The sequence below is a fragment of the Sphaeramia orbicularis genome, chromosome 22, assembly GCF_902148855.1.
Source record: "Sphaeramia orbicularis chromosome 22, fSphaOr1.1, whole genome shotgun sequence".
NCBI lineage: Eukaryota > Metazoa > Chordata > Actinopteri > Kurtiformes > Apogonidae > Sphaeramia > Sphaeramia orbicularis.
Window position 1 is genome coordinate 21,624,370 of NC_043978.1, and position 102,531 is coordinate 21,726,900.

A 102,531-nucleotide genomic window follows, 5' to 3' on the forward strand; every position below is an offset into this window, starting at 1 on the left:
CGATTTCTGAACAGGCAAATCAGTAATAAAGAAACCAAATAAAATATCTTCAATTTTGAAGTTAAAAGAAATATCCAGCTTTCTATTAAAAAAAAAAAAGATATCACACCAAAAAGTTGAACAAAAGGCACATTCCCAAAACAAATGAGTTAATGTTTCATCTGAATTATGACAAAATGAGCAAAAGGGGTCGACACTGATCTTCTACTTAATCAGAGCTGAATTAGTTGGATAACACCCATGGAACACTTTTAAAGACACTTCTGTCACTTTATTGGAAATGAAACACTTCCTTGGTAATAACCATACCTTTTCCCATTCCACATCAGAATATAAATTACTCCAAAAAAAGATGGAAACTAGCTTACAAATTGTATCCCTTTGAATCACTTCTCTAATGCATTTATTATTAGTTTGGTTTTTTTTTTTTAACTCAAGAATGGATGTAAATTTCCTGTGTATAATTCTGATTGTGCAGTTTGAGGGCTAATGGTTGTTGAAGGACTAATAGTAGAAGATAGCAAAGGTTTTAAACCTGAAGGGATAGAATCAAACACAACTGCATATTCTGTAGGGAGTACCGGAGTTTTATATTCCAACCAAAATTCACTGTAAGTAAATAAGTGTTCCCTGTTAAACAACTGACAGACGAGCAGTGTTCAGTAATCAACCCAGTTCTTTAAAAATGACTTACATCTGAAACATATATTCCGGTTATTCCATATACAGGGTGTCCCTTAAGTCTCCATACATAGGAGACACAATCCATTCCATGGTTCTAACATGTATTTCTTTCTATTTCTTCTTTGTAGTTCTTCAGCAGTGGAGGACACGCATTGAAATGTGTTCCCGACAAAATGGCAGTCATATAGAGCATATTGTAGAAATCAAAATGGTTTATGTCAAGAAACGTTTATTTTTCCTATGTATGGAGACTAATGGGACACCCTGTATAAGATTTGTGAGGGGAAAAGTTATGGAGGACCAACATAATAGTAAGTGTTGATGAAAATGAGAAAGTTTCTTTGCTCTAAATCCGGTATTTCCTCCCGTTTGCAAAGACATGAATTTGCACGTACCCTTGCCTCTGATTGGCTAGAAAGGCTCTTCCGCGATTGGCTCTTTATTTATTTATTTTATTTATTTTATTATTTATTTATTTTTATTTATTATTATTTTTATTTGACTTGATTTGAGGCGTTTACTCATTTCCAAGGCAGGCTGTCAATAGTTTTTTGTTTTTTTTTTTTTTTTTTTTTAGAACGTTCTTTTAGAACACATTTTGGGGGTGGGAGGGGTGAGGCGTGACGTAATTTGTATAAGGGTTAAATACAGTGTCGAGCTTCCAATGGGTGGGGCAGCACGTTGGTTCAGTGGTCTAAGCGCATGTCTCGCGAAGTGAATGTTGTGAGTACGAGTCCGGGTGGGAACCCCTATGGTCAGATGTACTGGCAGAGCTGTGGAGTGGGCAGCGCTGGTCACCTGGTCGGCATGGTGCTCAGGGTGCGAGCGGAAGGGCGTGGGGCCAACGGACTTATCGAGGGGGCTGGTAGGGTGATAAGCTCCGCCCACGCCTGGAAGAACGTAATCATCCCTGGTCCAGTGCTGTGCGGGCCGGGCTGGCTGGCGCTGCTAGTGAGGCGGTGGCGGGTGCGTGCCAGTACGTCCCCAGGAGCATACGCCGAAGGGGGCGGGGCCAATGGGTTCTGTTGAGGCTTGGTTGGTAGGGAGACAGAACTCACTCTCCCCTGGAGGCGTGTCGACTCCAAGTAGGGGTTGTGCGTGCGTGCGTGAGTGGGTGAGCATGGGTGAGGGTCGCTGCGCTGGCGTGTTGCCCTTTTGGGTGTGGCTTGGCTGACGTCAAATATACGTCATCCACATTCTAGAATAGAAAGAGAGAATGCTTTTTTTTTTTATGCTGTACAGACGCCTTAATAGGGGTGAATGGATGAATGCATGTATTTTAAACCAAATAAATTATATTATACTAAATTTATAATTATATTAAATTTGTAATTATATTATATTAAATTTATAATTATATTAAATTTGTAATTATATTAAATTTATAATTATATTATATTTATAATTACATTATATTACATTTATAATTATATTATATTAAATTTATAATTATATTAAATAATTCTTTTCTATCTTTTTCCTTTTTTTTTTTAAATAGACATATAAAAATATCAGGACACATCTACAGCTTGGAGAACTTGACATTTTGTTATTTGACATATTGTGACTGATATAAATGCCAAGTTGTCAATAATTTTTAGGGTAAATATTAAAACTGTATTTCTTGTAAGTTTAAGTTTTGATTAATTGTGCAGCTCTAGTTTTAGCCTTCCTGGATGCACCGCCACAGGGATTCCCATATTCAGTCATTTGTACATGTTTTGTAGAGGGATCCTCTGTTTGTTTTCTTCCTGGAGCGGGCCCTGCTTATGTGACCGTCTGCACACACAGTCTGGGCAGGTGTCCGCACAGCTGCACTAGCGAACTGAGAAGAAACAGAAGAAGGGAGAAGAAGACCCCAGATGAGCCAGTGTGTGTGGAAGTAGGTCAACAACACAGATGTGCCTGACCACAGAGCATTTAATAAGAAAACAAGAGCTTCTGAAGGGGACAGAAATCAGTAGATAATTTCTGCCGGTGGAAAAACAGGCCGAACCTTCTAGAAGGACGGAAAAGGGTGTAGAAGCTTGTGGGCTCTTGTGGAGAACAGCCCGTGTGTTTACTGTGTGTACCCATGGAAAAGCTGCTGAAGACGGCCTGACCCAACTCTGCTGTTTTCACTCCAACTGTGAGTTTTTGAACTTCTGTTAGGAACAGGACTTAATATTCAGTTCCAGTGAATTAGTTTAAGAATAGAGTGGTTTGGTCTTCTGTTAACGGACGGGTTTTCCCGTCAGTTGAATCTCCAGAAGGAAGGAAACAGAAACAAATGGAAACACACTGAAAAAAGAGCAAAGGGAGGGTGCTTCACTTTTCAAATATGTACTTGGCATATACAGCACAGTTTAATTCATAACATATACAACAGTTTAATTGTTCTTCCTCCTAACATATGTCGGTCAGGTTGACTTCTGAAACACTCCTGCTTTAGGAGGAAAAGCTCAGCTGCACTCGGCCAGTTTTTCGCTGGGACTCAGAATAATGCTGCTTTGGACCACTCTGTACAAGGTAAGGATGAATTCAATTTTATACAACGTTATTCAGAATGACTTTATGCACAGAGCCAAGCTGTTCTATGCTATTAGCACCGAGCTACGTGAATCTGTCAGTGTCAATGCTAAGGTTAGGTTAAGCTACCACTTACGTTAGCTACACGACTGTTGGCGAGTAGTGTTTTATATGTGGTCATATTTATTGAAATGTACACACAGCGTATGTTTTGTGTCGACTTCAGCCTAAAGTGTGTGCTTTCAAGAGGGCTGTTGACAACTGAGCTTAGTTTAGTGGGGCAGAGGCAGTTGGAAGCGGTGCAGAGGAGAGCTAACATGATGGTTCTGGGTAAACATCCTTCTGTACATTTACATTACGGCTCAGATGGCCTTAGGGGGTCAAAGGAGAGGCCATTTTTGGACAGACAGCGAGTGCATATTGATGCACCGACACCACCGGTGGCTCACTTCCGTTACCACGGCTCGGTGCCAGGTGCCGTGGTACCGCGGTACCACCTCGGGGCCAACGCTAGGTGCCGTGGCACCGCGATACCAGGGCTCGGTGCCAAGTGCCATGGCGCCATGGGACCATGGCTCGGTACCACAGCTCAGCTCGGTACCAGGTGCCAGGGGTTCCTATCAGTTGTATTGGACTGTGAGCTAAGGAAGCACCTTGTTCGGAGCGGTGTTTTGAACCATGTCAGTGCTACATAGAGGAGTTCCAACTCACTACCAGCAGAAGGTGTACCTGCGCAAACAGATTCACAGATTGTAAACACTGACTTCGTTGTTGTGTTTGCACGGTAATTGTCATATTCTTCCCACTATTTTTTGGCAACCCTTTAACAAAAACGTGAATAATAAAACCTTTTGGGAAAACTGGGGCCTGTATAATTTTAATACAATCCAATGTCATAGATATGCAATGGAAAATGTTTGAGGGGGAAAAAGGAGCAGTTTGTCATAAAAAGAACAAGGTATGAGCAATGGCTGAGTGCATGACAGGAAGAAGAAGACAGAAGGAACACAATAAATTTGAAATAATTGATACTGGTCAAATCCAATCAAATTTTATTTATATAGCACCAAATCATAATAAAAGTTATCTCGTGACACTGTACAAATAGAGCCGGTCGATTGTTCAAAGCCCTGACTGTCGCAAAGAAAATAATCGTTCTCCACTGGAAAACCAGAAATCAGCTAAATATTCCACACTGGAAGAACCTGTTAAACACAACGGCATATTAGGGCTGTATAAGGAAATAAAAACACTTGTCACTACGAGAATAAAGTCGTAAAATATCAAGATGAAACCTGTATTTTCATGAGAATAAAGCCGAACACAAAAAGTCATAATTTTACGAGAATAAAGTGAAATATTGAGAATAAAAGTCATAATTTTGAGGGAATAAAGTCGTATCTTAAAAAAAAAAAAAAAAAAAAGTCTTAATTTAATGAAATTTCAGTTGAAAAAATGTCCGCGTCACTCAATCTCAGAAGTACTTGTTTCAACAAAATCTGGTCTATATTCACAAACAAACTTACGTCTGCATTATTAGCCTGACTCCCATTCCATAACCAACAAACAGATTTACTTCATGCCTGGCTTGAACGTCCGTATAGTCGTATGATGCGCCTGCCATTGTAAATTGTTCTTTACCAATAGAACAGTGGCAGCGGTACCACAGCCACTGGAAATAAACCACTGGCACCAGAAACAGTGAACCACAGGCACCGGCACCTCTGGCAGTGGTAGCACAGGCCACAGTGAGATCTCGTCCCTACTGCATTTTTGTCAAAAGAAAGTTGTAAGAAATGCATAGAACTGTGTTGAAATAATGTTAATCCATTTGTGCACAGACTACTGATATTCTTTGACAGTGCAACCTATATTTTCATAAATATTGGATTTTCATAGTAGGTGTATGTGAAAACTTTTGCTGGTGGACGGACGTGACATTACCCATGATGCTCTGGTCAGTACCAGTACTTTATTTGGAATAAACTTATAGACTTACTATTGCTAATTGTGCTCTTCTTCATAAATGTTAGTATTGTGGATCTAAAACAATCCCAGCTGACACAAAAACGCTAAATATGTCAGTGGACGGATGTGACATGGTTGTTGTGGATCCCATCATACTGATGCTCTGCAGCCATGTCACCGTATACATTAATGATCCCTGTGCAAAAACTAGGATCACAATTATTTATTGGATAGTTCATCATCAGACTAAAGAGGAAAGAACAATATAGAATTATTTCTTTACAAAAATTCTTATTATTAGTAAACTGTTGATTTAAAAAGTGACGTGTGACATTCTTCATGTATGCATTGGCATAACATAAGCAGGATGGATCAGCACCATACTCCATACTCTGGGGGGGGGGGGGTTCAGTCATAGTACTGGGTTGATCACATAAGCTGCTGCTGCTGTTCCTGGGCCGCCACCCCCTCTACTAGCAAACTGTTTTGTTTTTTTTTTTCTTCCTCTTTTTTGCAGACGTACTGTGACCTAGTGTAATCTGTCCTTGCATATGGTTAGTAGCTCTATACTGTAGCTGTGGAGCATATACCATCTGTGCTCTGTAGGCTGTGGATGGTCAGCTGTGTTTGCTGTTTGAAACATGGATAGTAGAAAGAACAAGGGTGGTGTGGAGAAGACAAGAATTAAAAAGAGGGAAGCTCTGGAAGCAAATGCAGCCAAATGTGACAAAATCGGCAACTTTTTCACAAAAGCGACCTCCCGGTTGGAAACAACTAATGAGGACGATGAATCGGGTAAACCACCTTTCAAGTTAGTTAATTATTGAGTCAGTGAATTGTGTGGCATTGTGGCGTGGAACATAACGTTATGCATTTTAAATAATAGTATGATACAACGCCACAGAACTGGGAAACTTTGTCTTGTAGCTCCTCAGAGTCAGAAAGCAGATCCAGCTGCAGACACCAGCCATGAGCCCACAAGTCCAGAGTGGGCAGGTAGGACTGCTCATAGAGGGAAGATTATTAGAATAAATAGGCTCCAATGAAGAGTATGGTGTAGGCCTGTTCAGTATGAAAGGTGCTCTGAGGTGCTCCAGGATTCAGCACTACATGAATGAAACTGACACCAAGGCTTTGCAAAATAGAAGATTTGTGCTGAGAATTCTGAGCATTTTTAAACTGTGCTTTAGTGTCAGAAGCAGAGCCAGGAGCCAGTAGTGATGAGGGGATTGTTCCTGTCAGGATGGAAGGAAAAGGTGAGCTGTTAGAATAGACTGTGTGAACAAGCATTAGTTCCAGTAAAACCACTTTCTATACCCAAACCATAGTCCTGACCGATTTTATTTTTTATCATTAAAAGTGAGACAGTAAATACACAAAGCCCACAACTGATAGGCAACAGCATAAAGAAATATTAAATAAGCCTGCATATTTTGCCAATGTAAATATCTGAATTGGTTAAGTAAGTCCAAATGTCTGTCTATATAATTTTTTATTGTGATACAGGTGCAGGAGAGTCGAGAGAAACTGGAGAAAGTGTGAAAGGGAGAGCAGAGTCTACTGATGACAGAGGAGCAGCTCAGCAGCACAACCCTGAACCACTAGGCACAAAGGAGACAGATGAAGATGAGTCTGTTGTTAGCTTTGATTACTTTGCTCACCCTCAGTCACAGGATACACATACATTTTTTTCGTATCATCCTCGTCAAACCCCTAATATCACTGTACCAAAAGTTTTTTAATAGCAAAGTTGGAACAAACAGCAAGTGGCTGACTTACTGTGTAAAAAATCAGTGTCTCTACTGCTCTGTTTGTCTCAGACTTTGCAAAACAGTGCGTAGACCCAACATGTAAGGTTAGAATGACATGATTTTAATAATAATTGGTCGTGATCTAAAGTGGGCCGGTCTGAGGTATGAAACTCCAGGGCTGAAAATGAGTCTCAGTCTGGCCCTGCCAGAAATAGTGAACCACAGCCACCGGAAGTAAGCCACAGGCCACTGTGAGGTCCCGTCCCTACTGTTGAGCTGGCGGGTCAATTCTCTGTTTTTCCGGAGGTTAGGTCGCTGTGCCGTGACGTAGACCAGGGGTCAGCAAACCTGGTCCAAGAGAGCCACTATCCTGCATGTTTTAGATGTGTCCCTCTTCCAACACAGCTGATTCAAATGATAAGCCTATCATCAAACTCTGCAGAAGGCTGATAATGACCGTCAGGTGTGCTGGAACAGGGAAACATCTAAAGCATGCAGGATAGTGGCTCTGTAGAACCAGGGTTGCTTGATGCTATCCCTTCAGGTTTAAAAACTTTGCTATCTTCTACTATTAGTCCTTCAACAACCATTAGCCCTCAAATTGCACAATCAGAATTATACACAGGAAATTTAGATCCATTCTTGAGTAAAAAAAAACTAATAATAAATGCATTAGAGAAGGGATTCAAAGGGATACAATTTGTAAGCCACCTTCCATCTTTTTTTGGAGTAATTCATGGGAAAAGGTATGGTTATTACCCAAGGACGTTTTTTATTTCCAATAAAGTGAGAGAGGTATCTTTAAAACTGTTCCATAGGTGTTATCCTACTAATTTAACTCTGATTAAGTATAAGATCAATGTCGTCAATTAAGGTATAATTTTACCCAAAAATACAGCATAAATGAATGTTAATTCAAAAAATGTTTGGGAAGGAATGCTTCTCGGACCAAAAAGAGTTTGTTTGAGGTGCTCTTTGGAAAAAGGGATTCAAAAAGTATTTATCACACTGGAAGAAGAATCCAAGGCACTCTCTTTCAACATTCAAATGCCTTTATTATCATGGCATGGTCATATCTAGACCTAAAAAACTTCAACGCATTTCAGCTTCAAGCCTTCATCAGGAAGTCAAACAGGAGCCTGAAAAAGTGTAGGTTCCTATATAGTAGGGTCTAACCAATAGGAACCTGCCAGCTGGACATGAAGGGAATGGCCTGCAGAGGGTGTCCACATGGAAAAGGCCAGCAGATGGTGTCGCTGCAGGTCAAATAGAAATATTTACAAGTATACATGAATAAAAAACAGTGCAAAATTTACATATTAAGATGAAACCAGTGTAAAGTCTTTAAAACAAGAAACAGATAATACATTATAAGAAAACAGAAAAGTCCAACTCTTCATTCAGTCCAGGGGGTACAGTGGCTTGGAGTTTAAAAATCCAGAAAGCTTCCCGTTGGTTTAATGTCTTTTGCCTGTCCCCCTTTCTTAAGGAGGATGGAATGTGGTCAATGCCAATAGCTTGTAGTGTAGATGGGTTGCTGTTGTGGAGTTCCAGGTAGTGTTTTGCCATCGGGTAGTTTGTGTTTCCAGTTCTTATTGCATATTTGTGTTCTGACAGTCTGTCCTGTAAACGTGTTTTTGTCCGGCCGATGTAGAACACTTTGCAGGTCGGACATTCCAGTCTGCAAATGATGAATGTTGTTTTACAGTTAATAAAATGATTGATTGTGTATTTTTTATGTGATGTAGAGTCCATGAAAGTTTTGGTCTGTATGACATTTGTACAGTGATTGCAGTGGCCGCATTTGTAGCTCCCTTTAGGTTTCTGACCCAGCCATGATGGAGTGCTAGGTTGGAGATGGCTGTGGACCAGTTTGTCCTGCAGTGTAGGACATCTCCTAAAGGTGATGAGTGGAGGCTGTGGAAAAATTTGTCTGAGTTGTTTGTCGCTCTGAATGATGTCCCAGTTTTTATTAATTATTCTTCTGACTTGGTCCACTTCTGTACTATACGTAGTGACAAATACTGTTCTGTTTTGTGTTTGTTTAGGGGGATTCCTTTCTAGTAAGGTGGGTCTGTCCAGATGTTTAGCTCTTGTGTAAGCTTCTTGTAATGTGGCATTCTTGTAGCCCCTTGCCTGAAACCGTGCAAACATCTCCCCTGATTTACTCACAAAATCTGCACCTTGGTCGCACCCTCTGAAACTGGCCATAAGGGATGTTTTCTTTAAGCCATTTGGGATGAAAGCTATTGGCATGTAGAACAGTGTTTCTGTCAGTGGGTTTTCTGAAAATGGATGTGTGTAACTTCACTAAATTGTCTTCATAAATAGTGAGGTCCAGAAAATGAATGCTATCTTTACTGTAGTCCAATGACAACTTAATGTTTGGGTTAATGTTATTAAGGAAGCCATGGAAAGCTTAAAGTTCTGACCCTGACCAAAACAAGCGTACATCATCAATGTAACATCCCCACCAGACAATGTGCTTTAAAAAGCTGTTCTTTTCCTGATTAAACACAAAATCTTCTTCCCATTTACCTAGGTAGAGTCCTGCATAAGATGGGGAATAGCAAGCACCCATTGCTCATCCTTTTGTCTGTCTGAAAACCTTATCCATAAAAATGAATATATTATTGTTCAAAGTCCATTCTGTAAGAGTTAAAAGAAAATCATTAGGTGGCATTTCAGACTCAGGATGGTTTTTCAACTAAACCTTTGTGACCGCCAATAAAAAACAAACAGATCTTGACAAGTGTAGTCTGATCTAGTTCAAAGGAGTGGCTTGAAGTTCTGTATATCAAGAAAAATAATTAGGGCTGAAAGGACTAACTGACAAATAACATAAAGAATCAAAATTAATATGTCTATCGACAGGTCTCTAGTGACGTTATACACTTTTGTATTAAGGAAAGTTATGTAACTCTTGAGTATTTAGTTGTGTGTTTAAACTTTGTCAGACTCTGTAATTGTTAATCACAAAATGCACTTTTGTTTAATCCATAAAGACCCAGTAGTATTATTGCCCAAGCTCCCAAATAAATGTTTCTCTCCATTTAACCTTCCTCAAGTGATGTAGCAGCTTTAACTGTCATATTATCCTCTATATTTTGCAGTTTCACCATAAATCATGTATTTTCCTATATTTAATTCCCTATTTTTAATATAAATCTTCATGAATATTCACAGTAGATTCAAAGGTTATTGTATCTAAACAGAAAACAGAAGAAAAAGATATAAATAACTGAACATAAACCCAGTGTTCCCATCTACTGTCATTGATCCAACTCAATGGGTTTTACTGGTAACTTAATGGTGTAGAAGATGAAAATGTTTCCACAGTGACTACAGAGTATCTGAACATCCACATATGGTCTGATATCTGATGACCATGTAAAGATGAAGAACTGTATTTTATTATTGATAGGATTAGTGGATCAGCAGGTGTTAAACAGGTTAGATCAGTAGATGGTTCTGGTCACTGGTTGTCTGGGGCTGTATGAGGAAAGGGGGAAAAAATGTCATTGCTGCTGCAATATGTTTTGAATTTTGAAAAATGTTCCTAAAGTTCCTAAATTGTTAAATAAAAAGTTTTTCACTCATTTTTTGCAGTAAGGTTTTCTTCTAGTTATTATTTTCACTTGCTTCAAGGGTTTTCATACCCTTTAAAATTAACCAGAGAGCACCAAAATTGACCTGAAGCTCTAAAAATTTTCTGGGGGAGGACCCCCAGACGCCCCACCAATACCACTCATGACATTTTTTCTATCCATGTTACTAATCTTCTACACTTGTACACTCTCCCATTCAGTGTGTTTTACAGTATTGCCAAATTTGACTATGTAAACTTGTACGCTATCGTAGTATTGTATTGCATCATTTTTAATAGTGGCCAATGATTTTGACCAGAAGAAAATTTTCAGTCAGATGAAAAATTTTTGCTTTAATCCCTGGTTTATATTGACAATGGTGTGTTAAGATATTCTCAAAATATGCTCTTCAAAGTGTACAGTGCGATACAGTAATCATTAAGCATGCATAAACACAGCATAATATTTTTAATGTCAGTTCTTGTTTTTCAGACTGCTGATTTGCCACTCAATTTTTGTTCTTTTTTCATGGTTTAAAATTTTGTAACAATACCAACTCATGCACAAAGAGCACCCATTTGCTCTCATTCTTTCTTTTTTTTCAGGCAGCCACTGATCACTACAATCAGCTCTCCTGTCCAGGTCAAATGGATCCAGCTGTCAGCACAAAGGTAAATTAAATGTCACATTTAACTTGAATTTTTTTTTCTTCACTGGTAGATATTAACTTGTAAATCTGTGGTACATGTAAGTGTTACATTCAAGGTTTTGCAATGTTTGTCGGGCAGTGTCAAAACTATCGCTTGGTATCTGCAACAGTATCCTCCGTGGACAAGTGTGTTGAGTGTCTGGGACTTATATCTTCCTACAAGTGGCTTGGCTATGTATGCAAAGGTGAGATATTTAGTGAATTCATACAGTGTGTAAAAGGACAGTAAGTGGATGTATAGCATGTGTTATGCTCTAATGATAAACAGTGTTGGGGTTAAAAAACAAACTTACAAAAGTAATCACATTACATTTGTCTGTAATGCTGTAGTGTAAGGCCTTAAGTGCTCTTAAATTCAATAATCACATTACAGTTAATCAAACACTTATCTCCAAATTATCTGCATGATTGAGTTAAAACAAAAAATCTTTAATCTATAGCTGTTTATGCATATTCCCACATCAACAGCCTGAGCTCTACAATAAAGACTATATACCCATGAAATTCAACACAATGGTGTCATGTTTTCACCCATAAAGAGGCTCTTAATCCCAGGCAGTCTTGTGCTAACTCAAAGGAGCAGGTGATTTGACTCCTCCCGATTACGTTTAGCCACTACTTCCATGATAAACATGTCAGATTAACTGCACAAGTCTACTGTAACGCAATGGTTTTGTCAGCAAGTTACAGAGGTAAATTTGTTGCTTTTGCGCTTTAGTGCATTTAGCCTATTACATGTGGTTAAGGCAATTTCAACGTTTCTGTCCTTTTGAAGTCTCTGTTATGAGTATTATTTTGAGGTGATTCATATTTGCACTGGGTGGTGAGAGAGAGAGAGCAACTGCTTTTATATTGTTTTATAAATTGATATTGTTTCATTTTTAGGGCAAAGTGATTGTGCTGCAGTATCAGTCCTACTCCACAAAGATCAAACCAGAGAGTGTAACATGTCTGTGAAGGATAGTGCCACAGAAATAAATCCTAAAACCAGGAAATTAGTTAGCATTTTTACACTTCAGTTTCCCTCATCTCAAAGTCGACAGGTCTTTGTGGCAGATACTTCAGGGCAAAAATAGGGCTGACAAGCCACTCCAGGACCCACAAAACTGAAGTCAAGGTCATCATTAAGACTGATGGATGAACAACAGTGTCTTTGTAGATCCGATCCACAATGCACATGTGTAAATGATAAGTTGAGTCAGAATATTGTTAAAATTGCACTTATTTTTCTCAAGAAATTTCAGTTTTTTCAGGTTCTTTACTTCTTTTTTGTTTGGATAGTTTATAAAAGTATTTTCACAATTGAATTGTTTTTTTTTTTGCACTAAAACAAAGACAAAAATTTTGAGGTGTCATTATTTATAAGTTATTATGCAGTTATTTTACTGGTCTGACCCACTTGAGATGAAATTGGGCTGAACGTGGCACCTGAAAGTAAATGAGTTTGAGAGCCCTGATCTAGGCTGTAACGGTACACACAGTTCACGGGCTGGTTCAGTATGATTCAGTGGTGTCACCGTTTGGTATGTTTTCGGTACAGCCAAACAGATATGTCCTTGACTTTATTATTTACATTATTTCCTTTTTTCTTTTTGTCGTTTCTATTGCCCACCGTGTGTCAGCAGTGAATTTGTCATGTCCCCTTAGCTCTCTGAGCTCTTTTAGTCTGATAAATACATGAATTAACATCTGTGTTTAATGCTACAATCATATAAACACAAGCTGAACAGCCATCACTAACGTACCTCTCTGTCGTTCTGTCCAAATTGGTGTGCTGGCATTTACTACACACTGCTGCTTTGGGATAATGTTCACTGCTGTCAGCTGCTGAACGAGAAGCTGTCACCCAAAGTGGGTTTCATTTCCTGGTTCAGGATGCGTGTGTGCTCTAGGTCCGACTCCTGACATGAGTCGTTCACCATGCAGCAGCTCATACTAGGTTAGCCACTAAGGAAAGTCTGTAGCCTTGCAGTGGTTCGTTCTTCAGTTCGGAATGTTTTTATCCACCACTCTCTCACCATCGGCCTCATAATTTACAACAAAACTGACACTGATGTGGCACCAAACACCAGATCTGTAGGTTATCAGAGGATCTTGTTCTGGCATGGTAATAGTGTTACTATCTTGCGGCTAGCTGGCAGTAGCTTAGCAAAGCTGCATCCCAGTGTGTCTTACTGGAGTAACATGGTATAGTGTTTTGGTTGTGGTTTGGCAGGTTGAGTGCAGTGAGAACTTCATTTTAAATACACTTTGAGCTATATATTTTGTTTTCCATATATTATAAGATTTGTTTAATGTAACATTTGGTTTGTAATGTGTACCAAACTGAAAGCTATTTACCAAACAGTTCAATACAAATACGTGTATCGTTACACCCCTGATATAAACATCACTGGTGCATCTCAGAGCAGGCTAGTTTAAAATTTTTACTTTACTGTGGCTGTGTTAATTCATTTATTTTGCACATTTTCAGTTGTTTTTATGTCCATCTATTCATATGAGTTTCATTTACGCCTCTTGCCAGATGAGATTGTGTTCAGTGACGCTGAAGCCAGTGCAAGCGAATCTGATGACTGCAGCACGGCAGTCACAGCAACAGAATGTGGAACTGTGGAGCCTATGGATACTGACGCTACAATCAAAGAGCAAGTTCATGACATGGAAGATTTTGGTAAGCTACCTCACGTTATATTTGTTTCTGTCAATAAAATTTGTTATTTTCCGTGCAAAAAAAATACTCTTGTCAAATTATCTGTTCAGCAGGGTCTGTATTGTCAGTGTCATCTACAGTAACTGAGACTGCTCCTCCCTCTGAAGGTAAGCCAAGTTGACTATAAAGCAAAAAGTGAATTGTGAAATTTTTTGTGAAAATTAAACGCCGTATCGTTGTCATGGGCAGGGAAATTAGCTATAGAGATCAAAACAAATTTTTTTTTCCAGGCTGTTAACATTTTTATTTCTGTTGTAAAGTGGGGCATTTTAGCATTGGCTATTATGGGGGTTTGTTCTCTTTTGGAGACAAGCTGAAGTGTCATTCAAGGAATTTCAGTTTTTGGTATTTGTGCGTTGTCTTCACTTTGCTTCAGTTTGGTTCACTACTACAGATAGATCACGACCACAGGTTTGACACACATCACTATACACTAACTTTTTTTCTTTTTATACGAATCAGGCATTCTGAGTTCATCTTGTTTATCTTGCTGGTGTTGTAACTTTCAAGCCTGGGTGTTGCAGTTACTTATCAGTGTCCCAGGTTCAGACCAGTGTTGGTGAACCCAGGACAGATAAGAGCAGTGATGCACAAAACTCTCAAGCTTAAATTTCCTTGTCTATGAATAAGCAATGATAATTAATGTGATGCATATCAGTAATTTAGCACTACTACTACTATGTTATTGGAGATTTTTGATGTAATGCAAAAAAAAAACAAAACAAAACTGTCTAGTTGTTGGAATCACATCAAGTGAGCAATCAGTTGGAAACCTTAACTGAATTATTGTTTCCTCAAGGAGACAATTTCTTGTCAGCCTTAGCAATAGTTTAACTTAACTTTATTGACTCAAACTACCTAACACAATTTTTTTTTGTTTGTGTGTTATTTATTTTTCTATTTTGCATATCTTCTAGGACAAGATGCTTGTGAAGACCAGCATAGAAGAGTGCCAAAGAAAGTGTGGTTGAAGGCTGAGGTTGCCGCAGTATTGCGACATTTCAGAGATCACATTCAAAAAGGAAAACTGGCCACCAAAAATGAATGTAGTCAATGCAAGCTGGTAGAAGGCCCTGTGCTAGCACAAAGAACAGTGCAAAATGTTAGGGTCTTTGTTAGAAACTGAGGAATAGCTGCAAAGAGGCAGTCAGAGAAAAAAAAGCTTTAAATTCACTGTCAGCCTTTTGTGTTATTCTTAACACTTGGAGATAGATTAGTCCAAACCAACTGTATGGAGCCATTTTAAGTTGTTATTTTGTTTTGTCATGTTACGAAGTCTTATGTTTGTATAGCAGAATGCTGCTCGGTTTTGCTGTGAAGCAGCAGAAATGTAAAGTCATCCTTAAATACTGGAGGTAATAAAATGTTTGAGTTAAAAGGAATTAAAAAGGCCCTTGTGTTTTTTTTGCTGTATTAGGCTGTTGGTCAGTGTCACCGCTGCATTTTACTGATGTTTTAGCTCTATATAGTACATAAATAAATATAAATGTCCTGTTCCTTTAATGCATGGTGCCGTCAGGTCAGTGTGTTTTTATATGTTAATAAAGGGTGATTTAAAAATGACATCATTGTCCCTTTAAAGTCCTGATAATGTTTGTCAGGTCATTGTGTGTTTATGTTAATGAGGGGTGATTGACAAGTGACATCATTGTCCCTTTAAAGTCCTGATAGGGTTTTTTTTAGTCCGTGTAAACCACATATTTGTCGAAAAGAGAAATGTCTGCCTAAACCACAATAAAGTTAGGGTGGTGTGTATCGAGTTCTGTAGGGTGTATCTGAAAGCTAAAGTGACCTAAATTTTTTTCAGAATTTTTAAAGTGTTTCAATGCAACTCCTATAGCTCCAGGACCCTGGGAAAGGGTAGTCCACCTAAACCACCACCGGGCCTGTTTGGAGAAATTGTCTGGCTAAACTACATAAACCCGTATGTGTGTGTGTGTTTGTATACCAATACATATTTCGTTAGCCTCATAGCATAAATGTCATATCTTGGGCCAAATTGTGATATTTGTGTAACTTTAGTCTCCTAACACTGCTGCTTTATTTTATGCAGATATCACAATTTAGCCAAAAATATTACTTTGTCAATTATATTATGAGGCTAACAATATTTTAAAAAAACTATTAAAACACAATTAGAACAGCAATTTATACAGTATGTACTAAACAATATATTATCAATGTGATAATTAAAGAAACATACATAAAAAAGTGTGGAAAAATGCTGTTGTGGTTATGTGGTTATAATGAGGAATTATACAGTCTGATGGGCACAGGCAGGAATGATTTCCTGTGTGGTTCAGTGGTGCATTTGGGTGGAATCAGCCTCTAACGGAACATAAGAGAGGACTATTTAGTACATATAGAATTTAGTAGCACATTAAAACCAATTTGTTGCCCTTTATTTGTTTAGGTACAATTTTTCCAGTGTGGTAATACTACTACTACTACTACTACTACTACTACTACTACTAATAATAATAATAATAATAATAATACATTTTATTTTATTAGCGCTTTTCATGGAACTCAAAGACACTTTACATGCAGCAGATAAAAACAGAAATCAAACACATTAAAAACAGCTAAAAAGCAGGTGCAAAAAGCAGGTATATGAATAGAAAACAATTAAACATTAAAATTAAACATTAAAAGCAATCTTAAATAAATGAGTTTTTAAAAGGGATTTAAAGGTGTTGAGGTCAGAGTAGTGTTGGATGGTAGGTGGGAGGTCATTCTCCAACATTTCCACAGGGATAGACTGTTTTCTGTACACAGTAGCACTTTAGAGGCGACCAGTTGACAGAACTGATAACACTGCTTGGGGAGACTGTCACCTTCTTTGGCTGATGAGAAAAAACAACCTCTGAGAGCTTCATCCAGACTCTTTTAACCATTTAACCAGAACTGAATAAGCAGCACTAACTCGGCAGCGTCACGCATCCCAATCAGGCTCATTGACAGTCCTGTGAACTCACCGAGTGACTTCTGTCACGCTGTAAATTCCCAGTGCTGTGCTGCATCTGTTCTGACACCACAACAGATGGATTGAAAAACCTCTCAAGTGTCTGAACTATAGCTGTATTACAGATCCAGAGTGATGGCTCATGGTGGGAGATATTAGGAGATGAAAGCGTACCTCAAGGGTGTTTGCATTCTGCTTTGTATCTTCACAATCTTGCATCCGGATTTTCACATAATTTACAGTTTGGAGAGTTCAAACAGAATGGATGCTGGTGATTTGGTGCACCATGGGAAAGAATAAAGTGGAGTGAGTGTTGCATGTGGAGTGAAGCTGTCAGTATCCTCTTGGGAATGCTAATGGACGGGCAGTGAGTTCAGTCCGTGTAACTCAATGATTGTGTCTGCTCCTCTCTGAGTGAACGGTTGAGCCTTCACATCCATCATCCATCCATGTTCCTGACTACACAGAGTTTCAGCAACATGGAGAAGACAATCATGGATAGTCTGTTTTGTCACAGGTGAGGATAAACAGTACTAAACTTGCGCATAAATATTTGGCAAATGGAAAAAAAAAGACAATTTTGCCCAAACACTTGTTTTTCGATTAAACGTTTTTGCACTGGCAAGAGGTGGTTTTTCGGATGTAGCTAAATTGGTTAATCGCGCAAACTGCAATGGACAGACATTTTTCTGCAACTAGAGTCACATGAATAAAAAAAAAAAAAAAGGAGGTTGATGGATGTTACAACAGCGAAGAAGAAGAGTTTTACAAGAAACATGGCACGGTATATGTAGACACACCAGGAAACCAAATGATTTTTTAATTTAGTACGAGACAGAGGGGTAATCTATAATCATAATGAATATATCTGTAAATCAACATGATATTTACATTCATCACCATGTTGATGGAATGACTTCTCATGTCATCTTGCGATAATAAATAAACAAATCATCGCATTTGTGAGCTAATGGAAAAACCAACATTACGCACTCCTTTTTTTTTTCCATTTAGTAAATATAGATAAAGTTTTGCACATATGTCCATCGGAAAAGTGGCTAACCATGGATAGTCTGTTTTGCCACAGGTGAGGATGAACAGTAGTCGCTTTTCTGTTGACCCTCAAATTGCATGAATACAGCTTGTGCATAAATATTTGCCTAATGGAAAAAACAACAATTTTGCCAAAATTCTCCTTTTTCAATACAGAGTTATGCACTGGCAAGAGGTGGTTTTTCGGGTGTAGCTAAATTGGTATATTGTGCAAAACTGCAATGGAAAGACCTTTTTCAGCAACTAGAGTCACATGAATTTAAAAAAAAAAAAGGAGGTTGACGGATGTTACAACAAGCGAGGAAGAAGAGTTTTAAAAGAAACATGGCGCAGTATGTGTGGACACACCAGGAAACCGAATCAGTTTTTAATTTAGTACGAGATAGAGGGGTAATATATAATAATAATGAATATATCTGTAAATCAACACGATATTTACATTTGTCGCCATGTTTATGGAATTACTTGTCATGTCATCTTGCGATAATAAATAAACAAATCATTGCATTTGTGAGTTAATGGAAAAAACAACATTACGTGCTACTGTTTTTTTCGACATTTACTAAATATAGATAAAGTTTTGCACATATGTCCAATGGAAAAGTGACTAACTGTGGATCGTCTGTTTTGCCTCAGATAAGGATAAACTGTAGTTGCTTTTCCACTGACCCTCAAATTGCGTGACTATAACTTGCGTATAAATGTTTGCCTAACTGAAAAAACAACAATTTCGCCAAAACTCTTGTTTTTCGATGATAAGTTTCTGTGCTGGCAAGAGGTGGGTTTTTGGGTGTAGCGAAATTAGTATTTCATGCAAAATTGTGATGGAAAGACCTCTTTCCACAGCTAGAGTCACATGGACTAAAAAAAAACAAACAAACAAAAAAAAAAAAACAGAGGTTGATGGATGTTATAACAAGCGAAGAAGAGTTTTAAAAGAAACATGGACATATGTGTGGACACACCAGGAAACCAAATAATTTTTTAATTTAGTACGGGATAGAGGGGTAATATATAATAATATGAACATATCTGTAAATCAATGTGATATTTATGTTAATCAACATGTTTATGGCATGACTTCTCGTCTCATCTCGCAATAATAAATAAACAAATCATCGCATTTGTGATTTAATGGAAAAACCGATATTACACACTTCTGTTTTTTTGACATTTAGTAAATATCAGTTAGGTTTTGCACAGATGTCCAATGGAAAAGCCACTAGTGAGAATATGGCATCAACATGAGGAATAAATGAAAGCTTTGTCAGATCGATGAAGACTCCAGTGGGGACATTTTAAACAAACCACAATTTGGTTATAAACATTCTCATGATGGATCGCTTCATTAGTTTCACCAGGTTATAAGAGACATAAATCTATGTGTTGGCTGAATCTGTAAATCACAGGCTTATTGGTGCATTGATTATATTGGAAAAAGTCACCTTGAAGAAAAACCAGCTACCATTAATCCTGCTCGGTTCATTTTAAAGGAATGAAGGGACACTAAAAGCGATGTTATTTGCTCCGTAAAACTTAACTTTAAAGAGGAAAACAAATCAAACCATCTTTGGAGGATTCCACAGGCTTGTAATTGTCTATAAAACTCGATTTTTACAAGCTGAAGGTATGAAAATTAGAAAATGAACAGACTTCCTTAAATTATGCTGCACTCCCTTCCATTTACGTTCCCATTCTGCCCCTCCCCTTCAGTCTCCTTATGGGTTCACTTTTGCATGCTGCATGGGTTTGGTCACTGCTATCTAACTTTGTATGGAGTGACTGTCATCCTAAATAAGGCCAAGAGCAAACAATAATCTGACTTTAAAAATATCACTGTCGTACATTATGTGTACAGGCAACAGAAATAAATACAAGGTAAGTATTTGACTGGTCTCTGGGATAACAGCTTTTTTTTTTTTCTCACAGTGAGTTGAAAATGGGTCGAAATATGTGTTTGTCTCCTTTAATTATGATACTGTGAACAGTGGTGACAAAAATAGCAGAAAAATGAAAGCGACAAATAGATCAGGACACCTAAGGTCAGACTGTGAGTGAGGGAAAATGAATGGCAGCTCCTCCCTTCAGCTGAGTGCGGGCGAAACGATGAACGAAACAATGAGCTAACGGAGCTCGTGTTTCTGCCCCTGAAATAGATGGTGGTTACAGATTTGACTGCACTTTCTGAAGATGATGTGGGATTAGGATGGAAGTGTTTCTCAGCAGTCTGTCTGGGTGGTCCTCTTCTCATTTCCCTGTTTTTTGGGAAATAAGCACAACATGCATAGCGGAATATATTTTCTCAATTTTTGAACAAATCATGACATAAAGTCCAGTGTGTGAGACTTTAGCAGGATCCAAAGGCAGAAATGGGATTTAATGTTATAATTATGTATCCGTTAATGTGGTGTTGTATATAAATAGAATGCCTTTGAATGTATGGTTTACAACAATAGAGTGAGAAGGTCACCTCCACAGAATGTGCTGCTGCACCAGGCACTGGACTGACTTCTTCTGTTTCTCCATTTTGTAGTAGTGTTAAGGCGCATTATCATCACCTTTTGTTTTACGAGTTTCATCCCATTAAAGCTGCAGTACTGAATAATTTTTAATGTCATTTGGCAAACATTCTACACACATTAAATCTAATGAGTAAGACTTTATGAGGATACCGATGCAGATATGGGATTTAATATTCATCATCAATGTATTAGTGTATAATTATGTGAAACAGTATGGTGGCCCTGAAGGGAAAACCACAACGACAAATGGCAAAGCATACAAGAAAAAACACACACACACACAAGAAAAAGAAAATCATGCAAACAAGGAAAAAAACACACACAAGAAAAAGAAAAATCATGCAAACAAGAAAAAGAAAAATCGCGCAAACAAGAAAAAAACACACACAAGAAAAAGAAAATCATGCAAACAAGAAAAAAACGCACACAAAAGAAAATCATGCAAACAAGTCCTCCTCGTGTGTCATTTCTGGTGTCTTTACTTCCTGTTCCTAATTTTCCCCACCTGTGTGATTACCTTTCCCCGCCCTGATTTGTTACACCTGTGTCTCGTTTTCTTCCCTCCCTCTTGTGTATTTAAGCCCTGTGTTTCCCTTTGTCCTGTGCCAGTTCCGTGTGATACTTACCAGCGTTTTTTGGATCCTGTTTGCCTGTTTTTGACCCAGATTGCCTTTTCTGACTCCTCCCTTTTGCCCGAGCCTTGTCTGTGCCTCTGCCTCCAACAATTCTACGTGTGTTCGACCTTTCGCCTGATTAACTGGTACGTGAGCCTGCCTGTTCCTTATGTCTTGTTGCCTTTCTGTTTGCCTCTCCGTGTATGACCTGGTTCGATTACTGACTGTCCTCTGCTTTCCCCTAGTCGGGTTACCGACACATGTTACCAGCCCGGGCTGTGAGGTGCAATCTCTGGTGCTGACTCCGGATCCTGTGAAGAATCCGGGACTCAGTGTCTTCAAGGATCTGCTTATTTATACTATCAGTGACTTGTCAGTTGATATTGTGTTTAATAAACACTGAACTTTTACGTCTGTCTCTGGGTCTTGCAATTGGGTTCAGTTTCCATACTCAGACCATTACACTTCCTGGTGCTTTTTAAGGCTAAAAACTCAAAAGACTGTTCTTGGTAACTTGCAAATGCCCATGTTCCTGTGACTTTAATAGAAGAAGCCTCAAATCATCGCAACTTTCACCGCAATTTTTTGGAAAAGCTGCAACAAAATCAGGCATTTTAAGCTGCAACAATTTATTAAAAAAAAAAAAAAATACCATGAAATCCTGGAGGGACTTTTTAATTCCAGGTTTCATTCAACACATGCCAGATGTTTCTAATGGTTTTTGCTGCTTCTTGTCATGGGGTCAGGAGTCACACTAACTACTGATTTCATCTTTTACAATACATTTAGTTCTGTTTTTGTGTTTAAGTCTTTGCACATATTTCCTTTTTTTTTTTTTTGCATCTGAAGAGACTGAGAAATAAATATGCATCTTCATTTCAACACCGCAAAAACAAATCTGAAGTCCACCTAAAACCTTTGCACAGTACTGTATGAAGTTCTTATGCAACATTATTATCTTTGCTAAGATGTTTGTTGATCCACGGTTCAGACTAAACTGTGACAACTCTGACCTTGTTTGGACGATTACAACAACTACACAAACCATACAGAAAATGAAGGTGATTTTTGGTTTTATTGTGTCTGTTTTCTGTCTAAAAACAGCTAAGCTAACAGAGCTATAATGTAAACTATCAGCTGATAACAGGATGTGGAGATTTTAAGTGTTATTTTGACTGACTGAGCTGTTGTTTGATAAAGAAAACTCGATACCATAATAGGTGTGTGCAAACAATGGGTTTTGTACTTTATTCAGTGAGTGATACAGTCTGTGGATACATAGCATTGATTTACTGTAGTAGTAGTAGAAGTGTAGTTGTAGTAGCGTGTTCTGGTACATGACTATGCATTGCTGTTGAACGTTTGGAACATCAATACTACATATAACCCCCTTGAAATAATAGTAAAGATAGTAATGTTTTTCCTCTTTCTTGTTTTTTTTTTTTTTTTTATATATATTAACCCTTTCATGCATGAATTATGAGAACCTTAATCAAGATTTTTTTTTTCCTGAGTGTTTTTATTCATTTTCAGGCTTGGAAAAAAAAACAATTTGATTGATTCTTTTCATGAACCTATTTTTCATGGAGTTACAAAAATGTCCACTTAGCTGGACACCATGCATTTATTTTAGAAGCAAAGAAACATGCATTTACTGCTATACAGCGGAAAAACTATAAAATAAAAAGACTTTTAATGCTGCTAAATCGGATGTTTTCTCACATTTTAACATACCTTGTAGAAGCCAATAATGTAATAACAACCGATAACATAATAACGGCCGATAACGTAATAAATTTACCATTTTTAAAATGGAATAGGCCAATAACATAATATCTGGCCAATAACGTAATGAAAGTCCTGAGCCGATAGCATAATAGCTTTTGGCCAATAACTTTATAACTTATTATGTTATTGGCTCAGTTATGACATTTGCAAAGAATTTTTTTTTTTACCAGGCCAATAACGTAACAACTAGTCAGTAAGTGAAAATGTTATTGGCCAAAAGTTATTACGTTATCGGTTCAGGACTTTTATCACGTTGTTGGCCAGATATTACATTATTGGCTTATTACATTTTAAAATTGGCAAATTTATTACGTTATCGGCCATTACTACGTTATCAGCTGTTATTACATTATTGACTTCTACATACCTGCAAGGAGATAATATGCAAAAAAAACTTTTTGTTTAAAAAAAAAAAAAAAAAAAAAAAAAAAAACAGAAAACAAAACTGTTAATTACAGTCTATTAACAATTGCCAATTTTTTTACACTCAAAAATGTTACTGCAGATCAGGTTTATCTAGAACAGCAAAGTTACAGTAATGGTATAAATTTCAGTGTATATGATGATGCATAAGCGTCCACTGTGTTGGCTGATATGGAATTAAAACAACAAAACCCATGAATATACAAGAGAACATGAACAGCTGTCCACTGTAGTGACCACTATGCATGAAAGGGTTAAATTACAGTCGTTCACATTATATTTATTATTAACAGTTACATCCAGGATGTTTCCACATTGATAGCCTCAGTCTCCAATAACAGGCATTTATTACCCTGAGGAGCTCATTGACTGAGTAACATTGATTATTGATTGGAAAAATAGGGCTTCTCTCTTTGACAGCCTCTCTGTACTTCCCAGGTTGCACTACTGGAGTGCTCTGAGCAATAGTAATAAGAAATCCCAGTGGGATCATGAAAGCAGTAAAAGAGCCAACACTCTGTTTTGTATTAGGTTTTCTGTCTGCAGGCATTGGATAAAGGAAGATGTATGTCTGAAATTCAGAAAATAAATTTAGAGGAGCTTGTGTTTACGCTGGTAAATAAATAGAGCGTGTTAATCTCTGAGGACTTGCTCTATTTCAAGAACCCTCGTCCAGTGGGATACTCTGCTCTGACCCCTACAACACAAAGACACTTCCTGCCTGATCCGCAAAACGAAAAGCTGCAAGTTCCCAGGAGACGGCGAAACATGAACTATTGACTATATAAGGAGCTTATGGACTTTGTCAGCACAATACAGATGTTAAATATCTTAGCTTGTAAACAAAAGGCAGATGCACAGCTATGGGAGGATTGATGGCCCTGAAAGAAACCAAAGAAAAGCCTGTAAAGATGATCACATGTGAACACTTGCTCTTTAAACATGACTCCAGATCCACTTTAAATGTAGAGAGGCTCAGGGGACATTTGTGTCTGGGAATGCAACAGAATTTAATGATTTTGGAAAGAGGTAGCCAACAACACTAAGGCAGTTTTATCTTTGAACATACTGTTTGACGCCAAGCTAATCCTACTTCACCTGTCTCCAAAGAACTTTAACCCATAAAGACCCAAACAGCTACTGGCGACCAAAAGCATCTCCTGATCTAAAATGTTGAATAACTTCTGAACCACTAAACCTATCAACATGTTGAAATAATTGGTGTAAAATGCAGTTTGTCATCTTTTCATGGTCATCATATATGACGATTTTGGATGTTCAGAGGCTCCATAGTGAACGTGGAAACACCGTCATCTTCTACAGCATTGATTCACTAATAAAACCCATGGAGTTTGATAAAGGACAGTGGATGGAGACACTTGTTTTATGTTCAGTTATTGATATCTTTGCTGAAAAAATCACTTTTTTTTCAGTTTTCTCTGTTTCTGATATAATAATCCTCAACTATAATCTGAGCTTTTATGAACATCTACATGATCAGTAAATTAAATATAGGAATATACCTGCTTTTCACTGAAAAAAACCCACATAACACAGAGGACAATATTATAATAAATGGTGATAAATCACTTAAGAAAAGTTAAATATAGAGAATTTTTTTTTTTGGAACTGCCACAAAAGTAGCAATGGGTCTTTATGGGTTACATTTAAACTCCACCAACGCAAATTCACACACTTTGCAATATTACAGGCCAAAAGGATGATACCTCTGGAAAAAGCCCCATCCACCTACAATAGGCACTTGTTTTAACGCTACGGCACAAAGTATGGCTCTGAAGAAAATAACATATATTCTCAAAAATAAAGTAGAAGTATATGAAGGTATCCGGAAACCCTATGTACAATGTATTAATTATTCTCCTGCATTGTATAATAAAATATAAAAATAAAGGTACCATGGATGTTTATATTTGAATATCTGTAATATTTTTTATTTATCCCGTGTAACATTTATTTGTACATTTATTTCCTTTTACACTGAGAGTAAGAGCAATGTGATATTAAGAACTGTGTAAATATACGTGCCACTTTTAATTGGTGTGTTATCTGTATGCATTATAAGCTTTCCGCATGTATGTTCACACTGTGTTAAATACCACGCAATTAGCGGTTAGGGTTAGGGTTAAGGTTAGGGTTAGGTTTAAGGTTAGGGTTAGGTTTAGAGTTAAGTTTAGGGTTAGGTTTAGGGTTAGGGTTAGGTTTAAGGTTAGGGTTAGGGTTAGGGTTAGGTTCAGGGTTAGGGTTAGGGTTAGGTTTAAGTTTCAGGTTTAGTTTTAGGTTTAAGGTTAGGATTAGGGTTAGCTTTAGGGTTAGAGTTAGGGTTAGGTTTAAGTTTTACGTTTAGGTTTAAGGTTAGGGTTAGGGTTAGGGTTAGGTTTAAGTTTTAGGTTTAGTTTTAGGTTTAAGGTTAGGGTTAGGTTTAGGGTTAGGTTTAAATTTTAGGTTTAGCTTTAGGTTTAAGGTTAGGATTAGGGTTAGCTTTAGGGTTAGGTTTAGGGTTAGGTTTAAGTTTTAGGTTTAGTTTTAGGTTTAAGGTTAGAGTTAGGGTTAGGGTTAGGGTTAGGTTTAAGTTTTACATTTAGGTTTAGTTTTAGGTTTAGGTTTAAGGTTAGGGTTAGGGTTAGGTTTAAGTTTTAGGTTTAGTTTTAGGTTTAAGGTTAGGATTAGGGTTAGCTTTAGGGTTAGGTTTAGGGTTAGAGTTAGGGTTAGGGTTAGGTTTATGTTTATGTTTATGTTTATGTTTATGTTTATGTTTATGTTTATGTTTAGGTTTAGGTTTAGGTTTAAGGTTAGGGTTAGGGTTAGCTGTTACGGATATGTAAACCGGAGACCTTGGCGTAAACTGACATGTGATCAAATGGCATTGAATAACATGCAAATGGATAAAATGTGTATGAATAGCACACAAATGCTGTAAGACCTGGTGTGACATACAATGCAATTTCATGAGCTCAGTCTGGTAAGAGAGTGAAGGGATGTTCTGTTCATGTGAAGGGGTGGGTTGGGTTTGGGGTACAGACTATGTATTTTACTTCAAAACAATACTGTTCAAATGAATGCTGAATGTTTAATATGTATACGAAAGCTCAATAAAGATATTGTTAAAAAAAAAACAAAAAAACTCCAGATTCACTTTCATGTTACCACAGAATTTTAATGGCCGTCTTTGTCTGCTCTGGACTCTTCTCCCTCTCTTTAAAGCTGTTCTCTTTAGGTGGAAATATCAGTCTTTGAGAAGAAGTGCTGAGGAAGTGGATGGGGTTGCCATGACGATGAAAACTTAATGAACTGTGTCTCCCTTCATGATTGTGGGATTAATTGGGGAAGAACAAAAAAAAATGCTGTTGAGAGGAGGCACGGGAACGCAACGAATCTGTGAATGTCTGCGTGTCTTTATGTCGTATACGCCGTCTCTCTTTGTGTAGTTATGAATGATTAATGGTGATTACATAAGATCTGCTGAGCATGACGTGAGTACTGAATGTTTCAGGGGAGTGTGTAGTGTTGTGGTCCATTCAAAAAAGCCACAAACTGCCTATGTATACACAACATAAATAACAGTATCCTTCGCTCATCTATTATCATGTGAATTATCATTTTCTGTGTCGACTAACTGCACAAGCTTCTTCTTATCTCAAGTATCTGGGAAAATTTGCCAGGATTTCTTTCAGATTCATCGACTCTTTGCATTCAGTATGCTTTTCAATTTCACAAATCCCCGTGATGCAACAGTAAATAATTCAATATGCACATCCTTCTGCACACTTTCCTCGCCAACACAAACACATAAACCTACCGCGCTGAATCAGTCTTCGAAATCTGGCTCGGAAAATTGTTTTGTTATGCAAAATAAGTGCATGTTTTTGATATCACTTCTTTAACAAATCAGTTGGGATTATAAAATTACAACATGCATTGCCAGTAGGTCTGAAATCTTAATAGAATATGCAGTTTTAAGAAACAAATACATAGTAAATAAAGTGTGCCAGTGTTATTAAAGTGATATAGTCAGAAAATCACTAAAAAAATATGAGGTGAAAATCTGTTGCTTCTCAGTTTGGATCGCAGACGTGACACCAGAACACCATCAGTAATGATTATTATTGTAATATTATTTATCACATTCACATTATTTATTGTTTTTAATTTCAGCTTTAATGGTTTTATCATGTTTTTATGTTTTATCCGTGCAATAATGTTGCTGTAACCTGTGCAATATTTGTTTTACACTTGTTCTCAGTGTATGAGGCACTGTTTATGTTCTGTATGTGTTATACTATGTTTTTATTTGTGTACTATGGGTTGCAGCATACACTATGCACAAGCAAAATATCCCCCAAAAATAAAGTGTCTTCTGTAATTTTATCTTCTTACATCTTTTACATTGTTTCTATCTTATGCCATTTATGTAATACTTGTCTTTCTTCTTAATTTTCATCAAATAATGTCTTTTAGATCATTTTTGTCTTGTGTCATGTACCTTGTTTTATGTCATTTATTTCTTTTACATAGTTTTCTAAGGGGATAGTAAAGTGTATGGTGTGGTGTGGTGTGGTGTGGTATGGTATGGTACAGAATGGCATGGTATAGTATTGCATCATACGGTATGGTACGGTATGGCACAGCATGGTATTAGCAGTGTATGGTATCGTGTTGCATCATACAGTGCGGTACAGTTCAGTACGTTACGTTACGGTGCAGTATAGTATGGTACGGTATGGCACGGTACGGTATGGTCTAGTATTGTATCCTGGTTCCCTACTCAATCTCTGTGTTTTTTCACTGTGGCCCTTGTGCATCCTCAGATCCTACATTAAATCCTTCATTAAGTACAGCAGGATGCATGTTGTACACATGCTGAAATACCTTAGAGGCTTACTTTATGTTAGACAAACTCCAAGGGCTCTAAAGAATTGCATTTCTGGACATAAAACTGCAATACCTACCAAAAACATGGACAACGCTTTGACCTGGCCCAATGTATACTATGTATACACTTTACATAAATGACAGACTGAATTTGTAATGTTTCCTTTAACTCGTCAGATGTAAAGACAAATTCCCTCCGAGAGAGTCAAGTTTTGTTCTGGTATTTACAGGGTGGGGAAGCAAAATTTACAATATTTTGAGGCGGGGATTGAAAGACAGTGTATGACCAATTAGTTTATTGAAAGTCATGAGAATTTATTTGCCACAAGAAAATTGACATAATAGAAAATGTTTTTATTCTATGTGTCCTCCTTCTTTCTCAATAACTGCCTTCACACGCTTCCTGAAACTTGCACAAGTGTTCCTCAAATATTCAGGTGACAACTTCTCCCATTCTTCTTTAATAGTATCTTCCAGACTTTCTCGTAATAGTTTTGCTCATAGTCATTCTCTTCTTTCCATTATAAACAGTCTTTATGGACACTCCAACTATTTTTGAAATCTCCTTTGGTGTGACGAGTGCATTCAGCAAATCACACACTCTTTGACGTTTGCTTTCCTAATTACTCATATGGGCAAAAGTTTCTGAAAAGGTATGGATAATAGTGTTAGGTATGATTATGACATCAATATATGTTTGGTTTCAAAACAATTGACGTAGTGCCTGCTGAGAAAAAACAACTAAATGTTCATTGTAAATTTTGCTTCCCCACCCTGTATATGATGTTAGCTCTACTTCTCATCCACTTATATTGTTTTCATTTATCTAAAATTTGCTTTATTTATATAATTCTATTTATTTGAATAATTTCTTATAATTTACTTCCTTCTTCCATTATTTGGTATTTATTGTCTTTCTTTTCCTTTTTGGGGGGTTTATGTCACAGAAGATGTGTCACCTCACATGCGTTAGACAGGGTGTCATTCTTTAACAGTGATAAACTTCCTTGGTATTATTATTATTATTATTATTATTATTATTATTAATTTTAATGATAATTTTCAACAAATTGAGGTTGTTTATACATTATTTGCATATTGCATCTGTCCTCTGCTTTGATGACAACAAAGCAGTACTGAAAAGTCTGTTTGCACCATTAAAATATAATGAAACTGTCAGAGCTCCAGCCTTATTTATCTTTTTTTCCCACAAAAACATCTATTGCAAAATGAACCGAAATAATAACCATCATCACGTTCCTGCTTGACTTGCTGTTATTGGTTCACTTTATCAATCCAGTACTTGTACCAGACTCACTTTACTATGAAGAAAATGAAACAAACACTAACGATCGTTCATAAGTCGGTCTTACTGACAGAATATTATCCTAAAATTCTTCTCTGTAGTCATCATTTACAGTAGTGACTTTAGTAATAAATAAAACGAAGGCTCTATGAGATTATCTGTGAGCAGGTAAAATATCCTACCATTTGTTCAACACAATGAAATCAGACTAAAAGCTTCAATTACCTAGGCAAAAGTAATGCAATTTAAAGGAACTCGGCCTTGTCAAGTTGCCTGAGTTGCTTTGTCGCAGCTCAATCGATGATCAAGATATTTCCTTTCATTTGGGATGTGATGGAGATTCATTTCCTCTCTGAGCTCAGAGGTAAGAAGAGCGGATATTATAAATGGAACCAGAACTTCTGCTCGTTCTTCATCTGTGCTGCCTCTGTTCTCTCCCAGCTGTCCCGTCTCTGAGGTCGTTCATCAGAGATTATGTAGAATGTGGACACGGAGACACATATTTACACACCAGGAATCATACAGGGGTTGGACAAAATAATGGAAACACCTTCACCTCAAGATGATAATGCCCCAGTCCATACAGCTAGAATTGTTAAAGAATGGCATGAGGAACATTCTAATGAAGTTGAGCATCTCGTATGGCCGGCACAGTCCCCAGACCTCAACATTATTGAGCATTTATGGTCAGTTTTAGAGATTCAAGTAAGACGTCGATTTCCACCGCCATCGTCTCTAAAAGAGTTGGAGGGTATTCTAACTGAAGAATGGCTTAAAATTCCTTTGGAAACAATTCACAAGTTGTATGAATCAATACCTCGGAGAATTGAGGCTGTAATTGCTGCAAAAGGCGGACCTACACCATATTAAATTATATTTTGTTGATTTTTTAAGGTGTTTCCATTATTTTGTCCAACCCCTGTATGAGTCTGCATTTGTGATCTGGGACTAACCTGAGACTGGCTCAATTAATATGGTGTCAATAAATAAAAGCAGTATTTATTTATTAAGGCTAAAGGTAGTTTTAACAGATATCAAATTGAACATATTAAACAATGAAATATATTTCAAGCTAAAGATATTTTTCTACCCTGTTCTGAACATCTGATTTGCTATGTTCACTTTTTTAATGTTTTCACCCAGTGCAGCACTCAGTGTGAACTTCTTTTTTCTAAAAAAACAAAACAAAACAAAACAAAACAAAACATATTTAAAGTTAAGCCAGTTGTAGTAGTAAACATATGTACCCAAACAATATGCATATTCTGCTCATTTTAATGTCATTGTTTTCAGTCATTGTTGTCTTACATGTTGTCATTTCTCTAGAATTGACTCTTGTGGTTTGATGAAAAATCACAATTGAAACACAAGTGAAAAAGACGGCATAACGAAGGCTTTACATTTGATTTAGCTCTTAAAATATTATAGTAGATGTAAATAAATGAAATGTGGCAACAATGAGATGTAATACCTCTGAACTTCTTTTTTTTGGGGGGGGTGGGGGTGGGGTGTTAATGCAACATGATTACCTAAATCCTTATTCAGTAGATGATAACACGTCCATTGACTTAATTCAGTTTTTATGTTTATGAATCTCTCAGTTTTTCATGCACATGATTATTTTTTCCACTTTAAATCTACTTTTGATATTCCATATTGTCACTTTGTTACCACACTACATTTAAGAAGGATATAGAACTTGTGTCTAAGTTAGTTAGTTTTTCTGTAAATCTGTGTTTGCCTGTATTATTTATCTTTCTTAGGATTTTTTATTTTTTTTCAGTTCTCATTAGTTTTGTCCATATTGTTTGGTTAATTGGCAATGCTGTTACAGCTGCACTGCCATTTACTATGTACTATATAAATAAAAAATTATCTTCATCATCATCATCATCATCATCATCATCATCATCATCATCATTATTATTATTATTACATCATGTTTTAAGCGCCCTTACACCATATGTAGAGTAAATGTCAATGGAACACACTTTTATTTAATGTAAAAAATTAAACAACAGTATTTGATTCAAAATCCTTAAACTAACCCTTCCATTTGTTGTCCTCCTGTGAATGATCATCTACAGTAATTATGTTATTTGTTCATCTTTTGATGCAAAAGTCAGAAAGCAGATCAGATTGGTTTGTCAGTGCTGTCCTCTACTGGCCACTGCAACTATATGCAAGCTTAATTTTTTTGCTTTTTTCCAGCCCAAACTGCAGAAAATGTACTGTATTATTCCATTATACAATAAAAGTTTGTTAAGAATAATATGCAGACTAAAGCAAATATACATAAATTAAATTTTAGATGTTAATTGACCATTCAATTTAATATAAGCACACTATAAAGACATTTTATTAATTAACTTAATTTCTGAATAATGTATGAGGCGAACATTTACCTCACAGCAAAATACAATATATCTATTAACAATGTGTTACATAACTATAATGCATGGAGGGAGGCCACCAGGGGGCATTAAGTTGAAATTAATACACTTCCAGAGGCCAATACATAATCATTTGAGAGCATAATAGTAGAAGTAAAGTACTATTATTACACTGGTAAAATACTGCACTATAAATATATGTTCTGCATTCAAAACATTTCACAAGGTATGTATATTACATTTAACTGTATTTACACTCACTGACACTGAAAAATACATTCAGTCTTATTTCATTTTTGTTTCATCATTTCCATCTTATGTCTTTTATGTTGTTTGTCTATTTACATCATTTTAATCTTTTTATGTCTTTTAAATATTTTTTGTCTTGTGTCTTGCACCTTGTTTTATGTAGTTTACTGTTGTTTTTGTTACATCTTTCATGCCATTTTCTCGTTTTTCTGTCTATTATATTCTTGTTCCGTCTCGTTGTATCTTATTTGTTTCTTTATCATTTTTGTTTTCTGTGATGTGATACAGTTGTATTTCAGCACATTACAATTATTAGCCAGATTCTATCCAGATCTTTTTGCACTTATAAATTATAATGTACAGTATACAGTGTTTGCTCTTCTGTTTAATTTCTTTTTTTTTTCTTTTTTTTTTTTTTAGACATGTTTGCTGTGGTACTTTATTGCTATTGGATGAATGTCATGCTACTGTTACACTGTGATTTCCCAATTTGGAATAAATTAAGTCCATCCATCCATCCATCCATCCATCCATCCATCCATCCATCCATCCATCCATCCATCCATTCAATTCAATTTCAATTCAACTTTATTTGTATAGCCCAATATCACAACAAGGTTATCTCAAAGGGCTTTACAGAGTCAGTTAGAGTAAACAACAGTCAAATGAACAGCAAGAAAATGAGTAGTGTCCAGGGCATCCCCCGTCCTTAGACCCTCCTTCTCGGCAAGGAAAAACTCAAAACCCAGTGGGAAAAGGGAGAAACCTCGGGGAGAACCACAGTGAAGGAGAGATCCACTCCCATGGACGGACAGGCTATAGATGCACCAGGACTGATGGACGTCCATTTGCAGATGTAGTTCTAGTCTACAAGGATGCAGTAGGGTGGACACATGGGGGGTCCATCCCGCTGGATGAGACAGGCAGGGGCGAGGAGGCCCATCCACAGTGGTGAGGCCGAGGACGTCCATCCAGACAGGTGGGGGAGGGGGTCAGGACACAGGACAGGGCAGGACACAGATGGGTCAGCGCAGATCCTGCCATCATTGGCTCCCAAGTGGTTACAACTGAAAAAGTAGCCACTCCCCCGGAGGGGAGTGGGGAAAGGGGACATCGGGTGAATAGCACTGCACAAACTAAGTTGGCTAAATATTAAAAATATAAGTGCAGACCAGAATGGTCCATCTATCCATCTATCTATCTATCTATCTATCTATCTATCTATCTATCTATCTATCTATCTATCTATCTATCTATCTATCTATCTATCTATCTATCTATCTATCTATCTATCTATCTATCTATCTATCTATCTATCTATCTATCTATCTATCTATCTATCTATCATCTTGTTATATCTTTTACATAATTCTCATTTTATGTCTTTCATGTCATTTACAGCTTGTTTTGTTTTAACCCATAAAGACCCAGTGCTACTTTTGTGGCACTTCCAAAATAGTTTTTTCCTCTTTATTTGACTTTTCTTGAGTGATTTATCACCATTTATTATAATATTATCCTCTTTTTTTGTGTGTTTTTCAGTGTAAATCATGTATTTTCCTATATTTAATTCAATGATACAGTATATGTTCATAAAAGCTCATACTAAAGTTGAGAGTTATTATATCAAAAACAGAGAAAACTGAAGAAATAGTGACTTTTTCAGCAAAAATATCCAAGACTGAATGCAAACACAAACATCTCCATCCACTGTCATTGGGTTTTACTGGTGAATCAATGTTGTAGAAGATGATGGTGTTTACATGGTAACTATGGAGCCTCTGAACGTCCAAATGGATCATATCTGATGACCATGAAAAGACGACAAACTGCATTTTACACCACTTACTTACATGTATTGGTAGGATTAATTGGTCAACAGGTATTAAACAGTTTTCATCAGCAGATGGTACTGGTGGATGATGGATGTTTGGGTCTTTATGGGTTAATGCATCTTGTTGTTTTGTTTCATTCTGTACATCTGCTTCCTGCAGTTGCATCTTTCACTTCACTTTTCTGCTTTTTTTTTTTTTTTTGTTATCTTTTGCTCATCTGAGTGACTTTATGAAATGTTTTTAGTTTAAACTATAGCAAATCCTCATATTCTATAAGATTAGCATATGTTTGTTAGAATACTGACCTGTAAAAAGTTATCCAGAAAAAGGCTAAAGGATGGGTATAATATAAATAACTGTAATCTGAAAAGGAACTGAAGCAGTCACTGAACTGTAGGTGAGTAAAATACAACACGTAGAGCTGTAATATAAGGTTGTATAAATGGAAATATTCAATTTTAAGTACAGTCTTTAGGTACAAGTGCTTTGTTATAATCTCACCACAACATAATAGATAAGATGAATGAACACAGAAAATTTTCATGAGTAAATAAGACAAATATATATATTTAAATTGAGGCTATGTTTTCATAAATTCAGTGCTATAAAATATACTCTGGTGCTTGTGCATTTCTGTTACACTCACCTGAGGTGAACTTTGAGAGACCTTTAGAGTGTTGAAGGAGGGACAACAACAATGGTGACTTCAGGGTTGTATATCACCCATAATGCATTGCAGTTTTGTGTCTGGTGCAGGAAAATAATCCATGGTTAGGTGATAGTTTCCTCCAAAGGATAGGATGAATGAATGGATCAAACAAAGAATACTTCATTTCATGACCACTGGGGGGCGCTATATCCTATTTAATTTTATTTGCATAACCTGTGCATTGAAGGTTATGCTTTTCTTTCTTCTTTTTTGTCTAAACGAGTTTTCATTTGTTAGTTTGTCTGTTTTTTGTTTTTTTTTGAGCAGTCTAGCATCCAGAATTTTGCATCATCTTTGTGTGTCTGTTGTCAATAACTACAGGTGTTTACAGACCGGCCTCTTCAAGGTCAAAGGTCAATGACAGGGCAAATTCCTATTTACTAGAATGGTTAAAAAAAAAAAAAATTACAAAATCATGTTACAGGCAAAACTTATTTGGTTTGATTTTAATTTTATACATAAGAGAGGAGTCAAGATCTAGCGCAACGTTGAAGTAGGACTTTGAAAGGTCAAAGGTCACAGAAGGTCATAATATCGATTAATAAACTGTTTTTGATTCTGATTCACAGGAGGTAATACTTGGACAGTCGTAACACCTAAATACTTTCAGTTATAGTTTTCCTCATCCAAACCAAAGGTCTGAGGACAAAGGATTTTCTATATTCTACAGCACAATTAAATATAGTAGTATTCAAATCTTACATACCAGTGACAAAAGTGAAGTACAAGAGGCAACAAGAGGAAGATGGCGTACAGAATGAAACAACACAAAAACAACATAATAGACAGAACAAAATGCAAACGACATAAAAAGACAAAAATGACGTAAAAGATGCAACAAGATGAAAAACAGCATTTAAAAATGACATATAGAAAGGAAAAACATGCAACAAGACTAAACAAAAAAGAAAATAAGAACGACAAAAGAAAAATTGACAGGATTTTTAAAAAAATATATGGGTAAGACGTAACAAAACAATGAAGGTATAAAAGATGCAAGGAAAAAATAAACAATAAATAACATAAAACAAGGTAGAAGACAGGTTTAATATGATTTAGAAGACATCACAAGATAAAAACCACTGTATAAAAAAGTACAATATGTTGCACATATAGTCATCTTCCTAAAATAGAAATAAGTTTATTTTGTTTTTGTTTTTTTTTTCAGATTTTTCAAGAAACATAAAAAACTCATTTGAGGAAGTTTATCAAAAAGTCAAAATTGTTTAAAGAAAAAAAAAAAAAAAGACTTGGGTGATGATAAATTTAACAGTTCTGGTCATTTGAAAATTTTAGCAACAACAACAAAAATAATAATAATATTTAAAGTACGACTTAGTAGATGACAGATTTAAGTTAATAATATTTAAAATAGTCTTTTCTACTGTATCGGTTTTTGATTTCTTGAATAACCTGTGTGATAACTGCCCTTGGTTCTTTCCCACCCAGTGTTAAAATACCTTGCTGACGTCACACTTTTCCCTTCACGTATGGAATGTTGCATATGTGTGAGAGGTGGGCGCCACATGTAACATGTACATGCTCATTCTGCAACACTGTACATACATGCATACCCCCTTATGTTCTCAGAGGTGGGATGGGCTGATAGACTTCATTTTCTGGTTTATGGAAGGCTGGGCCGCCATCTCTCCACCCACACTCACCATTTTTACTGGCATCAAAGATACTCTGACGGCAAGATAGTTCACCTCCTAAACCAGCACAGTTGGAACCACTGTCTCATATCCAGGCAGGACACTAATGAGACAGATTGATGAATAGTAGTGAATGAATATTTTCACACAAGTAGAAAAATGAAACTAGAAACAGTTAGCTATACACTCATACCAGTTAATTTAACAAAAACATGGAAAAAGAGGCTGCAGTGGCAAACTTATTCAAACAAATATTTCCAAGCATAATTTAACTGCTAATGTGTTTCTTAGAAATAAACACTTAAAAAGGCACAAGCATATCAGAATACCTCATGGACACCCATCATGCAATTTAAACAGTAATTCGTGAAAACATAGCTTCCGCAAAGCTGAGCAATGAAATAAACATAATATCATGACTTTTTCATAAAATATATACTGGAAAGTATCAAATGCTCCTACATGTTGTGAAATTTAAGGGCAACATTTTAGCACTATTGTTAGCTGCTATTTTATTATGTAAATTTTACATTCAATAGCTATTTTGCTTTAATATTTAATAAAATATGTATCAGGACTCTATCATTGAAATTGAATGCTATTTTCATCTAATAAATACAGAACACAAAAAGAAAATGCATTAACGTTTTGGTCTTAAAAGTATTTTTAGACTGCTAACATGCTAATATTTCAAATCAAACGAATCACTGTAATTAAATGACTGCTAGCTAGCTACAAGCTAAAGATGTGAACAGTGACTTTAGCGCTATTGTTAATTGTTTAACTTTGGTAAGTAAATTTACATTGAGCTTTTTTCCTCTTTATTTGAAAGTGAATGTCATTAAAAAATAAAAAAAATTACAAAAAGTAAATTTTTTCGACTGCTAACATGCTAATATTACAAATTCAACTTTCTAGCTACAAGCTAAATAGGTGAAATTTAACACTATCGTTAACTGTTTAAGTGAATTTTACACAAAAAAGATTAATTCTACATTTGAATGTGAATGTTATTTCTATCTTACAATAACACAATTGCATGAGTATTTTGGATATATATTTTTTTGACTGCTGTTGACATACTAACATTACAAATAATCTTGATTTAGTTTAATGGCTACTAGCTAGCTACCAAACAAAGAGGTAAACCATTTTATTTTATTAGTAACCGACATTGTAACTCAAATTAAATGTTAATTTCAGTAATGCTTAAGTGCTGGCTCATTAAAACACAACACAGATCGTCTTTTAATCGAAACATCTTGAGTATTAGCGCTTTTTCGGACTGCTGACTCTCAACACCATATTGAACTCATTCTTTTCCTACAGCTGATAGCTAGCTAGTCACAGCCGAAGAAGCCGGTGCGAGCAGGGTGTTTCTCGCTTCGGTGCTGTAGGGCTTTGTTGGATGTGAGCCGTGGATGACAACCGTCCAGTCCATCGCAACAACAGCTTCCAGTCGCGGAGAGAGAGGAGGATTTATCATCGCAGCAGCAGCAACAGCAGCAGCAGCAGCGGCCGAGGGGAGCGACGTGAACCGGGGGTTAAGGAGAGGCAAGAATTCACGGACACCGACCGAGCATGGCGACCCAAACCACAGCATCCTGCACCGGGTCCACTCTGTTGCAGCCCATCAGCGAGATTATCAACCTCCCACTTGACCAGGTATGGTTTTTTTTTTTTTTTTCCACGGAGGAACCATTGATTTATGAATAGTCTGGGTCGGGAGTGTTATTTTTGCAGCTATCATCGCCAACATGTGTATATAGATAGCTGAATATGATGATGCTTAGCCTATCTTGAACATTAGCTTAGCTTATATACATTGCGGACTCATTGAAAACTGGGGGTGTTTCACTCTCCCCCGGCCCCCAGCTACACTCAAGCTAAAGCCTTTTGTCTCCCCTTTCCTCCTATATAATCCAGAGGTTTCCCAATCTGGGTTCGAAGACCCTCTTCCTCCCATTGGATCAACACCATAATCTGGATGAACTAGTTAAATTTCACTCCAGTACATGTTAGCACTGCAAGAGTATGCATTTAGGCCCAAGGATTAAGCCCATGTCATTTCACTGTTTTCCTTTTGTTGAGGAATCAGACAACACAATGTTCTGTTATGTAAGAAACACAGGAGTAAAATGGATCTCGTGATGTAAAAGGGTGGAGAACCTGTAGCATCTAATTATGTGATTTAAAGTCAGACACATTCCTCATATGTCCAGCTGCTGTTTTTGGGTGTTTTTTTGCTGTGCATCCACCTGAATCACCCTGGGTCTTTACTAGAGGACAGTCCATATGTTAGTCTAGGAAATCACCACATATATAGACAGCTACTAATTGAGCACTGCACTAAACATACTGTAAATTAGGGCTGCATGATTTTGATGAAAAAGTCTTTTTCCCATTTGTGTTTGGTTATGCATTTTCTTCCAATTCAGACATAAACTAGGATAAAACAGAGAAAAAACCAAGTTGTATTGTGCGCTGTTCTCTGCTCACTCTTAATGCATCCAAAATATCACCAGATAACAGCTATTTCTTTCATTTCTGCAATAAAATAACCCTAAATCCACTCACATCTTCACCTTTAACTTGCAGTCCTTTGTAGTTATACATTTGCACATTCTGATATTGTAATTTGATTCTTGTAGTGATTTAAAGTCACACTCATTCCTCATGTGTCCAGCAGGGTTTTTGCTTTCTTCTGCGGTCATTCTAGAGGACCTTTCATACATAATTCCAGGAAATCACCTCATATAGAGAGCTACTATGGAGTACTACACTAAACATATTGTAAATAAGGGCTGCATGATTTGATGAAAAAGTCTTATTCCCATTTGTGTTTGGTTATTAAAGATATGCATTTTCTTCCAATTCAGACATAAACTAGGATCAAACATAGAAAAAACCAAGTTGTATTGTGCACCGTTTACTGCTTACTGTTAATGCATCCAAAATATTGCCAGACAATGGGTTATATCTGTCATTTTTGGAATTAGATCACCCTAAATCCTCCTACATATTCACCATTTGCAGTTAAATTAATGCACAGTCTGATATTGTGATTTGATTCTTGTAGTGATTTAAAGTCAGACTCCTTCCTCATATGTCCAGCTGCTGTTTTGGGGGATTTGCTGTGTGTCTAGTGGACAGTCCATACTTTATTCCAGGAAATCACCTTATGCAGAGAGTTATGCTTAACATACTGTAATTCAAGGCTGCTGAAAACTCACACTGATATGTGTATTGTCAAAGAAAATGCATAAATTACATGCATATTCTTCCAACTCAAACATACTAAAAGCCAAGTTGTATTTTGCAGAGCTCTCTGCTCACTGTTAATGCATCCAAAATATCACCAGACTACAGGTTATTTATTTGATTTCTGCCATAAAATAACCTTTAATCCTCGTATAGCTTCACCTTTTTAACTTGCAGCTTTTTGCAGTTATATATTTGCATAGGCTGATATTGTGATAGATTTGTGCAGCTCTAATTTAAATGCATTAAAATGAGGTTAAATGATTCATTTAAATCTCGATCCATCCCTACTGATATTTAAATGTATGGAGTAAATTTGCAACGATTAATCAATTAGATCTCGACTGTTTTGATAATTGATTAATGGTGTAAGAAAAATAGTTCCTCAAATACAAATATTTTCTGTTTTTTTTTCATCTTCTTTGATGGTAAACTGAATTTCTTTAGCCTGTGGAATTAAGTAGACATGATGTGAGATATGAGAGCATCTTCACAGGCTTTTGGAAACCCTTTTCAGCATTTTCTGGCTTTTTATACACCATAGATTAATCAACAATGAAACTAGTCATCCTTAGGTTGTTTTCAGAGTTCAATTGGACTATTTTTGTTGTTTATAAATGTTTCGTCTCACATCCAGGAGACTTAAAATAATAAATAAATGGCATTTATAAAGCACATTTCATTCAAAGGAATCTCAAAGTGCTTCGTCATTAGACTTAACCATGAGATGAAATGGGAACAAAAAGTCAGTCCAATTGAAAACAACCTAAGGATGAACGATGACCTGGACAAATGAGAATTTACACAGACAAGGAAAATAGTCCTGAGTTGCAGGACAAGTACAGAGCTGGACTATACCTCTGCCAGTCGGTTCATCCTGGAGCAGCACCGGTGACTGTTTGGAAACTGAACTGAAGCATATCCTTCTAAAATTATGGAATAACATAAACCTGTAGTTGTTTTGTCTAGTCTTTATTTCAGCTACATCAACTGTTTGCGTTATAACCTCTGAACCTGTCTGAGACTCACTCCCATGTATGTACATGCAGAGTATATCTGCACAAAGGTAACTTGAAAGCTCTCAGGCCACAGACTAAAGCAACATGTCAGCGTGGATTATCGGTTCACAGCTGGTCTCAGCGTTCTCTGAATCCCACATCCCATTGTCTCAAGAGTATATTGTAATGTGTTATGTGTCTGTTGTGTTGCTGCAGTTTGTCTGGAGAGGGTAAGATGTGCTCATCTTTCCTTCTTAGATAGTGTTTACTGCCCAGACAGATATTATTAGAAAAATATGGGTGGAAACTAACATTTAACTAAAAAAGACAGGGTTGAAACCAAAACAAAGATCGAATAACTACATCGATCTGATTATTTATAGTTCATGTCAGGGATGAATGTTTTTTTCAGGACTGAGACTGACAACAATTTTTCTTCTTGTTCTTTTTCTTGTTTTTCTTCTTCTTCTTATGTATTATTATTATTCTTACCCCGCCCCTGAAGGGGAGGTAAGGGGTATTGTTTTTGGTTTGGTTTGTTTGTCTTGGGTTTTTTTGTCTCTGTGTTTCTTTGTTTGTTAACACTCTAGCAGCAAAACTATTGGTTGAATTAATTCCAATTTGGGTTTATAGACTGCCAGTGACCCAGAAGAGATCTGATTACATTTTGGCAAAAGTAGATGAAAGTTCACATTTTTTATGAATTTTTACACACCCCCCCATTTACTTATAATGGGCGAAATTTCAAATGTCTATAAAACATCAATTTTGTTTCAATTTACTTCAAACTCGGCAGTTGATATGATATCATCACCACACGCATAGACATGATGACATCAGCTGGATCGATGCCAAAATTAGCTACAATACATGCGAGGGGTGATGTTTGTTCTGTCTGGCACCACTTGTTGTTATTATTATTATTATTATTAGTAGTAGTAGTAGCAGTAGCAGTAGTAGTAGTAGTAGTAGTAGTAGCAAACTACTATACTAATATTTAGACTCAATATACAATTTGAAGTTTCCTTCCACCTCCGTCAACTGATGGGTATCTCAATAGAAAACATTATTTTCTGACAAAAAATAAACTTCACTGGGGTAGAAAGAAGGGCATTAAACTTTGTTAACCAGTCCAGTGATGTGCACATTAATCCTTCCAAAACATAATACTGTTTTGTGATAATCGGTAAATATGTGATCACAGCTTTGTCATAAATTCTGTGATTTTGCTCAGTCTACTCAATGAAGTGTTTGTTTAAGTAACAGTAAAATCAATTACCATGTAGATTTCATACGATACTTGTAATTTTCTTGGTACTCGTGTTTATTCACTCAATTGAAGATGATGTTAGTTTCTCTGCCTCATTTGGGGACAAAACCCTGCATTTACAGCAAAACATAAGAAATCTTATTAGAACAATACAATCAACACAAAACTTGTAATGTGTTTATGAAATACATAAAGTTTGATTCAATAACACTGTCAGATCTCATCTTATACTGGAGGTATTGTATTTTAGATGATATTTAATATAGTGATGAGTTGGAGCCAAAATACATTTTTGTTTGTTTATTCCTCTTTTTTATTTTGACCTTAATTTAATTATTGTTTAGAGGGTGTGACTGTGATGATCGCCATAGGTACATCTCATCATGGGTGTTGGTATGGGTGTGACAAACTTACATATACCTGCTGTGTGAGGTGGGCGGGGTGTGTGAAGACAGCCTCAAACAATTTTCAGACCGTGAAACCGTGGATTGAGTTGGTCGGCGTTTTCAATGTTTTCTTTTGTGTTAAAGAGCTTATTTTGTTTATTTTTAGAAAGAATATGGAAAGACAATTGTGACTTATAATGAACTCTTGGACTTAAAATTGATGAATAAATGGATTGGCATATCCAAAGAAGACAAAGAAACCCAGCCGCACATTCATTTATGCACGCGTCGAAAATACAACAGGTTGAACCCTTTCACAACGTAGTAGTGGATAAAGGTAAAGCCACTACATGATGTTCTCATGTTGGGTGTTGAGGGTTTTACTGATATTGTAAAAGTGCATCGTCAGTAATTGGTTTATCACTACTTTATGATCAAAAATTACTTATTGAGCAGATCCGTATAAATCCTTTTATTTCATTTGGTTCAAAACAGGCCACTTACAGTTACTACAGAATCACCTGATCATATTTATTTGATCTCTCTGTGATCATTTAGCATCGTGATGAAGACAAATCTCATATTTTACCACTATTTTGTCATTTTTTTCCCACAATTGGAGGTTTGACTGGTGCTTTTTAAAAACATCTTATTGTTGCACATCCATATGGTTTAACATCACCTGAGTGAAGATTTAGTGCCACCGTTTTCTTGACGTGCTTAACTTCTAATGTGTGATCGACTGCATTTTGATGCGCATCCATTAGCATCACCGCACCCTGAAAAGGTCACCATATTGGTGTTCTTTATCACTGATTGGCTGTGGTTTTTACCAGAGCACGTTGTATTTTTAGCTTATTCCGTCATTGTCATAGAGGCGTTTTGTATTTCAATTACAGGCTTTGTATAATTATGGTTCTATTAGAGGTTGACTGTTAGTGGATTTCGAATGATAGTTTGGAGTGGATAAAGCTGATTAATTTGCTGATGCCAACATACTGAAAACCAAGCCTGAAAATGCTTTATATATGTCTGATATTAACTAACTTTGATTTTTATTGCAAACTGGATGAACACTCAGAGTAATAAATACCTAAAATAAATGAATATGAATTACTAAACATCAATTAGTGATTAAGAATATTAAGTATATACAACAATAATTTCTATGTTTTAAGTGATCATGTCCCTCCAAAGTCAGTATTTCTAGTTTACAAGAATAATATTATCTATCAGATGTTATGGATAGTTTAGAACTTTAGTGGAGATCGTCAAAAAAGACTGATCTCATGAAACTGTGTTGTATGTCATGCCAGTTCTTATGGCATTTGGCAAGCTATATGTACGCATTTTCGAGATTTCGGGTGTTATTCAACCTTATTTGATCGTGTGTCAATTTACGCCCAGATCTCCAGTTTACATAATCCAAACGCTCAGTGTGTGGTATTTGATGCAGTGTGAACATACACGCGGAAAGCTTATAAGGCATACAGATAACACACCAGTTAAAAGTGGCGTGTATATTTATGCGAGTCATGATGTCACATTGGTCAAAATATCATATGATGATCTTGAATCATGAATCTCCTCATGCTGTTCATTTCCGGATAATTTCCAACCTGAAACTTTGCATTTCTGTGTAATTTTGGACAGAATACTTGCAACATTTGACAATATCCAGATGAAATAAATTCCAGTCCACATGTTGTAACTGTATATACATATGTGACCCATTAATTACTTCAACTGTGGCCTAATTTTCCCACTGTGGAAATTTATAGTGACTCAAAAACTGTTTCTAACTCTAAAGCATCAGTGTAAATGAGATTCGTGGTACGTCAGAGTTAAGAACCAGATCAACAACTCGCAGACTTATAATTATTAACTATAAAATGTCATTCCATGTTATGTCTTCAACAGCAGTAAAACTAAATGTTACAGGAATGCTCCAAGTTAACAAGGACTAAAACTGAACACTTTACTGAAGACAGATGCGAAAGAATCAATATATTCAAGGACTTAAATAACATGTTAGCCAAGCACCAGTAATGCCATTAGTAATATACTGGTACTCCTGCCACTTAAAATGAAAGACAGCTGAATTGGAAAGTTTCAATAGGCCTTCTATTTGATGACATTATATGTACAATCATCTGAACAGCAGATCTCATGCAGGCTAAGATCATGAGATTTTGTTTAGAAAGCCTAACAGGAACAGAAATGCATTTTTATTTGTATGCTCATATGTTCAGTACCTTTTTAAATGGCTAATGCCTTTAATTAGCCTTACAGTATAATTAACAGAAAAATGAACATGAACAGGATTTAATTGCACATATTTTTATGTAAAATTTTAACCACAGCTTGATGATTATTATTGTAGTTTAGACCTAGTTTTGATAGGACTATCTGCTGTCTTACATGCTCAAAACTGAAACATATCATTATGCCGCTCGACCCAAAGGAATGTTGCAGGGTGGGAATTTTTATATTACTTGTGTAATTTTTACTTTAATTATTGTTTGGATCTACCCGATAGTTCACAGTGCAGAGGGTACATTTCCTAATTTTAACTGTTTACCTATTTAATTCATTTGCTTTTTTTGTATTTTCATTAGTGCTGTCAAACAATTACAATTTTTAATCAGATTAATTGCAGGGTTGTTGTGGATTAATTTCGATTAAATATTCATTTTTAATCTATGTTATTCGTGTTTCATTTTGCATGAGCAGACAGACTTAAGAAAGCAAGTTGGGTGACGCGTTAGCTGAAGTACTAGCAGAATCCCCGACTAATGTACACTTCATGTTAATGTGATATTTGAAGCTGGAAGTGGCTCTGTGACAAGAAAAGTCCTTCCTGCAGAGTGTGCATAATACTTTGTCGGTTGACTGTTCCATCTTGGGGGTTTTTTGTACTCAAATTTCACATCCAGAGGGCCAATGTGCGGTTTAGCGTCTTCCGTCTTTATCGGTCGGTTCTGCTGCCTGTCACTACCGGACCAACTGCCCATTTGCGCATGTGTGACGCTAACTTTACTTGGACAAACTGCCCAAAATGTGTTGCCAGAGACGTTCAGAGTCATTCTGTGGTGCAGATGGGTTAATTGCGTTAAAATGTTTCATCAGATTAATCATGATGATGTATTACTCTGTGGTAATGCATTAATTTTGACAGCCCTCATTTTTATAGTAGTTTCTATGTGATGCACAGATTGGATGGCACTTTTAATTTCTTTCAGTTTGTTACAATGACAATAAAGATTCTATCGTATTCTACATGGTCACAGAGATGGGACTGCATTGAAGGTCACTGGGGATGAGCTTAGAAACCCATCTTAGAAATGATTTAACTATTCTATGAGTGTAGTCAGAGGCAGTAAGTGAGAGGCGTCTGTCATATATTTGCTTAGTAAAATTGTGGAATTGACTCCTGCAGGTTATGTTCCTCTGGGTTTGCACAGTGGTTCCTCTTCTTTGCATTTGACTAAATATTGAGTCTGACAGAAAGGCATTGCACAAAGTGGACATATAATCACGGGTATCATGTCCTGCACCACTCTGCTGGACAGGTGTCACCCTTTGGACAGCGCGGTTTGTGAGTTTCCTGCCAACTGGGTGCCCTGCTACTATGCCGGGGACGATGTCAACACTCCAGAAATCAATACAGCCACTCAGATGGAGTTTGATCAGCGTGGCCCACAGACATTGACACTCATTTTTATAAAGTTGTCATTGAGTCGGCCTGTGTGTGTGCAGTGTATGTTGTAAGGACAGTATGTACCACATGGGAGAAGCAGGCCTCAGCACCGGCCTATGTCAGAGCTATAATGGGAGCTGTGAAATGTGAACTGACACTGTGCTTCTCCTCCTCGCTTTTCTTTCCTTCCTTTACTCTCTCTTTCTCTGTATCACACACAGCCGGCGTCCCCTCACACTAACACACTGTTAATACTTTGAGTAAGACTCCTACAGTGTTTTTGTGTGCCAACACAAATACTATGCTCACCCACTCCAGTTCAGGGGATTTGATTTGAGGAAGATGTTACAAAAACTCCAAATTACACTCCTCAAAGTTAGTTTTCAACAGATGTTCAGCTGTTTCTAGGTGTGATACTGTATCCATAACCCTAACTTAAACACTCACCCTCGACCATCACATTAAGCATTTCATTGAAGTGGTTGATAATGTTACATGTTTACATACAAAAAAAAATAGGAACTGCTGTCAATGGTGAGAGAGAAATAGTTTTTGGATATGACTGGAATTATGTCACCAATTATCAAATCAAATTTTATTTATATAGCACCAGATCATAACAGAATTTGTCTCATGACACTATGTATAGAGCTGGTCAAAACCAGACTCTCAAGCTAATTTACTGAACACAACAGAATCCTCCAGGAGCAAACACTTGGTGACAGTGGTAACAAAAAAACTTCCTTTCTGAATTGTCTGTGTTCGCATTTTACTGCTATATCAGTTTTGTTTACAAATGTATCATAAGTTACATGCATGAATTTAAAGCTGTCACAATTAATAGCCAAATTATTGTGATTAACAATAATTTAAATTAATTTAAAATAAGAACATTTTAATTGTCTCTTTCTGTTCATTTTATCCCAACAATAATAAAATTGAAGACCTACAATAAAGCTAATGAATAACTGGAAATATTTATTAGGATTAAACACTAGAACACATTAATTAAAAAATAATTTCTGTGTTCCCTTTGGGCTTTGTAAAAAGTTATCAGGACAGATTTTACATAAATAACCCTAAATATAACCAAGCTATTACTGAAATAGACAAAGAAATGACTGATAATCCACTCAGGTGGCATTAAACCATAGCAAGAGAAAGGTGTGAAACCCTTTATCAACAAAATGTCAGTCAAAGCTGTTTTTATACAGGTGAATGACGACTATAATCACAGTTGCTATTAGCTTATGTCAATGGAACACTGGCAGTTAGGTAAACTAACAGGCCTACGTGTATGTCATATTTTCTTTGACTGGTAATGATGAATTCAGAAAGTAATAAGAAGTAGGCTAGTCCATGTCTTCAGTTTAGTAGAAAATGTTTATACTTAGAATTTACTGAAGAGATGCTATATTGAGATATGTATTTACATATAAAACATCCTCATTGGGATATGAGGTTTTGACAGTGTAACACAGCCCTAGTCAGTGTGTTTTGTGGTGTACCCCAAGGTTCAACTCTAGGTCCTTTGTTATTGTTTTTTTCCCAGTTGTTCTGTGAAAGTTTAACATGCTGACTCATGCGATTCCTCGATTCCCTTGCAGTCATCCAGCACTAAGTTAATTCAACCCTCCAACTCAAAGTCAGAAATATGACCACAAGGTGAATCACACAAACACAAAGAGGGAAGTCTGTTGAACCCAATGAATCTTTATGCATTCTTTTGATTGACCTTGAAAGCCTGGTTTCCTCCTGAGAAGGGACTTGCTTGTTTGTAGCATCAGCTGTCCATAGACCATAGCTGCAGCTGCTTGAGTATGCAGCAGCTGGACTCCTGCTGAATCACTTTACGGGCTCGTAGACCACTTTACAAAAACCTTAACTTTGTACAGAATTGTCTTGCATACTAATATTGCTTTGTGCCTTTAAACTACCCACAACTCCCACAGCCTTAAACTGAAGGCCAAGGATTATTTGCATGACTTGCTCATGTTTTCTTAAGTTGCCACTTTCGCTGCTAGGATATATGTTTACTTTGTATTATGCATCTTAGATTAATGTGCCTTCCTTATACGGGGTTTTCCAGGGCTTGCATTAGCGGGTTTATAGCTCTGCTGTGTTCACCTGTAGTCTACAGGATGTCTCTGAGGAACATGGCCGTCTGGAAATTTCCACCTGCTCTGTATTGACTACAATACACTCCTGACAGGCAGACAGTATAGGTTTAACCTTTAAAATTGATGGTTTCACTGCTGTTTGTTTATATCTAGGTCATAATTATATATTTTACTTGCTGTATTTGGGTTATAGCTTTCAGATGATGTAATATTTTTAGTTTCACCACTGACATTAGAAACAGGTAACTCAAAGATCATGTCAGCAGGTTTATTATTGACTAAACTGTAGCAGTAGAGCATAAAATACCAAATGCTGCACGTTTCTACCTCAAAATAACATTACATTATTGTCACTGTTGAGGAATTATGCACTCCACATGCTTTCTCCACAGGCCTTCTACTTCATCGATCATTTTAATAAACTAACCATGTCATATATTTTCTGATTTGTAAGATGTATCTCTGAACACATGAGGTCACAGTGCACAGATGGTGCTGCTGTTTTTCCCCGTGTCACAAATGGCTCGTTGCCCGGCTGTACAATCAGCCCTCTGTTTACGTGACATATTGGATTGCAGTTTGTCATAGGCAATAGTCCTTTATCACAATAACAAGCCCTCTTTTCGTCGTTGTTCTCACCTTTCCTCTCTTGTAAAATGTAGAAAATGCTGGTGTGTTTAGCCCCAAGCTTAACAGTTTGCCTCATGAGTGGATTTTTGGAACAGTAGAAATGTTTTAGAAAGCTTTACCCACAGAATCTGGAGTTGGCTTCCATCTGAGGTCCCCTGCCGTTGACTGAGTCCCTAAAGCCCCTGGCTCGGGACTTTAAACCCCCGGGTCTCGTAAGAGTTTCTCTACCTCCCCTTTGTCTTTAATTGGCTGCTCTCCGGGGAGTCTTATTCCTCCAATTGATTTCTTTTCCCTCAGCTCTCTGTAATGGAGTGTTGCTTGCTGCTTGCTGCTTGCTGCTGCTGCTGCTGCTGCTGCTGCTATTATTATTTTGGTGCAAAATCAACACAAGCTTGTGCGATTCCTCCTGGGGAATGTGGAAAGATTTGACTATGTTCTTAACATGACTGGGTGGCTGACAACAGGTAATGGAACAACAGTAACAAACAAGGTTTTTTCATAACAGTGGCCTTTATATTATTTATAAATAGCTTTGTGTCCAGTACATTAAAAAGTACTCCAGTAAAATAGAGCAAGAAAAACAGGGAGGAAGTTTTGATTCTGTTAAGGCCAATCCATGTATTTCCTCAAAACAAATACTATTATACAGTTATAATTTTGTAGTATTATATAAGCCTAATACTTTACAGAAGATAAATATGAGCACCAAGGCTGAGTGATGTGGCCAGAAATATTATTATAATGAATGCTGAAGTTCACTGAAAATAATAATTATGACACTAAATGTCAAAGAAAATTTTGATCCTTTGTTGAATTAAAGAAACCAGGTTATTTAAAAAATGACAAAACAAGACGAAACTAAAACAAGGTAATGTACGCAACAAGACCAAACTGATGTAAAATGCAAAACAAAACATCAAAACACACACATAGTTTCCTATTTCATGCTTATTTTTTCATTTTCTGTTCAAAATTAAAGAAAAAAAAATTGTGCTGTCTGAACACTTACTAAACAAGATGAAAATGTATAAGACATAAAAGACTTTTATTTGTGGTTTTATACTATTTATAATTGTCAGAACATGACTTAAACAAATCAGCAGAATATTTCATTCATTCAATAATTGTAGTGATAAAATGTACTGTAATAACTTAAAAATGTACATGGGTGCAATTAAGTAAAGCTACGAAAGACTGAAATACGCTGTAAGAGTTTTTGGTGAATGAAAATAAAATAAACTGCATATATTTAACATTTTATTCTTTCTAAGCTGTACTGATCTTTCTTATTTATTGAAGTTGAAACCTCCACTGAACCAAGGAGTAGACTTTTCCATATCTGTTCCATTTATTTTACTACTGACTTACTCTTGGCTCTGAACATAAATCAGCTGTCATGTAACCTGAGTTGTACCATCTTCTTATTTTCTTTTCAGTGTCTATTGTGGTTTTAAACTCCACTATAGTCCGTCTGTACAGGGCAATCTGTGCATGTCGTTCCTCGCCCTGAAGTGGATCCTCACATGACTCCTCTTACTAACTCATTAGTTCCGTCAGTAATGGCGTGGTATTATGAGGGCAGATTGGGTTTCTGCACCCTCGACTTGGAGGACAGGTTTAACGTTTGGATGGCTCAGCACAGCGAGCGTGTTTTCAGACAATCATTTAACAGCTTCAGATTACAGTGAAAGCTGCCAGACATGTCAGATTGTAAACAAATGCTAATAAACAAATTCAGCATCTGGTCATTGTCCGGGTGGCACAGTTCATGCATTTTTTTTTTTTGTCACTATGTAAGATGTTTTATTCTTACATTTTAATTTAGTTTTACACCAGGCTGCTAGTCTATGATCACTGTTGAAGCTCATTATATTCTTTACAAAATTCCGCTCAACAGATTTTTCTTTGTGGCTTTTTCGCTGTGCTTGGCCAGCAAACCAAAGGGAGAAAGGAGATGCAATATAAATGAGAGGATATGAATATTTATCAGTGTGACTTTGCACTGTCACTTGTAAATCTGTTGAGGTTAAGACATTCAGCTGATTCACCACAGACGCAGATAGGTTTCAGTTGGGCTTACTTTGACAGTATCTACGCTCCAGTTAACAGTCCATCCTCAAATATTGGTCATCCATAAGTCATGTAGGCTTCTGAAAAGTTTTGGTAGTGTTTACTCCTTTTACAAGGTAATCCCTTTTGCTTAATCACCACTACAAGGACAGGCAAAATAATGCAGGGTTTGTTTTCCATACTATTATAATGCTTTAGTGCACTGCCTAAGTTAAATTAATGTGAAGTCAGTGTGGAGAATATTAAATCTAACAAAATGACTTTTTTTAGGTCTAACGGTTGCAGTTGGTCCCCAGTGGGATTCAGCGAGTTTGTCTGTTTATTTACTGTCTGCTCTAGCGTTTCACATTTTTATAGACGGATGCAGTATTGATAATACTAATAATGCTGCAAAATTTTATGTTTTTATTGATAAATGGATGATTTTTGAGCTGAAGGACATCCACTTTTCCCCATCTATTCATCTAAGTCTACCACAAAGTTCTGTAATAGCTTTTATGTGAGTCATGTGAAAATGAATACACAGTAATGAATGCACAGTTTTTAGTCAAATAACATAATATTTTAATGGGTAAACACCTAAAACAAGCCTTAAACCCACCAGAAATCTAGACAAAACCCCGTAACCCATCCCATAATAGATACACAATGTAAGGTTATTTTTATATTATGACTATAAAATACATAAGTGATGAAAAATTTTTGCTTTCTGCTGTTAATATTAGTATTATTATATCCCCCTGTGACCCAGCAATGCATTTCTGTCCTCTGTAAGAAAAAAAAAATGCTGTCCACTGCAAAGGGCATTTCATAAAAAAAAGTACCTGTACTATTTAATGTCTCAGGAGGATATTAGTGCATATATGACATCTTTGTCCTATAATGTGATATTTAATTTAAATGTCGCTATTTTTAAAATATGATTTATCAGAAACTTCAGTCTTATGAAAGAAAATTGGCACTATATTGTGACTAATTACAGGAAATAGCACGATTAATCAGATAAATTTCTTTTAATCTAAATTTCTCTGCATACTCCTAAACAAAGGGCATCTTGTAATGTACAACCAGATGTCATTAATGTTCTGTCCAAGCTGTAAATTCTATCATCTTATGGGACATGGCTCCAAGAAAAGCCTTTCAGTGGGCGTCGGGCCTTAGGGAAGTGGATGCTGCCAGTAGTGACATACTGTATCTGAACAGCACCGTAGTTGAACAACCACCATCACCCCGCCAGCAAATGGGCAGTTACTTAACACTCTTATATAACAGTAGCCCAGCATTTACAGCCTTTTGTAACATTACACAAATCTACTCTGACACTCATTACTATTGTGGGGTGTTGAGTACGAGCTGATTTTTTTTATTACTTATTTTATTTATTTATTTATTTATTTTCATTTTTCATTGTGAATCACTCGTTCTTTTTAAAGCTCCAAGGACCCGACTACAGAGTGTTGCCAGTGCTAAGTTATTTGGAAAAGCCTGTTGTTTAAAGGCTGTCTCCCAACTCTTAACACACCATTGACGAGTTTTGCATAAAAGCTGTATCATAGCAACTGAGTGCTTATTTTTCTCTTTGTCAAGGGAGTGGGTGCCAAAGCTAGAAATATAATTTCTCTCTGCCTGTAACTCAAGTCTAGAGCGGGAATATTTTAATAGATGGGTATAAGTTTCCTTCAGACATTCACAATTATTCCATAAGACCACTCGAAGGACTTTCATCTCCCTTAGCCAGTATTCAGTGAAATATCACGAGTCATCACTTCAGTCAACACCTACATTATACTTGCTTCGGACTCTAATCATGGACAAATTTATTTTGGCTTGTATTTTCCTTGCATTACAATTTTTACACTTAAGACTCTATGTAAGATGCAATGTTTTTATTATGCTATATTAAAGCTAGTATTTTGAGGAGCTCTATGATCTTTTTTTTATATAGCTTTTATACATGAGGAGATTTGGTTTCCAACCTCTCCTATCTTTTTACATTTTTATTGTTATGCTGTAATATGCAAATAAACTAACCTAAACTTACTATAATCTCAGAAATTAAAAAAAAGTGCTTATTTTTATGATCTGCTGTTAAGTCCTTATAAGTCTTAGGGTTGGTGTCATGAAGAGGTGAAGAGGGATTCATTTTTACCCCAAACCCCCAAATGAGAGCCAAGGGGTATTGTTTTTGGATCTGTTTGTTTGTCAACATGCTAGCTGCAAAACTATTGGTTGAATTTCTACCAAATTGGGTTTATATATTGACAGTGACCCAGAATAGTTCTGATCACATTCTGGGAAAAGTAAGTCAAAGTTTCAATTTTTTTAATGAATTTTTAAAATCTTTTTTTTGTTCCCATTTACTTCAATGGATGAAATTTCACATGTCTGTAGCAGCAAAAGTATTGGTTGAATTCATACCAAATTGGGTTTATAGATTGACAGTGACCCACAAAATATGTGGTTACATTTTGGGAAAAGTAGGCCAAACTTGAATTTTTTTTAAATGAATTTTTAAAAACTTTTTTTCCATATTTACTTATAATGGGCGAAATTTCAAATGTCTGTAAAAACATACATTTTGTTTCAATTTACTTCAAACTTGGAACATATATAAAGTCAGTTGATATGTTGACATCAGCACACGTATAGACATGATGACATCAGCTGGATTTATGCCAAAATAAGCTACAATACATGCGAGGGGCAGGGTATGTTGTGCCTGGCACCACTTGTTAATTTAGTTTTACTTTGGGGCTGAGGTCAAACTATATTCTGTAGGACCAGAGCTTTGAACTCCATTTTAAAATGTGATCGGGTGTTAGTTAAAGTCTTTACTCTGTGATGAATGAATGACACAAAAATCAAAATCAAACTTATTGAATTCACTCCAAACTATTTATCAGTATTTGGAGGTGATATGAGTTTGTGACAGTTATGACATTTGCTCAGTAAAAGATTCAAATATATTCGCGTCAGGCTGTTCGACAGAAATGGTAATGAACTCACCAACACCTGGAGACTCATCTGCAGCCTGTGTCTGATCCAGATCCTGTGATCCTCTGGGTTTATGTCCAGTGTTCAGGTAAAAAGACCCACTATGTAAAATGTGCTACACACATAGGTTGTCACTTTATTTATCAACAGAATAGAATAGAATTGCCTTTTATTATCAGCACAAGGGTGTACAAGTAAATTTGGGGGGGTGCATGTTTGCATAGTAAAAGAAAACAGACACAACAACAATAGTCAAGCAAACAATTATGAATAAATAACAGTATTAAAAGATATTACAGTACAAAATAGTAATAAAAGCAGATCAAAGTCTATTCCATACCAAGGGGAAAGTACAGTGTTTTGTGTGAAGTAAGCTAACTAGCCATTTGTTTAGCTAGTTACTTAGCAAGTAAACAATAAAACATTATATGAAGGAATATAAACAAGCCAAAAGTTAACAGATTTCTTGCCTCTTTCATAATCCCAACAGCACAAATATAAGATTTTTTCATTTGTTGTAATTCCCATAAGCAAGAATTTCCATACTGATTATCCTTGTGGTGTTTAATGTCTAAAATGAGCCTATAAGACAAAACACCTATTGCTGATATTTTAAGAGGAATAGAGTCAGATAAGTGTTTTGCTAGGATATTAATACACTTGAGTATTGTGGGGGATGATCATCTTCTTCTTGTATATATGTCTCCTCTGGGTATAAATGACAACCCTGCCCTGTCAGAGCTGTCGACTCTTCTATGGATATAATTGAACGTACTGTTGTTCTAAGCAGGTTTTTTATTCATTAATGCAACTTCTTGCCTTTGGGTTTCAACAGTGAAGCCCACCACTAAAGCACAACATGTTCTGTGACCATTGATTTTCATTTTTATGTCAAAACTTAAACATATACAAATAGGCTGAGTCACCTTACCAATCCTTTATATTCTACATCGCTTTATAAACCCCTTAAAATGGTTGTTTTTCCAGAAGTTACCAACTTAAAACCTGTAAACAAACCTATTTTAGACAGGAGAGTCCATATTGGAGTTTATTATGATAATGTCTTTTAGAAACTATGGAATTTCAGCTCTGACTGGTCCTGCATGGTATCACATCCTTCTTTTAAACCGTCCGTCACATATGATCCCCGTCTTACTTTTCCAACAACTGCTGCTGTGCTGATTTAAGTGTGACTAGAGGCTGGCTTGGGCATTAGTGGCGAATGTTGCCCTTCAGCAGCTCTGTGCGAATGAGTGGGTGAGCCGAGCAGACAGTAGCCCAGTGTTTTTGCCCTTGGTAAAATTCTGAGACCCCACTCACAGCCTCTGAGCTCCTCTATACCCTCAACCTTAACATTATGTATTATACTGCAATATGTTCACATCAGAAGTATGTGTTGAACAATGTTCTTTTCTGGTATTTTTGTGCCTTCACACTATTCAGCCCTGTGGAAGTGTCACACATTCACTGACAGCTGGGACATATTTAACAGATGACAATCAGTCAGTGATAATCTTATTATTCTATCAATTTATCTGCTAAATAATGCAACACACTTATGGAGCATAATGCTTATTATCGCATTATCCTGCTTGTGATACCAGTAATTGTCTTTTATACTGTAAATAACATGGCACCGCTGTGTGTCTGCGTTCTGCTGTGACAACACTGCTCCATCGCTATTCTTTGACATTGACAAATTGAAGCATTTATGATGTTTCTGAAAGGTAAAAGCAACTTGTGTATGGATCGGGGTCATGTTTTTCAAGAATTTAACAACACATTCTCACATTATGAGTGTAGTTCTGGCCCAGTGCTGCTGGCTGCCTTGTGAGGAGAGGCTGATTGTTTGGCTATTAATAGCCGTCCTGACCGTGGAGCCTGACTGGGATCTGTGGATCAGCTCAGAGTCGAGGGCGCCACATTGCAGGCTTTACCACTCTGTGTGTGCATGTTTCTGCAACAGTATGTGCTTCCCATTGGCTGCTCCCATCTTTATCTGTATAGCACTTTTGTCAGTATTCCCAGTATCAGTACAGCCTCGTATTTAGCCGTTGGAATTGGAGTAAATCCAAGACCACTTCTTCTTCAAATCATAACATTAAACTTCAACTATCAGTTTTAAGAGTGTATCCTGTATTTTTGTGCTCCTGTATTTTTAGGCCATTTCATGTATTTTTTTCATACAGCATGCTTCCCAATGACTTGACTGGAGGTGTCAGAGTTTCAGACCTGTGATTCCTTTTTCTGCCATGTGTGAGAGTGAGAGTTGGCAGAAGGGCACTGCCAGTGCCACAAAACAAACGAGACCTCTGTTGTATTGATGAACAGACAAAGAGTGCTGTTGTTCCCATACTGTCAGCAGGACATAGTTGCATGGAGCACACATGCAAACACATACAAAAGTCATTTTGTCTCAAGAACCTGTGGCTAATTTGCACCACTTTTATTCGCAAAGATGATCCTCATATTGCCCATGTGTGTATTTGGCTGCACTGCATATGTGCACGTGTTGGCTGTGAGTCTTTTAGTATTACTCTGTATGCACCTTCTTTTTAACATTTGCAAGCATCCTCATCATCAGCTATTTTTAATTCTCAATGGGCCTTGCACATCAATGCCCTACTCAGTACTCACCTAACATAAACTGCTGACAACAGCCTGTTTCTTTGTATTTTGTAGTACTCTCTGAGGAAGGTGGGAATATATGGGTTGTGTATCTTAGTGTATATGCTTCATAGAATTTTTTGCTTTGACTACAAGCTATGACAGTCGTTGGGTTTTCAAGGCTGTGATTTCCTCCAGTCTGGCAGCAGCCCCGTGAATCTGCATGAGTCATTGTGGACCACAGCTGATGGAAATGAAATGAGACTGTGTAGAAAGGGACTGTAGCGCATACAGTAATCTGTACGGGTGGAGGAGTGTGACTTAATGACATGGAAAAAAGGGCTTTATGCTAATGACTGTCTAAATTTATTTTCCACTTTGTGTCGACACACACAAACAGACACACACAAGTGCTGACAGGAACCCACCAGTGGCTGTGAGTAAGGCTCACATAGGGAGGCATATTCTGCGCTTTGCAAAAGGAACTATTTTAGCCGCTCAGTGCTAAACATAGACTGTGCAAAGGGAAAGGAGAGAGGAGTTATGAGATGTGCTCATGTCTCTCATGGTAATGCATTAAAGAAAAATTAGTCAACAATAGAAATGCACAAAATGTCACAGTGTCAGCAAGTGCAGTTATATGACAGTAAAAGGCTGCAATTTAATTGTTCACAGGTATTTTGGAGTCATTGAAATTAAGTTGAGTTATACGTCGGGGCTACTTCTTATCTTCCTTATACTAATTTAACCCATAAAGACCCAGTGCTACTTTTATGGCCGTTCCGAAATATTTTTTTCTCTGTATTTAACTTTTCCTAGGTGATTTATCACCATTTATTGTGATATTACCCTCTGTATTTGTGTTTTTTCAGTGAACATCAGGTATTTTCCTATATTTAATTTAATGACCATGTAGATCTTCATAAAAGCTCAAAAACAGATCAAAAACAGAGAAAACTGTTGAAAAAGGGACTTTTTCAGCAAAATTGATCATTAACTAAACAATCAATCAATAAACAAACAATAATCCTAGTGTCTCCATCCACTGTCATTGACCCAACTCCATGGGTTTTTCTGGTGAATCGATGTTGTAGAAGATGAAGGTGTTTCCATGTTCACTATGGAGCCTCTGAATGTCTAAATGGGTCATATCTGATGACCACGAAAAGATGACAAACTGCAGTTTACACCAGTTATTTACATGGATTGGTAGGTATTGAATAGTTTAGATCAGTTGATGCTTTTGGTTGATGATGGATGTTTGGGTCTTTAGGGGTTAAAATACACATCAAAATGATGAGTAGTCTGTGCATTTTCTAGATAGCCAAGCAAGTCAACTCAAATTGCACATTGTAATGTTGTCTGTGATAATTGAAAAATGACATTTTCACCAAATTGTGCAGCTCTAGCTAACAGTCATATTAGTAGAAACACAACAACAGTAACATGATTACTATGATCTTCAATGAGCCTGAGAATCATATTTATACACATGACAAAATGACAAAAACTATATAATAAATGTAACTTTTATTGCGGTTTTTAATGAAATTCTAGTTACTAATCGAAATGTTGGTGATTAAAAAGGAGTTGCATCTCAATATTTTGTTTTCAGGTAAAAGGCTTCATTCAATTCAGTCTTTTTATTTTACAGGAAAGCTTTCTTTCAGCAGATTTCTGGATAAAACAGGAAAAAGTCATGGGTAGTAGGCACAGTTTGAAGGGTCTTTTGATCTATTCTCATGTTTTCCAGTTACATCAGTGCAGATTGCTTTAAGTAACCTGAATCTGTAATGTTTTACCTTTCAGTCCTGGAAGTTTTAACATTCTAACATTAATAGACTTGTAGTTTGGCAGTAATAGTAGTTGTGTTATATTGTATTGACCAGTTGGCAACATTTATTAGAAAAGTGTTGAATACAATAACTTATTCTACTTTGAAGCTCTTAAAATAGTGTGAAAACTTTTGATCGTTCACATCAAACTTTGCCAGCCTCTCCCACAGGAAAATAAAGTTTCCCATGGGGAACACTTAAGAAACCGGTTTGCCCGAAATATTTACCTGCTCAGCATTTTGATCAGCACTACACAGACCGACAGATATGTGTAAATAAGAGTCGGACAATGTTGTCAGGCTTGTTAGATTAGCTGCACACTCCCTTCTGTTTATTTCTTTTAGGCCAAAGACGTGCAAGCCTTTAGATTAATGTGGGTTTTTGTCTTAACAGGCGATCCATATAATCACTAGTGGTAAATGGAGTGAACTCAGAGCTTTTACGTGTATTCACTCTGTCTGTAGTACGTCAAAGAAAAACTGTGCACTAATGAAAACTGACTCACCATCCAGATCTGTGTCTTCTGTCCTGTTCTTCATGACCTTATGTGTTGCTGTAGCTTCGACGTGACAGCTCCAGATGATGAGTTACATCAAAACAGATAAACAGAATAAGCATTTACACATTTTTAGGCTCTTTGGTGGAAGCATGAGTGTGGGAGATGGCGCTTGATTTGGGAAAAAATAGACAAATATTAAAATGAAAGCCTGATTGTGATTGTAGAAGAGGGGAAAGTGGTGTTTAGATGAGATGAGGAGCTGACTTTAGTCCTGAGGCCCTTCATGTTTCATTCTCTCTCTCACACACACCCACAGAGACATTGCACACTGTATTTCGCTCAATAATGAGCGTCAGGAAGCTGCCTTATCTCTGTCTCCCACTGCATCCACAATGACTTCCTCCCTCCTCTTCAGCTTCTTCCCCTCTGCCAGTCTGTGTGTCAGTCTATAATGTAGCTCCTTAAAGCAAGTTGAGCCCTGTGCCACAGCTGCCATGAGGTTCTGCCTGACAGCTTACTGCCCTTAAGCGCTAATCAGTTGCTGGCGCCTGTCGCACATCAAAACATCTGCATGTCGTCTGTCTCCTGGTGTTTCTCTGATCCGTGCACATTAATGATAAGTGAGTGATCTGTTCACACGGTATCTCATCAAGTTGAGGTGAGAATGTGCTCTAACCAAAGGCATAAAAGAACAGTGTGTGTTCTTACCATAGACTGCAAATGGACCCACCCACTGTGATGTCACCCGTTGTTTCGTGGATTACCATTAAGGTACTGAATTAGGCATTTTGGTAGGCCACCATCTTGATTTTTTTTTTCCAGCCTGAAGTGACTATATTTAGACAAGGCAGTTGAGGGGTGAAACTCATCTAGCCTCTGCTAAAGCCACCGCTAAATCACTGAAAACTCTGGCCTGCTGGAAGTTCTCTGCCAGAATAAGGGTCAATATTTACTTCACACTGTGTCAGGATTGTCATTCTCCTTCCTCCTGCTTTCTGAGCATTACAGCTCTGAGATTCCACCTCGCTACATGAAAGAACACCTACTGAGCTGCGACTATACCCTGAAAATGTCAAGTTTGACAAAAGCACACATCTTTTTTTGTCTTGTTATCTTTTGTATGGATTTAATCATCATGCTTCCTCCTGCATACATTTTACACTAATACAACATCTCTTCTGGCATGATTTTGCATTTACACTGTTACATTTTACACTAATACAACATCTCTTCTGGCATGATTTTGCATTTACACTGTTGCAGCATCCTCCACTCAGCAGTATTCTAACTAACCAAACAACCCAGATAACTTTTAGTCCTATTCTAGAATAATAGTGTGTGGCGCCAGACTTATCTACAGCACTGGTACAGTACTAAATGTGGAGACGGATCTGTATATGAAAGACAACACTGGCTTCACAACTAACTTGGAAATTTTCCTGTAATCACTGACAACTAATTTCACCTACAGTTGTAGTTTGATGACAGTAACATCGGCTTAGTGTAATATATGAAAACACCAATTTACAGGCAAGCTAACAGACCATTTAATTACAGAGTAAATGCTAGCATAAGCTAAAGCAGCTACATTATGCTTTAAATTTAGTGAAACATCTGACCTAAATTTTTTGCATTTGAATCTGAAATCTTGAGTTAAGGCTAAAAACATGTTTTTTGAGGTCACAGTGACTTTGACCTTTGGCCACCCTAAGAAAATTTGTGTCCAATTTGAAAGAATTAAAAATGTCGATAATGTATCAGGGTCATAAGAATATAGTGTCATGAAGTCAGGACAGCGGTGACCTGTGACCTCTTGCAAACCACCACAATTGTTTTATTTCATTCTTGAGTCCAAGGGAATGTTTATGACAAATTTTAAGATATTCTATCAAACCATTCCTTAGAGCTTACATTTTAATGGTCTATACTATACACAAAAGTTACCAAAGTATACCTCGGCAGGTGAGTGAGCCATAAAGCAGAAATCAAAGCATTCTATTAGGCTTAAACTCATTTTAGTAGGGAAATCATTTACAAAAGGACAATTAAAGTACTTATTAATTATTTATCTTATCGGGTTTCACTTAATTTGTTGATTAAAGCAAATGAGACCATAATGACTCCAGTTGCTGTTGCCCTTGTAGCACTTGTACTTCTTAGACGTTTGTTTTTTGTACACACTTGAGGTCAATCAGAGGTGTTGAATGCATCTTCTTTACATAACGCTGTATTGTTTATGTCCTTTAACTATCTAGCAGCCTTCTTTACTGCCTGCCTTGGCCCATTTCGCTCACCAGCTGTTACTGGAAGAGTATGAAACAATGGCAGAAAGTAAACCGCCCAGGTAATCACGTGTATGCCTGTGGGACGCTCTTCACAAGGTAGTCATCTGAGGGAAATGAGTTCCTCCTAAAGTTTGTTCAGAAAGAGACCAGCAGGTTATGAAAATCCTGGCTGACCAGTTTTTACTTCAAAGCGCCAGTTGCTTGTAATTTACGTTTTATGGTGGTTTGAGGCCCCAGTCTGTGGTCTTAACCCATACATTTTAGGCTTTTTGCCACGCCAGCTTTTGTATTTTTCTCTTTTCGTCGTAGAAAAATATTCCTTTAGGTTTACTGCAGCGTGTTTATCCAAAACAGTGGCTTTTTTGTCTTTCTGTAGCTCCTTTTGAATATGTTACAGACTATGCTGCAGCAGAGACACTGTGCCTTACATTCTGAAACAATAAGAGCGCTATACTCCAGGGTATGGTTGAATTCAGAATAAATCAATAATGGAAGACGGGATCCATGTATTATGAATGACGAAACAAGGCTCTCTGCCACAGGAACTTGTCTATTGCAAAATGTTTATTCTGTAAACTACATTGCCAGAACTGGCGGCAGGCAGAGAGAAACACATTTAGCCTTGCCTTTTAACAAATTGTCGGAATATCAAGAGTGATGTTGTCTTCGATCTTATTGTTTTAGCTGTTAGTGCATTTGCTGCTAGTGTGCCTGCTGTTTAAAGCTATCGCACCTATAACAGCAAACACACTGATTTACATATCCCAGTACTTCACATTTATGTGGAACCCATCATTCATCTCTTCAACTTCTCACTTTGTGTGAGTTTATAGCATAGAGTAGTATACAGTACAGTAACAAGTGCAAACCTCTATTAATGTGTGCTAGAATTGGGTTAGTGAGCACTTGTTTTGAAGGGTCTAGTTTAAAGGAGTGATATTTTGCTTTTTTTAACTGGAATTATGCATTTTAAATCACTTCCCTGTTGGAAGTCTTGACCTTATATGTGAAAATGTCATGACGTAACTAGTTATAGACGTAACAAATTAAGCAGGAATTAAAAAGGGTTGTAGAAATCCATTCAATTTTTGCCAAAATGAATATAAAGATAGTTTTGCAGCACCTGTAGGGTTCAGATTCAAACTGTTTTATCTATTAGGGTCCCCAAATACACAAATAAATGTACCAAAGGCTAATAAAAGTGGGTTTTAGCAAAATATGACCCCTTTAACATTTACAGAAATGTGGAACAAAATAGGAGTTTTGCATCCAGATGTCTTCCTTATTTTTCATTTCATTAATGAGCTCTGTTTTCTATCTGACCGTTTGTCAGTGAATGCAGCTTCAGGGATTCTGTCATCTTTCATAAACCAACCAGTAATCAACTAGGACAATTATACACTTGCACCAAGAAGAAGAAGAGGAGCAGCAAGTCTTTTTATAGGTGGACAGAGTGAACTGTATGCATTTCAGCAACTCCCACTTCTTTTGCTTTTCTTATAAAAAACACTGATTGGCTTGTGGAATATTTATGTTTGTTTGATATGAATGCGATTTTGGGTGTGTTTTCATTTTGCCTGATAAAGCAAAAGTCTTGTTGAAATCTCTTTAAATAAAGGATCATTCAGAATAGACAAATTGCTCTGTCAGAACATGAGCCATATCACCCACCAGCTCTCATTTGCTGTCGCTGTGAACAATACAGTTCCTCTGTCACACCCTTCCACTCTCCCACATGAAATTCCTTCCTTACAAAGCAATGTGTTGAACTTCAGGGAGGGGTTTGTTTCACCCTCTTACTTTGAGGCTTTGACAGAGACGGACGTTATACTTCCTGAAATGCAAGTTTCCAATTTTATTTGCCATGCCTCCCATTAGACCATTAGTAAGGAAAGATTTAACCTAACCTTTTTTGTTAAATAATGTCTTTGATTGGAGCAGCAGACCATGCAGATAAACAGAACCCAGAAAGCTCGGTTTCATTCATTCATTGCTGTAACCGTCTAATATTTACATTGGACGTATTGCTATTTTTGGCCTTTATGGGTTACTTTGATAAATCAGTGACTATAATAAGTGTGGGATGTTCACTGGTTTGCAAATGAGCCAGTCAGTCATGTCTGGGGGCCGGGACACAGCCTGGCAAGTCAGCTTTTCAACAAGCAATGGCCTTTTCACCAAGAGAGCAGCTTGAAGTAATCAAAGCGTGAAATGACATCCAAAGCTGCAGATTGGGTAAACACTGTTTGAAATAGAGGCTTGCGTGAGAAGGTTGGGCAGAGAAGGTCTATCTGAAGTCATTAGAGGAATCATTTCTTTATTTATAGTCCTTTTTTAAATTAGAAAGAAAAGGGCTTGCTGTTGAATCTGATGAATGGTTGTCAAGGCCAATAAATGTTAGTCATTATTGGCTTTACAGCTGGCTTCCACTCAGCCATTCAGATAACTAAGTAAATACCATAGAAAAACTATCTGCAAGTGACACACCTTGATAGAAGGCAAAACAGATAAGGTCTAAAATTAGAATTATTTCATTTACTGTTTATGAGAGTCACTTGAAAGCCCTTTGTTTGCCTCTGGTTCTGGATTATTTGATTATTTATTAATTATACACATCTTGGTCCCTCTCTTGAACAATACCAGCTATGACAACAGAGAAACAATAACCCCAGATCCTGTCATTAGTGATCTCGTGCTTTGCGTGCATGTGCTTCTAAATTTCTGCAACCAGCAGCGATTAAAGACCCCGACATTAGCCGCCAAATGTCATCTGATATTATATATCCTAAGGCTACAGATGATTTGTCATTACATCTGCCAGCCGTGCAGACATAAGGATCTACGTACTTAAGGCTATATCTGTCTCTCTCGGTCGCTCATTAATCATGCAAGATCCATAGATAATGGATGGTGCTCGTGGTGTCTCTAGCCTTTCACTGCTTGCTGGCCAGACGGATCTGTTAACATGACCTATATACAGTGCATGTGCCGGCCATTGTCCCTTCATGCATCGCTGAACGTGATGTACAAAGTGGGTGTTTTGTTTGAAGTGTTGATTTAATTTTTTTGTACTATGTAATATAAATCACAACATATGGGGGTTGAAAGATGTATACAATCACTGATCATGTAATAATTATGGTCCTTATGCATATGTATGTATGCTTATGCAAAAATGTAAGTGTGTGGACCGATGATTAAAAACACATGTATAACCTGCATTAATGCTAGACAGTATGTATCGAGCATAACTGCATGCAGAGAGGTGGGTCTGATCATAATGGCCAGTCAGAGGTTAAAATAATCACATTTCCTGGATAACATGAAGCAGTCAGGTCAATAATGTATGTGCTCAGCCTTTCTCTTTTACACCGCATGGTTCAGGATGAGTACAGATAAAGTGTGAGCAATCAGAAATAAAGGTTTCCATTGTCCTCCCCTCAACAGATCCAGTCAATCTCACTATTGTCTGGAGTAAAGCCTCTTTGCTGTGCCATTTGGAGACATTAGGAGATGAAACGTGGTCCAAAATACCCACTCTGACCCAGTATTAGTGGGGTTTTTCAGAAAGTGTTTTCTACAAATGAAATGCATTTACATATGTAGTAATATATACAGCATATTAGTGCGCACGATTTATGCTGTTTTGTTTTTTTAGTGTAATGGAGCGGTGATTTTTGATGAAACCACACCTTTTAAATGCTTTAGTCCATTTGCTACAAAACCAACACATTAGCGGAAGCTATAAAAGACAGAATGGTTTAAGAGCACTTAGAGCACTCAATCAAAACTTTTACCATTGTATGTGAAACTGTAATGTTTCAGTCACCATCATCGTTCATGATGTAATCTGAAAAAGAGCTGTAGCTAGTTATTTGCTAGTTAAATTATGGTTATAGTTTGAATGAATGAATGAATAAATGAATATTTTATTTTGCACATATTTGTACAATATAACCACCAACAAAGCAAATGACCGAAGCAAATTATGAACAGAAAACGACCAAAATAAAAAAAGAAAATTTATCCTATTTGTTCAAAAAAAATACCTAAGACAAGTTTAGGGTTATTTACACATCTTAAAAGGAGTGGGAAGAAGTAAACACTTATTTGTAGATTAGATATTAACACCTCGGCACATTGATGTTCTAAGGATTAATTTGTTTTTATTTTTTTTTGCAGGTTGTTGAACTGTTACACAACTTTAATACTACATCTTCATTTTTCTTCAGTTAATTGTTCTGCACAATGAACTGAGTATTTTCTCCTCTAATCTTCTTTTTATCACTCAGATCCCTTAACTTTGCATTGGCTGAGCTCTGTACCCGTCTCTCTGTATTCTTTGTGGTTTGATGCATCTGTAAACACAGGGTTTTTCCCCGTCCTACACAGGTGAACTTCGTGGCATGTCAGCTGTTCGCCCTGCTGATGGCGGTCTGGTTCCGGCTCTACCTCCACCCCAGTAAGACCAGTCCTTTCGTCAGACATGTGGTGGCTACTCTGCTGGGTTTCTACTTGGCGCTCTTCTGTTTTGGCTGGTGAGTCACATCTCTGCATATCCCACAGTTCTCTCCTTGTCATTACTGCCCTGCTCTTATCCTTCTTTTTTTGTTTTTTTGTTGTTTTTTTTTACTTTTTTTATTATGTTACTGGGATTCTGGGTGTTTCCATATTTGATGCTATTTTAAACCTGGATTGTTTTAAAGGAAATACTCAAGGTTTTTTTCCTAATATGTCAGTGTGACCCATGGTTTTGTGTCGGCTTACCATTATCAGCAGTATGTGGACAACTTTCTCTAAACATCTGTATTTGGTTACTTTTACCATAAGTATTTCAGTGTTTTTTCTGACTTATTGTTTCTTTCTTAAATGTCTTCATTCTATTCTTGTCCAAAATCCAAGTTTTACTTTACTGCCGTCATCCTCGTCTCTCCTCTCGTTCCTGCCACTCCCTCAAAAGCCTTTCCCTTCCTCGTACTCCCTCGCCCCGTCCTCATTCTCCTCAACCTTGCCAAGGCAAATGGGTCGATCGGGCAGTAACTGATATCCAATTAGAAAGCTATTGCCCTGTAATAGACAACCCACTGTACCTCTGGCGAAGAGCCTCTCAGGGTGTGTATGTGTGGACGAGTGAACATAGGAAACATTAGCCAGACAGACAGACAGCTAGTGGGTAAATGCTAACCAGGTGAAATGTCAACTGGTCACGGAGTGTCACAGGGGGCTCTATCTGATCACCTCACTGACAGACAAACCGTGCACCTGATACAAGTGATGCATACTGCGGTTGGATGATCTCATTACTGATATAGTATTACCCCTGAGTCACAATAAGACTATCTTCTAGTAAAAGCGTAGCATGACAGTCGCACATTACAGTAAGTCCTCTAACACGGGGACTGATGTACAGTAAATAATTTATTAGCATCTTGCAGAAGGAATAATATAAATAAGTGGGCCTAATGTTTTCAGATGGCAGATGCATTTTCCGTGCAAAATACACCATTTATGTTCATGAAAGCCTCTTTCTCTAAATGGGCCAAAGGATCAATATGTGAAGTTTACTGAATGTCTGAGAACGTCTGACAGAAATGCGCTCTTGTAAGTAATACAACATTGGGGCCAATCTAATCCAGAATCAGATGCCAAAACTGACATCATTAACGTCCCAAATTCACAGAATGATCCATACTATGTAACTTGATATTTTAATGAATTATAAATATGTAATAATGTTGACCTAGACTGAACCATGACCTGCCATTTTATAACATTATATAAGAAAGCTGCAGCTAACTTAACATGTCCATAGTCTGCACATATTTTAGTTTCAAAACACTGAAAAGCAAGCCAGTAACACAGGCAGTATACGTTTCTGGAGAGTGGAAGTTGCATTATATAATCTAAAATTAAGCATCTTTAAAAGTATTATGTGATACAGCGCATTGTATAAGACAGCTCAAGACAGCAGACACTCACTGATGGATTCCAGAGACGGGTACAAGTGGTCAGTGTGTAGAGAAAAGGAGTGAAGCGTTCTTCAATTTCATTATATTCAATGATCATCTGCAGTAGAAAATATCGGATTCCAACTAGGGCTAAGGTATAGTTTGCCACCCAGGAAATGTATATCAGAGACTGCTGTAGTATGAGTATACAACCAAATGTCACAGTTTTTGTGGTTTTGGTATCTACAGATATCCAAATTCAATGACATCAGAACTGAAGGAGGTGTATCAGAGCATCTTTGAGTTTCATATAAAGTGTGTATTTTTCCCAACTACCAACTCAGCTATAGTTGTGGTTAATAACTGTTACTAAATGCTAAAGATAATCAAGTGTTTCTGTTACGCAAATGTTTAGTTTTAACCCTTTCATGCATGAATTACGAGAACCTCAATCAAGATTTCAAGAATCAAGAAGAGTGTTTTTATTCCTCTTTAGGCATGAAAAAAAACAATGTGATTGAATTTTTTTTTTTAATCAACCTGTTTTTCATGGAGTTACAAAAATGTCCACTCAGCTACACCATGAATTTTATTCTTGAAGCAAAGAAACATGTATTTAAAACCCAATATCATCAAGTGATATGAAAACAGTGAAATGAAACCATGTTTAATACAGGTAATCTGATGTTTTCTCACATTTTAACATATTCTAATACTAGTTATTACTCACTTCATGGAAATAATATGCAAAAAAGAAATATTAACAATTGATTTCCACTCAAGAACCAATCAAGAACAGCAAAGTTACAATAATGGTATGAATTGGAGTTTATGAGATGATGCATAAGTGTCCACTGTGTTGGTTGATATGGAACTAGAACAACAAAACCCATGAATATACAAGAGTAAAGCCGTAGAGTAACTGTCCACTGTAGTGACCACTATGCATGAAAGGGTTAATGTTGTATCGTGCATTGTGAGCTAGTGTTTAGTATTAACCCTTTATAGGGTACTCATAGAAATACTCTGAAATTCAAAATGTAGTGTGTTATTGGAGGACCTAACGAGACTTTATTACTTTTGTGAAATTTTTCTAAATTTCTTATTGTTACGTAGAAAATCAAGGTCAATGAAGTTACTTTTTTTGGTTCCTTCCCATAACTATAAAAAAATCCTAGAAGTGTATATATAAAAAATATTATATTTTTATTTATTTTTTATTTTTATTTATTCATTCCAACCTAAATGATTGGAAAGGAGCTGAATGAAGAAAACAAATAAAAGAATGAAGAAAACAAATACTAGATAAACACATGTAAAGTGAAAGGAACATGTATTTTAGAACATTAGAACATCATTTTTAGAACATTACAACAACATAAGTGCTGATACAGACACCTGTCAACATACTCATTATCACTTTGAACATCATTACTTAAGTTACCATATTTGGTTCCTTACCCGTAATTGGCCAAAAAAAAAAAAAAAATACAAGAAGTATATATTAAAAAAATACAAGAGAAACATATGTAAAGTGAAAGGAACATCACTTTTTTAGAACATTAGAACAACCTAAGTGCTAATACACACACCTGTCCACATCCACATTATCCCTTTGAACATCATTCCTTACATTAGTACCATTACCTCATGGTACCTAACAAAGCAGGTCCACCCACTGTTCGTGCAGAGGTGGACCTTACATACCCTGTAGACCACATTGGACCTGAGATTGTTGCCTGACTGTCATCATTGTAACTGTCTTGTAATGTGTGTGGAAATGACCAAAAATAGTCACTTGCCTGATAAAGGGTTAACTCTCCTATCAGCCCAAACTCTTGGCTTCACAATGGCTGTTGAAAAGTCAATGGGGAATGTCCCAGCGACGCAAATAAAACAAAAACCTGAAAGTGTTTGATAAGTTTTAACATTGCTAATCACCATCATACTTGTGGTTTTCCTTTTATGGGTCAGACTCTGTACCAACAGCTTTGGCCACTTCATTTTGCACATGTAATGCATGAATGCCTCTGTACACTCACTTGCATTTTCACACTTTCATTCACCTCTACAAGTACTAACACAAACACACACACACACATTAATTGAACTCTTGATTGCACAGATACAGAGCCATACGGTTTTGTCCCAGAGGCCGTTTGACTGCAGCCCTCCAGGAGCTTCCTCACAGATGTGCAGAGTTTTGGTTTATTTTAGGATGTATTCCCCCTCACTGCCATACACGCAAGCTCGTTTGTGTGTCACTAGAGAAAACAACTGTTGAACATATGAAACGGTTTCCCTGCGTTTCAATCAGCTACTATCTGCATTCCTATCCCCTTGTTATTTACTTGGGAGTTTGTTTAATTTGCTCAGTCCACGCTCCTGTGTTCCCTGCCAACCTCTGATGCCCTTTCCTCTTTGTTGACTCACTGCTAACACAATGTGGCATCTTTCCTCTCCTGGAGGGCTGGACGTCGAGAGCATCACATGCTGTGCCCTTCAAAAGCCCATCTGGTAGCTGCTGTTAGCGTTATATTGTTCACAGCTTTTTTAGGACAAGTATTTTGAATTGTATGGAGTTGTATCTGAGAAAAGTCAATGGAAGGCTATGATTACATGGACACAAATAAACTCCTGTGTGCAGCATGAAGGCGTGACAGTCACTTAAAAGCTCAGTGTAACGTTAGAGGTCACACTCCTGTCAGGCTGCATCCTATGACTGGACATGAACAGATTACAAAGGTCAATCCTCACATGGCTGCCGCTGCAACTGAGGTTTCACAATGGTGTAATGACAGTGGTACGTGACAACAAAGCAGGATGTTACTGGTCATACTGAGAATTAATGGAGTCTAATTCTGTCTTGTATAAAAAAAGGCACAACTATCCAAGAATGCTTTGTTATAAATCAACTAATAGACCAAGCACTGCAGAGACTAGGACCCTATATTACCCAGAATTCAACGCTCCATAGCATCTTTTGTTAAATCCTCCCTCTCTAGTTTAGGGCTCTATCATTGAAATTCCAGACTTGTAGTTTGTGACTTTGGCTTTCTCTTATAAAATGGTGTCTAAGCCTAGAGAGGCATCAGCTGATGAAAATAAGTGTAGCCACTTTTCTAATGGGTATCCAAAACTATCAAATCAAAGATGCTTTAACAGCAATAACATGTCTCATGTGATCCAAATCCTAATTTTGGTAATTTCATATCCAACTGTCTTCTCATAAAATGACTTTGCAGATGTATATTGTAGTAGCAGCTGTTGTCACTGCTCATCTTTGCAACTCTTTTCTACTTAAGGGCCCGGGTTTATTATGAGCACTTGACTTTTTCAGTGATTTTTCAGTGCACTTTTTTGTGCCTCTCCTCTGTAAACTCTCCTCACACTGTTTGACATGATTCTTGTGTTGGTGGTAAAAGAGGTTAGTGGCATTTGACTCTGTTTTGCAACGCTCTGCTGCATTCCCAAACCACATCCATGTGACAGAAGTAGCCACTGTTTCAGGCCTGAACTCGTTCTGACTTGGCTGGTCAGAGTCCTTGTCCTTGTTAAGAATTACCCATGTCTGTCACGTTCACTCTCCTCTATATTAGCTTCTCTTTCCGTCATGTGAATTTCCTCCCTGTGTATGTGACAGAAAGCTTTGTCCATGTGATGACAAATGTTGACAGAAATACTGATTTGTTACACAACAGTTCAGATTATAAAATGACACATTGTTCTATTGTCACATGATATATATCATCATGTTTCAGTCTTGGTTTGATTCCTGAAATATCACCTACTGATTTCTTTGCTTATGTTGTCTGTCCTTTCAGGTATTCTCTCCACTTCCTGGTCCAGAGTGGTTTATCTTATGGTGTGATGATATTTGCTGGACTGGAACACATGCACAAGTAAGAGAAAATGTGTAAAGACAAGCTGATGTAAGACAAAGAGGGAGATCTTGTCGGTTTCATTAGATAGATGGTCTTTTATTTAAAGTTGCAAATACAGATAAGTCTTATTTGCTTCTTCTTCATCTGTCTGTGTTTTTTCTGGGGTATGTAAGCCTGGTCTTGACTGCAAATTTCGCTGTCCTCAGGCTTTCATCTGCGACCACAGCTCATCAAGACAACTACACACTTACTCACACACACACACACACACACACACGCACGCTCATTGTCTCGGATGCTATTTTTACCAGAATTCAAGGTTATGAGTGCAGGTGTAAACAGTAAATGTTTCCCCAAGGGAGAGCTCTTTAAATAGATTCTAACTAAACATTAATCACACCACCAACTGCTTTCAGAAAAAGGGTAACCCAATGACACAATGATAATCACCGTAAAGAAGCTGGAATTGGAAATATTTGCTGATGGTTTAATTCAAATGTCATATTACATACTACCTGGAGGTTTAACCCTTTACAACACCATTACTGAGCTTCTGTTATGCTCTTCTTGCTCTTATCTAAGTAGCTATATAAGCAGTGTCCGCTCCTGTGAACAGGAGCTCTTTTGAAACTCAAAACTGTGACCATCACCATAGTCAAACCAACACACTTCCGCCGCATTTTTAGATAAAGTTCACCTTGTCCCTGACCTCAGAACAAAGGTCCAGCCCAGAGGCTAAGGCAAGAACACAGGCAGGGCATACTGACATAATATGTTTGCAAGAGGGCGGTAAAACCAAATGCAAAGTTCTGCCTAACAAATCCTGTATTGTTGTAGCGACAGGCTGAGACTCAACCCCAGGTTTAATCCTTAGCCTTTAGCCTTTGTGCCTTTGGGCTGCAAAGGGAATCATGGTGTCAGATATTTCAGGACACAGATGATCATTAACTTTGTCTTATTTTACAGCCCCCTTTAGATCCTATGTCCTGTTTTATCTGATCTTTTGCCTATGATGAGTTTACCATTTCTTTCAGTCAGTGTCTGTTTTACTTTCTTTGTTCGTCTTTTTCTCAATCATCTCTACCCTTTCTGTTTCAGCTGTTTTATTAGAGAGAAAAAATACAAATCAGAGAAAAAACATAATCAAAATGTTGCTGAGTTTGTGCACTTTACAATTGCATATTAGGGCTTTTGTGGGTAAAAATTCTACAGTAGAATTTTGAATCTACTGTAGAATCTACTGAATCATTGAAGTAATAAATTAATGAAAAAAACATAGATTTTCTCTGAGATGACAAAGCCAAACATTGCAAACACTTGACATTTATTGTCCAAGAAGGAAGTTTTCCTTGGACACACAATGCTGCTGCTGCTGCTGCTGCTGCTGCTGCTGCTTATTACCAAATAATACATAACTTTATGTTGATATGGGATTATTTACAATGTTGTGATAACACATGACTGCCCTAATGTTCCACTCTAGTACACATTCTCATAACAAATTTATAATCACTAGGATTCTTCTGTTTTCAACCACACTGCTGAGGAAAGATGCGTTTTTGTGTTTGCTCTTCAAGCGCTGGATACAGTTACAATGATAAATGCTAAATACTGCATTAGAGGAGATAAATAATATATACGTACAGTCTAATTAGATCATACAGTGCAGAAATACTCTGAGCCTCAGTATAATAAAAGTTAATAAAGTTAATATGAAAAGAACACAGTGTTTAAGTCTGTACATTGCTGTTAGATATTATGTTAAAGGTTGACTAGGTAAGTTTTGAGCGTGTTCAAGTGCATACAAGACGTTCGCATCTGTTTTGTAATGAGTTGACTTTAGCCAATGTTTTCTTTCTTTTTTTCCCTTAAGATTTTCCACATTGATGTAAAAACATACAATAACAGTGATATCGATGAAAATAAATAAGCAATAAGCAACAATAATTAAACCAAATAAAATAAAATATAAATGGCTGCCAAATATTTCAGAAGTTCTTTAGGTTTGTCCATCACCTAACTCATTTTAGGAATAAATATAAGGATTTTTGCAGAATAAAAATCCACATAGCATGGCCACGTCTAACAGGGGAAAATAGTTTCTTTTTTTGCTGGTTTGTATTTCTTAAAATAAATTACACTTGTCTGGTGGCGCTGATGGACAGTATCTTATAAAAATAGTGTCGACCTTTATTTCTTTTGGTGAAACAATATGCAAGTGGGCAAGCGACCCGTGGTCTTAAATGACTACATTCCATTAATACCATCTATTTTCAGTGACATTCTGTATATGTATTGGAAGGGAGGAGAGTGAAATGACTGAAATAGTCACCTAACAGCAGAACTATTCCAGCAGGCTACATCTTTCGAGCCAGATGATCACTGAGACGTTAGCGTAGAGGTGGTGTTAGCTAGTGTCAATACATAACCTGCTAGAAAAACTCAAAAACAAAACTCACAACAGCACATGAGGGTTTGTTTGTTTTGTTTTGTTTTACCATGAATTAGCATAATATCTCTAATTTGGCACAGTTAAACACAAATAAAGGAACATTTTACAAACAATGATGCAGTTACTTGCAAGGATAAGTTAACATAGTAAATTTAAGGCTAAAAGGGAATAAAAAAGCAGCTTCTTGAGGTTTGCCTGCATTAACAGCAACTACAAAAAGACATGCTTCAGGAATACACTCCTAAGACCCAGTGCAGTGTGGCAGGACCTCTGTTAGCCCCATTTGTTTTTCACTCTTAGACTCCCACTTAAACACAGAGCCTCTTGAGGATAGCGTACAGTGCAAGCAGAGTGACAGCTTTATGGAGTTGCTAAAAGCTTTTTTCTCTTCTGTGGGAACGGCTGTGAATGTGAATCTGGCTTACTGTGGCTTTAGAACGAGTAGAAGCGCTTTGTTCAGTGGTGGGCATCAGATGTCATACCATTTACTCTCATGCAGTTCCCGGTCTCTCACTCAGCAGCACTCTACAAAAGTTCACCTGTAGAATGTGGCAAGCAGATGGGAATGTTCCAGACATTTTTCTGCCTGTACTAGGTGTGAACATAGCGCTACCTACTGGACAGCAATGACGACAGACTAACCTCTGTCTGAACTGCTGTCTGAACATGTCAGAATCCCTTGTGAAAAAAATGTACTCCCTAACCTTAACCGTAACCCTCCACGGCAAGGTTGTTTGTGAGAATATCAATGATAAGGCAAAATTTTCATGGTATATAAATTTATATGACATTACTTGTATTGTAATTTAATAAATACAATAAATCCAGCTATGAAATGGTCTAAAATAATCATTCCATAGTTCATTACATTTGATTATTTTCTTACTTTATATATACACAGACATTATAAACAAAATCAACTACCTCATGATAGAAATTGTAAAATAAAATAAAAAAATAGACATAAAGCTCTCAATCTGGCATTTATTGTTAAAGTAATTAACGTGCAAATAGTAATCATTAGAGTCCAGCTTCAGTGCTAATGAAATGAAATTAAAATGTTCAAGTTTCTCTCATTTACCTGGAAAGACGTGCTGATTTACAAGTTCATGTCATCGCAACAAAACTTACAGATCTCTGCTTAAACACAAACTTCTACTTTCATTTAGAGTCAGAATTGGATTGCCATCAAATTGTGCACTTTGACTTGAGGAACTGATTAAACTTTGGTGGCCAAAGGACAGGGCCGTAGTGACCTCTCAGATCTAGCTCTACCTGCTAATAAATGAGAGAACTACATGAAGAGATTATTATGCAAAAATAAAACCTGCAGTTCTTGTTGGACTCAGTACTGTTATGAGGCCATACAGTTTTTTTTCTGTAATTCCCTTTTTGCAAGTTTTCACATGGAGAAACAAGTGGTGATGCAGACAGTTGAAGCCTCTCCTTCTAGTTATTTATTTAGCCTTGCCGTAGCATACTGAACCGATGGAAAGTTCCTCATCCTCTGTAAGCATTTAATCAAGTAAAAGTGTGCTTTCAGGCCTTTACTGTGTGTACGCAACCTCAAATAGCAAGGTCATGAAATGTCCTGCCAATTATTTATATCTTCCATTTCATTGCTTCATATGTGGTGGATCTGAAGCTGCTGTGTGGCTTCTTTTCCACATGCTTACCTGTCTACCAGTGTCCCACAGTGGGAGGCCAGCCCACTTTAATCCCAGGCTATATCCAGTGCCTTGAGTGGAAATGAAACAGCCCCCACTGAGCTGTGAATTACAAAACACAAATCATACGAGGATAATAACAGGATGCCTGGTGGGCTTACTGCAAATATAGCTCCTGCAGCACATGTAGCTCATATCCTCACAGCTGTGCACAGCCAGTGGAGAACGCTGATCTTGGCAAAAAAAAAAAAAAAAGGGGTTTTGCAAATGATTTGAACTGTTGGTAGAGTCAGAAAGTACTTAAACCTTCCAGCACTGCAGAAATCTCCATTTCTTGCCGCACAATGTTGTGTGGCTACCCGGTATTGTATTCTGTATCAAACTTTATTAAGTAGCAAAAGGAGCTGATTTCATGAAGCAAAAACCCGCCTCATTTTAAGCCTAAAATGTGTCCATATCGCACACAAATTTGTGTGGACACGAAGTGTAAACAAGGAAAAAGCCATGTTTGTTATGTGGTAAGTAAATTTCTTAATGAAAACATATCAATGTGGACTCGTTCTAATTTAGATATTAGATCTTTGTTACCATGGCAACAAGAGGTAGTTATACTAACCTGTGGTATTATCTGGCAAAACAGAGGGAAAAAGTAGGTCATAATTTGTTGTTTCTTGAGTGGCAAGAGACACATTTTTGGAAAGTATAGCAACTGTTGAATTACAAGGCAATGAGAAGACTCACTGACGTCATTGAAAGTTTTCCAGTGACTTTGGTATTTAATTGCCTTATATAAATATTTGAACTAATCGCAATTAGCATTTTGCAAGACCATGTTAATCATCTCCTTTCACTTGTACAATAATATCTTGATGTAACCAACCAAAATGCGTTATTTTATTATTTTCACTGTTTGAGATTAGTCATTCTTGTAACCAAATCATCTTGTTGCACACCCTTCATCTCAAATTGCTTAATTTATACTACCACTTGTCATTACCAATAATTTGTATGTGTATTTCATTAATAGATTTATATTTATCATATCTACCCTTTGCAATTTTTATTTACAAAACTCAAAAGACTAACAGAGACACATTTTTTTTTTGTGTGTTCAATTTTTGAGCCATGTTTTTTTAGATTGAAAAACTCTGAATTTATCCAGATATTATTTTATATTTATCCTACTTCAGATATCAGCCAATCAAGAATTAAAGATGTGCAAGAAATACCTGGAGTCTGACTATCTATTGGTTAGATCTAAGCCTTAGTCAACATCTATCCTTATGAAACTAACCCATGAATAACTAATCCCAACCAAAATTAAGGCTAATGCTGACACTACCCTTCTATGGGGCATATTTTACAGTGATACGTACTCCAACTACTGTCTTTCACCCCTAAACATATTATTTGAAAGAGCTAGGTAAGTCCTATGAAAGTGTATATCATTCAGAAACATGACATACATTAAACTGGTATTATCTGAGCCCTGCTGCAGGGATTGTTAAATAGAAACGTATAGTCTCTCATATGCACAATCTGCTGCAGAATGTGTGGACGGTGTGCAGTGTTATGTCTGTGGAAAACATGCCAAGTGTGCGTAGGATACAAGCAGAAATCTTTCAGCTCTTCAGAGGATGATATGATGATTATTCTATTGAAATACTTGGAGTTGTTTCATGTGATCGTACTGTAACTGTGTGTTCTTAAGGCATTGATTGGATGATTTCTTGGACTGCAGATACACTGGGCTCTCCTAGAATCTAGTGTCTTGCCTCCAACGCATCCTAGCTTTGACTGGCGTGTTGTATTCCTCCTCCGAGTGGCACAATCCTCTTATTGTCGGCAGCAGAGGAATGCCCTATCGCTCGCTCCAACTTGGGCTGACTCTGCAGCAGCTTTGTGCCACAGGCTTCAGTGCTGCTCTGTCTTTTGGTCTTCGGTTGAAAGGTTGAGTTGTCTTTTGTCTTTCTCTACTGACAGTGACACATTATCAGGCCCTCCTCTGGCCTTTTGTCCGGTTTGTGACCCTCTTCTTTTTTCCCATTGAGTGGCCCTCCGGCTCAGGCCTATGTTATTTGCACTGGTGTGGAAAAAAAGATCCTTTTTCTGCTATAGAGACAAGAACAAAGTGAAGTTATTTTTTTGTTCCCAGAAAAGAAAGGTTAAACCTCATATGCATCAACACACTTTGCCTGTAGTATTCTACATTGTGGTATAGATAGACAACCACTGATTAAATACACTCAGAAATGCCTCAGATAAATGTTTTTACACATGAATCAGCCGGCATATGTTCACAGCCATATTACTTTTTTTGTCCTATGTATTTAATCGGAAAGAATAAGATGGGTCTTTCAATATGTAGTATGTACTGAAGGTACACTAAAATTGAAATATTTTTCAAACATGTAAAGAAGAAGAAATAGAATCCACTACATTCTGGGAAAAAGAAACTATCAGTCACATGATGCCTTTATTTATTCCCACCCCTTCTCCATAAGTTAATTATTACTATTTATCCAACCTCCTCCTCCTCCTCCTCCTCCTTCTTCTTCTTCTTCTTCTTGTTATTATTATTATTATTATTATTATTATTATTATTATTATTATTATTATTATTATTATTATTATTATTATTATTATTTATTATCATCATACCCAAGTTTAAAGTGAAGATAAAGACAAATAAGCATACAATAATTTGTAAAATTTAAATTAAAACTACAGAACATAAAATATCTTCTTCATATTTCCACGGTTTATAACAATATATTTCCTATTTTCTATTGGTCTCTTCAATCTGTTAACACAATCTAATCTATAATCTAAAACTCTTCATCTAGGTTTTAACTCCTGTCTTGATAAATGTACTACACCTTTCTTTTACTTGCTGCTCTGAAGTTTGTCATGTTTATTCATGCTGGTTCAGTGTGGTATGACATGATTATATTAATGGAACATCTTCTAGAAATATACTGTACACTATACTGTGAGCCATGATTGTTCAGGCAAAGCCATTTTCAATGTGTCAATATGGCCATAAATTGTTGCTTTCAATTTATTTAGAATGGATTGTTTGTAAATTACCTGTATTTTAATTGCATATATAGTTTTATATTTTATTTTGGTAGGTTTTCTTTTTGTATTTTATAACTAGATAGACATTATATAGCTCATATCCACTACGCTGAATAATTCCTCTATGTTGTGAAAACACTATAATGACTGTATATGTATTAAATTAGTTCCTTGACCCTTCAAACATCCTCCCAGGATTTGGATTCATGTGTCATATTTGTTTTGAAGTTACTTTGGGAGAAGTGGATGTGATTTCAGTGCCAGTAGTGCCACCTCTGTGATCAGAGTATGACAAGTCTTATACGGGGAAAAAAATACATGAATGCCTTTGACTGCACATATCAAATCTGAAGTTATGTTTAAGACGTAGGTTGGGAACAGTCATCATGGAACATAGCAGATTTAGAAATGAAATGAAAATATTGTCTTCCTCCTTGATCAGCTTTCAGATGAGATACTAACCGTGTTGAAAAGACACTGTTATGGCGCATGTGTGTAATTTTCAGAGCAACAGCCAACTTCATTCCTGAGAAAATGAGAAAAATGTCAAAGTGGCCTATCTCCCAAATGGTGAAGAATGCTATAAAAATTCTAGTGTCTAGACAAAAGGAGGACCAAGATATGAGTCAGACACACAATACCTTCTGTAAAATTCTGTAAAAAGTCAAACTGTGCAGTAGTTTTTAAATGTTAGGGGTATGAACGGACAGAAAGACCTAGCTAATGTTATGGACAAGTTACAATTTTTATCTATTGTTTTCTAGCTACAACAAAACATGACTCAAAAATACTTTAATAAAACTATATCCTTACAACTGGAGAAACGCATTCACAATTAACATTTTGCAAGAAGTGAACAGGTTGCATTTTTAATTTTTGTTGAGCTAGAAAGATCTCCAGAGGCATAATGCTGATTTTGCAATTAAGGCATAGCAAGATACTTCATGATGTATGTGTCTGTTCTCATCATTGTAATGTATTCTTCCTCCTTTGCTTTCCTGTAGGTACTGCTTCATCGTGACACTTGGTTATCTCATCCTCTGTCAGATCACACGAGTCTACGTGTTTGACTATGGCATGTACTCTGCAGATTTCACAGGGTAAGCAACACAGACACCAGAGAGTGTAAATATAGTATTTTTGTTTCTTACACTCATTTAAAAAAACAACATGTCTCAGACTTCATTCTGAATGTAAAGCGTGTGAAGCACAGGAGCTATGAAAGCTAAATAAAGCTAAAAATAAATTGGAGAACAAGAGTCATGGGAGTGTCGGGAATGACTCAACCAAGTTACACAGAAACAAGAGCGTGTCACACTGCTCATCTGTGTCTGCAGGAGGATGTCGATAGGGACCGCAGTTCCTTGTGGATGGTTCCCACTTCTCCAGACTGTCTGACAATGCGAGCAGACAGCCTGCACTCCCAGCAGGGTGGTGGTGGTGGCTAGTTGCTAAGCAACGCAATGCAAACCCATACTGCCTGAGCGAGGGCAGAGACTTCACTCTTTCAACTACCTTGTCTTCCCATCTCTTTGTTTTTCCTGAAAATGCCAAAGTCTCATGTTTTTCAAAATGTCAGTGCAGCTGTATAGTCTGTGAGCCATGCTCTTAGAAGGCCAGGACCTGTTTCTTTCAACCAAGTCTAAAAAAAGAAAAAATATCACCATATTCCTATGGATGTGCTTTTTTCACTTAATGCAGTTTCATACTGTGTGTTAAATTAACAATGAGATTATGCTTGCTGCTGAAATCCAACAAGATATTTGTATGTGTATGGTGAGGAATATTAAAGCACTTGAGTACAAACTGCATGATAAGGGAATAGTAGTAGCACTGATTCTTTGACTAGATCTAAAAATAGCTAGAGGGAGTTTAAAGAAACCTGCAGTTTTACAAATAAAAAAAATTCTCATTGTGAATTTACTGCTGCAGAAAATCATTTACATCATACCACCACCAACTTCCCAAATCCCTGGTATATACTGTGCAGTAATGCTGGTTAAATAAATGAAGGATAAATTAAATGTTATGTAAAGCCCCGTCCACATGGGACGAGTCTAACCTGGGGACATGCAGTGATTTGGAAATTAACCTCTCATGTGTTTCATGTAGCACGTTCACATTTCCCACTTGAATTTACTGACATAATCCTTGGTTCTGATGTCAAGGCTCACCCCTTACAGATCACTGTTCAGAGACACAAAAGTGTTCCTTACTCAGGGTTCCCGCAGGGTCTTAAAAAGTCGTAAGTCTTGAATTTACAAATCTGCATTTAATACCTTGAAAAACTCTTAATAAGGTATTAAATTTGATATGGTAGCTCTTAAATTGTGTTGCCATAAACTGCCATAAATGTGTTTAAATGTGTCTGGGAAATGGTCAAGTACAAAGAAAGTAACATTAGTCGACTCAGTTCCACCCGTTCCAACCTGTCAATTTATACTGAAATTAGGAACTAGTTATCAATAACTTTGCAGCCCCCGGTGAGAAATGACATGGAACGGTGGGAATCAAAGCATTGGAATAAATAAATACATTTTCCTAAATTCTAGGAGTCACAGATTTTTGCCAGTATGGCCATGAAATAGGTATTAAATTCTTTTCTTCTTAAAAAGGTCTTAAAAAGTCTTAAATTTTACTTGTAGAAACCTGTAGGAACCCTGTTACTGTGTGCTGTCGCGTGTTGTCCTTCTCACCAGCTTTTGGAATTTCACTGGTCTGAAGGATTCAAGTTTGCTCTTTCAGTAAATGTGTTATACAGCACAAAAAAAATCATCTCCTACCGGGGGAAAAACCTCTGATCTTGACTAAATCTGGCAGATTCAAAATCTGAAATCAGACTTTCTCCAGTAGACTTTTGTGTCATAAAAGTCTTGCAAATTTTTATTGCATAGTCACAATCTAAAGAATATATGTGCTAATTGATCAAGTTTATTTATAGACATGAACATTGAACCCAGTGAAGACTAAATCTCATAATTAGAGTCCATTAATTTGGCTCAGAATTGATCAAAATGTCCCTGACACTGTCTCTTTTGTTTGGGGGTTGTGACGGTTTCCTGCTGTAGAACCAAATGCAGTCGGCACCGCAGTACCTGGTTCATATTTCAGAAATATTAGGATGAATATTCTGCTCTATTTACACAATTAAAACTCAGTCTCACTTCGAGAACTAACTAAAACACTGGCATGTTGTGCTAATAATGGCTGATTACAATCCTGACATGCTGGAAAATTCTGCTTTCAGACTTGGAATCGGCGTCCTTGATTTTCTCCTGGTAGCAAAATCATTAGTTGCTTTTCCATTTGACATATGCGCAAAACTTTATGGTATTTACTAAATGTTGAAAAAACAGAAATGCGTAATGCCAATTTTTCCATTAAATCCCAAGTGCAATGATTTGTTTATTATTATCGCGAGATGACACAAGAAGTAATTCCATAAACATGATGCCGAACGTAAATATCCTGTTGATTTACAGATATAGTCATTATTATTATTATATATTACCCCTCTGTCTCGTACTAAATTAAAAAAGATTTGGTTTCCTGGTGTGTCCATACATACTACTCCATGTTCTTTTAAAACTCTTCTTCGCTTGTTGTAACGTTCATCAACATCCTTTTTTTTTTTTTTTTTATCATGTGACTCTAGTTGTGGAAAAAGGTCTTTCCATTGCAGTTTTGTGTGATATACCGTTTGCACCACGCCTGAAAAACCACCTCTTGCCAGCGCAAAAACTCGAAAAATGAGTTTTGGTGAAATTGTTGTTTTTTGATTAGGCAAATTTTTATGTACAAGTTACATTCGTACAATTTGAAGGTCAGTGGAAAAGCGACTAATTTTAAATATCATGACATGAGCCTCTTGAATTTGCACCACAACACTTTTTAGACTTTCAGTATTCATTGTTCCATTATCAGATGTAGCTGAAATAACTATATACATAGGAAACAAAAATGTTGTGAATCACTCCAAGTCACAGAGATGTTGTTAAACACTGATGTTATCACAGGATCTCTGTAATCGCTAAAAAAAGGCTAAGTAATTTGTGGTGGAATTAATAAAGACATGGCAGAGTCACACAAGATTAACATCACTGATGACCTCTGCAATCTTTCCAAATTATCAGAGGTCCACAGGTAATACTAGTCTCATGAAAATAGGGCTTAAAGATGTTATTTGTTTCAACAAACCAGTAAGAAGGTTCTTGATATTAACGGAGCTCTTTCTCCTTTAGGCCCATGATGGTTATAACACAGAAGATTACCAGCTTGGCATTTGAGATACACGATGGTAAGACATGCATTGAAGTGTCTCTGAGGTGTGTGTGTTTGTGTGTGTGTGTCTTTGCAGTATTGCATGCATTCCTTGTGCTAAAAAAAAAAAAAAAAAGTGTCAGACGTGACAGAAGTGAAAATGTCACGTCATTCCTCAGTGGACTTTAAAAACACATCACATGGCCACTTTTCCAAGCCTGTAGTTGCCTCTGACAGTGGACTATTGAACCAGAAAGAGACAAAAATCACTGTTATATAAGGAAGAAATGGTGACCAGTCATGCACCGTCAACAGCTGACTTTACACTGAAGCTGGATTTTGAGCAGTGAGCATTTTGGTGAAACTATTTAACCCTCTGACACCATTTGGAGCCATTTTTGACATTTCTTGCAAATTTCAGAAGTCTTAATGGTCAAAAACATGATGTTGTTTTAACGCTAATGCAGGGGTCGGCAACCCGCGGCTCCGGAGCCGCATGTGGCTCTTTCATCCTTATGTTGCGGCTCTGCGTGGCTTGGGAAAATAAATTATAAATGTTCGATTGAAGTGTATGTTATTTGTCTCAAAAACGTGTATCATGTCTTCTTAGTAAGTCAAAGTTTTTAACTTCTTTCTTCAGACCTTGTGCAATTTCGGTGATCAGCATTCGCTTTCTTCAGAGACGTTTGACAGCACTTGACGTGTCAGCCGGCAGCTGGCATGCGCGGAATGCCCTGCGACACCAAAACTGCACAATATCTGAACAAAGTATTTTATTTGTGTTTGTTCGTTTGTTTAATTGTAGTTGTAAATTGTAAGATTATTGTGATCTCGAAATATTAAAATAAAATTATACATATATATATATATATATATATATATATATATATATATATATATATATATATATATATATTATTTTTTGTTGCTCAAAATATGCGTCACACTCTCCGACAGCCCGCCAAAACGCCGTACATTTATCGAGACTTTCAACCCCAGGTAGGCCAAGTATGGAGAAATCTAAGAAAAGAAAAATATCTGAAGAAAATAGAACATTTAATGATGCCAGGTGCCATGGCACGACCAAGGTGCCGCGGCACCTCGGGGCCAACGCTAGGTGCCGTGGCACTGCAGTACTACAGCTCAGTGCCAGGTGCCGTGGCACTGCGGTACCAGGGCTCGGTGCCGGGTGCCGTTGCACCACAGTGCCACTGCTCGGTGTCAGGTGCCATGGCACCGCGGTGCCACAACTGGGTTCCACCGGTGCCGCGGCACTACCGGCACCTCGAGCCAAGGCACCACTGTGGTGCCACGGCACCTGTCACTGAGCCATGGTACGGCGGTGCAACGGCACCTAGCATTGGCCCCGAGGTGCGCCGCGGCGGCACCAAGCCGTGGTACCAGTAAAATCATTGTATAAGCCGTGTCGGAGTATAAGCCGCAGTGTTTAAAGTGTGGGAAAAAAGTAGCGGCATATAGTCCGGAATTTACGGTATATATAGGCTAACATCTTCATTTCAGATGTCAAAAAGTGTTTGCGGCTCCCAGTGTTGTCTTTTCCGTGGAAACCGGGTCGAAATGGCTCTTTGAATGTTAAAGGTTGCCGACCCCTGCACTAATGGAATGGAAAACTTCCAAATATTAATGTTTTTGACCAAAGCTGAAAATTTTATTTACAGCGTACCACATTTTACATACACTTTTACATTTAAATACCAGAATTGACACATAGGTTTCCATTCAGACTTCATTTTTTGGATCTGCTTTAATCTACGCATTCATACAGTGCGATACTTATAACCACCTTCTCATTGTGAGCTTCTGGGTTGAAAATTAAATCACTGGATTTTTACATGAATTTCCATGTCTGACCCCCAGAGACACCCAGGGGTCTTTTATATAGTTTTATATTTTTCTGATTATTACATGACAATTAAATGCAAAATTACAACTTTAATGGTCTGAATGTGTTGGTATTGAGTCAGAGGAGTGGCATGAATGTGTTTGAGGTAGTATTTTGTGTGTGTGTTTGATTTTTGTGTATGTGAAAAACGCAATAATGCATCAAAATCAGTGTTGCTTTAAAATATTGGCATATACCAGGCTCTTATAACTTTAACACAAATAATCCTCTTTGCACTTTATTTTTTGGAAAATATTTGGCAAGTATTTTGTATTTTTCTCATTGAAATAGGGGGCGCTTTCACAACAAAAATGGGTTAAAATCGTGAACAAGACTTAAAGGATCAATAAAGAATGTTATTGTTCTCGTCAGGAGAGAGGGTGATAAAAAGATTTGAGCCTTGAAAGTAAAAGAAAATTAATGTATTACATTTTTATGGCACTTTTTTAGGGTGTGTAACTCTTTTTGACCTTTTTTTTGTGTGTGCCGGAGGGCTAAGTCTAAATGTCTATTGAGTAGCGATGTACTGGGCTCTTTAAGGCCGACCAGCTTCACTGCATGAGGTCCAGTCTGTCTTCCACCAACTGACCTGGATTTGACACAGTCAGCTTTTTGAAACAAACTGCTGCTAAAACTGGAACACCACATGTGCTAATGGGTAATAAATAAATAGAGAGGCTCAACACCGAGGTTAAAATAAACAAGTGAGGAGAGGCTTCGGCAGCTCCAGAATGAATCCAGCTTTGTTTTAGCCACTTTAAATCTCCTAAAAATACACAGATATCAACAGAAATCCATCACAGTTCCATTTGATTGGGTTCAGGGGGTTAACCCTTAAAGACCTTGAACTTTTTTGTGGAGACTTCCACATGAATTTGTCTGTATATTTAACTTTTCCTTTTTATTTAATATTGTCCTCTGCATTTTGCATTTTTCATTGCAAACCAGGTCTTTTCCTGTATTTAATTTACTCATCATGTAAATGTTCATAAAAGCTGAGGGTAAATTCAGAAGTTATTATATCTTCCAGAGACCCAGTCAAAGTTTTGGCTTTTTTACATCAAATAACTGCCTTGATTGGAAATGGCATAATACAACAGTTTTTTCAGATACATTTTTGCCTCTTAATTTTTGTTTGGATTGTCCTTTACAGTGGACGGTGTTTTTTTTAATTTTTTTTTTAAGTAAAGCTGTGAAAGTCTTGTCCCTTACAGAGGACAAAATACATTGTTGGGTCTCAGGAGGATATCAACACAGAGAAAGTGACTTTTTCAGCTAAACTAAACATAAAAACAAGCGTCTACAACCCCTATCATTTGTCAAACGACATGGGTTTTGCTGGTGAGTCAGTGTTGTGGAAAGTGACTGTTTCCATGTTCACTACAGAGCCTCTGAACATCCAAATGGGTCATATCTGATGACCTTGAAAAGATGAGAAATAGTATTTTGCTTGAATTATTTACTTGTTTTGATGGGATCGGTGGTTCAACAGTTATTGAACATTTTAGATCAGTAGATGCTGGTGATTGTTTTGGACTTTGAGGGTTAAGTTATGAGCCTGGAGGAGCATCAGATTTTAACTGAACCAGGATGAGCTGTTTTTCTCGACCTTACACACACCCCATTATGTCAGAGCTGGCCATGAGTGTTATACAGACTAATGACTTGCATATCCACAAGCAGCTCTTTTGTAAGTATTCATTAACAATGAAAGGGGCGATTTTTTTAATAACAAACTGAACAAATGCAGCGCTTTCTCCTTAATCTTTTCAGCAACTATAAATATTAAGAGTCTGCCTAATGTGCGGTGTCTCTGCTTAGTTTATCCAGCTGTTCTTGCTGAGAAATATTTCGTGATGGGTGACGTTTTGAACCAGGTTATGTACACAGAGGTGACATGTCAGTTGCATCAGTTGTTTGGGTTTATTTACACTTCAGGATGACACACAGATCTGAGCCGGTGTGTTCTTTTGCCAGTTATCTGTGGTTTGGAATCCCTGCAACCCTCGGGAGTCTGTTTAACAAGTGTATACATGTGTATTCTACAGCATTATCCTGTTATGCAAGCATGAATCAAATGTTTTTCTGTTTGACAAATCTCTCTGTCTGTTTATAGGTTTGACCAAACCGGAAGGGCAACTGAGTCCCGGTCAGAAATACCTAGCAATCAGGTATGTGACTCAGGTATGTTTTTACACTGCAAAAAATAATGAATTTTTCTACAGTACTGTGCAAAAGTCCACCAGACCACTGTTAATATTGTGGTTTTGCAGGGTTATAATGAGCATATGTTTTTGTTTCTCAGTTTCTTTATTCAGATTAAACAAGAGAATATTAAAAACATGCAGAAGTTACTGTGTACCATGACCTCTGTTTGCAGTTGGAATTCTCTTAGTTTGACAATCTTGAAGTTTTTTAAAGATGTCATATATGCTTACTTTGTTAGACCCGGTTTGTCTTATTTTTTTCTGTCCAAATGATTTCATGTGGCCATCTCCTATGTTTTTATTGCTCTTATAACATATTTGTTATATATTCATTTTGTATATTCATTTGTTTTATTGTATATTCATTTGTGTTTTAATGCAGAAATTGAGAAATACAAAGGTGCATTCATTACAGCCTTGCTAAAACAACAAACCTAGTTGTTGTTTAAGACTTTTGCACAGTACTGTAAATATAACAAATAAATTCTTGAGAAAATACAGTATAGATATACATAGTATATACAGGATATATACAGTTCATAAGAAGATGTAAACTAAAAACAGTTTATCTACCAGTGCATTAAGTTATTACTCTTAAAAAAACAAACAAACATTAAAGTAAAAAGAAATATCTATGCTTTAGAAAAGTGAGAAACATCTTGAAATAAGTGATTAATAAATTAATGAATAAATAAGTTTTTAAGTCCCTTCTGTCAACAGCAGGAGACAGAAAAGTTCATTGTTTACAGTAAATGTGTGTCATTGCATCATCAAGATTTTTTCCCCTTGAAGTTGAAACTCAGACAGCCAGTAAAAATATCACTGTGTTATAATCCACAGGCACCATCAGGCAGTAGTTGACATTATGATTCACAATTGAGCAAAATAACAGCCACAATAAAACCTCTTTTTCTGCAGTAAAGATTCATACATAAGGTAACTACGTATCAACGAATGGCAAACCTAGAGAACATGATAACATAACACAATATAGAAATGTAGGAAAAATAGTTACTCTTGTATCTCAGTAAATATTTATCTTTAAAATAGACCTGAAGTGCTTCCAAACTTGCTTCATAACATTAGTCTACATTTTGTTTGAATTTTTAGCCCCTCTGTCCTGTTTTTAGGGACCAGTTTCATAGAAGCACCCAGATAGCTTTTGTAAATCAAATATATTCAAACCTATCCTGTCAATTTTTGTTGGATTGTTTTTTTCTCGCTTAATTTGCTTGAAAATATTATAAAACCAGAGCTACAACCTGCTCTACCTACCCAAGCACAATGATTCTTAATTCAAACGTTGACGTCATCAACTTTTCTGTCTTAAAATGAGACATTAAATGAGATTAGGCACACAAAATTAACCTTGTCAACAATTACCTATTGAAGTTTATTGCTTTTTGAGAAATTTGCTTGTAAAAAACAAACAAGAAAAACAGGGTAGATAATAGCTATGTATGTGGTAGACTTTTATTCTGCTTTGAATATAAGCTTTAGAAAACTTTGTTTCTGATGAATCACTATTATCTTCTCAGCTACAAAAATAAATGTGTGCCTATAAAGAATAACCTTGATGATTCCATCACACCAAAAAAAATGTAATTAGTCATCGTATTGGGTAAGGTTTGGAAGGAATGTGTCGAGTTGATACTGCTGATATCTTTGATTTATTACTGCTTTGTAAATAAAGGTGTTGATGTTGACACATCACCAGCATTTGGACCAATTACGTGATTTAACTCTTAGGTGTAACGTGCACTTGTTACTGTTCTGTTCTCACAGTTCAAAATAGCCTTGAAAGACATAATGTGGTCTCAAACTCTACCTCTTACAAAAATGTAACTGGATGTGGATGTAAAATAAATAATTAAAACATACAAATATTGTAGTACTAGTGAGGATAAAGTGGGTTCAGAAAATGAATGAATGAATACAAATATTCTTAAAACAAAGAATTGTGGCACATCTCGAATTTCCTCATCAAATCACATTATGCTTTTTTATTTGGCATGCATGTCACAAAAAGAGTCATGATCAGTTCAGTGGATATAGACAATGGCATTGTATGAATGCAAATATTCTTAAAATCATCTTGGAATTTGAGTTTTAGTGTTAGGGTTCATTTCAATCACGGGGTTATCTATGAAATTAATAACTGAAGCAGTATTCATTGTGCATTCTGCTGTCTGGGCTCAGGATGAAAGACTTGATCATTTTCATTTTAATAAAGGCTTCATTGCTCCGTGCACAGGAAATCACCTCACTGTCCCCCTGTCAGACTCTCACTGGTGCTGGCAAGCCGTAGGTATGCACTCGGTATCTAGGAAACCACGCATTCACTACTCTCATGTGACCTGTTTTGTAGGAATGCCGTACCCTCCATCTAGTCTGCGTTATGGCTACAGGCTTCTTTTCTTGCAGACGGTGGTGCAGCACTATTGTAAAAAATCGTAATGATAGACAAGAACTGTAACTGTAGGTAAACAGGACTCTAATTTTGTAAGAACTTAGTCGAAAACAACAGAGATAAGATACTGAGCAGAGAGCGGGACTGACATGTCAACGTAAAAGTTGCAAAAACTGCAAAGCAGAACCAAAGAACACTTTCTGTTGACAGCTCAATCTGTGGAGGAGAGAGGGTTGGCAGCCTAAGGGGCAGTCAGTGCAAACATAATGTTCTGAGTTTATTTAATCTTGGACCTTAGTAAAACTGGTCTGTCCAAACAATGTAAAACAATTCCCTACTGTATTATACTGCACTATAATACACAGAAACCTTCATTTTTTCCCCTCATATATCTGCTCTTCCCTCTGCTTCTTAAGGAGGATGCCCAGTTTGCTGGAGTACCTGAGCTACAACTGTAACTTCATGGGCATTCTGGCTGGGCCGACCTGCTCCTACAACGACTACATGGCGTTCATCGAAGGCACGTGCTACCAGCCACGGCACCAGGAAAACGCAAACGGCAAAGAGAACGGGAAGTGCAAGCAGAGTGAACCTTCTCCAAAGGTACAAAATACTCACTTTTTTTTAGAAACATAAGTGTAATAACTCAGTCTTCTTCACCTGTCGGCACAATGAAATGACATTGGTGATATCTACAAGCAGTTTGGTTAAACAGATGTATATTTATTTGTGCTATGCTATAGAAAAAGAAACCAGTAAATACCTATTTTAAGCTTTAAACCAGCAGTTCCCAACCTTTTTTGGCTCATGACCCCATTTGAACATCACAAATTTCTGACAACCCTAGACATTCAAAACTGAGACATGTTTTCCTAAAATTAATTTATTTTTGATCATGTAAGAGTTTGCTATACCATGGTGCAAATAAACGTTAATTTCAGACAACATTTAGGCTATATAATATATAATATACACGGATATACAATGTTCGGTCCAGTTTTCTGACACCGCATCCGGGCAGGTTGAAGAGTTGTAATGCACACGGTCACATGATCGGGTCAGTCAAGATATGCCCTGATAATCTGCATTTTATTTGAACTTGATTTTTATTGGAAAAGTGTGTGTGTTTTAATCATAATGAAATTTATATTGAATCATTAAAAATATTTTTTTTATTAGTAATTATAAATTTTTTTAATCAATTACTTGAAATTTCATGCGACTCCATTTGAATTCCAGGTGACCCCATGGTTGAAAAACACTGCTTTAAACCCTCAAACAGAATACTTGAACACCTAAGCTGTAATGATTTCCCAAAAAGGCACTAAACTAGGAGTGCATATTTTAGTAAGACTTGAAAAGTGGCCATAAGTTGTGGAGTTTTTTTGGGGCAAGGGTAATTATAATGTGTTTTGTTCTCTTATGAGTAACACAAACTGAGATGTTATTAAGAATTTAATACCGCAAATGTGAAATCCTCCAAGTTATTTGTGCATTTTTACTGCAGAGTTCATGAATAATTTAATTACACACCAAGATTTCTGTGTGTGTATTTATCCAAGGAAATGAACGCAGTCTAAATATAAAACATGAGACAGTGCTCAAGGGCCAACCTTCATTCTACTTAACAAGTTTTTGAAGTTAAAGGATTAAGTCTCTCATCGTCTCTGTTTTTTATTTATTTTTAATGTTGCCGTATACTGTGACTGATCAGTTTTTCGGACTTTTTCTTCCCAGGATGATGTCATCTCTAAGCTGTGCACATGTGCCATCTCTCTGGCCATCTATCTGTCGCTGTGCAAGCTGATCCCAGTGGAACGCTGCATAGATGAAGACTTCAGCTCCTCCACACCGCTCTATCTGCAGGTCATCTACCTTTACCTGGCCATGCTGGCTCTCAGGCCCAAATACTACTTTGTCTGGACGCTCGGTGAGTAACTAAAACATGGGGTTGTCTCAGTATTTTTTTTTTTTACTCAATTTCTAAAGCTCCTGAATCATCAGTTAGCATTCAACTAATAAGTGCATCACATATTTAGATTATGAATCGGTTTGAATAATTTTCGAAGACAAAGACCATTTTCTCTGATTCCAGTGTCTTCATTTTCAGTATTATCTGGGTACTTTACTCCACTATGACAGTGAAGTCAGTATCTTTTGGGCATGGACTAAACCAAGAAACACTGCTTGACATTTTGCATCATTTTCTGAGTTTTTATGATCAAGTAAACAATAAATTACTTATTAAGAGGTCGTCATTAGGATTTAAAGTACTACAAAATACAATATTTCACATATGCGCACTATAAAAAGTGACAAAATCATAGGTGACACACATTACAGTTACAATACAATTTAACACATACAAGTAAGTGCATATGTAAACCATATTCAGTATAAAATTGTGTCAAAATGCAAAACTGTTACATCAGTGGCCATTTTTTGTAACAAGGTTAAAAATGTTGCCATACAGCAGCTTGTTATAGAATAAGTTTTTCTGAATCCAGCTTCTTTGTTTTGAATATTTTCTTTTTTGATTACTCCACTGTGACAGTGAAGTCTGTATCTTCTGGTTACTACTCAACATTTTGTACCATTTTATGACCTTGTATGATCTAGTAAACAACAAATTACTCATGAACATGTCTTCATTAGCATTTAAAATGATACAAAATACAATAATTCACAGATACACACTATAAACAGTGACAAATTCATAGGTGACTCAAATTACAGTTACAATACAGTTTAATAGTTACAAGTGAGTGTATAAGTAAACCATATTCAGGGTAAAATCATGTCAAAGTGCAAAACTGCTATATCAGCAGCCATTTTTTTGTATCAAGGTTAAAAATGTCCCTATACAGCAGCCTGTTGTAGAAAAGAGAATTTGTAGAGTATTTTTAGATGTATGAATTTCAACTCGAGTGGTTTCTATTTTGGCTCCGTGTCACATCTCATTGAATGATATTTAAAAAAAAACGGTCTGTATTTTATAGTGCAGCATAAAAATGTCCCCACTGATTTACCTGCTTTTCCTGACACTACAGTGCCATCTAGTGTTTAACTGTGAACTGCAGTCATTGTTTCTCGTCGCCGACAAATGCATATGATGTTCCACGTCCATCTGTTTCTGTCATTTCCTTGACAAATTAATTAATACTAAGCGTGTCAAGCTGTTGCCATCTTTTCCTGCTGCTGCAGCACTCTGAAATATTTTCCTCCTTTCGTCTGCAGCTGATGCTATTAACAATGCTGCAGGATTTGGCTTCAATGGATACAACAAAGATGGCTCCCCACGGTGGGACCTGATATCAAATCTCAGAATTCTGGACATTGAGGTTCGGCTCCTTTTTAAAAGAGTTCTTATATTTAATTAAATACTTTATCAACTGCTGTTTCAAAGTGTTCTGCATTGTTGTGTCTCTGATTTCAGTTTGCCACCAGTTTCAAGCTGTTCCTAGACAACTGGAATATCCAGACAGCGCTTTGGCTCAAAAGGTGCAGGACTTAAAATGCAAAAAAATAAACAAAAAGCGGAAACATTACTTGTTAACTATTCACATGATTACTATATTTCCTCAAATACTACCCTGGGCCTTTATTTCAGGCCTTCATATATAGTAAAGGACAATGTCTGTTTCTTTTTATCTCAGTTTATTAAGTAGAGTTTTCTATTTGGCATATTTAGTATGATGTTATGATGTTTAGTTTTGCTGTTGTTATCATTGCATTGTGCTTTTGACCCATAAAGACCCAGTGCTACTTATGTGGCAGTTCCAAAGTCTTTTTTTCTCATATTTAACTTATCTTAAGTGATCTTTCACCATTTATTATAATATTATCCTCTGTATTTTGTGATTTTACAGTAAAAATCAAGTCTTTTCCTCTATTTAATTCACTGATCGTGTAGATATTCATTAAAGCTCAGATTAAAGCTGAGGGTTATTATATCAGAAACAGAGAAAACTGAAGAAAAAGTGTCTTTCAGCAAGATTTATCACTAACTGAACATAAACCAAGTGTCTCCATCCACTGTTGTTTATTAAACTCCATGGGTTTTACTGGTGAATCAATGTTGGAGATAATGACTGTTTCCACGGTAACTACGGAGCCTCTGAACATCCAAATGGGTCATATCTGATGACCATGAAAAGATGACAAACTGCATTTTACAGCAGTTTTTTACATGTATTGATAGGATTAGTGGATCAGCAATTATGAAACAGTTTAGATCAGTGGATGGTTTTGGTCGACGGTGGCTGTTTGGGTCTTTATGGGTTAATACAAACTCAACACTTTGTTAAACATTTCACACAATAAGCCCTCTATTGTTTCTACACATAGAAACTCTTAATTTCTTAGCAGATTTTATTGTATGTGCATTTCTACAAACTATAGATTTTGTGAGATATTAATGCACACAGACTTACAGGGACTGAGTCTGAATTATAGCATTATCACACTAATGAGCATACTCAATTAAAAACTAGAATTGTATGTCAGACTTTACTATGCCAGGTAACAAAAGTTTGTCCCCATTATTTTCTCCCCGGCCTGTATTTGTTTCAAGTTGAATACATCCTTGGCCATTATCAGAGACCTTGCCTGTTACTCACTCCTTTTTTTTTTTTTTTTTTTTGAGGAAACGCAATAAATATGGTGACACTCTGGAAACAGTCAATGAAGCATTTTCTTTTATTTGTATAGCACATATCATACACAATTTAATTCCATGTGCTCTGTAGTAAAACACAAAAGGCCGTAAGCATTTTCTGTACGGATAAACCAACACATATAACCATAAATCCTACAAAATAGGACGTAACCTTTCAACTAACCTCTTAACACAAGCACAACTGAAATATTTCCAGACTACTAAATACAGTTTTATAGTTATGGCAGATCTGAGGTCATTGAACAAGCACTGTACTCACTAACCCTTTATTGATAATGCATTTTAACCTAAATGAAATGGAACCTTTTGGTTTTTTTTTAATGTTTTTATTTTGTAACTTAACTGTGGTTGTGTTCCATTTGATCCTCTCCTTAGGGTGTGCTATGAGCGATGTCCCATCAACCCCACTGCCGCCACCTTCCTGTTGTCGGCCATGTGGCACGGGGTGTATCCTGGCTACTACCTGACCTTTGTCACAGGCATAGGCATGACAATGGCTGCACGCGCAGTAAGTACTGGACTGTAAAACTGGACTTTACTGAACGCTGTATCTCATCATAACATAGGGCCTAACATAGGATATCACAATAGGGAAACTGTTCTAAAAACTCAACAGAAATACAGTCGTGGAAAAAATTATTAAACCACCCTTGTTTTCTTCAATTTCTTGCTCATTTTAATGCCTGGTACAACTAAAGGTACATTTGCTTGGACAAATATAATGATAACAACAAAAATAGCTCATAAGAGTTTAATTTAAAAGCTGACATGTAGCCATTTTCCATGGTTTTCTTGATAATAACCAACATCACTTCAGTTCTTACATCAATATCTATGGCATGTACTGACAAAAACAGTGCTTTTAGGCATTCCATGTTTTCTTTTCAGTCTGTTTTAGTCACATGATACACACAGGAGTTAGTACTTGATTGCATAACCATTGTTTTTGATGACTTTTGATGGTAATAATTTTTTTTTGCGACTGTAGTTTAAAATAACCAGACAGTTCTTAACACATTTGATCATTTGCTACTCATATTTGGAGCTTTGATAGAAACAAAACCAAATACCACGGGAGGGAGTTCAAAACAAGAGTCAAAACTGTAAAACTGTAGTTGTAAGTCCATTTGCCACAGTTCTGTGTGTTTCTTGGTAATACCACATGGTTGTAACACATGCTATACATCCATGTAAAAAGAACATTAGCTAAAAGCTCCATGAAACCAATTGTTGGAAAAACAGAACACAACTCAAACAAGCACTTAAATGGGCTAATATTTACAACAAGTTAACAGTCCAAGACCAGCGTGTGTCATGAATAATTTAATTAAACAAAAAACGAATGGGACAAACTTTGCAGCACTAAGCTAACACTAAGCAGATCCAACAGCACATGTATTATTTCTCTACTGCAAAAACTCACTGAACAAGCCAAAGAGGAGGAAAAATAAAGGTTGCATTGTGACGCAATGATTATGAATATTGCCTGACTTTTGCCATTTTCTTGTCCTAACACGGTTTTATATGAACGACACTTCTGCTGTTGGCTAATCCATTGGTTTTTTGTTACACTGAAATTATTTCGAGCGGAAAAAAATTGGCCCAGGGCTTAACAGGTTTTTAAGGTTCAAGATGAGAACGTTAACACTGGCAGAATAAACTCCACTGTGAAAATGTCACATACTGATGTAACTCTGGATTCAGTACAGATGAAACCAGTGTTTAAGTTTTTGCTCATGTTGCCTTTGCGAGGAAGCTGGATTTGTAGGATCACATGGTAAAAACTGTATTACATCTCTGTTTGTAGACACATTTCTGGCCTTACATGCTATATACTATCAAATCCCCTGAATCCTAGCATGCTGTGTAAAAATGTAAGAAAATACTACCTTTTTTCATAGAATATTACTGTGAGTGGGGTCGAGGAATTATAATGCAGATGGTAAATCCTATATCCTTTTTATTTTAAAACAGTGCTGTTGGAGTCAAAGAGATTCACCATAACTACTAAGCTGACCACAAACACACAACCAAATCTCTTTATGGACTAACATACCACTTATTACTCATTTTAAGTGTGAGGCCATTACCACTAATCTCTGCTAAACCAGAGCGCTTTACTGTGGCGTTGTGAAAGGAGGAGACAGAAGGATATTTGTGTAAGAGACAGTACAGTGATTCTGGATAATTTACTCACGAGGGGTTGATTAACTGAAACGTTAGAACGGTGGAGTTGTTGGGAAGGTGAATGAGGCCTGCGAGGATTTCTCTTTATCTAAAAGAGGACAAAGGGAACACTGACCCAGTTGCATCGTCTGACTGCTGGCCAGTGCCGCAGCAGCCAACGGAAATGGAAAAACACGCGAAGATGAGCAGATAATAAGCAGAAATATCAAAGAAATTAAATCAAGAAATGTCAAACTGTTGCAAAACTACGTCAGAAGTTTTCAATTTTACATATATTTATCTGTGGATCCCCAGTGTCAGTACATTAGGCCTATTACTGTTTTTATCTTCAGAGCTCACATGGTGCGTTTTTATATTCTAAAGCCTAGATTTGGGAACCAGACCTCTTAATTCAATGGATATCATGGTGTATGAAGATGGAAAGGGAATTAAATTCATTCAAAATAATGTTGAAAAGTCCAGTTGACAACCTGTGTCTTCTTTTCCTCCAGGTAAGGCATAACATCAGACCATACTTCCTGGTCTCTGACACATACAAGTGCATCTATGATGTCATCACGTGGGCATCGACTCAGGTTGCCATTAGTTACACAGTGGTGCCATTTGTCCTACTCGCGGTGGGACCCTCACTCAAATTCTACAGGTATGTGAGTTTGACTGTTTGCACTGTTTTTATGTTCATTTCAGTTTTTACTACTGAGTCAGAATGTACAGTAGTGGAAAAAAGTTTTTGTTCACCCCATGCATTTGTTATATATTGCATTAAGAATCACTCTTAAGACATCGAACTCTGCCAAGTATTGTTCCATTCTCCAAACCCACATGCTACATTCTGCACATACTCTGTTCCATTGAGGTCAGAACTGGATGTTTCAGCAAGATAATGAAACACATCCAGGGCATTACATGTTGAAACTGTCAGGAATTCATTTTTGTTTTTTAACAATAAACAAAAAATGCATTAATTTGTCTTTGTCTGATGGAGCCACACCTTTTGAAACACAATTTGAGATTGTGTAAAATTTTAAGGGTGTCTGAAGCTTTTTTCCACTACTGTCAGAGTTCCCACGCATCCTGGAAAATCTGGAAAATGATTGATCAATTTTCCAGTCATGGGAAGCATATGGAAAATGAAAAACAAAAGGTCAAGTGTCCTGGAAACAGTTAAATTATCCTGGAAAATTATTAATCCTCCCCCTGGTTTATGATCTTGTGTGCCTAAACTGAGATGAAACAAAGGAAATTGTTTTTAGTGATTTATTGAAAATATACAAATATTTTTAGAGGAAGTGCAGGAGAGAAAGAAAGAGAGAAGAGAAAGTTGAGTTGGGAATTGCCCAGTTGAACACTGTAACTCCAGTTTGTCATGCTAATGAAGTGCTATGCTGTAATCTGTGGGTGTGTTTGCCTTATTCTATAATACATTTGTCATAATTATTTGTCATGGATAAATTATAGCCATAGACTGTACATAAAATGTCTGAGTAATAAACATAGAAACAATCTGAGTAAATGCAAGTTACAACTGTAGAAAAGAACACTTCCAAAGAATGAGGGGGACAGGGGAATGGATTAGTATATGACATGATAACTTGTTTCTGTAGCGGCTGAAAATATCCTGGAAAAGTTGTGGAAAATCATTTCAGGGAAAGAGTGGGAACCCTGTACTATAGCTCCTCTGATGTTAACTGATAAAATAACTGCACCCTTCTTTGTTTTGCGAAAAATGTGTAATATTAGGCATGTAAATGGAGTTAACCACTCCGCCTTTCATTACCCACACTCCCCTGCGTCAGACTGTAACAGTTAAGTTAACGAGGCAGCTTAATGAGCAAAGGGTACGCAGGATTGACGAGGAGGAAATAAAATGAACAGTGCTAACACTGCTGGGGCACTGCCATGAAGTAAAAGCCCGACAATGGCCAGTGTCATTTAGATGAGAGTTTGTTATAAATCAGCATGTGGCCGCTAAAGAGACAACAAACCGGTCTCATTAAAAGACCATGGTAATGAGAGGAGGAGCCGTGAAATACGAGGTGTGGCTATTAGATAACCAGTGTGGGCTTATGTAAGTCAAACACAGCATGAAACCACACCGTGTAAATGGCAGAGATGTGGACAATTGTCACTTTTAATCAGATTGAATTGTGAGCCTAGTGAATGTTCTCACCTCTACTTGGTATGCACTGCAGGATTAATAAAGCAAGGTAGGGTACATAGTTACCGGTACTAAAAAGATGCAGTTGTTTATGTTAAAGACTGTCATCGTCTGATTTGTAAAAGCACTCTGTAAGTAAAAGGAGTTTGATTTACCCGACTGCTAATCTTAACAGATGAAAAGCACTGTAACATTGAAAACTGAGAGTGCAATGCATTGTGTATTCAAAAGGCTATTCAGGTAACAAATTATGTTGGTTAATTACATTTTAACAACAGTTATTTACATGAATAGATGCTGCAAATTAAACTTACTAACCTAAACAGCCACCGCTGACCAAGAGCATCTACTGATCTAAAATATTTAATTACGTTTCAACCAATTATCCTATGAATATATTTAAATAATTCATGTAAAATGCAGTTTCACAGCTTTTCACTGGCATCAGATGTGTTGTATTTGGATGTTCAGGGCTTAAAATGGAAACACCATTTTCTGAAACATTGATTCACCAATAAAACCCACATGGCAATGTGGTTCAGTTAATGACATAGTTTACAGAAATAGTAACCTTTTCTTTTTTTCATTTTTCTCCGTTCTGATGTAATAACCTTTGAATTTAAGCCAATCTTTTTTGAACATCTACATGATCAGTAAGTTACAAATAAGAAAATACTCTAAAATACACCCAAAAAAATGCAAAAGACAGGATAATATAATAAATAGTGATAAATCACTTATGAAAGGTTAAATATAGAGGAAAAATTAATTTAGAATTCTCAGCCACACCATGTAACTGTACGTGTATAGGTCAGATCAAAAACATTAAAACAAAAGCTGAAACAGTTCAATGAAAGCAGATTTTTCTTTTTTTTTTTTCAGATTAGGTTAATGTGTGAGTTGTTCTGGTCCAAATGGCATGGATGACCATTTCCTCCCTTGGTTCAGTTTCTTTTCACACAGGAAAAAACAAACAAACAAACAATTCATCACTACAACCCACAGGAGAATGTTCCTTTCACTTATTGATCTGATGTGTCTGGGGTGAGGACAAGACAGTAAATACAAAAAGGTCAAACCATTTTGAATATTTTCCAGCTAGTTGTTGCTGTCACTACTACACCAGATGCAAAAATGCACATCCTCTGCTGATTCCCGGGATACAAATCTATGTGGCTGCAGGAGTCACTGACCTGAAATGGAGTTCAGATCATATTTATACCACAACCCAAGTGGTCTAGAGTCTCATGTCCTGTTCGCATTGACAGATAAAGATTTGTGGTCACTTCCAAATTTACTTTTCTCTACATCACATCTTTCTTTAGTCATTCATCACTATTTATTACTATAATATTAGTCTGCATTTTGCATTTTTCAGTTAAAATCAGGTTTTTTCCTTTATTTAATTCACTGATCATGTACAGTCATAGAAAAAATAATTAGACCACCCTTGTTTTCTTCAATTTCTTGTTCTTGGTACAACTAAAGGTACATTTGTTCGGACAAATATAATAATAACAACAAAAATAGCTGATATCTAGTCATTTTCCATGGTTTTCTTGATAATAACCAAAATCGCTTCAGTTCTTACATCAGTAGCTATGGCACTGTACTGGCAAAAACAGTGTTTTTAGGCATTCCATGTTTTCTTTTCTGTCTGTTTTAGTCATATGATACAAACAGGAGTTAGAACTTGATTGCATAATCATTGTTTTTGATGACTTTTAATGGTGTAATATTTTTTTCTGCAACTCTAGATGTTCATAAAAGCTCAGCATATATTGAAAGGACATTATATAAAAACAGAGAGTGTGCATTACTACTTAAAGATCGCAGTGGATCTACAAATGCACAAAATATTTAGGAACAAGCTTCTGGAACTGAAAAATATAGCATTTAACTTTACAAATTCATTCCGTGGATCAGATTGAAACCCCGGGCTGTATGTTTGACACCCCTGTTCTACATGTAAAATAATAACTTAGACAACTATGCATGGCCTGTATTTGATATTCTATTCAATTTGATTCTATTTTATGTTTCAGGTTTGTTTTCAAAGCAAAGCAAAAACGGATATCTATGAAATGGGCTGTGACACAGTTGTTTTCTAATCTCTTCATTTTCCCTGACCCTTTACTCTCAATCTATATTTTATACATTTTCTCTCCACTGTTTTAATCTTTGCAGCTCCTGGTATTTCTGCCTACATCTCCTGTGTCTGGTGGTGGTCCTGGCGCTTCCCGTCAAATCGAGACGCCGGCAGGCCAAAGAGCAGCAGGACGGCCTCCAGGACGCCCAGACGGACCACAGCAACAGCACAGACAACAACTGCAACCAGAAAGACAAAGCCACATGAGGCTGGAGCCGGCGACGCAGCAGAAAACACTGAGACGCACTAGGAACCACTGAGAGCTGGAGTGTGGCGAGTCTGTTTACCTGACAAAGAACCAAATATCGGACGTACTGAGAATCCTAACAGACAGAAAACACATGTCAACGTCCTGTCAAAACTTCCAAGTAGCAAGGATGACAGCAATCACACTTTTGGCACGGATAAGAGGACAGGATTTAACAACAACGGCCACGGTGTAAACTAATGATAGTGGATACATTACATTGCATTAGTGGAAAAGAAGACAAACTGACTTCCAAGTTGCCTTAAACCCTCTATGTACTCAGCAGGTGAAATAACAATTCGAATAGCCCTCTGCGACAACCCAGATTCAGTCACACAGTCGTGTTGTCGGGTTATATAAGCAGAATAGGTGTGCAGTATGTGGAGGGTTTTTGTCATTGTCTGGATATAAGCCTCTGTTAGGTGGAATGGGAAAATGTGTTCATGTAAAAGAAACATAACCTTTATCATCAGCTGCCAACTTCAAACAGGCCTTAGGATCCTCAAAACATTGTTTGATTTCTATGTCTTTTTTAAAACTCTTTATTCAAGAAGAATTCATGTTGTACGTGTTTTGTATTTAGATGTTTGTGACAACACTATTTGAAGTCCATTCTTAATGTTTTTTGTTTTTTTTTCCTTTCTATCCTGGAATGAACTGACATTGTGAACCAATAGAGAAGTGGAATTCAGATCTCGTCCGTCTCCAGCAGTGGGAAGTCTAAATATAAGCACTCAAGAGTTACTAAATGAATTTCTGTTTCTTTTTATATTTTTCATATCTGCTGCTTTTGTTTGTTTCTTTTTTTTTTTTTTGACAAACATCAGTTAAACGTGTGTTTTAAAGGGAGTTTATTTACCCTGTTGTGATTAGAATACTTTATTTTAAAGGATTATTGACTTAAGATTCCGGGGTGTGATGTTCTTTTGAGTCTATATATTAAAATCCTAAAAAATATGATATAATTAGGGAAAAGCAGTGGGTCGTTTACATCACTATCACTGTATTCAGGCTACAAATGAGCTACGTGTGCAATTTACATTTGGCTGTGAGGAAATTGGATCAGAGGTATTTATATATGTGACATAATATTGTACAAATCCGACGACATAGACCAGCTGTTGTGGTTAATGGTCTTATTTCATATTGTGTGTACTTCTGTTAGAAAAAGGGGTGTTTCAGGGTGCATTTACTGTATGGTGTAAGAGACACTGGCTCCTAATGTTTTCGTCCATCACTCACCTTAAGCCTTTCTAAAATCATTCCGTTTACTCCTTACAACTTGCTGAAGGTCACCCCCTGTTTTTCCTCTTACCTTTCCGTAGGTACAGAAAATAAAACCGACAACGCAGTATGGTGGAGAAATCTTGTAAGCCCACAATATCTTTGAAGTTGTGTTGTTTTCTAAAAAAAAAAAAAAATAATGTGAGTAATTTGAGTTGGTTTGGTGCATTTGTGTTATGTAATATAACAAAGCAGCAGAGGTGAGCTTAGAAGTGTGGACCTTTTTTTGTTTTCTTTTTAAAATGTTCTAACATTTTTGCATATTCCTGCCATAACTGTGTGTGTACCAGTATTCATGTGATTGTCTGTGTGGTCTCATGTAAACTATATTTGTAGCCTGGGCCATGTGTAGACTACCGCGGCCCACTTAAGGGAAAGGGATGTCATTCTACAAACATAGCGATTATTGCACTGCATGGCCACCCAAACCAGCAGATCAATGCAAACTGCTCCATATGTCCAAAGTGCCAAATCATGACTGGCGCATTTTGTTTTGTGTGTATGTGTGAATGCTTGCCTATGTATGTATGTATGTATGTGTGTGTGTGTGTGTGTGTTTGTGTGTGTGCATGTGTCCATGTAGTATGTGTGTTTAACATAATGGTTATTTTTGTGTCAGAAGGAAATTTATTGAAAGATTTGTATAACAGTACATTAAAATTCTGATTTATGTGGCAAAATAAAGAGAAATTATTTTTAAACACTAAAGCTGTGAATTACTATTGGTCAAATAATTTTTGTCTTTATTTCTGATTTACAAGTTATGAACATTTGCACTCGTTCCTGAACTACGGTGCATAAAATAACAATTCTTTGAAGCTCAGATTGGATGCTTTTTGTGTTTGGCTTTTCACTCTATTTTTCTTAAATCTGGCCAATATGAGATCCTAGTGTGAACTGGTTACAGTCCTGACATGAGTGTCTTCAGTGTTCAGATCATTTCCCTCAGTAAAAATACCAACAACACAACGAAACCTGAAGGTTCTACATAAAAAATCATTAAGTAGTCATTGTGTAATGGTTCCTTTCACTGTGTTCTGGA

At 36.8% G+C, this 102,531-nt stretch overlaps 1 protein-coding gene across 1 annotated transcript; it reads left to right on the forward strand.

The window, feature by feature from the left end:
- The first annotated feature begins 37,741 nt into the window (after positions 1-37,741).
- Positions 37,742-102,197, forward strand: mboat2a (membrane bound O-acyltransferase domain containing 2a). The gene is made up of 13 exons (XM_030127598.1): positions 37,742-37,984; positions 65,367-65,512; positions 70,747-70,824; positions 79,011-79,106; positions 82,248-82,303; positions 86,286-86,340; positions 89,203-89,389; positions 90,524-90,716; positions 92,024-92,127; positions 92,223-92,287; positions 93,840-93,972; positions 96,143-96,294; positions 99,997-102,197. The coding sequence occupies exons 1-13, from the start codon at positions 37,901-37,903 to the stop codon at positions 100,163-100,165; spliced, it is 1,518 nt and encodes a 505-aa protein (XP_029983458.1). The 5' UTR covers positions 37,742-37,900; the 3' UTR covers positions 100,166-102,197.
- The last annotated feature ends 334 nt before the right edge of the window (positions 102,198-102,531 follow it).

Excerpts from the sequence above, each read along its gene's own strand:
- mboat2a (XM_030127598.1), top strand. The coding sequence starts at position 37,901 with ATGGCGACCCAAACCACAGCATCCTGCACCGGGTCCACTCTGTTGCAG. Across the intron at positions 65,513-70,746 it reads GCGCTCTTCTGTTTTGGCTG|GTATTCTCTCCACTTCCTGG; the intron begins GTGAGTCACATC and ends CTGTCCTTTCAG. Across the intron at positions 79,107-82,247 it reads TACTCTGCAGATTTCACAGG|GCCCATGATGGTTATAACAC; the intron begins GTAAGCAACACA and ends TTTCTCCTTTAG.